This window comes from Vigna umbellata, chromosome 9 (assembly GCF_029865625.1).
Source record: "Vigna umbellata cultivar VRB3 chromosome 9, Vumbellata_1.0, whole genome shotgun sequence".
In the NCBI taxonomy this organism is placed as follows: Eukaryota; Viridiplantae; Streptophyta; class Magnoliopsida; order Fabales; family Fabaceae; genus Vigna; species Vigna umbellata.
Genome location: NC_142173.1, coordinates 17,284,145 through 17,399,217, shown reverse-complemented (window position 1 = coordinate 17,399,217; position 115,073 = coordinate 17,284,145). Strand labels below are relative to the sequence as shown.

Genomic DNA, 115,073 nt, shown 5'->3' with positions numbered 1-115,073 from the left:
TCATTTTTGTACGAAGATCTCATTTTGGTCCTCATTTTTTCATTTGTTTTAATTTGGTCATATTTTTTTGAAAAAATAAACACATTTTACCCTAACTGTTAACTACTGTTAAATTAAGGCCACGTGGTGTAGAGAGAATGTGCAGATGTGTGTTCCTCATTTACGTGGAGTGTTTTGATTAAATAAACAGTGGTGATGTGACATTATTTACTTCCCTTTATTCACTTTAGGGATATCAGAATTATGGATTTGAAATTGGAATTGAGGATTTCATTTCCTTGTTGCGAGACGAAGCGGAAGACGATCACCAACTGCAATCTTGGACAAGACGAAGAGAATTCAACTGATAGTTGACGCGAACTAAGGTAAGGTATTTCGTTTCGTGTTTGGTTTTCTGTTTTAACGTATAAATGTCTTTTTGCTTTTACGAACATGTGCGTCTTCGATAATTGGGTTTTTTGTTTTGCTCTATAACTATTTATAATGATTTGTGGTCCCCATTTTGCATGTTCCATTGTTACATTGTAGTTTAGACATTGTGGTCCCGAATTTTCTTTGTTGAATTGTTTATCAACTGTAGTGGTCACCTGTCTATGAATGTTTCATTAGTGGGGATGTTACTTTGTTCCTTGTCCCTTGTCTGTGTCGGTGTGAGTGTTTAGTTAGTGAGTGACTGTTTCCGTAGTGGTAGGACTGTAATATTCCAAAGATTTTTTAACCCCCATAATGTACAGGTTATAAAAGCAACTTGTTGATATGGATGAGGAACTTATTAAAGTTGTAGTCCACCATTGTGGAGATTTTGTCAGTGATGATAATGGGCAGTTAAAATTTGATGGAGAGAGAGTTGAATGGTCTTGTGATCTAGACCTGTGGAGCTATTTTGGCATAGTAGCCTCAGTCAAAGAATTAGGTCATATGAACATCAAAGAATTATGGTATAATTTAGGAGGTCAGTCTGTGGACCCAAATAGGTTAGAATTGTTAACTAATGATAGGGGTGTCATGCATATGTTGAACATTGCTAGGTTAAATGATGAAGTTCATCTGTATGTGGTTCATAATATGATGGAATCAGAAATAATAGAAATGATTGATTGGGTTGGTGAGGGTGATGCCCATAAAGGTGAGGGTGAGGTTCATATTGAACTTGCAACAAAAATGGTGGAGGGTGAGGGGGATGCCCACGAGGGTGATGGTGAGGTCCATACTGAAGTTGGAACAGAAATGGTGGAGGGTGAGGGTGATGCCCATGAGGGTGATGGTGAGGTCCATACTGAAGTTGGAACAAAAATGGTGGAGGGTGAGGGTGATGCCCATGAGGGTGATGGTGAGGTCCATACTGAAGTTGGAACATAAATGGTGGAGGGTGAGGGTGATGCCCATGAGGGTGATAGTGAGGTCCATACTAAACTTGGAACAAATATGGTGGAGGGTGAGGGTGATGCCCATGAGGGTGATAGTGAGGTCCATACTGAACTTGGAACAAATATGGTGGAGGGTGAGAGTGATGTTGAGTGTCATACTCAAGTTGGAACAGAAATGTGGAGGGTGCCCATGAGGGTGATGGTGAGGATGCGGAGGTCCATCACGTTGAGGATGGTGAGGTCCATCATGTAGAAGAAGTTGAGGTACATGATTTTGAGCTAGAGGATTTAGGAGAGGATGATGATGTAGAGGACAGTGAGGATGAGGATGTACATGAGGCAGAGACTGAGGACGAAGATGTAGATTATGAAGAAGTTGATGTTAGTGAAGAAAGTCTAATTGATGTCAGCGTCCAGTGTGACATTGGGACTTCTAAAGGAAATGTGAGACAAGAACCTTCCAGTGTAGTACTTGAGTCTTCACGGTCAGATAATGTTTGTATTGATGATGTTCGTGGTTTGTCCGACAATGAGTGGGTATTAGAGGAGTTGATTAGTGGATCAGATAGTGAGGACAATGATGGGTCCACTAAGATAAGGTTTCCCACTTTTAGTATGCCTAAAACTTTGGAGGCTTATAAATGGGAAGTAGGAACCTATTTCGCTGAGAAAAATGAATTCACAGATGCCATTAGGACTTATGCACTAAGTAATGGGAGAAGTTTAAAATTTATTAAGAATGACAAGAAAAGGATTTCTGTGAAGTGAACGCTCGTCCATAGCGAGCGTTCGACATCCAGTCTCATCTCCCCAACGAACGCTCGTCCATAGCGAGCGTTCGATATCCCGTCTCAACTTCCCAGCGAACGCTCGTCCATAGCGAGCGTTCGACACCCAGTCTCATCTTCAAAACGAACGCTCGTCCATAACGAGCGTTCGTCATCCATTTCCCACATCTTCAAAACGAACGCTCGTCCATAACGAGCGTTCGTCATCCATTTCTCAACTTCCCAGCGAACGCTCGTCCATAGCGAGCGTTCGACACCCAGTCTCATCTTCAAAACGAACGCTCGTCCATAACGAGCGTTCGTCATCCATTTCCCACATCTTCAAAACGAACGCTCGTCCATAACGAGCGTTCGTCATCCATTTCCCACATCTTCCCAGCGAACGCTCGTCCATAGCGAGCGTTCGACACCCAGTCTCATCTTCAAAACGAACGCTCGTCCATAACGAGCGTTCGTCATCCATTTCCCACATCTTCCCACCGAACGCTCGTCCATAATGAGCGTTCGTCATCCAGCCTCCTCTTCCCAACGAACGTTCGCCCATAACGAGCGTTCGTCATCCAACCTCATCTTCCCAACGAACGCTCGTCCAAAACGAGCGCTCGTCATCCAGCCTCCTGTTCTCAACGTCCGCTCGTCATTTGGCCCCTTCCCAGCGTCCGTTCGTCAATTCCACAACGAACGCTCGTCCCAATGAACGCTCGTCATCTACCATCCTGTACTCGACGTACGTTCGTCGTATCACAACGAACGCTCGTCGTCCAGGCTATTCTTCCCAACGAGCGTTCGGCACCCCTTTTCTCGGACCCCTCATTATTTGCTTTATTTACTTATTTACTTTTTTTTTATTTTATTTTATTTCATTGGTTTTATTTATTTTATTTTTATTTTTATTATTTTATTTTCTTCTATCTACTCATTCTACATATTTACTTATCCTAAAATATATATTTAATAATGCAATATTTACAATTTAAATAAAGGAATTTATCAAAATACGTTTTAAAGGTTAGGGCACATGTGTGATCGCACGCATCGTCCTTGTGCTGAAAACCTTTTTCTCTTTCTTAATTAAAATTACAAAAAATACGTTTTAAGGGTTTAGGCACATGTGTGATCGCACGCATCGTCCTTGTGCTGAAAACCTTTTCTTTTCCTTAATTAAAATTACAAAAAAATATGTTTTGAAGGTTTATGCACATGTGTGATCGCACGCATCGTCCTTGTGCTGAAAACCTTTTCCCTTTCTTTTATAAAATTACAAAAAATACGTTTTAAGGGTTTAGGCACATGTGTGATCGCACGCATCGTCCTTGTGCTGAAAACCTTTTCTCTTTCTTAATTGAAATTACAAAAAATATGTTTTAAGGGTTTAGGCACATGTGTGATCGCACGCATCGTCCTTGTGCTGAAAACCTTTTCTCTTTCTTAATTGAAATTACAAAAAATATGTTTTAAAGGTTTAGGCACATGTGTGATCGCACGCATCGTCCTTGTGCTAAAAACCTTTTCTTTTCCTTAAGTAAAATTAACAAAAAAATATGTTTTAAAGGTTTATGCACATGTGTGATCGCGCGCATCGTCCTTGTGCTAACAACCTTTTCTCTTTCTTAAACAAAATACAAAAAAAGGTATAAAATCTTCAAAAAAACCCGAAAACATCAACAATTTTAAACAACAAATAGTCTTGCTACCCAAGCGTTCTTAACTTGATGAAGCACTTTAGCAAAGGTTCATTCCTCATAAGATTTGCAATGTGGCCCGAGATGCAGGCGTTGGCGATCCTCTCACAGGATACCCAAAATTGTTTTTTTTTGTGCTGACACATAGGATTGTAATTAATGCAACATCAGATACCCATGAGGAGGACATCAGGATAACTCCCGCAATCGTGTATGATACACGATCTTTGTTGCCAAGAAAAACACGCAATTAATGTTCTCTTTATAAGCTTGCGCAAAGCTGCACCCATTCATTTGCTCCTTCAATTTCTGGTTTAAACTGTAGTAACTCCTCCACAAGACCTGTAGCATTCAAGGCTCCCTTACTCATGCGAGAGATGAATCACAGATACAACATTGGTAGACAATGTAACCTCTTCCTTCTCCTTGGCTCACAGCATTGACTAAAGGGTTCCATAAGATTTAGCTAGGACGATAGAATCGGCGTCACAGAGCGAACTTTGTATCCCGCAAATACATTCGTGGCAGCACAGTCGATCAACTCCATGGTATTAGGAAAGAGAAAGACACCATAGTGGATAAAAGCTAGTACATTCATGAATGTTTCCCACTTTTCCTCCCTGGTCAATCAATGCAAGAACCATTCTAGGCATCCTTGAGTGAGGCCTCCTGTTGTAAATATGAATTCACTCTCCAACTTCAAGGTTGTACTTTCATGATTCTTGCTAGTTGCAAGATAGAGGTATACTGTCCTAGGTAGTTGTAAGGAATTTTTCCCTCGAGAGGTATATCTAAAATTTGCTCGAATTCTTCTACCATAGGCACCAATTGGAAATCCCAGAAAGTGAAACATCTCAATGGTGGTTTATAAGACTGGGCTAAAAGAGTAATGGCCGATGTTTGAACTTCCACCTCTAACAGGCTCAACAAATTCCCATACTCCTTCCTGAATGCATCCTTTTGGGTTGTCTTCATTTTCTTCAGCAGTTCTCTCAGGCAATCCATATTACCCTCCCTTACTTCAATGGCTAACCTTTCCCTTAAACTGTCTGAACTTGAACCCCCCTTGACTTCATATCTCATGTTAATTTCCATTTTATCTCAAAGGCTTAGTCACAAACTTATAATTTCACGACTAGAACCAGTGACAAGACCATAAAAATGCATGAGAAAAAGAAAGGAAAGAAAACAAAATGTATCAAAAGATATAGTGATATGTACAAGTTATTGGATTTTATTAAGCAAAAATGAGGGTTATAAGACTGCACACATCTCCCTTTGTGCCCTAGATAAGGTTCAACGCTTCGGATTCGAGGTCAACCATATGCAATCTCACCAGGATGGTTCCCTAAACTTAAAGGTCGACGGTCACTAGAGCTATGGCCCCCTTCATAGCATCTCCACAACAGTCGAGTAATCAACTAGGTGTGAAGACACAAATGAAGAGAACAAACTCTAGCTGGAGTTCTCACGATAGCCAGACAGGAAGTACATCCCAGAATGACACCGCTACACAACTCCTCTAATTCTAAGTTACGCTCAGACCCGGGTATAGGGCCCCACTCATGATATGCACAAAGTGTGTGTGTGAAGGGAGAATGCAATGCATACCCAAACCCTCACCTGCAAAACAACCAGAAAAATTCCCAGGCAGATATAAACATGTTTTCTACCCTAGGGTTCCATATTCAACAATTCACATGCAGTTATTCCAACTATCACACATAAATAAAGAAGAAAAAAAAACGGGGGAAGAAAAACACAAAGAAAAATCATGTCAAATTCGCGCATCTAATTAAATGGCCTGACTCTCGCCGTCCCCAGTGGAGTCGCCATCTGTCGCAACCGGAATCGCGACGGGACGACGATCCAAAAAGAAATCGCGGGTTTTGAAAAGAGATTTTGGAGTCGCCACCATAGTTTATTATGGAAAACTACGGAAAAACCATAAAACGATAAAGCACGGTCCACGAAAACCAAAGATTGGGTTCGGGAGTCGGTTACGCGTGGGGAAGGTATTAGCACCCCACAACGCCTGCCCTAAGGCAGTACCTTTAACTAAATGCACGAATATGATGTGATTTTCAAAATGTTTAACTATCCCCTAAAATAAAATTCTAAAATAAACAAAACATATTTTTTAGTTTTTTGGGCCCGACAAGGATTGACCTTGCTCCTACGTATTCTCATTCAAAATGAGAAATCAGGGTTACGTAGTTCTTTTTTGAAAAAGTTTGAGAGATTTGTTTGAGAAAATGATTACGGATAAATTTGGATTTTTGGGAAAGTGAACCTGACAAGGACTAGCCCTGCTCCTACGTATCTCCACTCTTGATGGAGAATCAAGGATCACGTAGTTCTGGGTAGCAAGACTGTTTGTTGTTTAAAATTGTTGATGTTTTCGGGTTTTTTGAAGATTTTATACCTTTTTTGTATTTTGTTTAAGAAAGAGAAAAGGTTGTTAGCACAAGGACGATGCGTGCGATCACACATGTGCATAAACCTTTAAAACATATTTTTTGGTTAATTTTACTTAAGGAAAAGAAAAGGTTTTTAGCACAAGGACGATGCGTGCGATCACACATGTGCCTAAACCTTTAAAACATATTTTTTGTAATTTCAATTAAGAAAGAGAAAAGGTTTTCAGCACAAGGACGATGCGTGCGATCACACATGTGCCTAAACCTTTAAAACATATTTTTTGTAATTTCAACTAAGAAAGAGAAAAGGTTGTTCAGCACAAGGACGATGCGTGCGATCACACATGTGCCTAAACCCTTAAAACATATTTTTGTAATTTTATTTAAGAAAGAGAAAAGGTTTTCAGCACAAGGACGATGCGTGCGATCACACATGTGCCTAAACCTTTAAAACGTATTTTGATAAATTACTTTATTTAAATTGTAAATATTGCATTATTAAATATATATTTTAGGATAAGTAAATATGTAGAATGAGTAGATAGAAGAAAATAAAATAATAAATAAAATAAAAATAAAAGAAATAAATAAAACAAATGAAATAAGATAGACAAAATAAACGAAATAAGAAAAACAAACGAATAAAAATAACGAGCGTTGGGTGGATCATAAACGGACGTTGAGAATGAGGAGAAATAACGAGCGTTGGGGGAATTATGAACGGATGTTGGGAATGAAGTTAAATAACGAGCGTTGGGGGAAATATAAACGGACGTTGGGAACGAAGTGAAATAACGAGCGTTCGTTCCGGGGATTAACGAACGTTCGCTGAGAATGAGGAGGAGGAACGAGCATTGGGGACGAGCGTTCGGTTTGGATTTGAATGATGAGCGCTCGTTGGGACGAGCGTTCGTTGGGGACGAACGTTCGTTGGGAAAGGGTTGAATGACGAGCGCTCGTTAAGGACGAGCGTTCGGTTTGGAGTTGAATGACGAGCGCTCGCTGGGACGAGCGTTCGTTGTTGGCGTTGAATGACGAGCGCTCGTTGGGGACGAGCGTTCGGTTTGGAGTTGAACGTTCGTTGGGAAAGGGTTGAATGACGAGCGCTCGTTGGGGACGAGCGTTCGGTTTGGAGTTGAATGACGAGCGCTCGCTGGGACGAGCGTTCGTTGTGGCGTTGAATGATGAGCGCTCGTTGGGGACGAGCGTTCGGTTTGGAGTTGAACGTTCGTTGGGAAAGGGTTGAATGACGAGCGCTCGTTGGGGACGAGCGTTCGGTTTGCAGTTGAATGACGAGCGCTCGCTGGGACGAGCGTTCGTTGTTGGCGTTGAATGACGGGCGCTCGCTGGGACGAGCGTTCGTTGGGAAAGGGCTGAATGACGAGCGCTCGAGCGTTCGGTCAGGAGTTGAATGACGAGCGCTCGTTGGATCGAGCGTTCGTTGTTGTCGTTGAATGACGAGCGTTCGCGAGCGTTCGTTTTTGGCGAGCGTTCGGTTGGGAGTTGGTCACCAAATGGTCCGTCCAAGAAGTGGACGGACAGACGTTCGTTGAGGAGGTAGGGGACGAACGTTCTAAAAAGGCTTAACGTGCGTTATTTATGGGCTTGGCCCACCCGGGTGATTTCTAACCTAGAATCTCCTAGGGGTTTGGCACCTTCCCTTCCATTCCTCACCCACTCAGATTCAAACACTCTCCCGCAAGCTCACTCCCACGACTCACACACTCTCCAGAGACCCAAGGTCTCTTACTCTCTTCGCGGGCTCGCCGCCGCCTACACCAGCGCCGGCCACCATCGCCTCAACCAGCACACGCCTTGGCCTCGCCGGCGACAACTCGCGCCACCAGCCCAACTGACGACCGCGGCGCCACTGCTTTCACTCCCTCGCTTCTCCCACACTAGCCTAGGGTTGAGGCTTTTCCACGCTGGGCACCTCCTGCCGCCGCCTCTGCCAGAGCCGGCCACCGTCGCCTCTAACCGGAGCGCGCTTCCTCACCGGCGCTACCTCCGTCACTTTCCTCCCTCTCCGTTCGAGGATTCTCTCGACTGCTAACCGTCCCTGCAACACCACCTTTCCCTCTCTTCTTCCCCTAATCTTCATCGTTTCTCCTTTTTATCTACTGATTGATTTGGCATTTGGTTTATTCATTCTTTGTTTTCCTATCTTGGTGCTCCTGCTTACGCTATTATTTACGTGTTTTCCTGGATGCAAGTGAATGGATACTGGATTTTTTTGTGTGTTGATTAGATTATGAGAAAATGATGAATGAAGCTGAGAACTGGATTCGTACTGGAAAGCGAATAGGATGTGAGAATTGGGAGTGGAAGGAAAAGGTGATTGGAAGGGTGTTGGTAGTAGCCGTGAGTGCCAAAACATGGCCGTGGGTGAATCTGGATGGTGAAAGGGGTATCCGACGAGTGAATGGAGGCAAATAGACTTATTATCTGAATGTGGTTGCTGCAATTGATTCTCTGGTTTTCTGGTTTTCAGGTGATGGGATACAGCAAAGCCATGTCTATGGTGTTGGAGTGGTGTTAGTGATGGAGTTCTACGTGATGGGGAAATGGTGGGTTCGAAGCTGGCCAAAGAATCTACGTTGGTGATGGATGAATGGAAAACAAGAAAACAAGGGTAACAGAACCAGACCAGACGTAACAGGCAAAGTAACCTCTCAATATAATTTCATGTTTAATTCAAACACCATCAGACAAACCAAACCAAGCATCATCAAATCAAATGCAAGCCAATAACAATACTATGATCCCAAGATTGTAACATTTACGCTAGTGACCAGCGAAGCTTGAAGCTTGAAGGATGAGGACTTACCTTTTACGTTTTCCCCTTGTAGGTTTGGATGGAACAAAAGAAAAGGAAACCACTTATGTGATAATGGCAGGAAGACAACAATGGGATTATGAAGGAGAAGATGCGTCGTGTAGTAGCTACAGTTGATGCTCGTGCTACTTCTTCCCTCTGTTTTGCCACTCTTTTATTTCTTTCTTTCTAGCTTCTATATTCCTCTTCATTGTCTCTGTTCCAGTGATCCGTTCCTCACCAAGACCCTCCTCTCTTTGCTGTGAAAAGCTCCCCTGGTCTCTCTGCTCTCTCTGAGTGTTTTTTGTGCCAATTCTCTGTGTCCGAATCCCGTACTGATTTCGTACGTAAAAACCAAAACGCTTCTGCCACCCCCGCCACTCTGCAGAAAACGGTTTCTTGCTTTTCTGTTCCCCACGTTCCAGCCAACCTCCCTTTTCTTTTTCAAATCTTTTTCTTATATTTTTCCTTTACTTAATACTAAAATGAAAATAGAATAAAAATAAAAGCAATAACTAAATAGTAAAATTTTAAAATAAAAATAACGTAAGAAAAATATATATACATATATATGGAGAAAAATAAGATAACATATAAAAATAGATAAAACAAAAATGACGATAATAATAAATAAAAACAAAAAAACAAATAATAATAAATAATAATAACAAACAAATAAACAAGTAACAATAAATAAATACAAGACAAAAACGAGAACAAAAATAAAGATACAAAGAAATAAATAATAGATTATAGTAAAGCCAAAAACGATCCGGACGAAATTTGGTATTGACACTATTGTTCCTTTAAGAGTGATGTCAATGCATGGCAACTAAGAAAAGTGTTTGATGCTCACAATTGTAGTAGAGATTTCAATATAAAGTTGATGACTTCAAAGTGGTTGAGTCAAAGGATGGAGAAAACTGTGAGAGAAAACCCTACTATGAAGGTCATGGACATTAGGAAGAAAGTCACTAGGAAATGGAATGTAGGAATTTCAAGAAATATGGCTTTTAGGGCAAGAGCCATGGCAAAAGATAAGGTTGAAGGGTCATTCAAGGAACAATTTAGAAGAATTTATGATTATTGTCATGAGCTGCTAAAAACAAATCCAGGTACAAATAAAAGCTGATAACAGTAATGGTGAGATAATATTCCAAAGATTTTATGCATGCTTGAAGGCATGCAAGGATAACTTCATTTGTTGTAGACCTATTATTGGGTTGGATGGATGCTTTTTGAAAGGCAAGTATGGAGGGGAGTTACTAACAGCAGTGGGAAGAGATGGAAACAACCAAATGTTGCCCATAGCATATGTTGTTGTTGAGGTAGAAAACAAAGAGTCGTGGACTTGGTTCTTGGAGCATCTAATTGAGGACCTTGGTGGGGCAGTTGTCTGTGCAGGATGCACATTTATTTTAGACCAACAAAAGGTCAGTCAATGTTCAATATCTTCTACATATAACTAAATATCTTCATTACATAAATGTTAATTACAATATATTGTATATGTAACTCAATATCTTGAATATGTTAGGGTCTTTTGCCAGCTATTCAAGATCTTCTACCTAGGATAGAACAAAGATTTTGTGTTAAGCATTTATATTCAAATTTCAGAAAAAAATTTCCTGGAAAAAACCTTAAACGTCTTATGTGGAGAGCAACAACAGCCACACATCCACAACAATGGGAGGCTGAAATGAGGAATATTAAAGGCATAAATTTAGACGCATTTAAATACTTGCTTGGCATTCCACCTAGGTTTGTATTAAGTCTTACAATTATTTGATATACTCACAGTTGACATTTAAATACTTGACAAGTTATATTTACTTATCCTAGGTTTTGGTCAAGATCTAGATTCACCTCTAGATCACAATGTGACACTCTTGTGAACAACATGTGTGAGGCCTTTAATAGTGTGCTAGTTGATAGTAGGTCTAAGCCTATTATTAGCATGTTAGAAGACATTAGGGTTTACATTATGAAGAGATGGGATGCCAACAGGACAAAGATGACATCATATCAAGGTTCAATTTGCCCTAAGGTTTTGAACAGATTTCAGAAGGAGTCATGGTTAAGTAGATATTGGTTACCAAGGTAACTTTTATAATGTCTGTTTCCATTCATGTTAAGTCTGTTTCCATTCATTTTAGGCATTTATATTGATCTAGCTAACTGTGTTGTCAATTTTGTATTAAATACAAGTGGTCAAGACAAAAATTATTTGAAGTGAAACATATTTCACAATTTGGGCAGCAATTTGTTGTGAATGTTGACAGCATGGACTGCGCATGTAGAAAATAGGCAATTACTGGCATTCCTTGTACTCATGCCATAACTGCAATGAAATTTTTTAATATAAATGCAGAAGAATACATTGGACACTAGTTTAGGAAGTCTACCTATGAAGAGACTTACAACACAATTATTAACCCTATCAATGGTCAACATGTATGGGATGTTACAACCTATTCAGATATATTACCACCAAAGAAGAGACAATGCCAGGAAGGCCCAAGAAGAAACGAAGATTGGAGGATTGGGAGTTGAAGAAGAATGAAAGTGAATTAAGAAAGGGTGGGCACAGGAAAAAATGTGCCATTTGCGAAGAACTTGGACACAACAAAAAAGGTTGTCCACAAAGACCTCCAACAGTAGAGGTTCCTACTGCCCAATCTGCTGAACAAACAAAAGTCACCCAACCTCCACCAACAAATGTTCCAATAACTTAAGAATCTACTATGCTTGGTACTGACCAATGTCCTGAACAACCAGAACCCATCCAACCTTCAACAACTATTACTCACGAAACAACTATGCATGTATCTCATGAATGATCTGATGAATGATCTAATGTACTGAACTTATTTATATTTTGTAGCAAATGTTTGCTCTATCATTTTGAACACACTCTGTTATGATGTAATCTTCATGTATTTTGGATATGAAAGTTGATGTATTTTGGATATGTAAGACAATGGTCTTATCATTTTGAACACATTTTGTTATGATGTAAAACAATGATTTTGGTTATGACAAAGTGATTATTTCCCAATTTCGTTATCAATCATGATCTTTATTGCTCATTGCTTTATGATGTTTGTGATTATTCCACTTAATCAGTCATGATTTTGCTTTATGATTATTCGACTTAAATTACCAATATAATTAAAAGAAATTAAATTAGACACATTATCACTATAATCACTCACCTTCATAAATAAAAGACACATTACATAAAATCCAAGTTTCAACAATGAAATCAAATGAGACAGTATCAACCAAGTTTCAGCAACATTGCTAATACAATTACATTCAAAATAAATATCACAAAGATCATCCCTACTAAGAATTTTAACCACTTTTCAAACTTAACTAAACTTTTCTCTATAAAAGCCATTCTGATCTTTTCACCATATCTTTCTTCCATCTGCAGCACACTATGTTCCATGCTCATCACACCCACTTCTTCATTTCTTACACTACCACTCTTTTCTTCTACATTCAGCCAATTTCCTTCATTTCCTTCTTCAATGCACCACTGAAAGAAGTTGCAGCCAACTAATTCTTCACTCTCACCCTGTTCAACAAGAACACACACTCCTTCGTGAAAACCCAAATAAATAGACAAAGATTTATGCTTATGTAAAACTGGCCTTGATGTTAGGGCAACCCCAAAATTTTTCCCCCTTGTTTTTAGGGGTTCTCGCAATACTGAACATTGCATTCTGACCATAGAAGCATGTTGGTTTTGCACCTAACCTCCTAAGACTGCCACTACTGTGTTGCATGGCCGAACCCAAACATTTGCAAGAGGAAGATGAACAAGACATCCTTACCAGCACCTCAACACCACAGTGCTTGGCGAAGATGAAAGACAAAAGACGAACCTCTTCTTCCCCAAGACGAAAATATACTTTGGATGAGAGGGGATGCCCTTAAATGTTAGGGCTTGGTCGTCCGCTTGGATAAAACACAAGAGTCATTCAATTTTAGTGCACAATGCCACGTCGATAAAAAAAAAATACAGCTCAGATACATTTAACACCGTCTAAGACCAGTTAACGGTTAGAGTAAAATGTGTTCAATTTTACAAAAAATATGACCAAATTAAAATAGATGAAAAAATGAGGACCGAAATGAGATTTTCATACAAAAATGAGGATCAAGGGAGGGTTTAAACCTTTTTTTATTTAAGGCAAATACATTTAATTTAGTTTGAGTTATTTTGTAGTTTTTAGTTATTCTTATTGTTAGAAAAATCTTTGTTCTTGTTTTAATTAAGAATTTTTCCTAATAAATACTTGAGGCTAGTTTGAATATACTCTATCCAGGAAAATCTTAGTACTTAAATTGTTCATTGTGGTGCACCTCTCTTTCCTGGGAGTGGGCCCAAACAAAGTCTCTCGTATCTCTTATTTGAAATCTTTCTCTAAAAAAAGAACAAAAGAAAAAGGGAAGTGAAGAACAAAGAAACAACTTCAAGTAGACTGCATAGTGCATGACCCGAGCTAACCTGGAAGAATTTTATCAAATTAACCCGAAAATTGAAAGGAATTTGTGTGAGCTGCATAAAAGTTTGAAATTTGGGTGTTCTATTGAGGGAACACTTCCTACATCTGAAGTCATACCACCTTCATTATCTCTAATCACAGATATATCCTTTGATCTTTCAACTGATCCTAACCCAAACAAAATGGCATAAAAAACCATCAGACAGTTAACCACCTCCAACAGTAAAGTTATCAGAAGTAACATTGAATACCCTAATGAGGAATGGAAGTTGAGACCTGACTTATTAAATGCTCGACCTAAATTCAATGGGTTGTCAAGAGAGAATCCACACAAGCAGAGACAATTTCACATGTTGTAATATATGAATTGAATATTTTCTACTTTGATTATATTATATCTTTGTATAATAGTTGTATATGAATGTTTAAGTTATCATTAACTCACTCTCGTTTGTTTATTAGTTACTTGTGTGTCTTTTACAATTATGGCTTCTATAACATGAATAAATAAGGGTGCATTTAGAAATGGTTCTAGCTAGTAGGTTGAGAGCTAAAACTTTAAAACTCTTTTGAAAGAATGTACATGAATATATGATATGATGCAGTTTAATATTCTTATCCCTTATTTCGAAGGATTTTAGTAATTTGTATGTTTTAAAAGACTTTAATTTTGTGGTAGGAGTGAAAGTACACTTTATTTTAAAATTTCATATTTTTTAAATTCTATTGTTTTATAATCACCTAATTTTGTAATTTTATATTTGTTTATTTTATAATTTTTTATTTTCATAATTTTATAATCTTATAATTTTGTAATTTTATAATTTATTAATTTTGTATTTTTTTTATTTTTATAATTTTTAATTTCATAATTTTATTATTTTATAATTTTATATTTCATAGTTTTATAGTTAAATATTATATACATTTATAATTTTATATTTTACATTTTTCTATTTTTTGTATTTTGTAATGTTATGCTGTTAATTAAATTTAAAAACAATTATCTTTAAATACAAGAAATGTCGTCATCATGGTTTTTTTAGCAAAGTTCTACGGGGTGACATTTAAATATTGTGATTATGCAAAATAACTGTCATATCATATGTTAACAAGAAGGATATCTAACTATTGAATTAAAAATTTTAAAATTTTGAAAATTCATTGAACCACAAAAATTTAATAAGTACTCACTTGAAAATTCCTAAATTTATCTAGTGAAATATAATCAATTGAAATCTTTTGAAAGATATGTAATGTTGTGAGTCTAAGTAGTTATAGAATTCATTAAACGGTGAGACACCATAATTAACAATGCAATTAAGCTATAGAAAACTATTATATGACTGAAGAAAATCAGTACCGGGTTAAATTACAATTGTGGTAACATGTGTGAAGCACAATGAGTACCAAATATTTTGTGATTGAAGGGTAATACTCATTACATGCGGTGCAAAGAGACCCACATGCTCCAAAACCAGCTGAATGGTGCAAGTTCAAAGATTCCACTTCTGTTTTCTCCTTTCCACCGAATTTAAATTAAAAAAGAGTACCAAATTATTAAAAAAATCTGTATAATGCTACATGTCCCAAGTCCACTACCACCCTCAACGTTGAAAGGTACTTGAAGCCAGAACATCCTAGTACCTCTGGGGTCTTTGAGGGTGTCTCTGTTGTCCAAGGTTTGCACCAATTATCCACTTCCTATCTGAATTGCTTCTTTCAATTGGTAATGTTATTGTTCGGCGAGTTATCTCAACTGGGCACGCGATTTTGCTTGCAAATTTGATTGAACTTGATCTTTCTGGTAGTCTCATTGCAGTGTAAGAGTCAAAGGTTTAAATTAAATTACAATGCTTTGATTCCATTGGCTTTAAATTTCTCAGTAAAATTGTCTCTCTCAATTGGAGTATTGAGTTACTCTGTTGCTTTGTCTGTACGATGTTCTTAAGTTTTGTGTTTCTGATGATGATTAATTGGTGATTGATAGTAAGTTTGGGAGTTACTACTATGAAGCTCTAATCCTTTTGATAGTTGGTCGTAGGATTTTCTTTTTCTTATTTTTGATATATGATAATGAATTATCTAAGATGAAACTGGGAGGGGTGTTCAGGCAAACGGGCTAGTCTATGATGGGAGAGACACCCACATTTAGTACTTGTTCGAATCACGAGAAAGATTGATCGTTGTTATTTGAGAAAATAAACAAAAAATTACATCTGAGATGGGGTTCATCAAATTTATGTTTTTTTAGTTGGTTTGGTTTCCTGTATTGTGTTGGCCCTGTTTAACCACTCAACATGACACGTTTGCTGTCTTACCGATTCTGTTCAGCCTTTGTTAAGGGAAAGATATGGCATAAGCATATGGAGCTGTTGCCTGATTGATGTAATTTCGATTATTTGTTGTTTTTCATTTGAATTTCTTTATACCATTCAGAATTTTGATCACACCCTTCAGCCTCAACCTGTCCTCTCCTTAGTCTTCTTTGAAGCCTTGTTTTTATGAGATTCCATTGATTTTCTGAATTAAGTACCAACTTGACATGTACTGTTCCTTTTCTTTTATGTTGATGTTTTGCAAGGTATCATCATCTTGAATGGCAGTAATAATGGCTTTGCATGGTTATTGTTACAACAATATAAAGTTGGGAAATCAGCGAAGAGCACTACACAATCTCAGTTTTCCAGGCTCAATTTCAGTTCGTAAATTGCCAAAGAATAGAAGGTCAAAATCTGATAAGTCAGAGAATGATAAATTTCCTAGATTCCTGGTTGAAATGCGACAGACAGGATTGCCTCCATCAAAATATGGTACAAATGGTAGAGTTGTTAAAATGGTTCCAACAAATGAGGTAGTGAAAAGAAAGACAATGTTAGAGAATAAAGTGGAAATAGGGAGCAGTTCAAAGCAAGATGTTAATGGAGCAAGTTTAGTAAGAAGGGACCCTAGCCTGGCCTTGACAAAGACAGTGAAATCTGGAACCTCTAAAGAACTTCCACCACTAGAAGAGCTAAAAGTTTTGCCCTCGGATGAAGGCTTCAGTTGGGCCAATGAAAATTACAATTCCGTGCAGAGATCTATTGATGTTTGGTCTTTTGTTCTTTCTTTACGTATTCGAGTTCTATTGGACAATGCAAAATGGGCATATTTGGGTGGCTTTACAGAAGAAAAGCAGGTAGGTTATGGAAGTTATGTCGTTGCCAACTTCTTCTCTTCTGACTTCAGTCATTTCCGGCAGGGATCCTCTCAACAAAAATTTCTTCAGCCCTCATCCCTATTAATTTTCTAATTAAGTTTCTGTTGTGCTTTTCCTTTGCTGATTCAAAGTAATTTGACATTGTATTTCAGAAAAGAAGAAGGCAGAAAACTGCTGCATGGCTAAGGGAGTGTGTATTACAGCTTGGCCCAACTTTCATTAAACTTGGACAGTTATCATCAACAAGGTCGGATCTATTTCCTCGGGAGTTTGTAGACGAGCTTGCGAAATTGCAGGTACATTTGTAGGGTCTAGTACTCAATTTGGGTTCCTATTTGACATACTTTTAGAGAAATTCTATTAGCAAGGAATTCACTGTATTTTGAATTTTACATTTCACTTTCTTTTTAATGTAGTTACAAGTTAGTTACAGATGCTTACAGTGCTGACTTAGGATTGAGTTACGCTCATAGCTATTTATAGCTATCTCTGATGTAATCACAGTTAATTTTGAATCATATTTTTAGTTCTCTCTCTTGTCTTCCTATCTGTTCTTTATATCTCTCATTTGCAATACTTATTAATAGTTTTTAATCTTAATACAACATTCTGCAGGACAGGGTACCTGCTTTTTCTCCTAAGAAAGCAAGAGGCTTTATTGAGAGTGAATTAGGAGCACCCATTAATGTATTGTTTAAAGAGTTTGAAGATCGGCCCATTGCTGCTGCTAGTCTTGGTCAGGTGAATTATGCCTATGCTGACAATCATATTTTTTTTTATTTCTTGTATTCAAGCTAATGATCTTAATGCGTTGATGTTAGTGGTGGCCTTTCTAGTGCTAGAACTCTAAATTTGAACACAACTTCGTGACATTACAGACAATCAAACGAGATAACTCAGCTTTTTTTACTTCCAATTTTTGGAGCCCTATTTGTAGGTTCATCGAGCTATATTACACAATGGAGAAAAGGTAGTTCTCAAAGTCCAAAGGCCTGGACTAAAGAAGCTTTTTGACATTGACTTGCGTAAGTTGTGGTCATTTTGTTTCTTCCTTTTGCTACGTCTTGTGATTTTGATATAGTTATTGTCATCACACTTGAGATGGATCAAAGGAAATCTAAATTATTTGAGGAAACTCTACATGATTTGCAATCTCTAATATTAGGGGATTTAAAACAAGGTGTCAAATCCTAATAATTTACAAAACAAAATATAATGCCCCCAATATAAAAGGTTTTTTCTCTAAATAGGATATACTTTCTAATATTCTTTCTCATAATAGAGCATACAAAATCAAATGCAACTTTTAACATGAACAGTGGCTTCTGGCACATTGAAAGGATACCTACAAGTTAATCACTATACTTCAGTTTATTCTTATAAGCTCACACATGAACATTTTCTTGGCTCAATACATGGTCTCTAAACTTCAACAACTACATTTTGCTTCTTACTTTGCCTAGATACAAGATTTACAATACACAAAAATACAATATTCCAATTTAGACTACCCAGCAATAGATTAATCACCCTATCTGCATTGAAGTATTCCAAACTTGAACATTTCATTTGTCTTTATATAGCAATCCTTGACCCAGACCATTCTTAATGTATTCGAAGATTCATAGGACTGCATTCCAATGATCAACACATGAAGATAGTGTAAAATGACTCATCGTATTGTCTGTCAAGGAAATATCTAGTCTAATTATTACATTAAATAAGTAGATATGATATGATTTGATAAGGAAATTTCTTACCAAATATTTACCCATTCTTACACATTGATTTTGTTTTGATCCTTATTATTGTATGTCTTCATTATAAATACGAATACTAATGTGTGTACGTAATATATGGAACTTATAATATTTTTTCTCGGTTTCTCTTCTCAACATGGTCCCAAGCAGTACCATCCTCTATGACCTATTTTTCACTAATCCTTTCAACACTAATGAAGTATTGAAGTTTCCCAAGCCTTGATCTACAGTACTAATGTAATTGGGATCAGATTTCTCATTGTGATGCTTATGCTAATAAAAAGTCTAATAAATATAAATATTGTTTTTAGGTAGCTTTACTTTAATAATCTAGTCTGGTCAATGATCTGAATGAGTTATTTCTTACACATGTTTTGAGCTTTAGTAGTACCAGTTGTGGTCAATTAGTGAGGTTAAAGCCTGGTCATTGTTGAAACTTTGTTTTACTCTAACAAGTTTCCTTGTCATGTCCAGGAAACTTAAAGCTGATTGCAGAATATTTTCAGAGAAGTGAAACTCTAGGGGGTCCAACAAGAGATTGGGTTGGTATCTATGAAGAATGTGCAACGTAAGTAATACAAACATTATGTTTTAAGCAAATTTCTTCTTCCCTCATTGCACGTTAAAGTCATAGACTTTTACTAACTTGTTTTGGCCTTCATTTTACCTACTATCATTAATTACTGTCATTGGAATTGTCCCTTATGTATTTTATATTATCCTTAACATGTCTTATGTAATTTATATTGTCCTGCACATGGTACTTTTCAGGATTTTGTATCAAGAAATTGATTATATAAATGAAGGAAAGAATTCTGATAGATTCCGCCGAGATTTTCGAAACATAAAGTGGGTCCGAGTACCTGTATGTTTCTTGTTGCCATGCTATACTCTGCTGGATATTTTTATTCAGATAGTTTCAGTTTCCTTGAAACTTAGTTTACCTCTCCAATCTTCCTAATCTCCTTTAAACATGTATCTAGCACATATAAATCACTAATGTCTAGAGCTAATGTTAATTTTTACTACTGCATCCTTCGTTTTCACCTTTGCAGCTGGTTTATTGGGATTATACTGCATCGAAGGTATTGGCATTGGAGTATGTACCAGGTTGTCAACTTGACAAGTGCATCTTGTTTTCTTCTTTTTCTTTAAAAGTGGAAGCTACAATAATTAACTTTTTCCCTTCAAGTTGTATATCATTATATCGTTGAACTTTGCTTTTACTTTTTGAAAATAGGTATCAAAATAAATGAAGTGGATATGTTAACTTCACGTGGTTATGATCGATTACGAATCTCATCACACACTATTGAGGCATACTTGATTCAGGTCCACATTGTTGTTTCGCTCTGAAACTTTAAATATTCAATATTGTCATCTTTTGGGTTCGTGTGAATGTTTAATAGCGTATATATGCCTATGTTTTAATAAACATACAAAAGACATTTTGCTTCAAGATAGTTGTAGATAAAAGGTATTTTGAGTATTAAATCTTGCTTGTTTTTCAGATATTGAAAACTGGTTTCTTTCATGCTGATCCACATCCTGGAAATCTTGCCGTTGATGTTGATGAAGCAATTATTTATTATGACTTTGGTATGATGGGGGAGATAAAATCTTTCACCCGAGAGAGGCTGCTTGAACTGTTCTATGCTGTCTATGAGAAGGATGCCAAAAAGGTCTAGTTTCTACTTTGATTGCATCTTTGTAAACATGGGAGACATTATCACAACAAGTACTTCCCATCTGATGTCTTGATAAACTAATATCAAAATTTGTTTTCTATTGTTTCTTCATGCTTCTTTCTTTTTGTAGACATGTAAGATTACATGGAGCTTGATATATATCAAAATATGAAACTTGTATAGGAATTATATGTTAGCAAACGTTAATTTGTGTGCAATGTTTAGGGAGAAATTTACTGTTTGAGAGATGAATACAAGGTAAACAATGATGGATTAGCAAACCTTTGTGCACCAATCTCCAAAGCTTAGCTCTGAGGGAAGTGTCCTCTATTCCTTTTAGGAAAATTTCCCCTTGAAGTGGGAGAACTCCGAGAGGAGATGCTAAGGACTTTCCTATTTGGATATACACCAAGGTTTAGCCTTAAGTCCTTGCATGTCTAACCTAGTCTTGGATGTGCTTATCAAGGACATACAAAAGAGTTTCCTTATTTTTGTATTTTTTTGAGCATGATATAGTCTTGATTGAGAAATCAAGGGAAGCAATTAACATTAGGCTTGAACTTTGAAGGAAAATTTCGGAAACATAGGGTTTTCATTTAAGTAGGAGTAAGACAGTATATGCAATGCAATTTTAGAAAGACATAGGAGCAAGATGACTCATAAGTAAAGTGGGAGAATATATCATCATACCATAGGTTTTTAAGCTTAAAGTTGGGTTCAATCATGCAAAATGATGGAAAAAAGGAATGATAATGTTACAGACGATACAAGATGGATAAAACGAGAAAGGTATCAGAGGTTATTTGTGATGGCAAAGTAACCATCAAATTCAAAGGCAGGTTTTATCACACAACTATATGCCCAACTATACTCTATGGTAGTGAATATTGGACTATGAGAGAACAACATGAAACAGGTGGGAATAGTAGAAATAAGAATGTTATGATGGATGTGTGAGCATACAAGAATGGATAAAATAGAAAATTATTATGTACAAGAAAAGATTTGTGTAGCACCAATTGAGGAAAAGATAATAGAAAATTGGTTAAAAAAGTTCTTAAGAAGTAGATTTTAAGCCTAACTCAATATTCTACAAAACCGGCTTGTAAGATGAGATCTCTATCGATTTATTTATTTAACATTTGTCTTAATTGATATGGGATCTCCAACAATGGTTGTACAAAGAAGACCATAAGAAATATCCATCAAAAGAGTTGATTGCATGATATTTAATATTGAGAAAAAGGAAGAGGGATACCAAAAAGGACTTTGGAGGAAGTTCTCAAGGGAGTTTTCTTGCTAAATAGTATTCCTAAAACTTTGGTTTTTAACCAATCTCACATGAGACTTTGTTGTTGTAGCCTATACTAGATTTCTACTTTGCTAGGGATGACAACCAAAAAACAAATTATTATAGTAGAACAAAGAAATTCAATAACATCCTTTGTAAGGTTAAACGTAACAATTTAACAACCATTTACTAACATCTTTTATTTGAAACATATTTAGCTGATTTATTATTTTGTTCTTCACACCTAGAATTCCTTCTTTGTGTAAACTCTCAAATAAGGGGCTTAAATATTCCGAGGGTCTAAAGTTTTAATTGTCAATTAATAGCATGGTAGTTGCTCACAAACCAACTATCCAAAATGCACTCAGCCACCATCTACCGCATGTTGAAATCAATTGGTTATTAAAACATTGGGGTCACAAGGATAAATTTTAAACCCTTAAGGTATAAGGCTTTGATACCATATTAGAAATATGTAGTACCTAACCTAATTCTAATGCAACCCCAATATTGTGATATATTGAGAGGCATATAAACGTTTTTATTATTTAATTTGAGCATTCATGTGTCATCCATATTCATTTTGTACATGTTCGAATATTAATCAAGATTCATCAACATATTTAGCAGACATTGATGTTAAAATATATAGTAAATTTTTAATTATGATTGCTCATGTTAGCTAGTGATTAAGCAGTAAATTAGCTTAAAATTGTGTTCAAATCAGCACCTTCTTAGTTGTAACATCCCAATAAATAGTAATTACCATTAATCAGAACTAATCACATTTACAGAAAACAGTGCAGTCTTAACATTTACAACAGCTGCTCAAAACGATAAAACAGCATGTACAGCAAATTACAGTATTCAGAAATTCATAAAAGGTACAGAACCAGTTACTGGACAAACGTTCTGCAGAAATATACAGTCAACGTCCCAAAATGCTATACAAAAAGACTAACTACTACTAATACTGTATGAACAGCGCTGCAAACCTATACACAGAACTGTCAGAATACAGCACAGAAAACTAACTAATGCTACTACAGAAACGAGCCTTTACTGCTCAGCTTTAACTTCAACGTCCACAAGGTTGGCATCCTCCAAATTTTCTTCTTCCAGCATGGTTTCAAGGGATGCATCTCCATCTGCTCACATCCACAACGGATGATCATTGCATTGACAAGACGGACGTACATAACAGTAGACAACACAAGGAAAAGTTGCAAGGGTAAGCTTTAGGTAATTTAATTCAATAAAATCAACGTAATTTAACTTATAAAATAAGTCATGCAGTTCATACAATATTAAACACATATCCCAGCATACAGTAACTCATTCAAATTCTCATAATTAAAGACTGTCCGGACTGTATGATGCCATGTATCTACAGGCGTTCTTGCACCCGGGTGGTGTAGTAACCGGAATTCGCATCAGCTGCCACCCGAGGTTAACCCTATCAGTCCAAAGTACTCAATAGGACTAGGGCCTCCTGCCATTCCCACGTATGACCTACTCCCCTCTACATGAGGATGAGCACTCACGGAATATCAGGATGAACAGCCATCAGCAGCTTTACCATGGTCATACTACACTACTTCTCATATTCACATCATAGAGACGTTCCTCCTTGGAACGCTCTTTCATAATCCAATCCAATAAATCCATTCCAAATACCATTCGCACATATTCACAAATTCTCTTATTCAAATTATCATTCTGTGTTCACTCTCTTTATTTTAAAGAACGGTCATCACTCCATAAATAGGGACGAACATATTACAGTACTCAAACGTCCACGTTTCTGAACAAAAGAAACGTACCATTTATCAACTTAACTACATTACAACACTTAATAATTTGAAGAAAACTGATCTGAGAAAAGATGGGTAATACTTAGAAAAATCTTAAGTATCAAGACTCCAGGTAGAATTCCAAAGGATAAAGCCAATAAGAAATATTTAGATGAACAATCAAATATAATTGAATTCAGAAAACAACACTGCCAGTCAAAGACCGAACGTTAATTAACAATTTGAACGAACGCCATATACGTTCGCTCACGAAGCAATAATCAGAAGAGCGTTCAATTATAAAAGCAAACACTGCTCAGGACGAACGCCAGGTCAATGACCGAGCACCAAATAGAACGAACGCACATAGGAACGAATGTGCATGGAAACGAACACGCATGGAAACGAACGTTCAGTATCAGACCGAACGCTAACTGGAACGAACGCTCAATCTAAAATTGAGAGTTCATTTGGACGAACGCTCAGTATAATACTAAGCGCCACTTATGACGAACGCTGGTAAACAAAACCGAGCGTCCTAACTATACTTCACTTTATATCTTTAATGGTTGGACCCGCTAAGTTGAGCCGAACGCTCAAACCTAACTCTGCACACAAATAACGCTCGTTCTCGATCCGAATCCTCTCCAAATGAAAGAATTCTTACTCTAAGTTATTGTCCAGTGAAACCGAACGGTATAAGACCGTTCGATGACGAGCGTACACCATCAATCAGAGAAAACCAGACTTTCCAGATTTTCAAACACGAGAATTTCACAGTTTTACATACGATTCATAACTTAGAATTTATCTTTAACATAACTCTCATGCATTCCAAAATTCCTATTATCAATCCATAAATACAGAGTCTCCCATCTTCCAGTTTCAAACATATCATATCAACATACAGTTCAGATCAAAATCATTCCAAATTATGCAGAATCAATCACATTACAACTCATACATTTCATTCACTGCATAATTTCATACAACATTCCTGATATACATCCATTTCAATTCTGCTTCATCACGCATATTCAAAATTCGCATAATGCATACATTTCAGACATCCATCACAATTCATTACTGTCATACAGATCAAACATATATTAAATTAAATTACTAAAGCTTCCCTTACCTGGTCTAACACTGCACTTCCAAATGCTTAGAATTTATCTCGACCACTCACGGCTTCCTATCCAGAATTCACTCAACCACTTCCACTTATCTAATACACCAAAATCATTAACAGATCAGACTTCTAACTTACACATGCAACCAAAAATCTTGATTTGCATGAACTAAAACAGACAAGTGCAGGAACGAGAACTTACCAGTTCAGTTCTCAGTTTGGTTCGGATCAGAATAACGCTCACGGTGCAGTGAAGGCGTCTACGGTCTCTGAAATTAGATCAGAGGAGTTGATAGTAAGGTATTTTAGAGAGAAGATGGAAGAGTGCAGAGAAAATACAGAGAAGATGTAAGATCAGAATTCGTGAAGAAGAAGAAGATTGCATGAAAGGAAGAGAAGAGTTTTCAGAGAAATTATTTTCTCTCCCTCGTCAAACGGTTGAGCAGTTACTCACTGCCACTTGGCTTCCACTACAGCTTTTAGAAGCTTCCAAAGTGACATATGGCATTCAGTGCATGCAGAGAGAAAGAGAGTGGAATTTTGACGTGGCAAGGTGAATTAAAACAGTGATCAGAGGATGGATTTAAGTGTGTTAATTATCAGGTTCTCACATTCCCCCTAACTACAAAAATTTTCGTCCTCGAAAATTCTAAAGCTTACCAGGGAATAGGTGCGGATACAATTCTCTCACAGCCTCTTCAACCTCCCATGTTGAGTCACCAGTCTTTGCATTCCACACCACTTTCACAAGACGAACCTCCTTCCCTTTGTAAAGTCTGGTGCGGCTGTCTTCAATGCAGACTGGTTGCATCTCCAGTGTTCTATCTGGCCGAAGTTGGATATCTTCTAACTCCAATACGTGTGATGGATCAGCCATATATTTACGGAGTTGAGAGACATGAAAGACTGGATGAAGGTTGGACAGTTGAGGTGGTAAAGCCAATTCATACGCCACTGCTCCAATCTTCTTCAGAATTTGATAAGGTCCAACGTACTTGGGAGAAAGCTTCTTTGGACGAAGGATTCTTCCCACACCAGTGATTGGATTCAACCTCAGAAACACGTGATCTCCAGCAACAAATTCTAAGGGTCTTCTTCTTTTATCAGCATACGATTTCTGCCTGCTTTGGGAAGTCTTCAAACGCTCTTGGATCAGTTTCACTTTCTCTGTTGTTTGTTGGATTAATTCTGGTCCAGTGACTGCAGTTTCACCTTCTTGGAACCAACACAAAGGAGTTCTACACTTTCTTCCATAAAGAGCTTCAAACGGTGCCATTCCTATGCTTGCTTGATAACTGTTATTATACGTGAATTCCACAAGCGGCAGAACCTCATCCCATACTCCCATATGATCTATAACGCAGGTCCTCAACAAGTCTTCAAGAGTTTGGATGGTTCGTTCAGATTGGCCATCCGTCTGAGGGTGATATGCAGAACTCATTTGCAGTTTGCTTCCCAATTCTCCTTGCAATGACTGCCAAAAACGAGATGTGAATCTCGTATCCCGATCTGATATAATACTGGAAGGAACTCCATGCAATCTAACAATCTCCTTAACGTACAGCTTGGCCAAATTTGTCATGGACATCCTTAAATTAACAGCCAGGAAATGGGCGCTCTTAGTCAATCTATCCACAATTACCCAAATCGAATCATGGTTTCGGACTGTACGTGGCAGATGAGTCACGAAATCCATAGAGATGCTGTCCCACTTCCATTCTGGAATTTCCAAAGGCTGCAGCAATCCTCCTGGTCTTTGGTGTTCAGCTTTTGCACGTTGACAGGTTAAACAAGAGGCCACAAAACGTGCAATATCACTCTTCATCCCAGGCCACCAGAATGACAAACGAAGGTCATGATACATCTTAGTCATGCCAGGATGCATGCTAAGACGGCTGTGATGTGCTTCCTCCAATATGATTTTCCTCAGTTCGACATCATTAGGGACACACGTCCTTCCCCGGTAACGCAACATACCGTCTGTTCCTGCATTGAAATCCTTATCTTTATTCAAACTGAGCTCGCCCAATATCTTCACCAGCTCTTCATCCTCACGTTGCTTCTTCCAGATTCGGTCAAATACATCACTGGAAATTCTGAGATTACAGCATCTGATAACGTCCGTTCCCAAGTCAAACTGCAATCTTAGATCTCTAAAGCTTTCTACCAAATTCAGCTCCTTCACCATCATTGCAGAGACCCTTACGGCTTTCCTACTCAATGCATCAGCCACCACATTTGCTTTTCCAGGATGATACAGTAATTCAAATTCGTAATCCTTCAAGAATTCAAGCCACCTCCTTTGCCTCATATTCAACTCCTTTTGATCAAAGAGGTACTTGAGACTCTTGTGATCACTAAATACTTGAAACGTTGCACCATACAGATAATGCCTCCAGATTTTCAACGCAAACACCACTGCTGCCAGCTCCAAGTCGTGTGTGGGGTAATTCTTCTCATGAATTTTCAACTGCCTGGAAGCGTATGCCACTGCCTTTCTTTCCTGCATCAGTACACAGCCCAAACCTTGATATGATGCATCACAATACACTTCAAAAGGTTTGGCTGTATCTGGAATGACCAACACAGGAGCGCTTGTTAATTTCTTCTTCAATTCCTGGAAGCTCTCCTCACATTTATCTGTCCAAGCAAACGGCTGGTCCTTCCTGGTGAGGTAAGTCAGAGGGGCTACTATCTTGGAAAATCCTTCAATAAATCTCCTATAATAGCCCGCGAGTCCCACAAAGCTTCTAACTTCCATGACTGAACGTGGACTCTCCCAATCCAGCACTGCCTTCACCTTGGCTGGATCCACTGCAATACCACCAGCAGAAACAACGTGCCCCAGGAATTGGATCTCCTTCATCCAAAATTCACACTTTGAACGTTTGGCATACAACTCTTTCTCCCTCAACACGCTCAAGACGATCCTCAAATGCTCTTCATGTTCATCAAAGCTCTTGGAGTAAATGAGGATGTCATCAATAAATACCACAACAAACTTATCCAGGTACGGTCTAAAAATTCTGTTCATATAATCCATGAAGATTGCAGGTGCGTTTGTCACTCCAAAGGGCATCACCACATACTCATAATGGCCATAACGAGACCGAAATGCAGTCTTCTGAATGTCCTCCTCTTTCACTCTAATTTGATGATAGCCCGAACGTAAATCAATCTTAGAAAATACACAGGCACCATGCAACTGGTCCAGCAGGTCATCAATCCTTGGAAGAGGATACTTGTTCTTGATGGTCAGCTTATTAAGTTGTCTATAATCAATGCATAGTCGTGAGCTGCCATCCTTCTTCTTTACCAACAATACTGGCGCTCCCCAAGGAGAAGCACTTGGACGGATGAACCTTTTGTCCATTAATTCTTCAATTTGCTTCTTGAGTTCCACTAATTCAGCTGGTGCCATCCTGTAAGGTTGGACCGAGATGGGTGCAGCAGTGGTTACCAGATCGATTGTGAATTCTACCTCACGAATGGGAGGTAGACCAGGGACTTCATCAGGAAAAACATCTGGAAACTCATCTACTACTGTTCGTCCTCTGCTGCCATCATTGTTGGACGAACTCTCTACCCCATTATCTTCATACGTCATTATCAGAAAACAGCTTGCTCCCTCCATGATATCCTCCTTCAATTGACCGAGAGTGAGAGACAATTCCTCTTCTTCTTCATTGGGAAAAACCAACTCCTTCTTCCCGCAATCAATGAGGATCCGATTGGTAGCCAACCAATCCATCCCTAAAATTACTTCTAAGTCTTGCAGGGGTAAACAAATAAGATTGACCTTATATCTACGCCCCTCAACTTCTATAGGACATCTTACACAAACTGTAGATGTCTTAATCCCACCAGCTGCTGGGGTTGACACCACCAGATCAAACTGTAATTCACTCTCTTTTATTCCCAGTTTCTCAACACACGCCTTCGAGATGAAGGAATGAGTTGCCCCCGAGTCATACAGTACACAGCAAGGCTTTCCATATAACATGCAAGTGCTGGTGATGAGTGTACCTGAACTAGCAGCTTCAGCACCAGTAATAGCATAAACTCTCCCTGTGGCTTGTGCACGTCCACCTCTCCCTTGTTGGGTCCTCCCAGCGTTTGGCGGCCTCATTGCCGCTCTTCCTCCCATACTGCACTCGTTCTCTAAATGCCCACTCTGCCTGCAACGAGTACAATATTTTCCTCCTGCCAGCTGCGGACATGCCCACCGATAGTGTGGTCCTCCACACTGATAACAGGTCAAGCTTCTCGGCTGTCCAGATTGGCCAACAGTGACCAAAGCTTGTGATCCACCAGAGGATTGAGTGGGACGAGTATATGGGGACCCTCTCACATTTGATGTACCTCTGGACATAACCGGACCCCTACTCACTTGTTGTTTCTTATGTTTTTCGGCCTCAGCAATGTTCTTCTCAAGGACCTTTGCCCTTTCAACCATAGCAGGGAAAGATCTGATACACAAACAGGATATTAATACTTTTAGATCACTCCTCAACCCGTTCTCAAACTTCCTGCATTGCCATTCTTCACTTGTTGCCATAGTATTGAACCGCACAAGGTGTTTGAATTTATTAGTGTATTCTGAAACTGACATACTCCCTTGAACCAGCTGTAAGAATTCAACTTCCTTTGCAAAACGAACGCTGTCAGGGAAGTATTCTTCATAGAATTTTGCTCTAAAAACCTCCCAATTAATGGGGTTCTGCGCGTCAGTCAAGATAGCTTTCATACTTGTCCACCAGTGACTAGCTTCACCAGTCAATAAGTATTCTGTGAATGCCAAACGGTTCTCATTTGGGCATCTTTTGGCATCATAGATCCGCTCCATATCTCTAAGCCACTGATCCGCCTCATCCGGAAGCCCTTTGCCATTGAACTTGGCAGGATGGTGCTGCAAGAAGCTTTCCAAACTCCATTCTGCATGGGGTGCAGCATTAGAGGAGGAGGCTCCGGGTGTGCCTCGGCCAGCTGCCAAGATGTCCATTAGTTGTCTTTGCGTTGCTTCTGAGTGAACACGAGAAGCCTCCATACTTTGCATTGCTTCCTGGTTTTGCCTCATCAAGGCAGCGTTCTGCTCAACCAAAGTTGTGTTTTGTTGTTGAAGCCTGTCTATGACTGCCTCCAACACACGGGCACTAATTGGTGCATCAGATTCATTCGGCTGAGGTGGGGGAGGAAGTCTAGGAGCCATTCGTTTTCTGGATCAGAGAAAACGTACGTTAGCTATGTTCAAGAGTTAAAAATTAATAACTCATCAAACACATATCAAGCACACAACGAAAAGCACAGTGCACTCATACCCTATATGTCCTTAAAAGAACAAAACTGCTCTGATACCAATAAATGTAACATCCCAATAAATAGTAATTACCATTAATCAGAACTAATCACATTTACAGAAAACAGTGCAGTCTTAACATTTACAACAGCTGCTCAAAACGATAAAACAGCATGTACAGCAAATTACAGTATTCAGAAATTCATAAAAGGTACAGAACCAGTTACTGGACAAACGTTCTGCAGAAATATACAGTCAACGTCCCAAAATGCTATACAAAAAGACTAACTACTACTAATACTGTATGAACAGCGCTGCAAACCTATACACAGAACTGTCAGAATACAGCACAGAAAACTAACTAATGCTACTACAGAAACGAGCCTTTACTGCTCAGCTTTAACTTCAACGTCCACAAGGTTGGCATCCTCCAAATTTTCTTCTTCCAGCATGGTTTCAAGGGATGCATCTCCATCTGCTCACATCCACAACGGATGATCATTGCATTGACAAGACGGACGTACATAACAGTAGACAACACAAGGAAAAGTTGCAAGGGTAAGCTTTAGGTAATTTAATTCAATAAAATCAACGTAATTTAACTTATAAAATAAGTCATGCAGTTCATACAATATTAAACACATATCCCAGCATACAGTAACTCATTCAAATTCTCATAATTAAAGACTGTCCGGACTGTATGATGCCATGTATCTACAGGCGTTCTTGCACCCGGGTGGTGTAGTAACCGGAATTCGCATCAGCTGCCACCCGAGGTTAACCCTATCAGTCCAAAGTACTCAATAGGACTAGGGCCTCCTGCCATTCCCACGTATGACCTACTCCCCTCTACATGAGGATGAGCACTCACGGAATATCAGGATGAACAGCCATCAGCAGCTTTACCATGGTCATACTACACTACTTCTCATATTCACATCATAGAGACGTTCCTCCTTGGAACGCTCTTTCATAATCCAATCCAATAAATCCATTCCAAATACCATTCGCACATATTCACAAATTCTCTTATTCAAATTATCATTCTGTGTTCACTCTCTTTATTTTAAAGAACGGTCATCACTCCATAAATAGGGACGAACATATTACAGTACTCAAACGTCCACGTTTCTGAACAAAAGAAACGTACCATTTATCAACTTAACTACATTACAACACTTAATAATTTGAAGAAAACTGATCTGAGAAAAGATGGGTAATACTTAGAAAAATCTTAAGTATCAAGACTCCAGGTAGAATTCCAAAGGATAAAGCCAATAAGAAATATTTAGATGAACAATCAAATATAATTGAATTCAGAAAACAACACTGCCAGTCAAAGACCGAACGTTAATTAACAATTTGAACGAACGCCATATACGTTCGCTCACGAAGCAATAATCAGAAGAGCGTTCAATTATAAAAGCAAACACTGCTCAGGACGAACGCCAGGTCAATGACCGAGCACCAAATAGAACGAACGCACATAGGAACGAATGTGCATGGAAACGAACACGCATGGAAACGAACGTTCAGTATCAGACCGAACGCTAACTGGAACGAACGCTCAATCTAAAATTGAGAGTTCATTTGGACGAACGCTCAGTATAATACTAAGCGCCACTTATGACGAACGCTGGTAAACAAAACCGAGCGTCCTAACTATACTTCACTTTATATCTTTAATGGTTGGACCCGCTAAGTTGAGCCGAACGCTCAAACCTAACTCTGCACACAAATAACGCTCGTTCTCGATCCGAATCCTCTCCAAATGAAAGAATTCTTACTCTAAGTTATTGTCCAGTGAAACCGAACGGTATAAGACCGTTCGATGACGAGCGTACACCATCAATCAGAGAAAACCAGACTTTCCAGATTTTCAAACACGAGAATTTCACAGTTTTACATACGATTCATAACTTAGAATTTATCTTTAACATAACTCTCATGCATTCCAAAATTCCTATTATCAATCCATAAATACAGAGTCTCCCATCTTCCAGTTTCAAACATATCATATCAACATACAGTTCAGATCAAAATCATTCCAAATTATGCAGAATCAATCACATTACAACTCATACATTTCATTCACTGCATAATTTCATACAACATTCCTGATATACATCCATTTCAATTCTGCTTCATCACGCATATTCAAAATTCGCATAATGCATACATTTCAGACATCCATCACAATTCATTACTGTCATACAGATCAAACATATATTAAATTAAATTACTAAAGCTTCCCTTACCTGGTCTAACACTGCACTTCCAAATGCTTAGAATTTATCTCGACCACTCACGGCTTCCTATCCAGAATTCACTCAACCACTTCCACTTATCTAATACACCAAAATCATTAACAGATCAGACTTCTAACTTACACATGCAACCAAAAATCTTGATTTGCATGAACTAAAACAGACAAGTGCAGGAACGAGAACTTACCAGTTCAGTTCTCAGTTTGGTTCGGATCAGAATAACGCTCACGGTGCAGTGAAGGCGTCTACGGTCTCTGAAATTAGATCAGAGGAGTTGATAGTAAGGTATTTTAGAGAGAAGATGGAAGAGTGCAGAGAAAATACAGAGAAGATGTAAGATCAGAATTCGTGAAGAAGAAGAAGATTGCATGAAAGGAAGAGAAGAGTTTTCAGAGAAATTATTTTCTCTCCCTCGTCAAACGGTTGAGCAGTTACTCACTGCCACTTGGCTTCCACTACAGCTTTTAGAAGCTTCCAAAGTGACATATGGCATTCAGTGCATGCAGAGAGAAAGAGAGTGGAATTTTGACGTGGCAAGGTGAATTAAAACAGTGATCAGAGGATGGATTTAAGTGTGTTAATTATCAGGTTCTCACATTAGTCACAATAAAATAAGAGAAGAAATGTTCTTCAGTGATCTAGTATCATTGCTATTCTGTTGCAAAATTCCTCTACACTAAGCTATTTTATTCCTTGAGTTAAGTTTCCACTAACTTTTAGTTTCCAGTATATTGTCTTGAGAAATTTCTGTAGTAGTAAAAGTATGTGTGTTCACCCATGTACAAGGTTGTAATGTAAAGATCTGCAGGTAAAGATAGTGTCACATGTAGGTTTGTTTTTAAGATGCAAATCATGTTTTCGGGCACTATCTCAATGTATCGTTTATAAGATACAAATCCTAATCTTTTACATATTAATTACATGTAGTGTTTACTGGTAACAAGCTAATATATTTGTAACCTCAAGCTTGAGAACAAATGTTAATGTATGAAGTCTAGACTCATTAGCATATTAAACACAGTAGAATAGATGGATAAATGTCACTATTGACAATTGTCTAGTGAAGTTTTCTTTTGATGGATTATATACATGCTGTAAATGAGATATCAGTGTACTGCCTGGAGGCACACAATTTCTGTTAGGTTTCTTGATAGAAGAAACCTGGATCACATGATTCGCACACACTAAAACGTAATTCACAACTTCTAATTCTCTGAATATTCCTTGTTTATTTGATTCAAGATAGCAGCCAAGGGATAATGTTTCCCTTTCCACAGGACACCCAGGATCTTGTCAAAACTATCAGAACAATCAACAATGTAACCCCCCTACAAAAAAAACACTCACCCTATAGTCTTCCTATTAGAAAGACTATAACCTCCTAACCAACCAACTAACTATTTGTTTTCTTACTTCTTACATAGACATTTAATTTCCTAACAATTTCCCTCAAACTTTTTGTCCCAATAGTAATTTTATGGTTTAGCTCCCGTGTGTACAACTACAATTGTATATTTATATTAACCAGGGACACTTTTCAGCATAAGGAATTTGAAGTTTCTTTGAACTTGAACTTCACATTTCCAAGGGCCTTTCACATTTACTTAAACTTTTATATTCACAATGGTGTAGGTTATGCAATGCCTTATGGATCTTGGAGCCCTCCAACCAACTGGTGACCTATCATCAGTAAGGATATTTAGTACCTATATTCTTATAAGATTATTATCAACAATTTGAAATTATGACAAATCTTGATCATAGAAATTTCTTAATTTGGCATACAGGTGAGGAGATCTGTGCAGTTTTTCTTGGACAATCTTCTAAGCCAGACACCAGATCAACAACAGACTTTATCTGCAATTGGGGAGGTATGTTAGTACTTAGTTATATTGAATCAATATTGCAATTCCTCCATATTGTGAGAGTCTGTTTGATTGTAATTATTTATCAATCTTATATATTAAAGTATTAGATATCTTAGATAGATATTTTATCTTTATTTTTTATCTTTTAGTTACTTTGTTATTATTCTTTATTTTTATTTTGGGCTTAGCCCATATTTCCTTTCTAATACATATAGTAAGTACCCTATGTTTATTTTGTATACAAGTGAGATTAATTCCATACATAGTTTTCCACTATATTCAATATGGTATCTAGAACCTAAGGTTCTTTTGAAAAATTATCGTCACCCTTATCCACTACAATTGCTGCCACCATCAGAGACGTTGTCGCCACCATCTTCCACCGTCACCAGAGCTTTAGTTTCGTCTGGTGACCACACAGTTCTTCTCATCTCAGCCAGGCGACCTTATACCAATTGTTGAAGAGTATGCTAATGTCTTTCTAGATGAAGTACCTAATTACCACTGAGCAGAGAAATGGATTTTTCTATCGTTTTAATTCCAGGAGTAGATTTGGTATTTGTTGCTCTGTATCGAAGGGAGTTAGCTGAGTTGAAGAAGCAAATCGAAGATTTATTAGAGAAACAATTTATAAGACCAAGTGTTTCACCATGGGGAGCTCCAATATTGTTGGTCAAGAAGAAAGACATAAATTCTAGACTGTGTGGATTATCACTAGTTGAATAAATTGACGATTAAGAACAAGTATCTGTTACCAAAAATTGATGATTTGTTGGACAAGTTAAGGGGGAACTAATGCAATTTTGAAGATTGATCTGAGGTTGGGATAGCCATCGAGATGGCCGCCATCAAAGTCCAGACACCCTCCCACATGCTGGTCAAAGTTCACAGATGTTGTCTTTTCCATCCGCTTGTGGTAGCGTGCTTGTCATTTTCTCGCCCTGGCCTTCTCTCTCTGGATCCGATCTTTTTGCCTTGATTGGAGAAACTTGGATTTTCAAGGTTTCTCTCTCTCCTATTCATCTATGACTTCTTCCATTGTTGTCTGTCTTGGTCTCTATTCTGCCAATAGTGCATATGATCCGTCAATATATACTAACTATGTCAATGTGCACTTGTCTATTGATAAGTTAGATGGCACTAATTATGTGACTTGGGCATCAGACATTAAACTTTGTGTAAGAGTCAGGGGTAAGTTGATCATATTACTAAAAAAGTGACTGATATTGCTTCTACTGAGGTTTCCCATTGGATGAAAATTGATGCTCAACTATGCATCATTCTCAAGGGTACCCTTCACTCTTCTTTAAAGCAAATTTTTAGTTCCTATGTGTTAACTCATTGGCAAATGTACCAAATCGTTCAACTAATATAAAATAGTAAGACCAAGTATCGTTTCCAAGAAAACTCGCGTAATACTAGTTAATTGCACTATTAACAACTCATATAGACTCAAGAACAACATATCAATTGAAAAACAAGTGCAAAGGAGATAAAATTTCAACTATACAATTTTGGTGTTTGAAGACACTTAGGCATGGACTAGACTATAATTGGTATGAAATGACATTGTTAAGGTTAGTTTTCACCTATTCACTCTTGTGCAAACACAATTTCATCTCCTCTCCATCAAATTACTAAAGTCAATCCACAAAATTACTCTAGCCCTAATTTCTTAGGTGAAAGAGCCTAGCTTTTCCCTATTAAACTCCAATTTCTTGGAAAATCTAACAAGCAAAACCCGCATTAATGAGCCAGGATCTTAAGACAACATGTGAATCATCTTCCATTTCTAGAATCAATGACCACAAGGACTCTTGTTTCAGTTCTAGGTTCCATTTTACGTCTCCATAACCCATGAAACCCCAAAAATCAAGTCATGAATGTATCCATTACATGCAAGCTTTAAGAATGGAAACAAGAATACTAGCAATTGATAGAAAATGCATATATATAATCAAATCATTCAACAAATATGCAAGAATTCAAAGGCTACAACTAACCCCAACAAGATGGGTTTGGCTCTCCATTTCCATGGAGAGCCTTTAAGCTTACAAAATGGCCATGGAAGAAGAAGAAGAACCCAAAGAGGAAGAAGGGTGTTCCCACAAACCCTAGCAGCCTTCCAAGCTCTCCTCTAAGTGAAATCGCACCTCCAAACCACCAAAGACCCAAACCCCTTCGCGTTTTAGGTTTAAATAAACTCAAACTTCCACATCAGCAAAAGTGGCACTCAGCGCCCTGGATGGGGCACCCAAGTGAGTTTGCGAAGCAAATGGATTTTCACTGCTCAGCAGTAGCCCAGCGCAGCATTCCAGAACTCTCTTTTTTTGTTGTTTTGTTGCTTTTGTGGCTGGTTCAGTTCTCTACAATGGTGGAGGTTCTTCCAAGCACAGTATTAGCTAGAAAATAAGGGGATTAGTGATGAATTTATATCAACATAGGCCAAAATATAAATATAATTAAAACAAGATAAAAGAGAGGATTTAAGCAAGTAATAAGCTAAAGGGAGTTGATTTTGTCTATAAAATGAACCTCAGATAATGGTAAGAATTACCGTTATCACTATGATACATGTTCTGAAGTCTATGAACAGACCAAATTATTATACACTAATGATACTTGACATCTTTATGGTGTTTGTCATGATCTTTTCATTGTTGTTGGTCCTTGGCATCAGGTCTCCATGGTTGATTATATGGGTAAGATTCATGCTCTTTTTCATGAATTTAATGAATTATTGCCTTCTACCTCTACTCCTGCCCAAGAAAAAGAGCAACAGTCAAAGTTCTTCAAGGTATTGATATTACACAGACTTGCTAATAAATATTCCCGTGTCCTTGATCAGCTTTTGGGTTCCCTGTTGTACCCACTTTAGCTTCTACTTGTTCCACTCTTTTGCGTGTGCCAAGTAAACCCATCAATGATACACCTGCTTCTGTTGATGATTCCTCTACATTAGCATCTCAACGTGATGATTGCAATCGCTTCATGAGCCCGAAAAAGGATGTCATAAGTGTGACCATTGTGGTAAACTAGGCGACAAGATTGACAAATGTTATGCATTACATAAACGTCCTCCTGATTTGTTGTTGTTGTTTAGACTGATCCTCCTTCCCAATCACTTCCTGTGGATCCTCCTTCATTTAATATCACCATCAAATCTATTATTATTAATAACTTTCTCAAATGGTATGAGGATCAACAACCTTCTAGTTCCATTGTTTCTATAGCATGCACATGTACATCTTTTGTTGGTCGGGCTCAATCTTCTTCTCTTGCTCCTTGGGTTCTAGACTCAGAGCCATAGAGCACAGTATTGATAACAAATTTTGTTTTTCCTCTTTATCCTCTCAAGATAATTTACCTTCTGTTACAATGGGTAATGGATCTAGGGTTTTAGCTAATGGTATTGGGACTTCTAACCTTTTCCCTTTTTCATCCATTAATAATGTTCTTTATGTTCCTGAGTCTCCTTTTAACTTATTATCCATTAGTTGTCTAACTTATTATCCATTAGTTGTCCCTGAGTCTTCTTTTACTAAACATTCTACCTGTTTACAGGATCGGAGTTGGAGACAGGTGACTAGCACCAGATGTGAGTCTCATGGTCTTTATTTTTTCCACCATTCTACACATGTTGGCACAATTATAGAGTCTCTATCTCTTCTTCATGCTTAGTTAGGTAATCTCAGTCTTGTCAAATTGCAACAATTGGTTCCCAACTTGTCCAAGTTATCTAGTTTTGTGTGAGTCATGTCAATTAAGCAAACATAGTCGTAGTTTCTTTTCTTGTAGTGTCTCCCAACATGCTTTGTCCCCGTTTGCCTTAGTTTAATCAGACATTTGGGGACCTAGTCGTGTTTAGTCTAATTTAGGTTTTCAATATTTGGTTACATTTATTGATGATTACTCCATTTGTACTATGGTTTTTTTAATGAAAAATCATTCTGTATTTTTTATATATTCCAATATTTTTTTAATGAAATTAAAACTGACTGCAAATATCTTTCCATTTCTTTTAAATAATTTATGGCTTCTCATGGCATTCTCCATCAAACTTCATGTGCTTATTATATACCTGAAGAAAATGGGGTGGCTGAGAAAGAAAAAATAGACTTCTTATCAAAACAACCCACACTCTCTTAATTCATGATGAGGTTCCTCAATATTTTTGGGATGTTGTTATTCTTAATGTATATTATCTCATTATTTGAATGGCCTTTTCGGTTTTAGATCATAAAATACCTTATTCTATTTTATTTTCTCATGAACCTCTTCATCCCTTACCTCTTAAAGTTTTTTGGGTCTACATGTTTTGTTCATAAATTTAATCCTGGTCTTGATAAGTTATCTCTTTGATCACATAAATTTGTTCTTTTAGGATTTACCAGACCACAAACAAGATACAAGTGGTTTTCTCCTTCTCTTAACTGTATTTTGTTTTTGCATATGTTACCTTCAATGAGTCTTTTTTTTTACTTTAAAGAATGTTATTTTTGTGATATGTCTCCATCTAATATGTTGTAATTAGAGAAGATATCTTTAGAATTTTCCTAATTAGAGAAAATAGATATATGATTTTCTATTTTATTTTGTTTACCTAGTTTTCCTATTTCCCTTTTTAGGAGAATTAGATTATTACATATAGAGGATATGAGAATGTATTTTTTCATGATTGAGAATAAAGTCAGTCTTATGTTCAACTTGGTATCCGAGCTCCTGATCTTGAACAGAAAGGTGCGCCCAACACCGGCGACCACAACGCCGGAAGTCTCTCCTTTTTCTCAGTGTGACCCACGTCGTCGTCTGAAAAAGGTCATTGGAGACTCCTGGTTGCGTTCTACGAGATGTCAGAAATAAAAACTATTCCTTTGGGTCCTAATGACCTACCAAATATTGGGGGTACCTGTCGGTTGGACAGTCATAATTTCTTACAATGAGCCAAGTTATTCGAAGGGTTCTCAAGGGTCGTTCAAAACTTGATCACATTGATGGAGGAGGACCAGAACCAAACGACACTCATTTTTCAATTTGGGACAATGAAGATTCATTAATTATGACTTGGATGTGGCAATCCATGATTCTCGAGATAATTAGAAATTATGTTTCATTCTTCTGCAAAAGAAATATGGGATGATTTACAGAGTACTTTTTCATTAAAAGAGGATCTTGCTGCTTACTATGACATTGAAAACAAAATATTTAATACATATTTTCTCTAATTAGGAAGATTCTAAAGATATCTTCTCTATTTACAACATAATAGAATCAATATTTCTACTACAATCAATATTCCTTTTATTTATGGTCCTCCTTTTATTTATGGTCCTCTAGTTATGCCTTGTCCACCACCACCATCAAATTCTTCGCCACCACCACTTCAAGTTTATAGTTGTAGATATCATTCTCAACAATCACTAAGTGACTCAATTCAAGTACCAACTACTTTATCTCCTCTGGCTTTGCCAACTGAGTTTGATAGAAGGTCTACATCTAGATATTGTGTCTCCATTAATGATAACTTGATCTCTTAGAAAATCAAGAAACAAAGTCTTGTGCAAGATCTAGTGTAGAAGCAGAATATAGAACTGTGGCCTCAGCACTTGTGAGCTTGTTTGACTTAAGCAATTGCTTAGAAAGTTACAATTTGAAGATGTTACTCAAATGACACTTATATGTGACAATCATACTGTTGGAACAATCGGTACCGTTATAGAGTCTTGCAGCGGAATAAAATATTCGGAAAGCGTGTTACGGTCACAAATCAAGTTTAATGGTCCGTTTTAGAAAAACAATTTTCTTAGAGAAAATTTATCAAACAGTTGATATGCGTAAAAGATAAAAAGTGTAGGGAATAGAAAATCACACAAGCAATTTTTATCCTGGTTCGATTCAAAAGAATCTACGTCCAGTCGTTAATCACTATAAATAGTGATTAACCTTTTTCACTAAAAAGTTATTTAACAGATTACAAGAAATAGTGAATAAAGCAGATAAATAAACCTTCCTTCGACGAACGAACCGGAAGAAGAACACTCTGCCAACTCGAAGAGAACCGCTCCGACTATCGACAAACGAAACACGAGCTTCTCCTATTCACGAGACCAGGCAGAGCACCTTGCTAACTCGAAGAGAGCTTGCTCCGACTATCGACACACGACACGCGGGCCTCTCCTGTTCACGAGACCAAGCAAGGGAACTTGAACTATAGCTTCTGAGAACTTCCTCTGACAAACAGTATTCTGCAAGAGCTTCTGTTCAACAACGTTTTTTTCTAATTTCTCCAAAACAAAATATATAGCCAAGTACACTGAGTGCCAAAGGACAGCTCCCAACTGCCATGAATAATCGATTATTGTAAGTGATAATCGATTATTCAAGTCCGTTACAGGGTTTTCAAAATGTGATAATCGATTATATGAAGAGATAATCGATTATTCCTGTATGACTCTGTGATAATCGATTATTGCCATTCCATAATCGATTATTGCAGTTAAAAATGCAAGTTTACAAGGTTTACAAGAATTTCCTACTACATTTAATTTCTACAAATTGCTTTTAACTAATTCTAATATCTTCTTCAACTAAAACTTCTTGTAGCATCATCAAAACAAATTTCTTCAAGATTTACCAATACTCCTTATTGGTAACAATCTCTCCCTTTTTGATGATGATCAAAAATTCAATTTTAAAAGCAAGTTTGGCTTACCTGCAAAACATACAAGCTAACAAACAACAACAAGGTTAGCAATACCTGTAATAATTTATACTTCTCCCCTTGTATTATTCTTCTCCCCCTTTTTGATCAGAAGCAAAAAGATCGGATGTTAAAGGCTCCCCCTAAATATGATCTCCCCCTCAATTAATCAAAGGATGCATTTCAAAACATAAATAAAACTGAAATTTCATAACATGAAAGAGCATAATACCTCATACATCTTCCCCTGAATGTAATAATCCCCTTTTAAAAACAGACCAAAAAAAAAAGGTTTTTTTTTTTTTTTTTTTTTTTTTTACGCTGTGACTTAAGATAATCGATTATTACTTTAAATAATCGATTATGTGCGAGCCAAATTGTCAAAATCCAAATTTTTAAGGACGAGATAATCGATTATTACCCTTGGTAATCGATTATTTACGTTAATTTTCGGAAAACACAAATTTGGGCCAAATTTTCAACTTTAAGACACATCTAACATTCATAAATTATTTCAAGGCTCTTAAAAAATACCAGGATACCATAGAGTTTTCTTTTCCTTTTGAAAAATTAACCTGCAAAACCAAACAATTGAGTTTTGGTCCCCATAATCTCATTTGGGTCCTTTGGGGTTAGAGACAATTTACTCTATAACAGGAATCCAAGCATATTTTCCATTTGGAACATCAAAATGTTTAATTTTACATTTGTTAGAAGTGTGCCCCTTTTTCAGACAATAAAAGCATGTGACAATATTTGGATTTCTATAAAACACAGTTCCTTTTTCAACCCATACCCTACGGGTTCTTTTAATTTGGTTCTTACTTTTAAAAACACTTTTGTTTTTATAAACCTTTCTAACAGTTATAGGCATTTCAACATTATTATTTCCAGTTGCAACTTCAAGAAGATTTTCAAGAATATCAATATCAAGCATATGATTCTTACATGAAAGACATTCAACAGGATGTTCAACATTTGAAGACTCTTTCATTTCCAAGTTGCAAATTTTATTTCTCAAACTTACTTCCTCATCTAATGCCTTCTCATATTTAATTCGCAATTCTTTAAATTCCTTTTTCAAATTTTTATGAGCAACATTCAATTTTTCAGATTCATCAAGCAATTCAAGAAAAGCTTTTTGCAAATCAAATTCACTAGATTCATAGCTAGAATTACTTACTTGGCTTCCAGCATCATCAAAATTAGCTGTCAAACACAAGTTTATTTCTTCAACAGAATCACTTGAACTAGAGGTGGTTGATGCATTATCCTCCAAGGCAATGTGAACCTTCTTCTTCTTGTGAATTTTCTTTTCTTTTCTTTCTTTACTTCTTTTGTTGCTTGAACAATAAGCTTTCACATGGCCTCTTTCACCACATCCATAACATTTGAAACTTGAAGAGGAACCTTGATAGTCCTTCTTTTCCTTCAAGATTTTGCTTTCAGATAATTTATCATTGGCCATCAAGCATAGATTTTCTTGCTCATTAGAATCGCTTGAGCTTGAGGAGTTTGATGTAGAGCATGAATTCGAACAAGTCAACTTAGCCACATTCGATACTTCATCATGAGTGACTTTTAAAAATTCCCACATTTCCTGAGCACTTTCATAAACAGAAACTTTGAAAAAATCATCAATGGTTAGTGCAGAAAAAATTATATTCCGAGCCTTAATATCAAATTGGGCTCTTCTATTTTCCTCAACAGTCCAATCAAAATATGATTTTTCAGTCTCTACACCATCAACAGTATTCATAGGAATATAAGGGCCATTTTGTACAGCTTCCCAGATACCTCTATCAATAGATCCCATAAAAATCTCCATTCTAACTTTCCAAAAAGCATAGTTATCACCAGTAAACAATGGAGGTCTGTTAATGGAAGCACCCTCGGCATATACTTGAGTTTGATGACCGGCCATTTTCGAAACAAATTTGAAAAAATATCAAAGCAAGCTCTGATACCAATTGTTGGAACAATCGGTACCGTTATAGAGTCTTGCAGCGGAATAAAATATTCGGAAAGCGTGTTACGGTCACAAATCAAGTTTAATGGTCCGTTTTAGAAAAACAATTTTCTTAGAGAAAATTTATCAAACAGTTGATATGCGTAAAAGATAAAGAGTGTAGGGAATAGAAAATCACACAAGCAATTTTTATCCTGGTTCGATTCAAAAGAATCTACGTCCAGTCGTTAATCACTATAAATAGTGATTAACCTTTTTCACTAAAAAGTTATTTAACAGATTACAAGAAATAGTGAATAAAGCAGATAAATAAACCTTCCTTCGACGAACGAACCGGAAGAAGAACACTCTGCCAACTCGAAGAGAACCGCTCCGACTATCGACAAACGAAACACGAGCTTCTCCTATTCACGAGACCAGGCAGAGCACCTTGCTAACTCGAAGAGAGCTTGCTCCGACTATCGACACACGACACGCGGGCCTCTCCTGTTCACGAGACCAAGCAAGGGAACTTGAACTATAGCTTCTGAGAACTTCCTCTGACAAACAGTATTCTGCAAGAGCTTCTGTTCAACAACGTTTTTTTCTAATTTCTCCAAAACAAAATATATAGCCAAGTACACTGAGTGCCAAAGGACAGCTCCTAACTGCCATGAATAATCGATTATTGTAAGTGATAATCGATTATTCAAGTCCGTTACAGGGTTTTCAAAATGTGATAATCGATTATATGAAGAGATAATCGATTATTCCTGTATGACTCTGTGATAATCGATTATTGCCATTCCATAATCGATTATTGCAGTTAAAAATGCAAGTTTACAAGGTTTACAAGAATTTCCTACTACATTTAATTTCTACAAATTGCTTTTAACTAATTCTAATATCTTCTTCAACTAAAACTTCTTGTAGCATCATCAAAACAAATTTCTTCAAGATTTACCAATACTCCTTATTGGTAACACATACTACTCTTCATATTAGTTCTAATCATGTCTTTCATGAGAGGACCAAAAACATTGAGATTGACTGTCATTTCATTCAAGAGAAGATTATATTTGGAGATATCAAGACTGAGTTCGTTAACTCATGTGATTAGTTAATAGATATTTTTACTAAGTCTTTACGGAGACCAAGAATTGATTATATTTATAACAAACCTGGAACATATAATTTGTTTGCACCAGCTTGATGGGGAGTGTTACATATATTAGATTATTAGATATGTTAGATAAATATCTTATATTTATCTTTCATCTTTTGTTACTTTGTTATTATTGTTTATTTGTATTTTGGGCTTAGTCCATATTTTCTTTATTATAAATATAGTACCTTATATGTACTTTATACATAAGGGAGATTAATTCCATAAATAGTTTTTCATGCTATTCAATAATCTGCATTTATTTTGTGTGATTGTTTTACTATAGTTGGATTTCTAAGTTGCTCCAAGTATCTACAGTATTTTCTTCTGTATAATTTTATTACTGATGGATTTTTTTGCAGGATTTATTTGCAATAGCACAAGATCAGCCTTTCCGTTTTCCATCTACCTTCACCTTTGTCATTAGAGCCTTTTCTACCCTTGAAGGTTTGCTCCTTTCTCTTCCCTGCCTTTTCCCTAAATCGGTGATCATTCTTCAAAACTATTTTTATTCTTTTAACATCCTATTGCATTTAATTTAATTAGTTTGTTCGTTATAAGATGATAATTAAACATTTCCCAGGGAAAGTTGTGTAAGACTCCACAATTAGAACAAATGTGTAATCATTGTAGATTGTATGATGATTTAGACGTTTGATATGGTTAGGACAGATTATGTTAGGCACCTAGAAATAGTGATGAAAGAACAAGATAGAAAAAGAAGCAAAAGACAAAGTCTTGCACTCTGTTATTCACTTTACACATAGTAAAAGCCAAAGCTTCCAAAGGAAATCTGCTTTCCTTTCTCACAGGGTTCTTCCTGTCACAAACATCAACTCTAAAACAACTACCCCCAACGTCCCCTTATAACAACCAACCTGACATCAACTCTAAAACAACTACCCCCAGCGTCCCCTTATAACAACCAACCATTTTACTACGTTTATCTTTAAATTTCTTCCTAACCCTCTCAATACTTCCATGCCTAATGTGAAAATAGTGAAAATTAGGTATAGGGTTAATTCCCCTTGTGTAGAAAATAAACATAGGATAATATATTTACAATGAAGAATAATAAAAGAAAATATGGACTAAGCTCAAATACACATAATACTCTAACGAACATAAGATATTGTAACTAACAATATCTAACATTCACCTTCAAGCCGGTGTATATAAATCATATTTACTAAGTTTGTTAAAAATATCTTCAATAATAGACAATTCTGTCTCTGTCTCCGCCATAACCCTTCCTTGTTTGCTGGCCAAACTTTTCCTAGAGAACTCACTCTACTTTCTAAAATTCCCCTTTTCTTCGGATTCGGCCGGTCAAACCAAATTATTAGGCATCTAGGAATAGTAATAAAATAACAAGATAGGAAAAGAAGAAAAGGACAGTCTTGCATTGTATTATTTACTTTACACACAGTAAAAGCCAAAGCTTCCAGAGGAAAACTGCTTTCCTTTCTCACAGGGTTCTCCCTATCACAAACATCTCTCGAAAAACTCAACATCCCACATCCCACAAGATAAGAATCTCCCCTTGTAACAACTAACCATTTTACTACTTTTATCTTAACCCTCTCATTACTTCTGTTGTAATTGGAGAAGATATCTTTAGAATCTTCCTAGATAGAGAAAACAGATGTATAATTTTCTATTGTATTTTGTTTCCCTAGTTTCCCTATTTCTCGTTTTAGGAGAATTAGATTGTTACAAATAAAGGATATGAGAATGTATTTTTTATTTTAGAATAATAAATATCAGTCCTATTTTCTACTTGGTGTTAGAGCTTTTGATCTTGGAGCTTTATTCCGCTGCACAATCGCGCCGCCGCCACTGTCCGACCACCGCCGCCGTCGCCAGTTGGGGTCGTTGATATGGTAGAAAGGTGCGCCCAACACCGATGACCACAACGTTGGAAGTCGCTCCGGGAGAGAAGCCGCCACGCGCCGCCACCGTCGCCGGCGCGTGTAGCCCATGCGCCCACCTCCGTCACTCTAATGTTTGGGGTCCTGTCAAGATTCTATTTCTGGAGCCAAATGGTTCGTTACCTTTATTGAAACTTGAACGTTGGAATCAAGCCATGAAATGAGAGATGGAGGCATTAGAAAGAAATTCAACTTGGGAGATTGTTGATAAGCCAAGAGACAAGAAGGCAATATAGGGTGTAGATGGATACTCACAATGAAACATAAGGCAAGAGACAAGAACGAAATTTTCATCTCCCAAAGGAAATATGTACTTGATCTCCTCAAAGAAACAGGAAAACTGGGACGTAGAACCTCAACAGTTCCTATAGAACAAAATCACAGAATTGGAAGTGAAGAAAGTGCTCCTGTAGAGAAGGCCCAATATCAGAGATTGGTAGGAAAATTGATTTATCTATCACACACCAAACCAGACATTGCTTATGCAGTTAGTGTAATGAGCCAATTTATTCATGATCCAAGAGAGAGACACATGCAAGTAGTTGACAAAATTCTCCAATACTTGAAGTCAAGTCCTGGAAATGGGTTATTATTCAAAAGGGAAGACAATTGACTTTGAAGATATATACTGATGCTGACTATGCAGGTTCTATTACTGACAAAAAATCTACTTCTGGGTATTGTGTGTTTCTTGGAGACAGTCTGGTAACATGGAGAAGCAAAAAGCAAGATAGAGTATCCCATTCTAGTGCAAAAGCTGAATTTCGAGCTCTTGCTCAAGGAATGTGTTAAGGACTCTGGATGAAAATCATTTTGGATGATCTTAAAGTCAAAGTGGAGAATCCGATGCAATTACACTGTGACAATAAGTTTTCCATAAGCATAGCCCATAATCCAGTATAGCATGACAGAACCAAACACATTAAGATTGACAGACATTTCATCAAAGATCAAAGATAATCTTGATAGAGGCTTTGTGATTACAACTCATGTTCCTACATAACTTCAAATAGCAGATATTTTACAAAAGGGCTTCCTCCGAGTAGATTTCAAGATCTTGTAGACAAGTTTGGAATGATTGATATTCATTTACCAACTTGAGGGAGAGTGTTGTAATTAGAGAAGATGTCTTTAGAATCTTCCTAATTAGAGAAAATAGATGTATAATTTTCTATTTTATTTTGTTTCCCTAGTTTCCCTATTTCCCGTTTTAGGAGAATTAGATTGTTACAAATAGAGGATATGAGAATGTTTTTTTTATAATTTAGAATAATAAAAATCAGTCCTATTTTCTACTACTTCCATGCCTAACAGATCCCAAGAAATATGCCTTAGATTTTGATTTATTCTTTGTTGTTATTTCAAGTGTAACTTTTCATTGTGAAGGAAATTAATCCTCACATTGTGTTATATTGACTTACACATTTGACAAGACAGGATAGAAATTTCTACCATGCTTCAAGTTGTTGGTTTTAGTCTTCTTTGGATGTCCCTTTTTCAAAGATGTCATTCTTTGTCCATCCTTAGCTTCACGGGGATAGTACTCCAAAAGCCTAGTAGTTCTTTGAATCCTTCTCTCCTTCTTGTGAAATTTGTCTATATGTTTCCTTCCTGAGCCGTTACCAATGTGCAAGCCAGTTGAGGCTACCCTTTTTATTGTGCATGTGATCTGTCACCTCCTTGGTACTTCATGTAAACTAAATAAGGTCAACCTACCAGAGACCATGACACCAAAATTGGTTTATATTAAAGGTGGATCTACGTAGTAAAATATAACTATCATGGTATTGTGGTCTGTTATTATGTAAGATTAGTTGCTATATATGGATTTGACTGCTAGGAGACACTATAATATTTTGCTCCAAGTCTGTATATATAGCTACAGAATAATTATCAGAAATAACGTTCAATTAAATTTTCCATTGAAATAATAGAAAACCTACTGCAAGAATAGCATGAGAATGAGGAAACAATATTATTCAAGAATCTTTGATTTCTTCATGTTTAATCTTTACTTACATTTTGCTTCTCTGCAGGATTAGGTTATATTCTCAATCCAGATTTCTCCTTTGTGAAGATTGCCGCACCTTATGCACAGGTTTAAAACAATCTATGACCAGTTACGTTTTTATTCTCTGTTAAAATTTAGTGCTAATTTGAACTTTTCATAACAGGAACTTCTAGATATAAGGCAAAAGCAGCGCACTGGGCCACAACTTGTGGAGGAGATAAGGAAACAAGCCGATGATGTACCACAATTTGGAACTTCCATTTTAGCTTTTCATTCTATATGATGTTTCTTCATATTTTAAAACTTCTGTTATTTTAATTATGGCATTGTGTACTCACTTAAATTAACAAGTCTTGTGGAACATTTCTAGGCAAGAACCAATTCAATATCTATGCCATATAGAGTTCAAAGAATAGAGGAATTTGTCAAGCAACTTGAGTCAGGAGATCTGAAACTTCGAGTTCGAGTTCTTGAGGTGAGCAATTTATTTTTCTTCACATGGTACAAGTTGTAGGGGAATGCTAGCAACATACTTTGCTAGAAATATGATTACATTAAGAGATATGATATTATTTGATAGGGAGATATCTTATCAAATATTTCCCATCATTATATATTGCTTTTATTCTTTATATTGTATTTCTTCTTCATCATAAATAATAATACTCGTGTGTACAAAACACACGAAATTCATTATACTGGCATTGGCATTTCCTTCCTGTGTGATGTCCATTTGATCATTTATGCTTTCCAGCAGTTGTACACCTCTGAGCATTTTTTGCTTTCTGGAAACCTCCATGTCATCTGTGCATTTTTGCTCTGAGAGCTGGTGTGACATCTAACCACTTTTAGCAAGCTTGACTCATGATAAAATGTTCTAACTTGGAGGAGAGTGTTAAATATATGATTTGAAAAGATGGAGCACAATTGAAGATTGATGGTCACTTTGACAGAGAGAAAATCATGTTCGAAAAATATCTACTAGCTTTGTCATTATTTACTTTGTCAATATCAATAATGAATTGATTGGCATGTTTAACAAGTTTCTCAATGAGTCTTGTGTGACATTTGTAACAAACTTGTCTCATGATATATATGCTCTACTTAGATATATGATATAACATAAAATTTGATAGGAAAATATCTTACCAAATATTAATTATATATGGTTTAATGTCTTGGTAGGTCCCTATTTTCGATGTGAATCTCAAATAGTTCCCTTTTTTCTTTGGCGTCTCAATTGGGTTCTTTTTTGTATAAAATTGGAGCAATTAGGGGTCTACCGTCAAATTACACATGTCGAAAATAAGGATCTATCGAAACATTAAACCATTATATATTGATTACATTCCTTATTGTTGAATATCTTCTTCATTATAAATAAAAATACTCATGTGTGTACGTAATACATAGAATTCATTATATTTCTTTTCAGTTTTTCTCTTCTCAAACATGGTACCAGAGCTGTACCATCCACTGGGACCTGTTTTTGTCACTAATCCTTTCAACACACTTTTTCTAACTAACTCCTATTGATCATAATTTATTACAAAATCATGATATCATTAAATACGTAGCTTTTTTCTATGTTGTGTCCAAACCACACTAGATCTTGCGTTTTCTTGTGGAGATAAACCATTTACGACCAAGGTTAACTTTGTAACTCTTTAGAATTTCAGTGCAAGTTTATGACCCTAAATTTAGAGGTCATTAAATTGTCCAATGTAGGTTAGACATTATGCAACATTTTCTCCCTGAACTGAAGTTGGTGTAACTTGATTTGCCAGTCTGAAAGAGCTGCTAGGAAAGCAACAATTTTACAAATGGCTACTATGTATTCGGTATTGGGAGGAACCTTTCTAAATCTTGGTATCACTTTGAGTAGCCAAGGCAATCAAGCATTTGCAAATGGATCATTCCTTGGTGCAGGTGAGATTTATAACAACTGTCTTCAAATATTGTTTGGGGACTGATTGATTAAACTTGTCACACTTAGAGTCAATGTTTGGACAAATTTTCCATAAGTGCTTATTGGAGAGCAAAATAAAAGAAAAACGAAATTGACTTTTTTATTAGCTAAAATTAGCTTATGGTTAATTTATAGATGCTCTCTCATAGTAACTTTTCCAAAAACTTGTTGACTAGGCATAAATCAGTTTTAACTTAGGGAGAAATTTATTTATTTCTGTATTCTATATGTACTTATAGAAAGTTTTATCCAAATAGACTCTTAATCATGATCGTGTGCACATCATCTTTATTCTTGTGATTGATTGGTATGAACTTGTCCATCTGCAGGCATTTTTGCGGCACTACTTTTAAGGTCTATGCAACGGGTGAAGAAACTTGATAAGTTTGAGAAAATGATATAATGATTCATTCACACCATATTCAATTGCTTCAAGCATATGCATGATAGCAGTCTTCATCACAAATTTCTTATTCATCAGCATTAGCGTTCATATTTTTCACATAACCATAGTAAGATATACAAATACAAGTTGTACAGAAACATGATTGGAGGGTGATGAAACTGCAATAAAATGTTCCTTCCTGATGATAGTTTCATAAGAAGAAAAGACATTTCTCATTAACTTACATAAGATGGTTAAAAATTAACATTTCACGTTTTCATTCCAAGTATGGCTAATTGTATATTGACCTTGCTACTTTGCATTGTACTGTGTCATTCATTCATTATACAAGATATTCCTTTCATTATGTTGTTTATTTATCTTAAATGAGAATAATAAAGTCTTTAGAATTGTATTTTGTATACCATATGGTATAGCTGTATAACTTAATTGTGATGGTAAAGCATACTATATGAAATGTCACTAGCAAAGTATGATTCTTATGGAAAAAAATACCCAAGTCCTAAATAAGATATAGTGTAATATATATATAAAAGAGGGGCATCCTCATTTACAAATTGGTTTTTCTGCCAACAGAGTTAATTAAACTCACATATCAATATAGTATGAGTGTGTATTTTTTTCAAACAATCTATGTTGTTTTTTTAATTTTGCATATTTTGATTTCAACCAATCTAAGCTTTTTTAAATTTTGCAATATGCAGTATAATTTACGTCGTTCTCGAAGATACATACTCAATTGTATTCCATTGTTAGCATTATTCCTTCATAAATTAATTTGATTGAGAATGGAAAATGCAAATTGAAATTGAAATTGAAATCAAGAAACTAAATGCATTTAAGTGTTGGAAACTGAAATCGCTGAAAATTAAAATGCAAAAGACTAAAGTGCATTATTAAAGAGCAAGAAATCAAACTTGCAAGAGCATTAAAGAAAATGCAAAGGAGAAAAAAAATGCAAATAGATCAATGAATAATGAAAATATAGCATGACAAAGAAGAGATAAGAAAACGCAGCAGCAAAGCAAAAGAATATGAAAAGGCAAAAACTAAAATAAGAAAAGAAGAGAGAAAAGGAAAAAAAAAACTAAGAATATAAAAAGGCAAAAACTAAAATAAGAAGAAAGGAGAGAAAAGAAAAGAAAAGAAAAAGTAAATGTGAGACCCTGAAAATTAACTCTATAAATTACCTGTCATATCACCATTAATGTACACCACAATCCATGCTTATCTCATTTAAAACCCGTTTCCAAATCTGATAAACCCTCTGCTGTGCACTGAAACCGAGCCACATCATTCTCTGCAACATTAAAAACGCACTTTGCCTCACATGCACGCACGCCACGTGTCGCTGGAGAGACTTCCAAATTCAGAGTTTGGTGTGCAGGTGTCAGCCTGGGACACGTTCGTTCAAACGAACGCGAATTAACAAAAATCAGATTTCGAAAACTCTTTCTCTCACCTGCACCACTCATCTTCTTCCTCACGAAACACACCTCTTCATCTTCTCCAACTTCTCTCTAAAACCAGTGAACTTCTTTTTACTGTAAAACTCACATCTCTTCTCCGATCACGATTGCAGCACCGTAGGAGTGTTCGTACTGCCGTGGTCTTCCTTTTGGACCGAACAGAATTAGATCTTAAGTTGGTAAGTTCCTTTCTCCAGTAGTTCTTCTATTAGGGTTTCATTCGAAAACCATGTTCTCGGTTCATGCATGGACTGTTTCTGAGTAAACTCTGATTTCGGTGTTTAGATCAAGTGGGAATATTAGTGAAACTGAGGTTAGGAGATCGTAGGAGACAAATCCAATCTTTGCATTTGAGCGAACACTGCTATCCAGGTAAGGGGAGCTTATACGTTTAATTTATACTTGCATGTTGTGTAATCTGGAATTGCATGTATGAAAAGTATGATGTTTGAGCTGTATGGACGATCATTGTTATGGAATATGATTTCTGATTTTGATTAATCTGCATGTTGGTTTGATACGTATGAAAAGTGGATGTTATGTTGTATGAAGTAAATCTGTATTTTTATGTTGAATATGAAGTTACTGGAATGCATGTTATAAAGTGTATAAATTGAAAATCCTATGAAGCATAAAGTATAAGTTTAAAGGTTGAAATATGGAAATTTGTTAAGTTTGAGAAATCTGAAACTTAAATCATCCCCTTGATAAATGACGCTCGTCACCGTACGGTCTTAGACCGTTCGGTTTTCCTTAAAAATAACTTAGAATGGAATTCCTTCATTTGGAAAGAATTCTGCTCGAGAACGAGCGTCCCCATTTGATTGTCTGAGCGTTCGGTTCAGCTCAGCTGTATGTAAATATTTGAAACTTTATAAATATGGAACGCTCGGTCTTTAACCGAAGCGTTCGCCCATATAGCGTTCGGCCTTCTGTCGAACGTTCGCCCTTATAGCGTTCGGTCTTTTACTGAACGTTCGTCCTTAATATCGTTTGGCCTTATGTCGAAGCGTTCGTCCTAAACAGCGCTCGGTCTGATACCGAAGCGTTCGTTCTAAACAGCGCTCGGTCTGATACCGAAGCGTTCGTCCAAAAATAGCGTTCGTTCTAACATTTGAATATCTATCCTCTTACGTTCGTTCAAATACGGGCATCAGTTCTGTATATACAAAAATTTTACAAAGAAAATTATAAGTGTTATTGACCATCCTTGATACATTGAATCTGGTCCAAGATCTATATTATGAAATTTTCTAAAATATCATTATACCTTCAATATAGTCAGTTCATTTAACTGGTCAAACAGAGAGCTACGTCCGTCCATCCAGTACTGTATTTGGACGTTCGTCCTATTTTCTTCAAAGGACTGAACGTTCGTCCTTTTGTACTCTTAAAGTTAAAGATGAGATTTATGATAAATTACAGTGCGAACGTTATATTAAGTGATTTTATGATTATGGAATTTGAACGAGCGTTCCATGGAGGAACGTCTCAGTTGTATTAAATGTTAAATTTGGTAAAGTATGAACATGGATAAGTTAGGACTCGCGGTCCATCCTGATATTCCGTGATACTCATCTTCACGTAGAAGGGGGTAGTCATGTGGGGGAATGGCAGGAGGTTCTTCGTTCATCGCTTAGTTATGGGCGAGGGATTAACCTCGAGTGGTAGCTGATTAGGTATATCCCGGCTAGTACACCACTCGGGTGCAAGGACGCTTGTAACCACATGGTTCATACAGTCCGGACGGTCTGTCATATATATATATATACATATTTCTATGTTAAATTATATGTTAAGTTACTTGTTATATGTGTGAACTGAAGTGTAAACTGTATGTGTGTTGTATGAATTAAATGATATAAGCTTACCCTTGCATTTTTCCATTGTGTTATCCCATGTCCTTGTACGTTCGTCTTGTCAAAATGCAATGATCATCCGTGTGGATGTGAGCAGATGGTGGTGCATCTCTTGAAGAAATACTGGAAGAAGAAAATTTGGAAGATGCAAATCTGGTTGAGGTGGAAGTCAAGGCCGAGCCTTAGAGTGCTCGTTAGAATTGTGATGTAAATGGTAGAATAGTTGTACGTACGGTTAAATGTTTTGTAAAACCGTTCTTCCTGTTTATCTCTGAATTCTATTTTGAACGTACGTTCTTTTGTACTGATGCCGTTCGGTTTTTTTTTAACGCTGAGTTTAATGCAAAGACTGTTTATGTCGCTGTTAATTCTAATTAATTCTGAATTATGGTAATTACTATATTTTGGGATGCTACAGTAAAACTCTGAAATTTTTCAAATGATTCGTCTCCCAAGTTTTAGTACATTAAAAGTTGTATATAGTCTTTCAAATCTAAAGTTAAATTAGACCTAATTTAGTTTCTAATCAAGTATCTAATACCAATTATAACTGATAAGCTAATTTGTATTCTATTTACAATTTTTCAACAAAACTGTCTCAAGTTCTAAAAGTCATAAAAAATAGTAGGAGGAATACAAATCTATTAAATTATATATCCAAATTGAAATATTAAAAGTATAGAATCCAATACAACTCAAATTAGTCAAAAATTATATTTACAAAGAAAGTTATGGTTGAAACAATAAGTAAAGATGAGATAACCTAAAAAGACAAAATTAAAACAAATATCTTGAAAAATCCAATTTATTACTTAAAAATGGAAATGAGTAAAAAAAAAATAAAGCATTTAAAAAGTTTCATCACTATACATTAAAATTATAAAAGTATATGTGATATTCATTTTACATTATTTAAAAGGTTATCCATCACATTATTCATGTACCAAAGTCCAAAACCTTTAGACGTAGGAATGTGTTGAGAAAAACTCAAGTCTCAAGTTATAGATAAAGTTTAAAATAATATATATAAGTGGACTAGTCTTCAGCCTAATCATTTTTGTTGGCTTGAGCTAACTCTAAATCCATATTCCAATATTTATAAATGAAGGTATTAATAATGCATAGAGAATATTATGATTTTGGGTTGACTTTTATCATACATGATATAGATTTCAAAATCAAATCTTTACATCAAGTTAGATTATAGCAATAATGTATTGGATTGATTTCTCACAAGAATATGCCTAAGATATGGAGTTCAAGACATGTGTTCTTCCTTATTCCTTTATTGAAGATACAAGAATCTTGAACCTGCTCCTACAAGAATCTTGGTTCAACATTAGGACATCATTTTTCCTAAGCCACACTATTATTGACCTTAATTAGCAAGAAGAAAGAAGTTAGGAGGAAGATGACAAACACAATGTCTATATCAAGCATACTATAAGAAAATATTGTATTATCACTAGACATAATTTGTCGATAATAATAAAAATTTGTTGATAATTGAGTTTATTAAAGGATTACAGATGGTAAAAAACTTTATCGATGAAATAGTCATTAATAAATTTTATTGATGAATTGCGAGATTCATCCATAATTACCAACAACCTAAAATTTGTCGATAAATATCGATGACAACTATCGACAAATTTGGTTATGAGTAAAATTCATTAGTAAATTTTGTGATTTGATCTTCTGCTTTCTCTTTTCCTTCCTCTTCTTTTTTTCTTTTTCTTGTTCTTCTTCTTCCTTCTCTCCTTTCTTCCTCCTCCTCCTCCTTTCCTCATCATCTTTCTCCCATTCATTGTCTCCACTATCGTCGCCCCATCCGCCATTGCCACCTTCGGCTCCTTCTTATCCTCTTCCATCAACTTCAGCTACCAACGTCGATAACCCATTATTGTGCACTGTTACCACCACGTTACTATTGTCATCGCCACCTTCGTTGTTGCCACCACTGTCGTCACCATGCCTTCACTTTAGCTATGTTTGAGATAAGAAAGTGATGAGGATCCATTTTATCTCTTAGAGATATGGTGTTTAGAGTGAAGAAAATCCAAGGAAGATTCCTACTGGACATTAAGATAATCAAATGGTTATCTAGAAGTGATGGTGCATTTTTAAGGAATCACAAAAGAATAGGGAATTCAGTTAACAAAACAAAAATCACAAGAATTAAGAGATAATGTGATAAGCACTTAACCCCTACCAAGGATGAAGGCACATGCTAAGGGAAAATAAGTTTGTTTAGGAGGAAGTTTCTTCACATTCTTTCTTTTATTCGGTTTAGTTTTTCTTGTCCTATAGAATAAATTCTAGACTCATGAATTACTCATTTATTTTTGTATGATTGCTCTTGGACACCCTTAATTTGATAAGGGGTGCACCTAGATGGATCAAGAAGGGCATTGGAGGTTGGGTCAACATGTGTGCCTACATTTGAGAGGATAGGAGCTTAGTTAACCTTATAACTGGTAAAGAAACATGGGAGAAAGCCATGAAGAGCAAGAGGGACTTTTACTGACCTTCTGGATTGTTTGGGCACTATTGGAGAGTAAAGAAGAGAACATAAGTTTCCTAGGCTGCCCTATTTTCTAGAACATAACATTTTGTGAGCTTTGCTCTTGTGAGAGTTCTGTACTCTTAGTCTCATCTTGAACATTGGTTCAAGTAGCGACAACCACCACTTATTTTAGGTGACTTAGTACCCAATGGCATGCCTTCCTTTCTCCCCAATTCCCTTTGTACTATCTTCAACTTTTTGTTCATTTTTTTCAGGTTATATGTTCTTATATTCCATTTTATGCTTTCGTACCTTTTATGTTCATTATTATTGTTATGTTTCTTGTTTCAATTGAACCATCTCTTATTCTCTTTTGAGCTCCTTGAAGTGTACATTCACATCTAGATAACCATTTGGTTATCTTAATATCTAGTGGGAATCTTTTTGGAGTTTTCTTAAGAAACTTTAACACAAAAACCTTACACTAATTCTAAATATAAGATGGATCTATATCATAACAAGCGTGAAACATAAATGCATAAATAAACAAGAACATACAAAATGGAACAAAAGATAAAAGACTAGAAAAGGGAAGTGGTAGAGGTACAATCAAATCACTTGGGGGAGGAACAAAGTCTCATGAACCCAAGATAAGTGGGGATGCCGAGACCAAGCTCAACATAAGACTAAGAGAAAGAGACAGTCCATAGAGGGTTCAACTCAAAAAGGGTGTTCAAATATAAGTGTATAAATTCAAAATATTCAACCCTTTTACAAGACAATGAGGTATCCTTTTATAGGTGATGGAAGGGACATCTTAGCAAAAACAAAGGACAAACTAACACATATAAAAAGAAGGCTTCTAGAAACTATGTCATATAAAGGAAACACCTAGGTATGGAAGGCATGATTATCTTTGCTCTCTAAGGCTCTCATGCCCCCATGACCTTTTAGAAAGGTCAACCTTTGATCTCCAAGATCCCCAAAGGAGACATCTCCTACATGTGAGCCAAGCCTAAGCCTTTTATCCTCTCCAAATATGTGTCACTTCCCTCCAAGGTGTCACTAGCAAAGCCTACAAAACAAACACACAAGTAAAGGTCAACAAAATTCAAGTCAATATCAACAAAGTTAACATAAACTAATGCTAAATAAAGTCAAAGATAGATTAGAGGTCTGCCTTTTTGTCATGCTTCTAGTAATCCTCCTAGGAAGGTCCTTTATGCTCTCATGGGGAGTCATAGACTCATCATCTTCCCCTTCTTAGAGAGAGAATTCAACCATGAATTTGTTAAACCTATATCAAAAGGAGAAAGATCACCCACATAAAAAGTATGACTCATGTTGTAATTAGGGATAAATCTGGGATAAATCTAACTCATAGGCAATTTTGTTTATTCTCCTTACACCTTGGAAAGGGTTATCGCCTCTAAGGTGGAGTTTGGACTTCCTTTGAGTTAGGAATCTGTAAAAACCTAGAAAATAGAGTATGAGTTGATATGTGTTTTAAAATAATGAGACCGAGTATTTTAATGTTAAAATAATTCAATAATATAAATAGAATTTCATGAATTCGTGTTATTATCTAAAATAGTCTCAATCTCTATATAACTCTTTTTTTGAGTTCTCTTTCCCTTTTCTCTACAATTTCTGACTTTTGGATCATCTGTTTAACGATGAGGAAGCATCTAGGAGATCACAACAGTGTAATCTCCATCATCATTCGATCAACTTTCTTTTTAGAGCAAGTAAGTTCTTATTCCTTTTTTTCTTTTAATTCTTTAGTTAAGGCCATGCATAAGAATCCTTTCGCATGTGTCAATTGAGCTTCTTTTCTAGTTCTTTGATAATTTGAGGTTCTAAGGACTCACTTCGATCACAATTCAGTTGTTTGTAGGCGTTTCTAGAGTTCCTTGAGCTTGAGTAAGCGTTGTGCGTATTTAAAGTTTGGTAGCAATTTTGTGAATATAAGGGAAACTAGCAACCTTTCTTTGATTTTATTTTACTTTGATATGTATGATTTATTATTGGTAGTAGATTATGTTGACTTGATTGAAAGAGGAATATTTGTTTCAGTATAATTTGTGATTGAATGATGGTAACTAGCCTTTTGATTGCTTGATGTTGTGAATGTTGTTTATGGACTATCATAATTCTGTTTGGAATTTAGTTTAGTTATGAATTTATGTGGCCTTACCTTACCTTACTCGTTTGTAGTCGCTCCTACAGACCAATCTATAGCTTCTCCTACGGATACGTTCAAGTAGTCCCGCAATCTAGCTAAGGAACATGTAGTCCTACCACACAAGGACAAGAAACACACCATCACCACCACACAAGGAAGACCCAATACCCGAACAACCCTTTCGAGACACACAAGGCAAAAGGAATCACTTATCCGCAAATAGCACCAGGATTTACTAGGTACAACTAGTAGACTTATACTTCACTCTCATGCTCATCAACTACATACTCAAGTACACTCCAAAACCTCATGTGCATGCATTCAAGCCTCACATACCTTTATGAATAGACCCTAATACATACATTACATCACTTGAATCATCCATAACACATCATTATGCAAATTATAACCCAACAAACCCAATAATCTGCATTAGATTATCATACCATCTTCATAACATATATTTGCATGATAAAAATCCGAATTATCATAACTTTGTTCCCACTTAGCATCAAACCCTAATAAGGAATATAACCCTATCACCATGCAAAACATATTATCATACATCCACATGCATCAAAACAACATTACCTTTCAAGATAATTAAAAGAAAACCCAATTCATCATACAAACAAATAAGAAACAAACAATGATAAGCTTCCCCATACATTGGTCAATCCTAGGGCTTTATCTACAACTCCAAACAACACCAATCTTCCCTTGCACTAAGGTTTTCTGCAACTCTTCCTTTCTCTCCCAATATTCAATACAAGGGAGATTAATCTCATACATAGTTTTTACTATATTCAACATGGTATCTAGAGCTTAAGGTTCTTTTAAGAAAAAAAATTTTGTTGCCTCTATCTACCATTACACACACTGCTATCGACGGTGTTATCTACCGTCGGTGGCAAAGACATAGTCTACCATTATCACTGTCGGAGTTCTAGTTTTGACCAACAATCACATGGTTTTGATCGTCTCGGCCAGGCGACCATCATGCCTTTTGAAGTTGTGGATTTGCTCCATTTTTCGATCGCGCATGGTGGCATGTCTATTAGCAATTCAGAGCATCGAGATCACTTATTTTCCTTTTTTAGGTTCATCGTGCATTGTCGCACGTCCCATCTCCTCTCAGGTAACTATTCAAAGCATCGGGGTTGCTCTTTTTCCTTTTTCAGGTGCCTTGATTGGAGAATCTTGGATTTTTATGGTTTCTCTCTCTTGTTCATCCATGGCTTCTTCCATTGTCGTCTCTTTTGACATCCCTTTTCTCACCATTGCTTTTGAACCATCCATATATGTTTTTTCTCCCATGGAAAATATGACTTTTGTTAGTTTATTTATAGTGTTCTCTTTATCAGCTAGATGTCAACAATGCATTCCTCCACAGTGATTTGCAAGAAGAGATTTACATGGAGCAACCTCCTAGATTTGTTGCTCAGGGGAGTCTTTTGGGTTGATATTTTGTGTTCTTTGTCATCTTGCAAATCATTAGCAATTTGGTGTCACTCGAGTGCATAAAAAAATATTTTTACTATGTTTATGGATTATATTAGTAACAAGATTGATATATACTATTTGTTTGCATTAGCTTGAGAGAGTGTTAGATATATTATCTTTATTTTATATTTATCTTTTATCTTTAGTTAGTTTGTTATTATTTCTTATTTGCATATTGGACTTAGTCCATATTTCTTCTATTATAAATAGATGATCCTATGTGTATATTCCATACAAGTGAGATTAATCTCATATATAGTTTATATTATATTTAATAATTATTATTATTATTATTAGGCTTAATTACCTACTTAGTCCCCATGTTCGGAGGTAATTTGCTGTTTAGTACCCGGTTTTAAAAATGTAGGCATTTGATACCTATGTTTTGAAATTTGTATCAATTGAATCCTACCCACTTAACGCCGTTATAAATCTAACGTTTTTCTGACTGTGTATGTGATTTGTGGACGAGCGTTTGTGGACGAGCGACGAGGACGATCGTCCAGCGAAGAGGACGCTCGTCCAGCGAGGCAGAAGAGGACGCTCGTCCAGCGAGGCAGAAGAGGACGCTCGTCCAGCGAAGCGAACGCCCAGTCAGGCAGAAGAGGACGCTCGTCCAGCGAAGCGAACGCCCAGTCAGGCAGAAGAGGACGCTCGTCCAACGAAGCGAACGCTCGTCCATAACCGCTCGTCCACAAATCACATACACAATCAGAAAAAACGTTAGATTTATAACGGCGTTAAGTGGGTAGGATTCAATTGATACAAATTTCAAAACATAGGTATCAAATGCCTACATTTTTAAAACCGGGTACTAAACAGCAAATTACCTCCGAACATGGGGACTAAGTAGGTAATTAAGCCTTATTATTATTATTATTATTATTATTATTATTGAATAAATAAACTTTAACTTTTTTGAATAAATATTAATATTATTAATAAATCAACATATTTTTCATTTAACATTCACTTTTAGCTACACATACATATGTTTTTTCTCTAAAATTAAATGAATATGTTCTAATTTAATATAATTAGTTAATTAAATATTACATATATAAACAAACAAAATTACCGATAAAGGCACCGGTAGTACTAGAATATGAAGCAAGCATGAAACTGTCGCAGGCAATTCACAAAAGAACTCCGCCAATTGTCCTTGAGATATGAATAACTAGAAGACCAGTCACCACTCCTTCCGCTCCAACCGACTTTGCTTTAAACTTTTGAAATTCAATTGCGAGTTTTGAATGTCATAACTAACATTCTCACATGCAACACATTTCCAATCACAACAATCCTTCCATTTTTCTTCTACACCATCAACATTCAGTGTTGTTGGGACGTTAAGCTGAGACATGAGAAGGCGAAGGCAACCAAAATCCCTAATCCCACTTCGCTTAATTTCGCGGAACAGACCAGACTCGGACGAAAGCATTTCTGGTAATTTTCTGCAACTCAGTCTCAAATCCTATTCTTAGTGCACACACCAATTTGCTAATCCAATCAGCTCTTTCTTCATTTACCGCCAGATGAAGACGACGCCGTTTTCCCCAATAATGCGCTTTCCTCAGACAACACCCACAAGGTTCACACCCAAAAGTTTTGTTCGAATTGAATTTTGTTTTCTCTGCACATTTTATAAAATGCAATCACTATCACTGTTTTCTTCTTTTTCTTCTTCTGATTTTTATAGCAAGAATTGCCTCTTGCTGTGCGGCTTGACATTCTAAAAGGTACATCATCTAACTGTTTTAGTTTCAACCAAAATAGATTTGTAGTTAGTTATTAAGGAACTGTTTGAACAGGTTTCTCCCTAATTTCTCAAAAAAAATTCTGGATATGCTTGTCCAATCGACCCTAACTGTTAATATTATTGATCGATTCTGAGAAGGGTACTGCGGTACAGGAATCAGTGATCGGAATTTGTCTGGGAAAGGCACCAGTTCTTCATCTGAGGCATGTCTTTGGGTGGTTTTTTGGATTTGTTTGTTGTGAAGAAAAGGAAGTAACTGATGTGTTTATTGGTTAATCAGAAACCGCTTGAAGATGAGGTTGAGATGCCTGACTTCAACGAGGGAGAGGTTGTTGCCAATTCAACTGATGAAGAAAACAATTCTGCAGACAGGGTACTCTTTAAAATTCTGATAGAATGTTTTACTTCTCATCTTTCAACCATCTATTTATTAGCAAACACCAATTTGGTTGCTCAAATGAAATTGGCACCACTGATGTTATTGTGAGTTAATTAGGTTGGTGCCTGATGATTTTGGTGTGCGTCAAGTAAGACCAGATTGATGAATGGTAGTCAAAAGTCAAAAGACCAAATTTATCTTCTTTGTAATATTAGGGACCAAATTGATTGATAATTTTCAAAGTCACAAAGTTTAATTTTTAGTTCTAATTTCCGGACAGAATTGATATTTTCCTAGTCATCTATTTTTCCATTTTATGCATGACTTTATACGCTTCATATTTTTGTTTAGAGTAAATAATGAAAGTTTAATCCTTGAGATATTTTGCATTGGTCACATTAGTCCCTGAATGATGAAAATTGTGCATTAGGAACTAATCCTTCCGCCAAATTAGTCCCCACATTCGAAATATCAAGCAATGGTTTGATTAACAAAATGCACTTTTGATGAATAATTGACTAATAGAACTGCGTATTAAGAATTGAAATACAAGAGTCAATCTTGAAAAACTTTATTGCTTTACTCCAATTTTGCACCTACCAATGCAGTAGGTATAGAAATGGTATAGAATGTTACAAAGCGTCTCCCCTACTTAGGTTGTTCGAGAGAACCTCACTATCCACAATTCTCCTGAAGTTTTTCCTTTACTAAAAAACTGCCACCCTACTACTAACCCTGGGCTATTTATAATAGTCTGTTACAGCAGGCATACCCTCTTATTTATTTCGTCTCTTATATACTATATACCAAACCTATCAACAGACAACATTGGAGGCAGGGGTTGCGATAAGTATGCTGAATTCATGGCTAGTTCGAGTAAGGGTACATGAAAAACTAGATGAATATGACTGTGTTCAGGAAGGAACAGTCTATACACAACTTGTCCAATGCATTCTGCAATCTGATAAGGTCCACAAAAACTATGACTATTTTTTTCATTGGGCTTCTTTGCTAATGACTTGAACTTGTAAAGTTGGATTTTTAGAAAAACCCAATCTCCTACTTGATAAACCACCTCCCACCTGTGCTTATTGGCTTGAGCACAATTTTGATCTTATGCTTTGCAGAGGTTGTACTTTAATTCTCTCAAAATCGCATCCTGTTCTTCCTGCAATTGATTCACACTTTCTTCTCTTGAGGCAATAGTTGTCCCTTTCAAAATCAAGAACAATGAGTATAATTTCCTTAATTTGTGGACTTGTATGACTTGAGAATTAAACTGTAAAATAATTCTAGAGGGCTTGATTGATCTCTCTCATAATCTTCTATTTATAAAAATAAATTGATACAAGAGTACAAGATAATTAGGGTAACCCTAGACACAATACAATCATGATAAATAGGGTAATTCTAGACACAATATAATCATCATAAATAGGGTAACCCTAGACACAATATAATCATGATAAATAGGATAACCCTTGACACAATATAATGATGATAAATAGGATAAATATAGTAATAGTATGATTGACTGTGTTAATGTGTATCTTCGAGGAGGTAATTTGACTGTTCATTCTTTATTTAATTTTTACTTGTTAAAGGATAATACTGCCGTATCAGCCCCACAGCTCCTCAAGTATGGTCCACAATCTATCAGAAACAAACATATTAGAGATATGACCAGAATTTCTGAAGCATTGCTACATTACAAAGGAAGCGTGTCAGGGTCTCATATGACCTGCTCCAAAGCAATTACATCTGGTATGTGTTTGAAAGAGAATACAATTTTTTTTTTCTGGACTAGACCATGAGTTTTTCCAAAGAGATTCATCCCTATACTTGGCTACTAGCTTCAGGTTTTTGCAATACCATTCAACATTTATTTTGTTTTCCGTGCTACATCTCATTTTGGTAAAATAAAGTGTGCATGAACAAAGGACTTCTATTGTTAGGGAATATTCTATCAGAAAGAAGTTGGATTTATGAGTTCTCCTAACTCCTAACCTGTAACTGATATGAGACAGTTGCAGTTTAGTTTAGCCCACTTGTTGTACATTATATAGGTTCTGTACAAACTATGAGCATCCCTATGGTGAACTATTAGAGGGTAGATTTGCTCGTGTTTTTCACTGTACATCAGTTGTATGATAGGTTTAACTTGAAAAAGAGAATGATTTTATTATTTTCGTTCATGTCAATTAGATTCTCCTTACCTCTATTTGTAACAATCTAATCTTCTAATGAAGGGAAATAAGGAAACAATATACTGAAAAATAATCCAGAAAATCCTACAAATATTTTCTTTAATTAGGAAGATTTTATAGATATTTTTTCTAATTAAGAAGATTCTATAGATATTTTCTCTAATTACAACAATTTATTTTCTTTTCCTCTGTACAACAGTAGTTTTTTAATGTCTTATTAGTGTGTAAGTAAAAGTAACTGACTAGAGTAAAATTTTGAAAGTGGTTGATCTTAGGAGTTCTGGAAATTTAGAGGAAAATCATCTTGAAGATGATGACAAAATTGAAGTAAATTCAGACATTGAGCCTGATGAAATAGAAGCTTTTCCACGTGAGTTTAATCTCACCTCAATGAATGAGCTCTTTAATAACCTCCAAGACAAAGCCAATCAGGTGGGTAGAAATTTTGAAATGCTTCCGGTACTCTTAGACCTATCCATTGATTTTTTTCCCGTATGAGGTCTTTCTTGCATCCATATTTCAATATTTTCTGAATAATCCTTAAAGAAGAGGCAATTTAGTGCAGCTTTTGCAGAAAAGTAGTAGACCCCACTTAAAAGATACAACTGTTGATAGTGAAGATTTCTCAGATCCCGTGGAAAGTGGATCATCAAGTGACAATAAGGTATATAACTATATATGCAGTATGACTTTACTTTTTAGTTTAGTGTCTAGCTGTTAGGATATAAGGAGTTGGTTAAGATAGATTAATGAGTTAATTGTGATTGCTAGAATATTTATGAATTGGTTAGTTATTTAGAAGGGTTAGTTAGATATGAATACGTTAAGGATAAAAAATACCCAGAGTTGTTATTGCGAGCTAAGCATAAGCTCTTTGTTTCTATCGGTTGTTAGATATTGTTAGAAATTGTTAGTCACAATATCTTATATTATTTATTATGTGAAAATGAAATTATATTGAATCACTTGGTTGATACACCCTTCTCCTTAATCCTATATTTATAGGATTAAGTGAATGGAACACACCTCACACACACTCAGATACAGCACATACACACTCACAGCTCACATACACTTAAACACAATAACCAATAATTCTAACACTCCCCCTCAAGCCGGAGCATACAAATTGTATAAACTGAGCTTGGAATAGATGAACTCAGTGTTGAACTACATGATTTGTCTTCAAGAGTGTGAGGCAAACATAGATGGACTAACAGCAGCTTGTGAAACTTCAACTTCAAAAGTGGATGAAGAAGAGCAGTGGTGGACAATGACAAACTGCAAGGACTGATTCCCAATCAATGATGGATGAGTGACGGGATCAACAGTAGTAGCTGAAAGCTAAGAGCTACAAAACTGTAGGGACTACACTAAATCCTCATCAATGATGGATGGGTGATGGGATCAACAATAGTAGATGAAATCTACAAAACTGCAGGGACTACACCCATATTTATGTGACTTGCAGTGTCTTGGAAACGTACTCCCCCTTAGTGTGAACGGCGGAAATGTGAAATATCACAGTTGCTGGACCACTAAAACAAAACAAAATATTAAGCTACAATGCTGAAGCAAAAGCATCAAAGATCCAAAGACATGTTGGAGGTCCAAAATTCTTTGCTGGACAACTCCCAAGTGGTGATACTTAGTAGTGTATCACAAGAAGATCGGGCTAAACTCTAGCCCAAGAAGAACTGACGTAGTTGCGTCTGTCTGAGACGGTAGTGCATCGGCGGTTGACTGCGCCAGTGCTGACTGCGGCAAATCTAGTGAGAAAAAGGCAACAATAGCAACACAGAGGCGAAATCCCCTCACTGTAGGGACTAAATTGTCATTACTGACTGATGGGGCCTATAGTGGCTGGAAGCGACAAAACTACAGGGACTGCCATCACTAACTGACGAGGTGATGGGGCAAACAGTGGTTGAAAGGACAAAAGACGGTGGTTGGCAGCGGACTGTGGTCGGCAGCTGACAGTTGCAAACGGTGGGAAACAACGGATCGTGGCAGACAATGACGAACGTCGGGAACAGAAGTTGATGGTGACAAACTTCTACAACTCCTCACAGTGGCAAAACAGTGCTAGATGGACAACGACAAATGGCACCAGACAACGACAAACGATGTCAAACAGCGACAAACAGCGCCTGGACAGCGGCAAACGGCACGGACAACGGCAAACAGTGCCTGGACAGCGGCAAGCGGTGCCTAGACAAAGAGAGGGAGGTTCGGCGAGATGACCGCAGCGGCGCGGTTTGATGCTGACACCGAGAAGGCGGCGCGTGATGAACACGCGTCCGAGATCTACCGGAGAGAGGAGGCGTGTGACGGCGCATGAGGACGAGACAGAGATGGCGACCACCAGGGTTAGGTCGCGCTTGAAGAAACGGTCCAAATCCACTGGACATCGGTCGGAACTGTGACGGTGGCCGACGAGAAGGCGGCGCGTGACAGACACGCACCCGAGACTGGCTGAAGGGAGGCAGCGCGTGGAGGCGCGTGGAGAGGAGTCTGGTCTTGACTCCGACGAGGTTGGCCGTCGCTCGAGGAGACGGTCCAGATCCGCTGGTCACCGGTCGAAACCGTGACGGTGGCCGGCGTAGATCAGAGAGATCTGATGCTCGTGGCGGCTGGTGCAGAGGCTTCAGAGGACGGGACCACTAGGGTTGGGTTTCGCCGGAGAAAACGACGTTCGGCGGCGACGGCGATAGCAGCAACGACGGCGGAAAGTGGCGGCGATAGCAGTGGCACACTGGGTCCGTCTTGCGGCTCGCGACGGCTATTCCCAAGAGACTTTAGGTCTCTTTGATTCTGGGTGCTGAGATTTAAGAAGAGAAAATGGACTGCTCACTGAAATTTTAGGGGTTGCCGGCAAATGGCAGAGAGCCCGGAAGAAGATCAGAGAACCTGCTCTGATACCATGTGAAAATGAAATTATATTGAATCACTTGGTTGATACACCCTTCTCCTTAATCCTATATTTACAGGATTAAGTGAATGGAACACACCTCACACACACTCATAGCTCACATACACTTAAACACAATAACAAATAATTCTAACAATTATATTATGTGTATTTGGGCTTAGCTCATATTTCCATGTGTTATTCTTCGTTATAAATATATTACCCTATGTGTATTTTCTACACAAGGGGAATTAATCCTATACCTTGTTTTTCATTACTTTCACATGGAATTTAGAGCTAGGGTTTCCTAATAATCCCATATACAATTTTTTTGGTTGCTGCCAGAGTCGCTGCTGTCTCCACCACCGTCTTTGCCACCGGCACTGCCGCTAGAGCAACTTTTCATTTCTTTCACACTGATAAAAATAAAAGCATGAGCTCTTTGTGAAGGGGAAACCCATGTAGTAGAGGGGATTGATATAGGTTCATTTATACACTAGCTCTTTGTAAAAGGAGAAACCCTTGAAGGAGAGAAAAAGTTCTCTTCTTTTTCTTTGTTTTTTTCTTTCTTATTTCAGTTCTTTGTTCCTAACACTTGCTGTGCATCTATTTATTTTTACAGGCAAGTTATCAACAAATAAAAAATACCTTCTCTGTAAAGAAAACGCAGACCATGACAGAGCGATTTTTGGAAGCTCTAGGGACATCCTCTGTTATTACTGAAGGGACTCGTGTTGGGGCTCATAATTCATCGAGGTATGAAATAGTAGTAGCTTCCTGGTACTTTTACGCAACTAAATATGAATTTGTACTAATTCTGCATTCAATATCTTGCCCAAATTGTGCAGTGATGGATTGTCTGAAAGACTACAGCAGATGATGCTAAAAGAAAAAGAAACAGACATGGACTTCTGGAAAAAGTTAAAAGCTGGAGCTAGGCCAGATAGTAAAACTTTTGATTTTACTTTCTCTGCATTTTCTATCCTTATCTATGTAAAACACCATTTAAGACTTTTTTCATTACTGAAACAGTCATTTGGTAATAGTTTTTCATTTTTGTTCCCTTTTGAAGACAGAGAGAGAGAGAGAGGAGGGGGGGGAGGGGGATTGTGCATAAAGTAGAACATGAACATGATCCTGCTTCTTCTTTATTTTCCTAATAATGAAAAAAATTCACAGGTCAACTTGGCTGTTTTGATGTAAAAATCATTTCAAGATACCAAGATGGAAAGCTGACTGTTTGTCACTGCTCATTTGGCAAGTGCAGAGAGGTGAGGTCAAGTTTTAAAAATCAACTTATTTTAACTTTGATCTCCATATATTGTTTTAAATTCTTATTATTGTGATAGGCCAAATTGTGGTAGGTCATTGAAGGTCTATTATAGAAACTGGATCAGAAACTTAGGAAGGATAAGGTTTACAGAAAGACTGAATAATGTATATTTCCAAAGTGGAAGATATTACAGAAATGAATAACCCTGGTTCTTCAACGAATCAGTATCCTCCCAACATATATTTTCTCATGCACCTGGATCTCTCTCCCCAAGGGTATTTTTATACAAATCTCTTATTTTTAACTAATGTCCTGACATGGTAACTGTACCGTCATGATTTGGGCAACCTCCCATAGGCCCAATCAGTTAGTTGATTAATAATTTGACTTTATGTACTTATATATTTTTTGCCAATATGTGGGCCTAATATTTGTAACTACATCAAAAGCTCTATTTCCATTTCCCTTATTTCTTCTCTCGTAAAATCTTAGTTATAGGAGTCCGCGACCTATCAGTTTATGTCAGAAAACAAGATAGAATGCAGTCATAATTTATTACAAGGCAGTTCTGTTTTTACATGCCACAGTAAGCAGTCATTTCTACATGTGCACTTATTACTTAGTGTAAGAAGGGTGCAGTAGCCGTTTACATTATTTGGCAGTTACTTTATGAGATAGTTGATATTTGTATGTCTATGGGATTGTGATAGGGTACTGGGTGATAGGATAGAAGGCAGGGGAGCCAAACGGTGGAAGGTGGTGAAGAGTTGGAGCCAAAAGGTAGGATACAAGGGGAAACAAGCCGAACGGAAGGCGATGAAGAGCTAGAGCCGATTGGTTGAAGAGTGAATATCCTAACTGGGACAATAGTTAGGATGGGCGAGAAATAATTATAGTAAATAAGGTCATATCCTATTTAAATATTTAGTGTAAGTTAATTACAGTAAATATAGCTATATCCAAAGAAAACATTCAGTATAAGTTAATTATAGTAAATAGAATTATATCCTAGGGAAATATTCAGTATAATTTAATTATAGTAAATAGAATTATATCCTAGAGAAATATTCAGTATAAGTTAATTATAGTAAATAGAATTATATCCTAGGGAAATATTCAGTATAAGTTAATTATAGTAAATAGAATTATATTCTAGGGAAATATTTAATATAAATAAAGCTAGATGCTATTGTTTAGGGCATGCTTTTGATTATTGAGTCTTGTGATAGGCGGCTATGCGTCCTGTGAGGGAGGTTATGCTCCCAAGTACTTGAAGAAGGTTATGCTCCCAATTATTGTTTACTTTTGTTAAGTCAGATTTTATCATCAATAAAAGAGATTCATTCGTCCATTATTATTCTTTCATTGTCTTTTTTACCTATTGTGATCGTGTTTAATTACGTCTCCTACTCGGATACGTAACAAATTGTGCTCTAGTTCTTCTTCAATCCAGAATTGTTATTGATTAAATCTCTTGAGTCCAACATATATCCACTGAAGTTTATACTTTATTCTCAAAATAAGGTTTGAATGTCCTAAAAGGGTGACCAATCTGATGATTTTATTAATAGATATTTCCATTTAAAAAACTTCATTTTGCTAAAAATACTTGTTGGCTTTTAGTTTTCTTAGTTTTATTAATTACGTTTATTAGTTTAAAATTTTAAGTAGTTGTGCCTGAATGCCTACCTGATTGTCAATCTATTTTATTTCATTAAGGTAATAAAGAAAAAAGATGGTAATGTGGTAGGAGACTAAGACTGTATGAGAGGAGAAGGAAGACAGGGGGAAGGTCAGGCCGAACGGTGGAAGAAGAGAGGCCGAACGGTGGAGGAAGAAAGGCCGAATGGTGGGGAAAAGTTGTCGAACGATGGGGAAGAGAGGCCGAACGGGTGCTAATGGGAGAGAAGAAGAAAGGCCGAGGAACACTAGACCGAACGGTATCACTAGACCGATCAGTATCACTAGGCTGAACGGTTGTTTCAGTAGGAAGCAGCGCGGGAGTGAGATATTATTATGCGACACTATAAATAGTCTTCTTTGTTTTCTATTGAAGGGGGGGATTTGATTTTTGGGTATAGACTGGCCATATTTGCCAGTGGAGGAGGATAGGCCTCTTTGGGGAAGATTATACTTGTATTCTCTTTCACTTTACAGAATCAATAATACATACATACATACTTTCATTTGTGTTGTTTGAGTGAGAAGACAGCATCGATTTAGGTTACTCGCATTAAGTAACCTAACATAATGCCTGCCTCACTAATTCGTTGGATTCAAATCCTAGTGGGATAATGCTTTCGTTGTTGTTGTTACCTATAAAAACATGTTTCTTGTTGAGGTGGAGAATGACGATGTGCTCTTGGAAAAGCTAGAACTAGGTGTTATTCTATTTCATTTATTTGCTTCACTTGAACACATAATGTGACAGGATCACTTTATTTGAAATGGAACGATATCATGCATTTAAGAAATCCAATATTTAATGCTCATCAGAAAATTGATCGAAGGTGATAGATTATTTTTGCAGAATTTTCTGTTGCAAGATAATTATGAAGGAATGGGGTTTGGTGGAAGCAAAAGCAGCCAAAGCACCATTATCTTTAGCCCAAGGGTTTGCAACAATGTTGACCTTGTAGTTGGGAATGTGATCCGAATTCACCCTCCATGGTAAGATTGTAGAGTTTTCAATTTTTTAAGTTATTGTTTAACATGGAAAACCAGAAATAAAATATAAGGTTAAATTTGTTTTTAGTTGCTAAATTTTAATGTAAAATTGGAATTCATTTGATACTGTCCACTGGAATGCCACTGAACATGTAAAAAAAAATTAACGTCTTTGGGTTAAGAAGATTATATCTATTTATTTTTAAAGTTTGAGACCAACATATATTAAAGATGAAATAGGGAAAACATATGGCTATGATACCATGTTAATAAGTCGACTTTAAATTTAACTTAACTCTTCAAAACTGATTTGTAAAGTGATGTTTGTACCTACATAAATATTGTAAATTAGTCTTATTTCTAGTTGATGAGAAACTTAATATATATATATATATATATATATATATATATATATATATATATATATATATATATATATATATAACTGAGCACTGGCGAGGTGTCATGCATACAACATAGTAGTAGGTTCAGGAAGAAGGGTAGGAAATTGTTTAGGCTTAACAATCCCAAATGTGGAACGAGTTTGCATGGAATGAGTGGAAAGAATGGATGGAATAGGATGTTCAACTTGGTGACTAAATTGAGTGGACCAAGAGGGTGTAGTACCAGTTGGAAGAGATGATACAGGAGATGAAGGGGTAGCATGCTAAATGGGAGAGTGATCATTAATAGAAGGAAGCACTCCAAGTGGAATGGAACGAGAATGAGATAGCAATGGTGTGGAGGCATGGAGCGAGAATGAGATACCAATGGTGTGGAGGAAACTGTCCTGGAAACAAAAGGAAAGGTATTTCCATCAAATAAAACATCTTTGGAGATAAAATTTTTGCCATTGAAATCAAGACATTGTGGAATTGACGACTGATGAAGCAGGGGAAGGAGAGGAGAGCTTCATCAGCCGAAAATTGTACAAACCATCTGAACCGAGAGAACCTTTTAATAAAACAAAATTATCAACCGAGGATTGAACAAAACAAACAGAGGGATGAAACTCAAAATACACATGATTATCACGAGGAAACTAACACTGACAATTTTTATTGATGGAAAGCACATGTAATATAACAGAAGGCTTGTGACTGGAAGCAGAACCAAAAAACTAAATTGGCAAACATTGTCCATTTCCCATAAAATCATTTTCTTCACCTTGAGGAGGGGCTGCATCCGATAGATTTGTTGCATCACTGGTGATATGATGAGCAGCGCCGAAATCAATGAACCATTCTGAGATGGTTGTGTTGGTGAATGAACAGAGGCAAAGTGTGCGGTGAAGTAACATAAGCAGCAGTTTGGAAAAGCTGATAAAAGAGGAAGGGTAGTGGAGATCGAGGTGAAAATTGTGGTTAAGACTGTGTATGGTAAGGTGGAATCTGATGTGGAGGGTAGATCTGTGGTGAAGAAAATGGATGCACTGGTGCACTAAAGTTGGGATCAAACTGATGGTAGCAAAAGGAGGCATTGTGGCCATCTTTGTGGCATACTTGGCATTGAATTGAGCTATGACCAGATCGTCCTCCGTGACGGCCAGGATATCCTCTTCCTTGTTGAAAATAGCTGCGACGTGAAGATTGCGAGGAGATAGAAGGAACAGAGTTAAGTTGAACATTTTGCTCAAAAGCTGTTTGAGAATTTGTTTAAGCGAGATTAAGAGAGACAGTTGTATCCAAGTGTTTCAATCATTCAATCCGAGCTTTTTGAGCAACCAACAATGATTCAATTTTATCAAAGTGAGAATAACTATGGTTTGCTGTTGATGAATGAGATGAAAGACTCATATTCAACGGGAAGACCTTCAATGATGGAGTATCCAGTTGTTCGTCTTCAGGGACAGGATCACCAACGGAGTTAAGGTCATCGACAAGAGTTTTAATGTGGAGGGGAAACTCATTAATCATTTTTTCTCCTTTCTTCAAAGTGCGCAGCTCATTTCTCAGTTGTCGAGCTATGGCTCTGGTTTGTGAGTTAAACTGAGAATGAATTTTGTCTCAAAGTTGAAAGGAGTGATTGCATCCAATAACACAAGTTAAGAAGGCAACCGATAGAAACGACGGCAGTCACAAGAGTTAGTTGGTCTTGAGTCTGCCAAGCACTGAACTCAAGATTTTCAATTGCTGTTTTGCGATAAGAAGATCATAGAAACTGAAGGAGAAATGACTAACCACATGGCCGCGTAGACTATGGGCTTTATGACTGATTCAACCTGCTGTCTAAGAGGAGGAAATTGGTATAGCTTCTCTAATATTGTGTAGACTTGGGTCCGGAAATAGTACCAATGAAACAAAGATAGCAAAAAAAAAAAATTGACGACAGGATCTCGAAAAAGAATTCAATGATACCTTGTTGAATATGGAAAACTAGAAATAAAATATATTCTGAAAAGTATTGTCTATCATTTTTATTGCCCACAAAGAGAAGGTACGTATGTATATATATGTAACAAATCACTAGCTATGTGTCATGCATACAACATGGGTCATCCATTCCTTACAGAATGCACAAAGCTATATAACAGAAAATGTAACACGTATACAAAACAGAACAGAGATAAAATCAGAGAACCAAAACAGAAAGATATTCCCGAACAGTTATTGAATTGAGTTATGCTTATTTTTGACTTGCCATGAACTGCTTGTGTTGTTTCTTGATCTCTCTTATGGTTTTGGTTCTTTGACAGGAAGGAAGTTCAAGTGGGAAATGATAATATTATTCTGTGCACTTATTTCTCATTAATTTGATGTCCAGTTTTAATTCATTAGATTCTTATCAACCAAGGACAATTATGCAAAGCACCAAACAAATATGCTGCTGTTCAGCTTTGGGAACTAGGAAAGGGACTTGTCTTGTTTCATTTGACTCGAGTCGAGGTACCTTTAGATTACTGTACCACTAGCCTTAAAGATTATTGGTAGAGAAAAAAATTAGAGAAAATTTGGAGTGAGGATCATGAAGAATCTCTAATGTTATTAATATTTGATATTGATGCACTTTGAAGGTATTATTTTTAGGTATTTAGATTCGAAAATTGTAGTGGGTAATTATTTTTTTTAGAAATTTATAATGTATTACGACAAATTGCTAATTGTATAGAAAATTTTAAAAGAAATTAAAAAATCTAAAACTTGATCATATGTATCAAATTATAGAATTTCAAATTTTCTCATCTCTTTTCGTTTGTTCGAGGTGTCACTAGCTCTACCAGCGCCAGGCGTTAATAGTGTAAATCTTATTCATATATAACAAAAGTGCAATATATATTATTTTCAAAATGTACTAGAATATAAATGATTTAATCACCTTTTATTATTTTTAAATTTTTAAAAAAAATTGCACATTCGGGATAATATTTAGATTTGCAAAATTTACTTCTTAATATAAAGATCAACCAAGCTTCGTAATGCTCGAACACAGTGAGGCATATATCCAAAAAACCTACCAAGGCAACCCGGCCTCACAATGCCTGAATGTTGTGTGACATACATCAGAACACAGAACCAAACAAGCTTTACGGTACAACACGCATCCCGAAGTACTACAACAAGCCCGACCTTACCACAAAAGCCCGACCTTACCACAAAAGCCCGTCCTTAAAGAATGCAACATGCACTGCAGTGCAAAAAGCACTGTTGGCGAGGCAAACCACCAAATCAAGCAAACAAAGCATTAGATCAGGTATGTTCAAGAAAGTAACCCAGCATCTTCATGACTGGTGTTCATGAGAGGAACCCAATGTCTTCATGACCAGGTACGTTCATCAGAAGAACCTGGCTTATCAACAACCGGATACATTCACAAGGAAAAATGCCTCTATATCCAGAAGCACAAAAAACAAGCAGCAAACCGGCACACCACTACCTGGCTCACTCATGAAAACTTCAACACTTGATGTTTCCTTGAAAAACAAAGTCACCTTCTACACTTGATTGGTTTTTTGCTCATCGGCCTTTCTATCCGATCGGCATAACCCTGCAAAGCTCGTCCATCTCAAGATTTTACATTGGCCATCATTTCAGGGCAAAGTTTTGAACACATGACAACCTGGCTACAATAAGGTGGTCGATCTCATGAGAAACACAAGGCTGGCACAACAGGAGTCCACCCAGATTGGCAACATCGCATCAAAACTGCTGAAAAGTCAATGGCACAAAGAGGGGAAGTATGGGAAGTAGAGAAAACTCAAATGTGCCATGAAAAAGCACTCAAAGGTACAATGAAACAATTTCGAAATTACTCAAACATGTAATTTGGTGATTTTTCAAAAACTAAACTTGGAAATAAAGACATAAAGAACTAAACATGACTCTAGACAATATCGATGGATTCAAAAATCAAAATGACACTACATAAGCATATAAGATCGAATGAAACAGCAAGAAATGACTCAAACAGAAAAGGCACATAAGCAACATAAACACATAAAAATCCTAATGGAAAAGATGAATGATTCCAAGAGAAGAACAAAGTAGAACCATAAAAACAACAAAAAAGGTAACAAGATTATGAAAAGTAAGAGCAATACATAAAAACAGTAAAAATAGTTAGGGAACCAAGGAAAATTAGCTTTTGAAGAACCAAGGCTCTTAATACCACATGATAGCAACCTCCTTATGCTAGGTTGGACCAAAGCTAGGAGATATGTAGGGAGGGGTGTTTCCTTAGATGGATGGTGTGGAAAAGTGGTGGTAAATGGTCCAAGAATGATGAGAAGGTGTGGATGTTGTAGAAGCTAACAACCTCTACGAGATATGGTGGTGGTGTAGTGTTTGATGGTTCTAAGAGAGGTAAGGCAAACTCAAGGAGGAAGGTGACTAGAGGGGCCTCTAAGGTTGCTCTAGTCTTGATCTAGAAAATGTTTGGCCAAATTTGGGCAACAAAACATTTGTAAACTTCCAAGATGATTATAAGAAAGGAGACACCTCTATATATTGGCAAGGGTGTCTCCTAAAAACTCGAAAAACATGATCTCTCACCTTTGCACTCATTGCAAAAAATGAGGTCTTCTAAGGAGTGGACAAGTGTCCACAAATCCTCTCTAATAAGGGAAGGACATGTGGCTACTCATAAAGCAAAATCTTCTTCATTCCTAGAGTGTCATGAAGTACTTTAAAAACACTAGAAGGGAGGTGTTGAAGAGTGTTAATAGAAAAAAAAAACTCACAACCCTTCTGATGTAGCATGTCTGTTGAGTTTTGGATTTAACAAATGAATACTTAAACGCTCAACCTTGTAAATGATTATGAATGATAGTTGTTTTTAACGTGTTATTCAGAATGTACATTGTAGTGTTTATGAGAACTTCCTCAGTTGAATAAGAATCATTTAGTGCGAAAGTTTCTTGTATGTTGAAATAAAAGTGTAGCTGCAGGTTTTGAGAAAAGCATTTAGACAAAAAGATGAACAACAATTGCACTAGTATTTTTATAATGGTTCACTCCAACTAAACTACGTTTAGTCTCTTCCGCAGAGGGTTCCACTATAATCTTCAACAAGATTACAATTGAGTATCCGCACAACTCTTAGTCTTCTCAATCAACGAATAACCTCTTGTTACCCTAGACTAGATGAGTATTTGTACTACTCCTGGTCTTCTCAGTCAATGAGTAACCTCTTGGTACCCTAAATTGGATGAGTATTCGCACCACTTTTGGTATTCTCAGTCAGCGAGTAACCTCTTATTACCTTCGATTGGATGAGTATTCGCACCACTCTGGATACTAGACAACCTTGCCTAGTTTCCTTAACTTCACAGAGTACAACAACTGTTTCAATTCTCTTCAGAATTGCAGTCAACAATTGTTTACACGTCGTTCAGACTATTACTCTAGCAGAGAGGATGGGATTACAATACAATGTAGTCTAAACAATCGCAAATGTTTCTCTCTTTTCTCTTTCTCTCTTTCTTACAACAGAAAACAAATACTACAATGAAGCTCGAGAGTATGGCTAAACTTTCTTTTCTTTTTTTCTACTCAGATGTTTTCTTTTTCTTGAACTTTTCATGCTTTTCTTTTCAATGCTTTTCTCATGATGAATATTTTCGTTGTATGCTATCTTCTTTATTCTTCATCTGAATGATCTTCTATATATAGGCTCTTGGAGAAACGTCTGTTAGACTCAAGTTTTGGCCTTGATTCTTGTGTCTTCTCTTTCTTTTTGTAGAACATCTGTTGGTAAAGTTAACTTGTCAGAGCAAGCTTGCTTTTTCAGTTCTTTGCTTGAAGTAGACTGTACTTCCGTTTAGACACAACTTCAAATGAAGAACGTTCTGTGAATATCTCTTATGTCTCTAACGTCCACTTTGATTTTTAAATGAAGTATGTGGATGCATGTAAAGTAGGTTATCTGCAAAGAGTAAGTAGATTGTGCATGCAACATATATGTCTTATCTCTTATCACTTTTGTTGCTTTTAACGTTAAGCATTTAATGTCATTTAATGCTTGCTCAGAACAACAAAGTGTTTTTCATTTCCTATCATTGAGGTAGCGTTTAACAATTAAGGTTTTCTTCTAAAGATACCAAGTGTTGAGTAAGAACTTCATTTCCTATACTAATTAGGCCTTAATACAAGCCTTAAGCAAACCTACACTACTTGGCCGAAATACACGGCCTAAATAACCTACACTACTCTTCAAGCTATGCTCCATGATGGCTCAAAAGGTGGTCCACAAGGTAAAGTTGATACCGTCTTCAAGAATGACTTCCACTCTTTCTGAAAGTGTTTAACCATGCCTAGGGGATTTTCCATCAAATTGAAATCGGCTTCACCAAATAGAAACTACTTAAAGTTAACAAATAATTATTTTAAATCAACAACCTAGTAAAGAGCCTGGCCAAATGGCCTAAGAGCATGGCCGAACAGGAAGGCCTTGAGGCCAACTTGTTTAAGAGCTCGGCCAAATGGCTTGATTACTAAGGAACTCGACCGAATGGCCTATGAGCATGGCCGAATGGCCTAAGAGCACGACCAAATGGCCTACGCACATTGTCGAATAGCCAAGGTTTGAGGCCAACTTGTTAAAGAGATCAACCGAATGGTATGATTATTAAAAAGCTCGACCAAATGGCATATGAGCACGACCGAATGGCCTAAGAGCACGACCAAATGGCTAGGCCTCGAGCCAAACCTACTAATGAGCTCAGCCGAATGGCCTGATTACTTCAAGAGTAGCCTAATGACTTAAAGAATGTGGCCTCGAGGCCAATCCACCTATAAAGGCGGCCGAACGACTAAACGATATAAGAACTCGACCTCTAGGCCAATCAACCTGCAAACCACCTAAGTTAACTCAAGCCCGACTAAAAATCTTACACGAATCTCATACACCAAAAGAAAAGTCCCAAGACTGAGGGGCTTATGTACATACATGGCCTAAAAAGGCCAGATAGCACGACCCATCATAAGCAAATTATTATAGTTATTACAATCTTGGCAGTTTTTCTTATTTCCAACTGACAAATTATTGCCTTTTAATTGTTTGTCTCCAATAGAAATATTCCATATTTAAGTGATATTCAAGTGACATAAATAGCGTAGGATCACATAAATCTATATAAGCTCATGTATGCACATCAGATACACACATTGAAGTACATGTTAATAATACTTTGATACTCAAAGCTTCTTGATTGATTACTAACTTGAGCGTCAGAGCACCTTTTGCAAGTGAATCTCCCTCGCTTCTCAAACCTTTAGAGCATATTAAGGAGTTTCTCCGGTGCAACCACATACTACCACGTGTCAAAGGGTCTAACTCCCAAATTCGATAAGAACATTTGGAGCTCACCTAGGGGCCCTATTAAAACAATTCCCTAGCCTCACACTGCCATGGTTACCACCAGCGAGCTATGTCGTCACACTAAACTATGAAAATAGAGGAAAATCTTAGAGAAAAGTCAGAGAACTCTAAAAAAGTTGTTGTTTCTAGAGAGATAGTGTGCTTTAAATTAATAAATCTTGTTCATAACCAAACTATTTATATTAAAACCTTTTAATATTAAAATAATCAAGTTTCACTATTTTTAAACTCTATCACTTTTAAAATGTCATTTTCTAAGTCTTTACAAAACACCTCACTAATAAGATAATAATAATAAATAAATAAAAATGAAGTTATAAAGACCTCACTAATAAAATAAAAATAATGACAATAAATAAATAAAAATGAGGTTATCAACACCTCACTAATAAAATAATGATAATAATAAATAAAAGTGATGTTATAAACACCTCACTAATAAAATAAAAATAATTATAATAAATAAATTAAATTATAAACACCTAACTAATAAAATAATAATAATAAATAAATAAAAATGAGGTTATAAACACCTCTCTAATATAATAAAAATAATAATAAATAAATAAAAATAAGACCATCAACACCTCACTAATAAAATAATAGTCATAAAGAAATAAAATAAAAATAATTAAGGACACCAAAATAAAATCAATAAATATAGATAAATATAATATATAAAATGATAAGAGTTTTGCTTCCTTTACCTCAATGTAACTTGTCCAAGTAAAACTCTACTTCTCAATAGATTGAATAATTTCTACAAACTACTTTCAAATCTAGATCAACGGAGAAAGAAAAGAGAAATGGAGAAGAATAAGAAAGAAAGATTGATGGATGCAATTTCCAAAACTCTCTTAGATTAACTTTTTCTCTAATCATTATATAGAAAATTTATGTTATTATTATATTATTATTTTAATATTATTTTTTTTCTTATACATTCATAGGCATGTCATAGTAAAGTCATCATTTACCATTTAAATATTAGAATAATATTTCACATTTGAGAACTTATAGTAGTTGGGAGAAGAATTGTTGACTTTTTAGAAGAGTTGTTCCTTCCTAAATGCAAAAATGATATTTTTTAATGCAGACCTCTAAATGTAAATATGAACGATCAAAGTGAAGAATATTATTTTAAGAACATGATGTAAAATTTTTAGCTCAATCTAATGGTTAACAAAACTGGAATCAAATTGTTGTAAATATGAACGATCAAAGTGGAGAATATTATCTTAAGAACATGATGCAAAATTTTTAGCTCAATCCAATGGTTAACAAAGGTCGAATCAAATTGTTACTAAAGTAACTTGAAATAGGAAATATGTGACACTAATTCAAACTACGCCTCTTATCAATGGAGGTATGTTATGTGTATATAAACTCATGTCCATCTCTTATTTTATCCTATGTGGGACTTTGTTTGTACCCAACATCCTCCCCTCAAACAAAGGACCACCTCTCCTACAGCGGAAGTCTTTTTCTTATCCTCGAGTACATCATGGTCAACACTCTCTCTTTCACAATCCATGGTCAAACACTGAGCATCTCTTGCTCTCCACCTCTCATGATTCACTTCCAGGCTATCTGCCAGTCACCTGCCAAGGCTTCACTTGATCATGGAGGGACGTACGCATCTCGATTGAGCCCGATCACTAGACTTGAACCATGGGCTCTGATACCATTTGTAGGGAGGTTCAACACACACACATACACATAGATATCTCCACAGTGATAAGATATTGTCCGCTTTGGGCCAAACCCTCACGAATTTGCTTTTGGTACCACTCCAAAAGGTCTCTTATCAATGGAGGTATGTTATGTGTATATAAACTCATGTTCATCTCTTATTTTATCCGACGTGGGACTTTGTTTGCACCCGACAATATTGTCATTAGATGAGTCAAGAAATATATATTAGACGTTCATTGATTAGGCGAATCTAACAACGCACACTAGACAAATAGCAAAAAACATTATATACATCAGATGAGTCTATCCATACACTGATTAAATGAATATAACAAAAACCATTAGACGAGTCTAGCAATATACAATAAAAAAACTCTATCCATACACTAATTATGAGTATAACAAAAAGATATTAGACAAGTCATTCCATACGTTGATTAGACGAATCTAAGTATACACTAAATACACGAGTATAATAGAAAATATTAAATGAGTTTGTTGATGCATTGATTAGAAAAATTTATCAATACACATTATATTAGTTTATCCATGTAAATACATTAAACAAATCATTTCACACATTTATTAAACGAGTCTAGGAATACCATTAGACGAATTTTTCCCATGCACTAATTAGACGAGTATAACAACAAACACTAGACGAGTCTGTCCATATAATGATAAGACGAACCTGACAATATACATTGCACAAGTTTGTCCATAAATAAATTATATGGGTTTATTAATACGCATTAGACAAGTATGTTCATTCACCAATTAAACAAGTCTTGCAATACACATTAAATGAATCTGTACATACATTGACCAGATGACTATGTCCATAGACTAATTAAACAAGTCTACAATAGACACTAAACGAGTATCTTTATACACTGATTAGATAAGTCTAGTAATATACATTAGACAAGTTTGTTCCTTACACAAATTAAATGAGTTTATTAATACACATTAAACGAGTTTGTCACCTCACTAATACATATTACACGACTCTCAATATACACTAGTATTAGACAAATCTAGCCATACACATGATATCAGTATATCCATATACTTATTAGACAAGTCTAACAATACATATTGAGGAGTTTGTCTATGTATTGAATAGATGAGTCTAACAATATACATCAGACGAACCTTTCCATACATTGATTACATGAATATAGCACAAAAATTATGAGTCTAATAACATGCATGAGATGCGACTGTGCAAACACTAATTAGATGAGTATAATAAAAAAATTAGAAAAGTTATTTCATACATTGATTAGACTTGTATAACAAAAATTATTAGACACGTCTAAGAATACATTGATTAGAATAATAAAGTAAGAAACATTAAATGAGTCTATCGATGTATTGATTATACGAGTATAACAATACACCTTAGACGAATCATTCATATATTGATTACACGACTCTAGAAATAAACATTAGACAAGTCTTTTCACATACAAATTAGATAAGTCTATTAATACGCATTAGACAAATATGTTGATGCATTGATTGAATGAATCTTGCAATACACATTAAAGAAGTTTATTCATACTTTAATTAAATGAGTATAACGAAAAACATTAGACAAGTCGAACAATACACATCAAACGAGTTTGTCCATACATCGAATAGACAAGTATAACAAAAGACATTAGATGAGTCATTCCATACATTGAATAGATAAGTGAGTCATTACATACATTGAATAGATAAGTCTAAGTATACACATTAAACAAGTATGTCTACACACTAGTCAGACGAATCTTGAAACACATTAAACAAGTTTATGTATACACCGATTAGATAAGTCTAACAATATATTAGACTAGTCTATTCATACACATATTAGATCAATCCATTAATACACATTAGACGACTTTATCCATTATCTAATTAGGTGAGATTTACAATATACATTACAGTGGTTTGTTCATATACCGATTATATAAGTCTACACATTATGAGTATATCCATATACTAATTAGACGAGTCTAATAACACATATTAAATGAGTTTATTAATACACTTATTAAATAAGTCTAGCAATACATATTAGACCAATTTATTCGTATACTCATTTGTACTTTTAGCGAGTCTTCTCTATATATACTTACATATAATTTATATTTATATTTTTTACATGTTTTATCTTATGACTTTTACAAAGTTTACTATTTATATCTTTACAAACATACTAATTTTCTAAACTTATAAATTATTTTTATGTTGATTCTACTTAAAACATAATTATAAACTTTAAAACATCTATTATTTTTTCCTTATCATTTAAGTCTCTTTTAATAAACACATCAACAAACACCATGAGTAGTCACGGGTTTAAAACTAGTTTTAAACTATATTTAAAAACATGTTACAAGTGTCAAATGAAAATTATCTCATCCAAAAACAAATGTACGTGTATCATGTAAGCGTAACTGAACTTTCCTATATTTCTCTACCTTTGATAACATTGGAAGAGGTTCATAAATAGCAATGTTCTTTCTCCTCCTTTTTAGGCTATTTCTCTATTTGTGGCTTCTAAACAGACTTTTTGGTCCAAAGAAAAAACAAACTTTCATTTAATCATTCTTTTTTGGCCAAATGAATTTTCTCTCAATTCACCAACACCATTGCAAGGGTGTCTGTCTGTCAAATCTTTCAACTTCCATCATCCTCATCCAACAATATCTGTGACTTTTGTACATGGTTGTTAATGTTGAGGGGAACCTGAATTCCTTCTCATTAATGGGTATCTCCCATTAACTCCATCGAATTCAATTCCTATTGAAGCTTAGAAGGTGAGTTCCATGATTGAAGGAGGATAGAAAACCAACAAAGAATCTGGCTTTACAACACACAATAAGGGACATCATCATCTTTAATTATTGTAACTATCTTTGTTGTTTAATGCCAAAAGGGTTTGAATTCTGGATCCCATAGGAAGCATGCAATATGGCTTTCCACCTTACCTTTAGATCACAATCGGTGCCAAATCCAGGCCAAGGACCACCTTTAGTGGAGAGAATATCAGAGGAGCCTTTGGCTTTGCCAAACAAAAGTGCTCAAAGCACAGTGACATGCATCTACCAAGCCAATGTTGCAGGGTGTTGGAGAAACGTGTCAGTGTTGTGGTGCAAAAACCTAATGAACCACACGCTAAACCTCAAGGTTGATAGCACAGGAGGTGAGTTCAGTTACACTTGCAAGATAGATATGAAGCCTTGGTACTTCTGGAACAAAAAAGGGTACAAATCTTTTGAGGTTGATGGGCACCAGGTGGAGGTGTATTGGGACCTTCGGTCGGCGAGATTCTCCAGCGGCGGCCCCGAGCCGGTCAGCGATTACTACGTGGCAATGGTGTCAGAGGAAGATGTTGCGTTGCTGCTGGGGGATTACAAGAAGAAGGCGTACAAGAGAATGAAGATGAGGCCAAGCATTGTTGAGGCAATGTTGTTGGTGAAGAGAGAAACTGTGTTTGCCAAGAAAAGTTTTGCAACCAAGGCTAGGTTTGATGAGAAGAGAAAAGAGAGTGACATTGTGGTGGAGAGCTCAACGTTTGGGAACAAAGAGCCTGAGATGTGGATCAGCATTGATGGGATTGTGTTGATTCATGTCAAGAACTTGCAGTGGAAGTTCAGGGGAAACCAAACAGTTATGGTCAACATGCAACCTGTGCAAGTGTTTTGGGATGTGCATGACTGGTTGTTTAGTGTTCCTGGCTCAGGGCCTGGGCTTTTCATTTTCAAGCCAGGGCCTGTGGAGGCTGAGACTGAAAGAGAGGAGAGACTCAATGAGGGTTGTGACAGTGATAATGGTAGTTGTGCCAGTGGCTATTATTCAACTCTCAGCTATGCTCCCTCTGAGTCTTGTCTTGTGCTTTATGCCTACAAACTTGAGTGATGCAATTACAGGGAAGACACCAAATGTGTAAATGTAAGACTGGAATTGGGGCAAATTGTAGCAAGAATGTAAAGTTTAGTTCCATGTTTTCTTTTTCTTTGGAGGGTGCCCATAATTTTGTATGGTGAATTGGAATATCTGGTTCATTCAAACTTTGATGCTGCATGGTATGCACTTTTTTCTGTGCCTTCTCCAGAACTAACCAAACCATTTTATGGTCGAATTCACCAAATCACATACATTTAACACTATTTTCCTTTCTTTTTTGTTCTACTTTCCTTGTCCAAACATTCCTTACAACATCTTTAATGAAGAAACCCTTTGAGTTCTTGAAGACGAACCAGTGTATACCTATCACTATATGAAAATGTCATGCCTTCTTAATATTACCTCTACATCAATTTGCTTTTGAATACAAATGTGTTACTGAAAAAAATACACACGAAAGTAATAGGAATACTGACAGAAAATGATATCTAAGAAGTCATTTATTTATGAATGTACATGCAAGAGTAGTAGTGAGTTGAAAAAATAGAAAGTGTAAGAATAACAGTGAGTGCACATAGAGTTTGGATGGTTCAAGAAATAATGCAATCTCATGTTTTGATTGGCTTCCAAGGTGGCGGAGGAGGAGGATTTTGTGGCCCAAGTGGTGGAATTGCTGAGAAGATAGTGTTCCTGTCAACGCCACTACTACCTGTGGTACCTGTCAAGGAAATTAATGCAGCAACTATTCCTGCATTTCCTGCCAAGGTTGGCTCAGTGAAGTTATAGTTTTTTCTGGAGTCATGGAATTGGTCAAAACGATCTGGCCCTCCAACCATTGCTCCTGTGATGGTGTTAGGATTTGGGTTGGAAGTGTCACGCCACTTCCAACCCCCAGTGCATGAGTGATGCTGGTGATCATTTGGTATGGATGCTCCTCTGTGATGAACATGTCTAGGAAATTTGTTTCCAAACCCCACTATGTAGCTCATTTTCATGGGATTTTTCCCCAGGATGTAATCAACCTGTTCAAGTGGAACATAAAACACACACCCTCTCATATATTATCAGAACTAAAAATACACTTCTGACGTTTAAGTTTTGCATAAATTTGTAATCCATTTACATGTGGGAATTCTGTTTTTCTCTAAACTAGAAATTAAGGGTGAAGAAATGGAGATGGTACCTGAGAGGTTGCAAATGACTTCAAAGCAGATACTGGGAAATAGGTAGAACCACAATACCATCCAGGAACACCAACCCCTTGCATGTAATCAGCAAAAAGTGATGCCATAAAAGCAGCATTAGCGACATATTGGAGAGACTGAGGTTGTCCATTGTTGAATTGAATCAAACCCCCTGAAAAGGAAAAAAAGTGAATAGTGGAGTTCATCCATTAAAGTAAAGAGAGGAATAGAAGAGGAAAAAAAACTGAGGTCATTACCACTAGTCCTGTTAAAGACTCTGTAATTTTGAAGATAAGAGCACATGGTAAGACTGGTAACATTGTGGTACATCTTGAGCATGTCCTCATAGGGGTAACCAGGATTCAAAAACATCCTGAACCTTGTGAGCAACAACATGGCAGCAGGTAACTTGTTGTTCCAGCTGAAAACAGTGAATTGAGGAGTCAAGAAATAGGCCTTGGAATTCTTGAAAATGGAGGGGTTGGTGGCCAAGGAGAGGTAGGTACTGTTTCCCGTTGCATAGTACAACCAAGCAGCACCCCACATGTACTCATCGTAGTAGCCAGTGGAGTTATAGAAAGGCTCAATGTAGGGCTCTCCACGGCTATAAGGCTTCCTCTTACCAGGATCTCTGGCAAAGTCAAACAAAGTTTGAGCACCCTTGATGAGTTTCTTGGAATAGGATGCATCATCTTGGAAAACTATAGAGGCTGAAGCTAAAGCTGCTGCCATTTCGGCTGCAAGATCAGGACCTTGAAATATGGATATGGTGTGGCGTGGATAATCCATGTCCTCTGGCCTTTGCCAGCAGTAGTGATCATCTGGGGTGGTAGAAGCATTCAGACTCCCACCAACCTGTGCATAGATTTTGTTAATTTTGGTGGCAGAAGAGTTGAAGGTCAAGAGCAAGTAATCAGTGCCCCACTTGATGAGTTCTCTGGTGTGTTGGTACTCATTCAGAGCCATGTACTTATCTTTGTATTCAAGAACACTCCAACTAAGCATTGTCATGGCAAAAGACATTGGAAAATGGAACTTTGTGTTGTCCCCTGCATCATAGTAACCTCCAACCAGTCCTCCCTTCACGTCTGTGTCTTTTCCATCTTCTAACCCTGAATTCCCTCTCCATGCAATTCCATTGTTCTTCCCCAACTTTCCAGCTTCACCAACACAATCAATACATAATTCATAACTTTTCAACTTTTAACTACTTACTTTTTCTATACTTTCCATACGAAAAATTAAAACATCTTTTTTAAATTATATCAAATATTTTCTATAAAACTTACATTATCAAAAATAGTCTTTAAAAATTACACATCATATTAATAAGGATAATGATAATTTCATAATATTTTCTTTTACAACATTTTAACATCATCTACATGTCATTTTGTGATTGGTCCAAAATTATTCCACAATCAATAATAATAATCATAAACACTATCATGAACCAATTACATAATAACACATAAATGATGTTAAAATATTATAAAAAAAATATTGTGAAAGTATCGTTATCCTATTAATTATACATTAAAAACGATAACAAATGCCAGTAATGTTAACTTTACACAATTAAATATATATTAAATATTAACTAATATTTTTTTATTTTTAAAAGGATTTAAAATGTGGATTTGTATCTATTTATCAATTTTTAAAGTTTAATTAACAAATTGTCCCAGTTCCGTGTTTTTAGCAACGACTAGGCCATGTTTGGATATTACTTCACCAAATCACTGGAAAAGTTGAAATAATGACGACATGCATTTCATTTGTGACACAAAAAGCCGTCCCTTGATATTATTTTTATTACTTTTGAATCGGTCAAAAGCTAAATGGGTGGAACGATTTTAATATACAGAAAAGAAAATCAAAAGCAACTAATTGATGTAATGAAAACACACAATATCAATATCAAGAAGACTCTCTATAGTTGGTGCCATTCAAAATACTTTTTATTTATATTTACTTTTAATCTACAATTATAATATTTATAAGTTTAATTATAAATCACTAATAGCCACATGACCATCAAAGTTATTTAAATTTACAAATCTGAAAAGAAATCAAATTTATGTAGAAATTAAAAGTACATATATATAAAATTATATAGACACCAAAAAACATATTTCACTCCATTTTTTTTAAGATTATAAAGCTTACTTCGCTTTTTTAGAATTTTTATAATTATAATTAAAGATATGAATAAAATTAAAAATATTGGTTTTACATATCTTAAGATCCTCTAAATTTATAAGTGTAATGGAACTGAAATCTGATGATAACTTTCTGAATATGATATTATTGGTCTCAATAAAATTGTAAATATTTTTTGTTTTGAATTATTATCCTCCAAAATTATAAATATGTCGTTATAATGATCAACTGTTGACACAATCAACAATTAAACAATTCTAAACAGGAACTTGCTCAACACGTTGTTTAATGAAATTGCAGGTCTTAGAAGGCGTTGACTTAGGGTAAAAAAGGTTAAACAGAAGTGCTTTCTGTCATTAATAAAATATTGAGAAAAGTAGTAGGTTTGTATGTTGACATATATTTTCTTTTATTTACTGTATGTTATATATATATATATATATATATATATATATATATATTAAAGATAAAAAAAATAAAGTGTAGAAATTATATTAGGCATAAAATTAATGTTATATTATGAATGTGAAAGAGAGTAAAAATAGGGAAAAAGAAAAGATATGGTGAGAGGAATTGATTAAATAAAAGATGGTGAGATGAAGAAGAACATACACTTTTGAGCATTGAAGAAGAGGAGTGCTTTGTGGAGAGAAAGGGTGTAGTTATCTGGTGGTGTTGGAAGAGAATGGTGTTTGGGGAAAGATTTGGTGATGATAATGGGAAGAGCAATGAGAAGGAAAGCCATGAAAATGGAAGCAAGTATCCATTTCAATGCCTTGTGGCTTATCATTATGCAACCAAAGTCAACATACCTCTTCTTCTTACTCTTTTCAACCCTTTCCAAAACCCAGCTTTGTAGAGTCTCATCCAAATCTTGGCTTTGAGGATTGTACCTCTCAAGCAGTGCTGCCCTATCCCACTCTTCATTGCTCTTCTTTTCCACCTCTTCTCCACTGTTGCTCATTTCAAACGACCCTCCCCAATGGTTTCTTGAATGCATGCTCTAATAATAATATTCAAAGATCAATCTATCACTTAACCAAACATCATTTCTGGATAATCACAAAAACACTTATATCTTATGTTCCAATATTAGCTACCTTCACACTTATAACTTATATATATATAACAAAACTAAAACCATGGGTTCAAGAAATGGCATGAATATTCAAAGATGATGAGAAATCAGAGCTAAAGGGCCAGTTCTAGAGGGGTAGGGAGTGAATATTTATATATATTTATTTATATATTTATGTGGGTTGAAGAATGAGAGACATTCTTTCCATCAATATAAAAACAAAACCAGGTTGTTTGGATAAATATTTCTACATATATGAAAAATAAAATAAAATATATTCTTTATATAAATTAAAAGTGTTTGAGGTGTTAGATTATGCAGCAAACTCAAATAATTAATAATAAATAAACTCTTTTTCAACATAGTGATTCTCAATTCTTCATAATGGGAAGTATACCTGAATTATTCGTGGAGAACAATATAGATCTTATATCTGTAGAATACATTAATGTTTCGTTTTAATAGATGAAAAGAAAGAAATAAAAATAATGAATGTTTTTATATATAAGGATTATGATATGTACCTTTATTTAATCAGTTATTTTTTTAAAAAAAAGTTAATATGTTAATTTAATCTCTCAATAAATTAAAATATTATTTATGATTTATAAACAGAAAAATTTTCATATATGTTTTTTAATCATAATTTAATTAATTAAATTATTTTAATAAATCTGCTAATAAAATAGAATAATTGTAACATATTTGAAGATTTGATATATAAATATAAATAGTCTGAAATGCACTAATTTAAAATAAAATTTTAAAATACATGAATATGAGTGTAGAAATTAATTTTAAATTATAAAAAATATTTTTTTATATTTGCATTGATAATAAAGAAAAAAATAGTAACATAGGAATGATGTCACTGTCTGCAACCGGCGTACACGTCCAGCTAAACATTCATCAACTGCCACCACATAAATTATTTGAATTTAAATTAATTATTTAATTAGTTAATGTGTACATAAACTTTGAACGTGTTGAGAACTGCAGATTCATTTTATGATGACAAATTAATGAGTTGGAAGTTCTTTCATTCAACTTTTAATATTTCGAGGAGAAGATTTTGTATGAATTATTTTATAAGAAAAATAATTTAACTCTAAGTTAATTTGTAAAAAAGTCTCTTTTATTTAAATTTTTATTTTATTTGTTTATTTATTTATGTACTGATTTTGATTTCTAAAAATATTTATTTCTTTTGTCTTTGCGAGGTGGAATTTGTTCAATCAAACACCTTTGACCGAGACTATTTTACTAGCGGCCAAATTATATTTGTTGAATTCCGACATTAAACACCCTTCCCAAAAAAATAGTAAATAACTTTTACATATTTTTTTATTTAATAATAATTTTAAAATATTAGAGGAATATAATTCCACTGAATGATTAATAATTTTGGCTTTATTTCTAAATTATCAATTTGTTCCATTCGTTAATCATCCTTACAAGTTAGTTTGTTAACTAACTTATCATCTTTTTTGCCATGTGTTGTTTTCTGTCTAATTAAACACTTTTTTATCATTTTAGTTCCTGTACATCAAATTCTAAGCGCAATTTTTCCGGAATGTATACGCCAATAAATATATATATATATATATATATATATATATATATATATATATATATATATATATATATATATATATATATATATATATAATATATATAGAAGGTTTGTTAATTACTTAATCTTTTAGGATCAAATTTTAGTCGTTAAAAATACTCTTTATATATTATAGATTTTAAATTTTAAGATTACATGTATTTAAATAATTATTTATTTTTATTTTATTTTTTATTTTAAATTCAAAGTATTATTAAAATAGTTATGTGTTTAAAGTATGTTTAAAAATATTTTTGTCAATTAATTAATTATTTTTGCGTTATTTCTTTTAAACTAAATCTATTCTTTTCTCAGATAAATATAATGTCCTCAAGATTCTATTTAAAAAATTAAAAATGGTATTCCTTTTTATTAAAATGTATTTTTCTATAATATTTTCTCTAACAATTTTTAATAATTTATTTATAATTCTTTAATACGTGCATACAACAAAGATACATAAATCTTACATAAAATAATGCCGATGGGTTTGAACAAGTATCCACTTGACTATTATGAAGAGATTGCAAAAAAAAAAGTTATAAGTTAAATGATTTGTAAATTAAAAATTCAAAACTATTTAATTAAAGAGTTATTATAAACTAGTTTTAACTTATAAAAATGGTTGAAAAATATGCCAGCTATTTGAAATTCGAAGAAAACATTTTTTTTTCTTGTCTGTTTCATTTGGTTGATACCAATTGCCAGCTATTTAAATCTAAATTAGTAATTATTGAACAACTTTCTTTTTCATATTTTCTTCTCTTGAAAAGTGGGCTGCTAAGTTACATTTCTTTTTCTTTTCTCATTGTTTAGAGTTTTAGTCTGACTTCAGTTTTTAATCCCAATTTTTTAAGCTCAAAGTGATACCGTTTTTCAAAAGAAAAATACAGATATTCACTGGAAGTACAATTTAAAATCACATGCGTTTATGTTTTTTTAGTATCCAAAATTATAGCAACCAGGTCGGTACCACAATCCAAACGCAATTGCATTAGACGAGAGAGATTATTTTCCGTATTAAATCATGATTTTTTTTTGTCACATTGCATACCTTTCAATTCTTCATCTATAAAGCGATTTTAGATTTAGTTTTTCTTTCAAACTTTAGTACACTTGTCTTTAAAAAAATATAATTTGTCGTTCTCCAAAATCAACATCATTAAAATTAGGTTGAACTGGTTAACATTTGGCCATGTATGATGACATGTTTAATGGCTAATGTTTCCTACGTTTCATGACATGTTTGATGACGTGTGGAAATTGAGTAATTTAGTTGAACCAAATTAGGGTTCCTTAGTTAAATTGGGAATTTTTTACACGAATGAAAATTAGGGTTCATAAGTTAGTTTTATCTTGAAGGTAAATCTAAAATCGCGATTACGGTTCGTGAGTTAGTTTTGTCTTCGATCAATTTGCTTGAGCGCTTGTTGTGGGTGTAGTGGTTGTTACATTTGGTGTGAAAGAAACGCGATTTGAAAGAAGGTAATTTTTGACTTTTGGTTTTCGTTTAGTGTTGGTTTTATTTGAGTGTAAATTGTTCATGTTTAAATGTAGTTTTAGAAATGGTTTTCGACGTTTCTTTGCATCACACGGGGAAGTTCAGTAAGAATAATGGACTTGAATATGTGGAGAAGAAATACACGTGATAAAAGGAGTTGATCCCGATTTGTGGTCTTACTTTGAAGTAGTGGAATTTGTTAAAGAATTCAAATATGATGTAGAGTTCAAAGTTATGGTGGAAGGGGTCAAAACAAAGGCCTGTGAACAATCTGATAATACTGAGTGATGATAGGGAAGCAATGTTCTTGGCTAACTACGTAGAGGCAAATAACGACGAGGTTGAAATCTATGTGCAACATGTTCCTAGTGAGGCAGTTGAAGTTAAGTTTCTTAGTTATGGTGAAGAGGTAGATGAAGTACACATACAAGAGATGGAGGAAGAGGTAAATATGGGTGACGAAGAATAGGTTAATGTGGATGAGGCTTATGTTGGTGACGAAGAGGCTTATGTTGGTGAACAAGATGATTATGTTGGTGAAGAAGAGACTTACGTTGGTGAACAATATGGTTATGCTGGTGAACAAGAGGCTTATGTTCGTGGGGAAGAGGGGAATGTGGAAGTAGAAGACGTCCACATGGATTACTAAGAGGAAGAGGGGAATGTGATTGACGAAGATGTGGAGATGGGTGAGGAACAACCTTATGTTGATAAGGATGGGGATGAGGAAGAGGAAGAGGTCAATGTGGTTGAGGGCGAAATTTAAGCTTCAGCTGAAGAAAATGTGGATGAGAGTGAAGAGGAAAGAATCGCAAATGATGATGATGGGATTGGGATGGAGAATGAGAGGGTGGAGGAAGAGAGAAGAAATATTAATCTTGTTTTGGAGAAGTGGAGTAGAATGAAAAAGAAGAAGAAAACTGTCAGGAGAAGAAGCAATGTTGGTGAAGGCTCATTTATGATTAACGAAGAAGTTGAAGAACATGACATAAATGAAGAATACAATACAAATGAGTTGTCTTTAGATGTAGATAGTGATGACGGTGTGAGTTTGAATAAGAGGAAGTTTCCAATGTATAGAGCTGATGATATGTCCAAGAGCTTCAAATTTAAATTAGGGATAGAATTTAAGTCATTGAAAGATTTTAAAAATGCGCTACTGGAGCATAGTGTTTTAAACGGAAAAAAGTCTAGTTTGTGAAGAATGATTTGAAAAGAGTAAGGGCAGTGTGTAAAAAGAAATGTGGTTTTGTAATTATGGCTAGTAAGGTAGGAGGCAACCAAACTTTTAGGGTGAAAACTCTGGTTGGGCATCACAAATGTGGAAGGGTTTTTAGTAACAAAAAGTGCAAGTGTACAATGGATTGCACAAGTATTAGTAGACAAATTTGTAAATGTGGGAGGCATGATAGTGAACCAAATCATTGATGAAATTAAGAAGTCATACAGTGTTGGAATAACTCCCTAGAAAGTTGGAAGAGCAAAGCAAATTGCAATGGATTCTTTAGTGGGCGATGGAGAACGACAATATGCACGTCTTTATGATTATGTGGCTGAATTGTTAAGAGTGAAGGCTAGAACCTTCAAGATTAAGGTCAATCAACCCCAACCCACTTTGGAACCAAGGTTTGGGTCATTGTAAATAGGGCTTCTTAGGTAGTTACAAGCCCTTCATTTGGGTAAATGGTTGTCATCTGAAGACAAGATATAGTGGTTAGTTGTTAGTGGCAGTGGCAAGAGACCCTAATGACGAATATTTCTCACTAGCTGTTGATTGGTTGAAAATGAATGCAAAGACACATGGAGGTGGTTTTTGACACTATTGTTGGCTGATATTGAGGGCATAGAATGTCAACGCTAGATATTTATTTCGGATGAGAAAAAGGTAACTTGAAATTGTTTTCTTGTGTAATTTGATTATGTATTAAAAGATTATGTTATTTGTTTAGAGGGATTAATGAGAGTATTTGAGGAGATTTTGAATGGGGTGGAACACAAGTTGTGTTTAAGGCATTTGTACAACAACTATAAGAAGAAATTTGGTGGATGTCTACTGATTAGAGACCTTATGATAGGGGTTGCAAAGGCAACATACTTTTAGGAGTGGGAACAAAAAATGGGTGAGTTGAAGAATGTTAATATTGATGCTTATAATTGATTAATAACAATTCCAACTAAATGTTGGTGTAAACATGCATTTAGTAGTTATCCTAGATGTGATGTGTTGATCAATAATTTGTCTGAGTCAATTAATAGTACAATTTTACTGGCAAGAGACAACTAGTCATTACTATGATGGAATGGATTAGGTCATACATTATGAGTAGGTTTGCAACACTAAGAGAAAAAGTAAAGACATATCTTGGTGATGTTATGCCGAAACCAAGAAAAAGGTTGGATAGGGAAGTTGAAAAGAGTGGGAATTGGTTGTCAGTTTGGGCAGGGGCTACAAAATTTGAAGTCACTCATGGCTTTACAATGGACAAGTTTGTAGTTGACCTAAGTAATCACACTTGTAGTTGTTATTTTTGGGATTTAGTAGGAATACCTTGCAAACATGTTATCGGTGTCATTCATTATAAATGAGAAAACCTAGAAGATTATGTTCATCCATATTACAAGAAACATGCTTATGAAACTTGTTATGCCCCTGAAATTATTTCAATCAATGGACAATAACTTTGGCCTACCTCTGATTCTGCACCACTACTTCCACCTACTTATAAAACACCTCCTTGGAGGCCAAAAAAGTTAAAAAGAAGGGAAGTTGATGAATATGTTAGTCATTCAAAGTTGTCAAAGAAAAATATTGGTATGAAGTGTAGCAGCTGCAATCAATATGAACGTAATGTAAGAAGTTGTAGAAAGGAAAAGAAAAGCAGGGTAATTCTTAGTATTATTTATAGAGATGTCAAAACGGGTAATCCAACTTGACCCGGCCTGACCCATCATGGGTTGGTCACTTAGTGACTCAACCCACCTCCGCTCACTTATTAACAAGCTAAAAAAATTCAAACCCGACCCGACTCACCACGGGTTGATGGGTTAAACAGATTTTCTCACTCGCTCACTTAATTATAAGTCTTTTTTTAAATAAAAAAATTATATCTTTTTTAATTCAAATCTAAATAAATTTCACTCTAACTCCAAAGACAATTCAAAATAAAATAAAAAAAACCATACAATCCAAGCGTAATCCAAAAACAAGTACAAAAGTTGAACAAATAAGTTTTTAATATTGATAATTTTTGTATCACTTGTCCATCTATAATATTAGAGTCTTGAATAGATAAATCTATAATATTTTTCTGTCTTGAAACATCTTTTTTCTTATATCATCTACAATATAATAAAAAAATGCTAATTAATAATATTGAAGCACAAAATAATACATAATTAAATTAAATTAAGTGGTTGGTGATTAGGTGGGTTGGTGAGCCAATCCGGCTCACCACAGGTTCAACCCGGATAAGCCGGCTCAAACCCATGGTGAGTCGGATTGGCTCGCAGGTTACAACCCATTTTGACAGCACTCATTATGTTATTTAAATTCTTATTTACAACCATGTGAATTTTAACTACCTTACTCCTTTGACGGACCACAAGGGCAAGTGCGACTGGAGGAACTTCTGGAACAACACAACCTGGAAGAACATCAAGAAGACAAACTTCAACTATAGGAGGATTTGCATCAACATCACAAGGTGGAAGAACATCAAGGGGAACTCCATAGATGGAGGAGTTGCATCAAGATCACAAGCTGGAACAACATCCACTAGAGCAACTGGGCGTCAAGGGGGAAGAAGAACATCCACAACAATACTGCCTGCACAAATTGTAGGGTCTCAAGCTAGTAGTAATTGAACTTTTAGGTAGGCATGTGATATTTGTAATGCTTTTAAGTACTGAATGTGACCCACTTAGGGAACAACTTAGTAGTGGGTGCAGTATTTTTTGACGACTTTTTTGTCATCTAGTAGCACATGTAATGTTCATTAAAGTGATAAGGGACCACTTGAACATTGTAGGCAAATGACTTTTCATATATAATGGCATGGGACCACTTTTGAATTGTTCTCAATTTGTGATTGTTGTCGTGGAGTGAAATTAATTGTTCACAATCCATTTCATTCATTGTGCATTAAATTGGTTGGTGGAGTTGCTTATTTTGAAGGAATAAGGAGGTTCATATCTTAGAAATTTACATATTGTGAATCTGACTTCTAAATACACCTATATTTTGTTAAAAGTCCAGCTTCATCTGCCAAGTCCAGTGCCTCAACCTGTCACTGTGTTCAATGTCAAATAAACTTATTCTTTTTGAAATGAACTTGTCAGGGAACCTTGATGTTGTTTCTAGTATGAGATTTGGAATTAGATAAACTTACAGGCAATAAGAATGTTTATAATATGAAGTTTTGAAGTAAATGTTGGGATTCCATATTTGAAAGCATAAAAAATGAACTGATTATGTCCTTGAATGACATTTGGTACGAGATTTGATCATTACAAAGCACGTCATATAGTATCAACTTATATCTTCAAAGTGTTTCATTTAAAATCACAGCAATAATGTTCATACACTAATGCACATAATTTCTTGTCAGGGCATAATTGAACTCAACTTTTAATATTTTATTGAATTAAACCCTTAAGTTCTAATACAACACAACATTGTCATACTAATTACAATTTATCTTCAACAAAAACATAATACAAAACATCACTGTTAAAGCCCATGACAAAACAAACAACATCAACATCATTTTCCAATATATTTCTCTCTTGCTCTAATTTCCTCTTCAACTTCTCGTTCTTTTTCCTTATATCCAATACAACCTTTTCCTTTTCCATACAAACTTCAACTTCTTTAGTCTTCCTTTGTAAGGTTCCTTAAATTTCATAATCTCCTTCACCAACCCATTCAAAGTTTGAATTACTCTACAAAAAAAATTACAAATCATTAATAAAAACTTCATCACAATAAGTAAATCATTTTCTCACTTACTGTCCAATTTCTACATCTCAAAAATAGTCTTCTTTTGTTCTTCAATGTATTGCCTTCAACAGCATCAATCTTTCCCCACAACCACAGATTTTGGAACCTAAGTGAGAGGAGGATCCACATGTTTGGGACATTGCAGAACCAATGCTCCTTCGCATGCAACCAATTCCTCCACTGTTAGCTTTCATTGCCCTTCAACAGTGATTTCCAAAGTAAATCAACTTAGTTATCTTTACTCCCAACAAAACCCTATATCCCTAATTCATCCCTCTATTTACATGACCAAGTAGACCAATGCCCAAGAAGACCAACTCCAACCTTTTGTTCTTCACCCTTCTTTCCAGCTTAAATGATGATTTTGTCTTTGTCCAACTGCATACATACCACACTTCTAACCAAACTTTGGTTGACATTGGGTTCTAGCTAATAAACCATTGTTATAAACCATTGTTCTCACTTTCCATTGCAAAATACCAACGTGGCAAACGTTAGCCATTAAACATGTCATCAGACGTTGTCAAACGTTAGTCAGCTCAGCCTAATTTTAACGGTGTTAATTTTGGACGACGACATATTATAATTTCCTTAAGGACAATGATCAAAGTGTACTAAAGTTTAAAAGAAAAACTAAATTTAAAATCGCATGATAGTTGAGGAATAAAAACATATTTAACCTAGTTTTTATTATTATTATTATTATTACTATTATTATTATTATTATTATTTACCACTAACTAATATTTATATAGCACGATTTTGTAAAAGGTTGATTTCTGAAAATTAAATTCTGACTTTTTATTTTAATAATTTTCGTGAAGAGATAGGGTAAAATTTGATTTTCGAAAATAGAATTCTGATTTTGTTACTTAAGTAATTTTTGCAAAAGTAAATGTTCAAAATCTTTAACAGTTTTCGAAAATACTTAGAGGTCGGATTTTCAAAAGTTGTTGAAAATTTCAACGATTTTTAAAACGATTGAAACCTTAAACGGTTTTAAATAATGTTAACAGTTAATAATAAAAATAATAATAATAATATAAAATATGATTTAATATATTTTGACATTTTAAAAAATATTAAAATATTAAAATAATTTAATTATTTGTTATTTTAAATTAAAATTTAAAATCATTAAATACTTAAACTATTTTCGAAAATCATGAAGGTTATGTTAACATTTTGAAAACCGTTTAAAATATTTTTTTAATTTTGTTTTTAATTTATAATTAATAAATAATTAATTTATTTTAACATTTAATAATATTTAATATGTTAAAATATATTAAATCAAATTTATATTTTTATTATTATCATTATTATTATAATATTAATTGTTAAAATAATAACACATATTAAATTATATTGAAATAAACTAAATGTATTTTAAATTTTATAATAAAAATAATTTAAAAATTTTATTAAATTAAAAAATTATATTAAAATATTAAAATATGTAAATTATTTAATAAAATTTAAATTTAAAAAAATAAAAATATGTTAAACAACCTTTACTTTTATTTTCATTCATTCATCATGTATTCCATCACATTCAATTCATTTAGAGCTAAGGTTTTAGGATCATTTTACTATAAGAGATTAGGTTGAAATAATGTTTTTATCTTTTGATTATTGATTTGGATTATCTCTCATCTATGTCTTTTAATCTATATACATGTTAATCATATGAATCCAAAAGTTTTTAGTTTTGATTAAAAATGTAGTTTAGTTAAAGTTTAGAAATTTTTATATGATTGAATGAGTTTTTGCTACGAATTGATAATGTACTTTGATTATTAGTAAAAAATTTAACAATAAATAATTAAGAATATATTTTAATTAATTAACTTTTAACTTAGTTAGGAGATAAAAGAATATAAATGATTAAACATAGAATTTTATTGAAAATGCACTTTGATTGAATTTATAATGGATAATTGAAAAGGGTCTTAATTGATAATCTACTTTGATTAAAATCACCAACAAATTAATTAATATTAACCTATTTTATTATAATTATTTTAAGTTATTTTATTAATTTGTTATTTCATTATATTCGCATCTTATATTCCATTAAGATAGATTTTTACATTTAATTTTAGTATTTGCATTGCATTTTCCTAAAACGTAGAATTTTATATGAATCAATTATTGAAAAATAATTCTATATTGGTTGAGATACAGTTGAAGATTAACTTAATCCTATTTAGATTATTTACTACTAACTATTCACTACTAACTAACTTGATAATATTGAAATTATATTGATAAAATAATTTTAATTTGATAACGTCAACTGAAGACAAAAATGAAATTGATGAAAGTAGATCTTGAAGTTACATCTAAATGTTAGAGATAAAAAAAAAAACCCAAATCCAACATGAAAATTGTGTGTGTATTATATCAAGTATGAATAGCCTAGAATTACCTACACCAAGGAAAAAAGAAAAAATTACTCAGTCACAGCAAAATTTGAATCAGATTCTCCTCCTCTCTTCATAACAGAATAACTATATATATATAGTAATCTACCGACACATAATCTTATCTTGAGATATGAATGGTCTATTTTGATTCTCCCAGTTACTCTTTTTATCTGATTCTTCACCTGGCCATTAGTCACGGCATTATCTTATTCTATGAATTTTTTTCTCATTTGTCCTTTCCGTATATTTACTACGGACACTAAATTACAATGCTATTATTATTTCTTATTAGAAATAACGTTTCCAGTGCACTTCCTTGCGTCTGTACCAAAGTAAAATGAATATCTCAGAAAGATTTATAACGATTCACTGATATAATCGTCTTCAAATTAGTAGATGAAATCAGATAATGATCAAATGTGTCATGGTTAGTGTTTCTTCAATGGCTACTACCATGTACATACTTCTGCAATCCCCATTACAATATATACTAAAGACGTCTAACAAGACCATTGCATTTACAATACATGCATCAAAAGACAAAATGTGGACCACATCCAAAATATACATGTTCCAAAAAATAGGACACAAAGTTGGCCAATTACATTATACATCGGCCACCCGCCCCTACATGGTCAAGTTCTCCAAAATAAAAATTACCAGAACCTGTTATGTCATTTTAAGGGACCCTCTGAATATTGAATTTCCCAATATCTCAGTGGCGGAAGGACGCTTAAGAGGATCAGGGTCCATCATGACCTGTAAGTTAATCACCAAAAACTCGTCAAGTAAACCAAATCAAACCTCAAATTATAATATTCAACACATTCAAGATTTGATCAAAGAACACCATTTAAAACTTTCTACTTTTAAAATTTCTTATGCACTAGAACACCAGTTAACATGGCCGGAATTTAAATGTCACAATGACAAGATGACTCGGCAGTAAATAGAGAAGCAACATACAACATTCACTCTATTATCCTAATTACAGCTTACAGATCACATTTAAATAGAACTAAATGTATATTTTACAAAATTAAATAACTGTTATTATATACGTATCCATCTCTAGTTTCTTCGCTGAAGTGTACCCTATTGGACTTCCCATTACTGGTATAACATTTGCTAAACAATCAAAACAATGAAAGCAAATTTTAGAAACAAGGGAGCAAATAATTATTGCAATATTTCAATACTTCAACCCAGAACGTGTTCCACCAGATTGCAGGTAAAAAATAGAATGAAAAGAAGCACCTGGAGCAAGTTTTGAAACTGGATTGTAACTCCAGGCAAGTGTGGCACCTTTCCCTCTTTAAGTTTAGAGAACTCAGTTTCTGCTTTTGGCAAATGTGACCTTCGAATTATGTCAAACATGGAAGCTCCTAGGGAGAAGATATCTGCCTTATCTAGGTGATCATAATTCTTATTGAGAATCTCCAGCGGCATGTACCGTGCATCACCCTCTTCAACAAGCAAGCTATTGTCTAATAGAGTCGCACATCCAAAACCACCAAGCTTATAAATACCATCTTTGACGTAAATATTTTCTGGCTTGACATGAAGATGAGCTATTCCCTTTTCATGTATAAATTGCAGTGCACTAGAAACCTGGACCAAAATTATAACCACAAATCAAAATATGAACTCCAAAGAGAAACAACTTATCCAGTACAAAAATTTAAGTAGGAATTTAAAAGGATAATGAAACCAGGAGAGTACAGTATACACATGACTTTTGTTATGCCTAAACAAATCTGATTTGCACTATATAAAATTATTCTGAAATGATTCCTTGGTAAGACACATGAGTAAAAGACAATTTTGGTCTCAGAGCAATGGAGGGCTGCTTAATGAACGAAAAAGTTTATTTCATTCCCAAAATATACAAAAATTAGGTCATGTTAAGTTTTGTGCCACTATTTAGTCAAAAAAATGTAATTTTAAGAATCAATGTGACAGTATTAGGAACTAATTTGATATTAAACTATATTTATGGATCAATTTATATCTTCTACATATGAAGAAACTGATTGAATTGATATATCCCACTACACTCTGGATATACTTCTTTATTGATTACAGGCTGTTTTCCTATCAATGTGACAGAAAGAACAACCAAAAACACACGTAGGTTTACAAAGATACCACTGTGGTATTGTGAGAGACTTTCTCTCAGCCCTGCCCAACAATTTCCTAAAAACAGAACAGACTAAAAAAACTTCTAAGCCCCAAACAGACTTATATAGGTCTGTAACAGCTATAACTACTAACTGTTTCAACTGTCTGTTTTTCTCCTTTTGTACACAATACCATTATTTCAGAAAGTAAATCAGATTTCCCATTATTTCAGTGATTAAATTGACAACTTCTCACAAATTGAAGGACCAAATAGATCATTTATCTAAAGGAGTACATATAAAATGAGGCCAACCTGATATAAAACATCCATTTCATGTCGTTCGGTAAGCAATGTTGTACAATTTTCACTAGATAAGTTGTGATCACAAAACTCCATTTGAGTATACATTTGTTCATCCTCAATCCACGAAGAATAATATCTCACTATATTCTTATGGAAACCTAAAGCATAAAGGAGGTAAATATGACTAAAGAAGGACATGAAAGTCAATATTGAATAAAAGAAGAGTTGAAAGCGTAGAATAGAAACCTATGGCAGCCAAAGATTGAGCTTCTTTAAAAGCTTTAAGCCTACAAGGATAAAAGATTGGCGTAAATAGCTAAAACAAACACAATGAGAAATAAAATCCAAAGGTATGATCATGATGTCACCTTTCTGGTTCCGTACGCAACCGCTTGATGGTACATTTCACAGCATACATGCAGCCATCTAATCGCTTCAATACTTTAAAAACTTCGTTTAAGTTTCCCTTACCAATTTTCTGGTAACAAGGAAAAATGTTATGAAAACCAAAATCATATCATCAGCCAGTCAATACCAATCCAAAACAATTCATGTTAGGCAGTTACAACTTCTTTGTCAAACATAATACCTTAATCCAACGAAAGTCATAGAGATAGCGTGACCGACCATTACAACCAATAATGGAAGGGATGAGGTCTGCATAGTGTGCATATTCATAATTATATACAGTGGTAAAAAGCAAACATTTGCCACTTAACTCTAAAGGTGAAAATAAAATAGCTAAATAAAAAAAAACGAAATCACTCGAACAACATTTATCCGTACCATCAAATTTTAGTGTTTGGCTTCTAAAAATGTCCTCTTCCTCCTCTGAATTGCTTTTCAAAAAGGAGTTTCTAATACAAAGAGGAGTACTGCACCGTAGTGCAATTGCAGAACTCGACACATGTCTTCGAGTCCTCAGCTTATTATAATAATCTTCTTCTCGAAAAAAATGATTCTCTAATCCCACAAATGGATCATTATGGTCACTGCCAAGTTCCACAACTGGTTCATCATCGGTAAATCTGAGAGTATCACCATCATCTATGACACATCGAAGGTAAATGTATTAAGTATGTGCGTGTGTATATTACATTCAAAATAACACCATCATAGGTTTTTGTGGTTATTTTCTGAAATAGCAACCCGAATAATAGTTAAAAATGAAATTTTTTTCAAGACATTGTAATTAAGATTATTCTAAAATGGAAAAAGTAGCAAGCAACAGTTATTCTTACCCATTCGGCATCTCTTGGTTTTCGTAGCATACGGCTTCTCTGGTGACTTGGGGCAAGGGCTATCTTCCTCCACCTGAGAGGAAAAGAAAAACTATAAATATAAAAATATATAAATATAAAGACTGAAATGTATGTTACCTTGTCGATGTTACTATGGAAGCCTTTCAAAGGAAACTGATCTTCTGGAGTTAAGTAATCCGGTGTGCTGGGGAAGACAAACAACGGTGAGAGTTAGAGAGAGAAGGTTGAAGGGAGTAAGACAGTTCTTACCAAAACAGTTGCTGACTGAGAATGATGTCGTCATCGTCTCCGGATGAAGGCAACAGCTCCGGCTTTTCTTTCTGCATTTTCGTATTCATCTGGTTGGGTGTGGGAGACGAACTGTTTCAGAGTAATAAAAAACTTATTTAATCTGTGATTGGACCTGTCATTGAAAAGCGCAGCTCATGATGGCAAATTCTAATACTTTCTTTCTACACTTTATTTACTTAAAATCAAAATCATGCAATATATTTACTTTTATTTCGTTTTTTACTATTGTATTTATTATGGTTCAAATCAATTTGAAGGAAAATGTGTTGTATTTTTTTTTATTTAAAACATAAATACGATGTACAAAAAACTGAAAATTAAGTAAGAAGTAGTTTACGGAGTGTTATATAGTAAAAGAAATAATTGTTTGTAAAGATATAATTTTAAAAAAATTGTATTATAAAAAATTATAGTAGTAACATTTTATTCTACTAAAGCATATGGTAGTTAATTGTTTTAATCAATGCTTTGTTCCAGGATTTAGGAAGTGAGTAGATGGATTTGAAGGTGAATTACTTGTTGTTTATTTGAATAGATTTGGAGGTAAATAAGGGTGAATTTAGAAGTAAAGTTTATAAGAATTAGTGTAGGATTTGATTGATATCATAAAAAAATTATTTAATTGGTAAAAGTTGAAAATTACCAAAAGTCCCTAGTTATTAAAATTCTAATAGCTTCTTTCTACACTTTATTTACTTAAAATCAAAATCATTCAATATATTTACTTTTAGGTTTAATGTCTCAATAAGTTCCTATTTTTGTCCAGAATTTTAAATAGGTCCCTTTCTTTTTTTGCATCTCGATTGGGTCCTTATTTTTGTAAAATTAATGCGTCAAATTAATCAAACAACGTTAAGGATTATGTCACCTAGCATGCTGACATTGTAGTTTTAACATAGGTGTCATTAGAAACGTGTGTCAATTCTTTTATTTTAAATTTTAAATTAAAAAATTAAGTATACAGAGTCAAAATTTAATTAAAGAAAGGGCAAAGTTGGGAATTCGTATTCTACTTTCTGCTGAAAGCCCCACTCTCTCTGCAATTGCGAAATCGAAATAAAATTGGGGAAATTTGAATTTTAGGGCTCGTCACTCATCCACAAAATCCTTATTGTTCGATTGGAAGCATGAGTGTTGGTGGGTGAAGAACATCAACTTGAAATAATTGTGCATATGCAACTTGAAATATCGTTGTCTTTTCTCAGCCACCTTCATTTACTGTTAGTCATGGATTCTCATATTTGGATTCTTCTATCGCCAAACTATTGGCACAAAATATGTTCAATGATGTTGATTATGTTTCCCAGTTCAGGAGAGGATTAGAGGAAGCTACCAAGCTTCTTCCTTCTGGCCCTAAGTTTGTAACTGGTCTTCATTCAAACGGTGAAGAACAGAAAAATAATTTTGAAAATCGTGGGTAGTGAACAGATGCTATAGATCGGGTGTTTCTGAGTGTGGAAAACCTGGGTAGTGAACACAATTCCTTACAGAGTGGAGTAGTGAAAGGTGAGGAGCGAGATGGAGGGAAGGACCGATCAAAGAAAAAAGGGAGGTAGAAGGAAACTGTGGATTTGAGGAATCTTCTACTGATGTATGCCAATGACATTAGAGTTGCCACCAAATTACTAACGCAAATTCGGCAACACTCTTCTCCCTTCGGAGATGCATCGTAGAAGGTAGCTCACTACTTCGCTAATGGTCTTGATGCACGCTTGGTTGGGGCTGGTTCTAGCGGTCATGAACAATTTTCTTTCCTGAACTCTCAGAGGATTACTGCTACAGAGTACCTGAAGGCATATCAAGTGTTTCTATCTTCCACACCTTTTAAAAAGTTTACATATTTCTTTGCAAACACAATGATTATGGAAGCTGCAACAAAATCAGAAACCGTCCATATCATTGATTTTGGCATCCTATATGGTTTCCTGTGGCCAATTCTTATAAAGTTTTTATCAAACAGAGAGGGTGGTCCTCCCAAGCTGAGGATCACAGGGATAGAGTTTCCCCAACCAGGATTTCGTCCCTCTGAAAGGATTGACGAGACGGGTCACCGTCTTGCTAACTATTATAAGCGTTACAATGTACCCTTTGAATATCATGTCGTAGTATCAAGGAACCCTAGACCTCAACTTCTCCCAATTTGATTTTGATTTTGATTTCGATTTCGCATAAGAGAATGGAGCTTTCAGCACTTACTTTTAATTGATTTCCCAATTTTGCCCTTACTTATATTATATTTCCACTCTGTACACTTTATTTTTTAATTAAAAAATAAAATAAATACAATTAAGACATGTTTTTAATCTCACGTAATTTAAAATTACATTGTCAGCATGCCACGTAACACTCTCTTAACGGACGTTTGATCAATTTGACGGCAGACCTCTGATTGCTTCAATTTTACAAAAAAAAAGAATCAATTGAGACGCCGAAAAAAAAGAGAACTATTTGAGATTCACGCCGAAAATAGATCCTACCGAGACATTAAACCTTACTTTTATTTCTTTTCTTACTATTGTATTTATTAAGAACGCTTCAAATCAATTTGAAGGAAAATGTATTGTATTTGTTTATTTAAAATATAAACACGATGTAAAAAAAACTGAAAATTAAGTAATAAGTAGTTTACGGATTACTTATATAGTAAAAGAAATAATTGTTTATAAAGATATAATTGGAAAAAAAAAGTTGTATACATAAAATTATAGTTTTATGTATTATAAAAAATTATAGTAGTACAATTTTGTTCCACTAAAGTATATGTAGTTAATTGATTTTATGTATGTCAAGATGCCGAAAAATTAATAGTTGGTATATGAAAATTACATGATAGAACTTGGAAACAACTTTAAAATAAGATTAAAAAAAAATTGTGTTCTAATGAATATTTTACTTCCATTCATTTTTCTATAATTTAATATTTTAAATAGAAGAGTATGTTTTATATACGTATTTTATAAAAAAGAGTGGATTATTAAGAAATTATTAAAAGTAATTATTTCTTAATTAATTTTTAATTTATGAATTTTTGTTGTAATTGTGTTTAGAAAGCTACTTTCAAAATTATATAATTTTTTATACTCTTATATTTATATTTATAATTCTAATTTGATCTCGTACTTATTTGATCTAATAGATATATTAAACAATAATGTCAAATAAAGTCTATTAAGCTTTTTTATTTTGGAATAACCTAAAACAAATTTATTGAAAAACATTCACATATTAATGATAATCATAATAAGTTTTTTTAGTTTGATTTTATGATTATTATTTATGATAAGGTATCACTTGTTATTATTATTTATTTAAGACAAATATTATTATAGAAAATTATTCAATATCACAATATAGGTCCACGATACATGTTTTTCTATAAATACAACTAATATTCTCTAGAAGATACTCAATCACTCTAATAATCACTCAATCTTATACACACTCTCATATTCATTCATATATATCCAAAAATTCTCTTACTAACTTGAGCTTTAGAGAGTCTTTTGTAGGTGGATCTTCCCTTGCATTCCAACCTTTAGAAGTACATGGTAGGAACTAGAAGCCACTTCGATCACACCAATTGTCTAAAGGATCGAGCTTAGGATCCAGTAAGAACATTTGTCGCCCACCATGGGACCTCGATAAAATGTTTCTCCAACCTTACCTTCCCATGGTCACTACCCGTAATCAATCCCAACTTTCTAACCAAATGAAATCCAACCTAGTGACGACCCTTCAATATCAAATGCAAACTCTAATCCAACAGAATGAAGAACAACACAGGCACTATGATGCCAAGGTCGTAGCCCTATGCGCTCAACATTAGGTGATCCTTTAAGAACTCCAATAGAGGGGGGTTGAATAGTGTTTTCAAAACTTTTCGCAAATCAGGGTCTAATGAATGTATAAAGATAGATCCTTAAAAAAATGTTTGTTTAGACGCAAGAGTTCATAATAATAATTTAGAAAGACTTTTCATAGAGACAACGTTTAATGACTATTGCAATTATAAGTTGAACTGAAATAAATATTAAAAACTTGTATTTCAAAGCAAGCATGTAGAAAAACGTTTTAAACAAGAATCCAATAACACAAGTGTTTTATATTGGTTCATTCAATTCATAACTATGTCTAGTCTCCCCCAAGAACTCTTAAGAGGTTCCATTAATCTTATCCAAGATTACAATCAAGTACAAAACACTCATTGCACCGAGTATTATAAACCACTTCTAATTCCCAAGTATTATGGCCACTCCTAACATATGAGTATTCTAACCACTCCCAGTATATACACCGAGTATTATAAATCACTATTGGTTCCCAAGTATTATGGTCACTCCTAGCATCCTAGTATTCTAACCAATCCTACTATCCAAGTAATCTAACCACTTTTAGTATTCGAGTATTCTAACAACTCCTGATATTCAAATAGTGTTTTTAAAATTCTTTCACAAAGCAACAACTAATGGATTGTAAAAGATATATAATTTGAATAAGATGTTTAGAAGTTGGTTTTTATGAAATACGTGTATGGGAAACTTTTCAAAGAACAAAGTAGTAAAGTACAAATTTTAAATTGGTTCACTCAACCTAAGCTACATCCAATTCTCCCTTAAGAACTCTTAACAGGTTCCATTGATCCTTAAAAAGATTACACAAGTTTTACCTCTCCAAGTTTACAATGAGTATTCTCATCACTTCTCATTCACCCAATTAACACGACTAGTCTGAGTTTAATCACTCCTAGTTTACAAATATTAAACCACTTCTAGTTTCAACCATAAACAACACGTCTAGACTATTTAACTCAATTGAGATAAACACCAAGTGTTTCAATAATGTCCAACACAAGCAGTGTTATGAGAAAATACAAATGATAGCTCTCAGAAAGAGGATAGAAACAATATTAAGAAATATGAGATTTTGCTATGGTTTTTCTTTCTTAGAAAATATTTAGCTTTAGACGTTGTATGAACACAGTAAGCTTGTTTTAAGCGTTCACGAGTTCACTATTTTATCATTTTTATCTTCTCTTCAAGCTTTTATCTATTTATAGATTTTCTTGAAAGATGATTGTTAGACAAAGAAGTTAACTTCAGGTAGAGTAGGTAGCCTTTAGGTGAGAAGTTAGGCTCAAGTCTACTTTGTAGAGGTACAGAGCTTTATCATAGCCTTTATCAAAACAGAGCTTGTACGATGTGATAGAGAAGAAGGCTTCAAGGAAAACATTCCCAGAATGTTCTTCATATCTCTCTACGTCTTTTTCTTAGGTGTAGTGATTCTGATCATATCTTTCTGTTTTAGTGATCTAGACAAATATAAAAAACAAGGTATATAAGCATTGAGACACTTTATTGTACATGCATTAAATATTTTGAACGTTGATAAGCGTTAGGCCATATTGTGCGTTCAAAACATTTTATCAATTGTCATTTCATCAATAAATACATCATTTGGTAAAGCATGATCATTAGATGGTGTAAGACATTAGATGCTTGAAAAGTTATAGCCTTTAGTGGTCTTTTGTTAGATGATACATTTCATAAGATACTTTACTTGAATTAACATTGCATTGAATAAAACTTTCTTTTAGCTTCAATGTTGTCATGAGATAGACATTTTTTGTTTATAAAATGGTAGTTTGTAACTCATATCGTATATTAGATGATTTATTGAAAGACACTTTCTTTTCTTAAATCTTGTTTATAAACTTTATTTTTCAGACACTTCAGTCTAGAAAACATTTTAGCTTAATTTTGTCTACAAAAGATGTCACAAAATATTTTTCTCTTAGACTTTATTTCTTTAAAACAACTTTTCATACACATCGATATTTCATTTAATGCTTTTGTTAAACTTCAAAACCTAAGTTTGTATAGACATAAATACACCTAAACAAAATAATTTTAAAAAGATTTTCAAAATATATGTATCAGAGCATGAATTTATTTTGTAAGTGTATCAAAACATTTTTTATAGATTTTTTGAAGATATCAAATTTCTTTTAAGATTTTCAAAATGTTTGTATATCAAGATTTGTATCAGAGCATAAAGTGTAAATATCAAGCAATTGTATCAAAGCGCAATGTATATTAGAGCGGAAAAGTATTAGAACAAATGTATAATTATCGGAACAATTATATGAGAGCAAGTAAATATAGCATTAATTTTTCTTTTCCAAGTATTAGAGCATATCGTTTATCATTATTGGTAGTTTCAAAGCATTAGATGATTATCATACTATTCAAAGATCAATAATAAATGACTTTCATCATTTATAAATCATATATGCAAAAGTTGTGTATTAAAACAAGACATAAATTTTTTATGCAAAACATGTGTATCAGAACTTGAACCAAGAACTTATGTATATATTGGAGCATAAATAAGTTTAAATGTTCGTACGTTTATTAGAGTATAAACAAAAGCTTATGCGTATTAGAGCAAAAAGATAAGTATAAGTTTTGACATGTGTATTAGAGCAAAGAGTGTTCATACATTATGAGAGCATAAATATAATATCTAAGTCATATTTTATATTTCAAGAGATAAGCATCTTTCAAGATACAAGCATTTTCAACAGATAAAAAATGTATTTTATATTCCTAAATGCAATAATATATTATTATATTTCTCCCCTGAATGTAATATCTATCATTATTTTATATAATATTATTGCTATAGTCGCGTTTTAGTGTAGATTAATGAGTTGATTATTTTAGAATTACTAGGCTTTACCATGCTTGTAGATTCAATGGGCTGATTATTTCTTAGATTGAATGCGATAATATTTACTTCCCTTAACCCTTAAGATATTCTCTCTCTTTTTTGTTTTCTGTGGTTACTTCTTTTGTTTCACAGGTGCTTTCCAATTTAATTAAGTGGGGTTTTTATAATATAAAGAGAGCAAAAGAAAATAACAGTTTTGGTGCATTAAATTCTGAGATTACAACTGACATGACGAGTTCAACACTCAATAATAATGTTAAAAATGATCGATCTTATTTTTATAAATAAATATAATTATTTAACGTTCGTAATTATTTAAATCAATGTGTCACTTTTTTTCTTATTTTTTTTAAATACCAATAGTACTGTTCAACGTAATATTTATTAGTGAGAAGTCAAAGAATCACCATTTTTAATTTTTCTTTCTTTTTCTTTTAAACAACAAATAATACGTGGAATTTTGTAAGGGCTTCGACATATTATTTATCAGCCAGAAGCCAAAAAGTAATTTTATATAATTTTTTTCTTTTTTTTAAACCACGTATAATACGTTGAATTTTGTAAGAGTTTCCACGTATTTTTTGTCAGCCAAAAGTTTCCCATTTTAATTTGAGCGGGAGATTGAAAATTCATTAACATTATCTTAGCGCGCGCGAGACCCTCTTCTTTCAAACTTTTCTCGAACCAAGTTTGACGACCATCACATGTAATCTTTCTTTCATTTGATACAAAATGCATGTTAATTAACTTTATGTATAATTTTCGTTTGTTTTGACCGATTATTTTCGTGTTCTAGTCTTTCATAGGCGCATTCTGCTTTATCTCTTACTAGTGGAAACACTTTATTCCGACGAACCCACCTTTTGAAGGTTAGTTTTCGTTTTTGAAAAACTTATTTGTTGTTTTTTGTTGAACTTGTTTGTTGTTTTTTGTTGAACTTGTTTGTTGCTGTTATCTGGTTGAACTTGTTTATTGTTGTTGTTTTTTTATTGAACTTGTTTGTTGTTTGTTATTGTTATTTGTTGTTGATATTATACTACACATTCATAGTTCATGCTTTATAAAATACCAAAAACTGAAATTTGTTGTTTTTCTGCTTTCCCGATCTCTTAAAGTTCTAAAAAATTGTTACAATTAATTAAAAAAAACAAAAAATTTGCTTAACGTCTAATATTAACAAAATTCGATGTCAATTTGATTAACATCGAATTTTTTAAATTCGACGTCAATTTAACGTCTTCTTCTGATATTTTTGTACTAGTGTCAAAAGTTCTGAAAGAATTAATGTATAGGCCCATTATAAATTTGATTCTATAGTTTTGGGCTTGTAGAAAACCCTTGTCATGCATGAAGCATTTTTATTTGGTTTTACCTTATCATTCTTAGCCTTTCATTCATTCATTAGCCATTTAATGTATCATGTAACATGTCATTATATTATATGTTTTTATTTATTTATAATATATTAAGTATATACGATACGTAGAATTATATACGTATACATATATAAATCTTTTGCAAGTTTCAAATATAACTGAATATTATTTTAAATAGGAAGTTAGGGAAAATTACGATAACATGGTAAGAAGTCTTTGAAAATCTAATTATAAACTGAGTGGATTATCAAAATATAAAATAAATAAAGAAATAGTTTTAACGTTGGAGAATTTATTCACTGTTAAATAAACGGTGGTTTAGATTTTGTAATGGTATTGTGTCACGCGTATAAAGCATGATAGTATTAAGGGGGAGAAACGATTACACCTAGTGACCACGTGTCAAACAAAGATGAAGGCATGAGAGTGCGCAGAGGGACACGTGAGAGGAGAGGAAATACTAAATGGAGGGATTTCATTCTGGGATAGTCAATCGGTGGTATGGTCCCTCTTTCTGCAATCACTTTTTCTTCAGATTCTTCTTCTCTGAGTTCCTTTCCTTTATTCTTTTACAGGAATGGAACACATCATGGTTCAGCTGTGACTCATACAATTTTATTTTCTGCATTTGTCATTTTCATTGTTAGCCACGTATTACTTGTCTGAGACAGTTTTATTTCTCAATAAAATTTCATTGCTCTGTTCGATTTTTATACATACCTCATTTAGCACTGTTACATTGGTGCTTTCATTGCCTTCCATGGATGAGAAGACAAGATTGAAAGAGCTCCAAACCGAGTTCCGCACAATGACTGATGATCTGCATCATCTAACAGCAACGGTGGAAAAGCTGCAGAGCACGATAGATGAGAGAAATCGAAATCAAGACTCGACGATGGATGAAATCAAACTCGTCTTACAGCAACTATTGCAAAATTCCACTCAGACATTTGGAAGTCCTTCGAACTCCAATTCCACAGTCAGAGTTCATCCACTACATTCTACGAACCCGATAAAAGACATTTCTCTCGGTTTTCCGCACTTCGATGGCTCCACCCCAGTTTTAGAATGGATTTTTAAAGCAGATAAGTTCTTCAACTACCACAACACACCTGATGCTGAGCGAGTTGAAATAGCTTTTATGCATTTTGAGAACGACGTGGTGCCATGGTTCCAAATGTTGTAGAAGATTGAAGTGGTCACAACCTGGACAGCGTTGAAGCGTGCTCTAGAATCTCAATTTGGACCCTCTCCCTTTGATTGTCCAATGGCAGAACTGTTTAAGCTCCAACAGCAAGGCTCGATATCAATTACTATATGAAATTTATGTCGCTTGCAAATCGCTGTGAGGGTTTAACCGAGGAAGTTATTTTAAATTGCTTTATGAGTGGTTTAAATCTTGATATTAGAAGAGATGTGATTGCCTTGAATCCAACAAACCTATTACGAGCAGTAGCATTAGCTAAACTGTATGAAGATAAATATATGCCAGGAACCAAGCCTACTCCTAGTTACACCATTCAATACACAACTTCTCTGAAAGTAACTACGTCCGGGGTTCAAAACACCACAAGGACCATCCTACCAGCTTCCAAATCTTCCTTACCTCCGTTGTTACCTAACCCACCAGGACCACCATTAAGAAACCCCAATGTCAAAAGAATAAGCCCAGTAGAAATGCAATTACGAAGAGAGAAGGGTCTATGTTATTTTTGTGATGAGAAATTCTGTTTTAATCACAAGTGCCAAAACAAGAAATGTTTTGTCCTACAATTGGGGAGGACGAATCAGATAATCTGGAATTAGAGACTAAGTTACCCCAAGACAAGGAAGCAACTGGAAACGAAGATCATCACCTATCTTTGAATGCCTTGAAAGGTGGTTTCGGAGTAGGGACAATTCGATCCACAACACATATTGGAACTATGTCAGTCAAAGTATTGATTGATGGAGGCAGTTCTGATAATTTCTTACAACCAAGGGTTGCGAAATTTTTGAAACTTCCCGTGGTGATGACTCCTTCATTCAAAGTAATGGTTGGTAATGGGAATTACATGGAATCTGAGGGCTTAATACAAAATTTGGCTTTAATAGCACAGGGCAATGTTTTCACATTACCTGTGTTTCTTTTATCATTCTCTGGTGTTGATCTCATCCTTGGTGCAAATTGGTTGAAGACAATTGGGCCCCACTTAGCAGATTATGATTCGCTGCAAATCAAGTTTTTGCAGGATGGTTGCTTCACTACATTACAAGGTGACCGAGACATGTTACCTGAAACAGCTCAACTACGTCACATAAGGAGAATGATGGACACTAATGCCCTAGATGAGATATATAGTATGAAGATGGTCCATCAAGCCACTCAAAATTTTCCTCTACTTGAACTTCTAGAGGACATGGAGCCAGACTTAGTGAAATTACTACACAATTATAGCATTGTCTTTAGCCAATCGTGTGGACTACCTCCACCAAGGAGTCATGATCACTCTATTCCTTTGTTAGAAGGATCAAATCCAGTCAAGGTGAAGCCTTATAGATATCCACACAGTCAAAAGGAAGAAATTGAAAAATTGGTAGAAGGTATGTTAAAAGAGGGCATTGTACAACCCAACAACAACCCTTTTTCATCTCTAATTATTTTAGTCAAGAAGAAAGATGGCATATGGAGGGTTTGCACAGACTATAGAGCCTTGAATGCTATAACAATTAAGGACAGTTTCCCAATTCCATCAGTGGATGAACTTATTGATGAGTTGTATGGAGCTCGTTATTTTTCCAAGCTGGATTTACGGTCTGGATACCACCAAATTTTACTGAAACCGGAGGACCGACATAAAACTGCATTCAGGACTCATCAAGGACCCTACGAATGATTGGTTATGCCATTCGGGTTGTCCAATGTGCCAGCAACATTTCAAGAATGAATCAAATCTTTAAGGGTGTATTGATAAGATTTGTCCTAATTTTCTTTGATGATATATTGGTCTACAGTTCAAGCTGGAAAGACCACTTATACCATCTAGAAGTGGTGCTGAGGATTCTCCAACAGAATCAATTATTTGCTAAGTTCTCTAAATGCAGCTTTGGAGTGCAGTAGATCGGGTATCTCAGTCACACATTGGAAGGAAATGGAATTGCTATGGAGTCTGAAAAGTTGGAGGCTGTAAAAAATTGGCCGAAACCTACAACACTTAAACAGTTGCGAGGTTTTTTAGGATTAACGGGGTATTACAGAAGATTTTGTCAAAAGTTATTGATGTGTGAGTACATGTAATTGCATTCATGTCTTAGTTTAGGTCATTTGCATGCATAATTGCATTCATTGAAGGATTTAGTCATGGATTATCTCTGTTTCGGATCATACATTGGCATTTTGTGTTTTTATTGTAGATTGATGATTCTAAGTGCCAAAATCACAATTTGGGAAGAATTGATGTACAAGATACCAAGATGAATCCAGAGAGTTCAACAACCAAGCTGTGAACAGTCTCACAACCTGTGGAGTTACATGTGGATGTTGCTTCTAAATGGAGTTGCAAAACAGAAAGTTCAACAACTGTGCTGTGAAAGTTCCCACAACCTGTGGAGTAATCTGTGGATTCACGTAAGAAAACAGAATTAAAGCAGAGAAGAACACAGGCAGAGTGGGGAGTTTTCCATGGGCTGTGAAAGTTTCCAGGAGCAGTTATTGAGCAGTTATTGATCTCTTTTATGACTGATTTTAAAAGATTAAATTAAAGGAAAATTGGAGGAAGTTAGGGAAAAGGAAAACCACTCTCCTAAAAAGGAGGAATTTGTGGAAATGATGGGGGAGGAATGAAAACACGTGGAAGGGGAGACAAAAAGGGAATTGACAGACAACACCGGGGGCGCTTCT

General features: G+C 35.1%; 6 protein-coding genes and 3 pseudogenes across 14 annotated transcripts; 6 read left to right on the top strand and 3 right to left on the bottom strand.

The window, feature by feature from the left end:
- The first annotated feature begins 9,955 nt into the window (after positions 1–9,955).
- LOC148192757 (uncharacterized) lies at positions 9,956–11,807 on the top strand (annotated as a pseudogene).
- Positions 11,808–15,109: 3,302 nt separating this feature from the next.
- On the top strand, positions 15,110–50,356 carry LOC124842937 (protein ACTIVITY OF BC1 COMPLEX KINASE 7, chloroplastic-like). The gene is made up of 18 exons (XM_088098725.1): positions 15,110–15,271; positions 16,174–16,767; positions 16,941–17,084; positions 17,404–17,529; positions 17,726–17,813; positions 19,023–19,116; positions 19,320–19,413; positions 19,604–19,658; positions 19,789–19,880; positions 20,060–20,230; positions 33,648–33,704; positions 33,803–33,886; positions 44,059–44,143; positions 47,664–47,725; positions 47,802–47,876; positions 48,009–48,113; positions 49,426–49,567; positions 49,937–50,356. Exons 2-18 carry the CDS (start codon positions 16,189–16,191, stop codon positions 50,008–50,010), a joined length of 2,127 nt encoding a protein of 708 aa, XP_087954851.1. The 5' UTR covers positions 15,110–15,271; positions 16,174–16,188; the 3' UTR covers positions 50,011–50,356.
- LOC148192756 (uncharacterized) lies at positions 33,915–37,193 on the top strand (annotated as a pseudogene).
- A 10,283-nt stretch (positions 50,357–60,639) lies between the features above and the next one.
- On the top strand, positions 60,640–73,764 carry LOC124847051 (kinetochore protein). Of its 9 annotated transcripts, none has more exons than XR_007029594.2 (13): positions 60,640–60,981; positions 61,071–61,126; positions 61,235–61,274; positions 61,433–61,497; positions 61,575–61,667; positions 63,278–63,437; positions 64,143–64,312; positions 64,446–64,544; positions 67,414–67,547; positions 67,640–67,737; positions 67,971–68,062; positions 70,582–70,734; positions 73,427–73,764. XR_007029594.2 is itself a non-coding variant. In XM_047324441.2 (13 exons), the coding sequence occupies exons 1-13, from the start codon at positions 60,897–60,899 to the stop codon at positions 73,485–73,487; spliced, it is 1,278 nt and encodes a 425-aa protein (XP_047180397.1). In that variant the 5' UTR covers positions 60,640–60,896; the 3' UTR covers positions 73,488–73,764. The 9 variants fall into 9 exon arrangements, 5 of the variants coding, with proteins under 5 accessions (XP_047180397.1, XP_047180395.1, XP_087954693.1 ...); XM_047324441.2 differs by having other exon boundaries at positions 61,448–61,497; positions 70,595–70,734; XM_047324439.2 differs by having other exon boundaries at positions 70,595–70,734.
- LOC148192755 (uncharacterized) lies at positions 71,202–73,233 on the bottom strand. The gene is made up of 3 exons (XM_088098532.1): positions 73,218–73,233; positions 72,444–72,736; positions 71,202–72,383 (listed from the first exon to the last, which is right to left on the bottom strand). Exons 1-3 carry the CDS (start codon positions 73,231–73,233, stop codon positions 72,096–72,098), a joined length of 597 nt encoding a protein of 198 aa, XP_087954658.1. The 3' UTR covers positions 71,202–72,095.
- An 8,938-nt stretch (positions 73,765–82,702) lies between the features above and the next one.
- LOC124847050 (uncharacterized) lies at positions 82,703–84,493 on the top strand. Its single transcript, XM_047324438.2, has one exon. The coding sequence runs from the start codon at positions 83,209–83,211 to the stop codon at positions 84,154–84,156; it is 948 nt and encodes a 315-aa protein (XP_047180394.1). The 5' UTR covers positions 82,703–83,208; the 3' UTR covers positions 84,157–84,493.
- Positions 84,494–84,626: 133 nt separating this feature from the next.
- KOR2 (Six-hairpin glycosidases superfamily protein) lies at positions 84,627–88,714 on the bottom strand. Its single transcript, XM_047324437.2, has 4 exons — positions 88,104–88,714; positions 85,586–86,488; positions 85,328–85,500; positions 84,627–85,166 (listed from the first exon to the last, which is right to left on the bottom strand). Exons 1-4 carry the CDS (start codon positions 88,489–88,491, stop codon positions 84,753–84,755), a joined length of 1,878 nt encoding a protein of 625 aa, XP_047180393.1. The 5' UTR covers positions 88,492–88,714; the 3' UTR covers positions 84,627–84,752.
- Positions 88,715–99,465: 10,751 nt separating this feature from the next.
- On the bottom strand, positions 99,466–103,179 carry LOC124847048 (wee1-like protein kinase). The gene is made up of 10 exons (XM_047324434.2): positions 103,047–103,179; positions 102,915–102,981; positions 102,777–102,849; positions 102,322–102,582; positions 102,125–102,192; positions 101,904–102,013; positions 101,782–101,822; positions 101,545–101,693; positions 100,368–100,721; positions 99,466–99,869 (listed from the first exon to the last, which is right to left on the bottom strand). The coding sequence occupies exons 1-10, from the start codon at positions 103,133–103,135 to the stop codon at positions 99,780–99,782; spliced, it is 1,302 nt and encodes a 433-aa protein (XP_047180390.1). The 5' UTR covers positions 103,136–103,179; the 3' UTR covers positions 99,466–99,779.
- Positions 103,180–112,088: 8,909 nt separating this feature from the next.
- LOC148192754 (uncharacterized) lies at positions 112,089–114,069 on the top strand (annotated as a pseudogene).
- The last annotated feature ends 1,004 nt before the right edge of the window (positions 114,070–115,073 follow it).

Coding starts and splice junctions, on each gene's coding strand:
- LOC124842937 (XM_088098725.1), top strand. CDS start 16,189: ATGGCAGTAATAATGGCTTTGCATGGTTATTGTTACAACAATATAAAG. Junction 17,530..17,725: donor CTGCTGCTAGTCTTGGTCAG/GTGAATTATGCC, acceptor CCCTATTTGTAG/GTTCATCGAGCTATATTACA. Junction 20,231..33,647: donor ATGAGAAGGATGCCAAAAAG/GTCTAGTTTCTA, acceptor ACAATGGTGTAG/GTTATGCAATGCCTTATGGA.
- LOC124847051 (XM_047324439.2), top strand. CDS start 60,897: ATGAGAAGGCGAAGGCAACCAAAATCCCTAATCCCACTTCGCTTAATT. Junction 60,982..61,070: donor CTCGGACGAAAGCATTTCTG/GTAATTTTCTGC, acceptor ATTTACCGCCAG/ATGAAGACGACGCCGTTTTC. Junction 61,668..63,277: donor AAAACAATTCTGCAGACAGG/GTACTCTTTAAA, acceptor TACTTGTTAAAG/GATAATACTGCCGTATCAGC.
- LOC148192755 (XM_088098532.1), bottom strand. Junction 72,384..72,443: donor CATTGTTGGTTGCTCAAAAA/GCTCGGATTGAA, acceptor CTCGCTTAAACA/AATTCTCAAACAGCTTTTGA.
- LOC124847050 (XM_047324438.2), top strand. CDS start 83,209: ATGGCTTTCCACCTTACCTTTAGATCACAATCGGTGCCAAATCCAGGC.
- KOR2 (XM_047324437.2), bottom strand. CDS start 88,491: ATGCATTCAAGAAACCATTGGGGAGGGTCGTTTGAAATGAGCAACAGT. Junction 86,489..88,103: donor CTTCTTCAATGCTCAAAAGT/GTATGTTCTTCT, acceptor GTGTTGGTGAAG/CTGGAAAGTTGGGGAAGAAC. Junction 85,167..85,327: donor AGTCATTTGCAACCTCTCAG/GTACCATCTCCA, acceptor CCACTTGAACAG/GTTGATTACATCCTGGGGAA.
- LOC124847048 (XM_047324434.2), bottom strand. CDS start 103,135: ATGAATACGAAAATGCAGAAAGAAAAGCCGGAGCTGTTGCCTTCATCC. Junction 102,193..102,321: donor CCAAACACTAAAATTTGATG/GTACGGATAAAT, acceptor CACACTATGCAG/ACCTCATCCCTTCCATTATT. Junction 102,014..102,124: donor ATGACTTTCGTTGGATTAAG/GTATTATGTTTG, acceptor CCTTGTTACCAG/AAAATTGGTAAGGGAAACTT.